At 32.2% G+C, this 144,179-nt stretch overlaps 4 protein-coding genes across 4 annotated transcripts; 2 read left to right on the top strand and 2 right to left on the bottom strand.

The window, feature by feature from the left end:
• Positions 1–36,161: 36,161 nt before the first annotated feature.
• LOC148609356 (uncharacterized) lies at positions 36,162–46,275 on the bottom strand. The gene is made up of 3 exons (XM_088540724.1): positions 45,956–46,275; positions 44,328–44,522; positions 36,162–36,756 (listed from the first exon to the last, which is right to left on the bottom strand). The coding sequence occupies exons 1-3, from the start codon at positions 46,074–46,076 to the stop codon at positions 36,527–36,529; spliced, it is 546 nt and encodes a 181-aa protein (XP_088396850.1). The 5' UTR covers positions 46,077–46,275; the 3' UTR covers positions 36,162–36,526.
• A 7,596-nt stretch (positions 46,276–53,871) lies between these two features.
• Positions 53,872–74,443, bottom strand: LOC148609355 (ubiquitin carboxyl-terminal hydrolase 44-B-like). The gene is made up of 18 exons (XM_088540514.1): positions 74,360–74,443; positions 70,744–70,794; positions 70,244–70,351; positions 68,565–68,642; positions 67,907–67,947; positions 67,384–67,542; positions 67,224–67,274; positions 66,978–67,044; positions 66,553–66,686; positions 66,208–66,373; positions 65,543–65,682; positions 64,974–65,123; positions 64,214–64,313; positions 63,500–63,632; positions 60,995–61,063; positions 60,047–60,146; positions 58,902–59,092; positions 53,872–57,549 (listed from the first exon to the last, which is right to left on the bottom strand). Exons 3-18 carry the CDS (start codon positions 70,349–70,351, stop codon positions 57,245–57,247), a joined length of 1,992 nt encoding a protein of 663 aa, XP_088396640.1. The 5' UTR covers positions 70,744–70,794; positions 74,360–74,443; the 3' UTR covers positions 53,872–57,244.
• Positions 74,444–74,524: 81 nt separating this feature from the next.
• On the top strand, positions 74,525–97,300 carry LOC148609354 (leucine-rich repeat- and IQ domain-containing protein 1-like). The gene is made up of 32 exons (XM_088596473.1): positions 74,525–74,613; positions 75,662–75,804; positions 76,109–76,226; positions 76,866–76,945; positions 77,558–77,642; positions 77,896–78,011; positions 78,993–79,109; positions 79,518–79,592; positions 80,140–80,279; positions 80,677–80,799; positions 81,243–81,586; positions 81,753–82,170; positions 82,912–83,001; positions 84,077–84,212; positions 85,599–85,751; positions 86,406–86,556; positions 87,057–87,250; positions 87,498–87,619; positions 88,304–88,377; positions 88,973–89,072; positions 89,542–89,715; positions 90,059–90,418; positions 91,192–91,324; positions 91,678–91,797; positions 92,246–92,295; positions 92,701–92,940; positions 93,741–93,835; positions 94,305–94,409; positions 95,035–95,173; positions 95,881–95,968; positions 96,304–96,394; positions 97,002–97,300. Exons 2-32 carry the CDS (start codon positions 75,664–75,666, stop codon positions 97,145–97,147), a joined length of 4,518 nt encoding a protein of 1,505 aa, XP_088452599.1. The 5' UTR covers positions 74,525–74,613; positions 75,662–75,663; the 3' UTR covers positions 97,148–97,300.
• An 8,488-nt stretch (positions 97,301–105,788) lies between these two features.
• On the top strand, positions 105,789–117,424 carry LOC148609353 (ruvB-like 2). Its single transcript, XM_088541017.1, has 15 exons — positions 105,789–105,835; positions 106,797–106,851; positions 107,314–107,438; positions 108,299–108,371; positions 109,558–109,687; positions 109,925–109,991; positions 110,470–110,576; positions 110,749–110,842; positions 111,967–112,090; positions 112,515–112,609; positions 113,267–113,385; positions 113,758–113,877; positions 114,671–114,800; positions 115,597–115,711; positions 117,287–117,424. The coding sequence occupies exons 1-15, from the start codon at positions 105,827–105,829 to the stop codon at positions 117,316–117,318; spliced, it is 1,395 nt and encodes a 464-aa protein (XP_088397143.1). The 5' UTR covers positions 105,789–105,826; the 3' UTR covers positions 117,319–117,424.
• The last annotated feature ends 26,755 nt before the right edge of the window (positions 117,425–144,179 follow it).

Here is a 144,179-nt window from a genome sequence, read left to right as displayed (position 1 = left end):
TCCAAGCTTCAAACTCTGAAATGGAAGTAAAATTACATAAATATGTATATTATATAAACATTTATAATATGATGAAGGTGAAACCTTTAAACGCTCCCAAAGAAACATTAATAAAAACAAATTTTTTGTCAGCCCTTATTTGATATGTTATACCTTCAAGTATGGTAAATTTTGTAATGATATATATTTGCCCTAAAGCATTATACTAATTGTCATGGTCTGATATGTCTATTGGCCGAAATGTCCGGCATTCATAAAGAATTATTGGTTTTCATGGTCCGAAATGTCTTTGGGTCGAATTGTCCGGCATTGGTTAACATTTTGGTTCTTAAAATTTGTGAAACGTCTTAAAAGATTTCTTTTATTGTATTTAGTTTCGCTGCATTCTGTTTCATTTAGTATAGTTTAATTATGTTTTTATTATTACTACTTGATTCATTTTATTTAACTGTTTCATTTCAATTCTTTCTTTTATCAATTATTTTCGTTTCGTTTTGGTTTGTTTTCGTTTTGCAATTTTTATTACCAAAGAATAATGGGTAATATTGATGACGTAATTTTCGCTAACATCCGGGAGCCATACTGCAAACTATAAGGCCAACCCTATCTTGGAAAAACTATGATTCGATTTGTATTTAATTATCAAAACTAGCAAATATTTTCCAAGACTGGTTTGGCGCTCAATCGCACATACACAAGTATATGCAACTAAAGCTGCCATTATGCTGTTTTTCAGCTCCTGAAAATGCAGGTACAAACCAGATATTGATGCTTTTTCTTGTCATAAGTATACAGAACCAAGTTGATAATACAACTATAAATGAAATACATGATAGCTAATTTGGTTTCAATTCAAGAAAAGTTTTCAGTGAGGTTGAAGTAGGTTTTGTTTTTTTTGTTATTTTTCAAGTAATAAATGATTTCAGTAAAATAACAAATACCCAAATAGCACATTATGTGGTGTGCATCTAGACATACATGCATGAATGATAAAGTCTAGTTCTTTCATCTAAATTTTATCACTAAAGTGAATATTTTAGAAGGAGTTGAGCTTAGGAGGTTTTGGCATGTAAATACTTTGTATTATCTCCTCTTGCAGGCATCTGGCAAAAATGATCTTTTATTAAAGACCCATATGTACATGCCTACCATTACTGTATAATAAAACTGCTTTAAAATCTGTTTAGATCCCTGTAAATGCTATAACAGTAGACAGACCAGGACAAGTAGATTTTTTTATACTCATCAGAACTTATTGTCTGGGGTATATAAGTAGAGGCTTATACTCTTGAAAATATTGCAATACTGAAACCAAATAAAAACTAGAAATGTGTTGTTCCAGTCATCTGATCAACCCCAGTTTTTACAGTCAACCATAGAGACATTTTTTTGTAAATATTAAAAAAAAATAATAATTAACTCTTTTAATTGACTGATCCTACCTAAGTGATTGGGTTAACCATGTGCCCTGCACCTTAGTCACATTGTGAATAAAAATGGTGCATTATGCTACTCATATGCTGCAACAAAAGCATGTGTTTGAAGTGCTTCAGTCAAGTCTTTTCTTAAAGTTTTATGTGCCTAAACAAATGCCATTATTCATCCAGGAACAATTCTGATGGGGGAAAGAAATTGTAAAAAAAAAAAAAAAAATTCTGACCTACCAACACTATTTTAGTTAAAGAGATGACCAGAACCAAATATATTTTTTGTGTAAAGTAAAGCCATACAATATTATTGTTAAATAAGTTTTGAAAAAATTTTTTTACAAAAGGGTAATTTTTGCCTTCATCATTGCAATTCAAATCCTGTGGTTCCATTTCTTTAATCAATTTTACATAAATTGTTAAATAAGGTAATAAGATAGAGACAACTATCAAAGCTGATATCAAAACTTTCATAAAGGCCACAAAAATAATATGTCTGTTTCCTGCAATACTACCTACATTAGTTTTTTGTGCCAACCCAAAACATTTTATGGCCATTTTGGCTCAAGGACTGTTAAAGTCTAGCTTGTTTCCCCATTAACTCCATGTAAAATGTTTTTTTAAAAATAAAATGATTTCCCTACCTACCTGCTCTCTTCTTTTTTACAGTAAGCAGGAAACAAGACTTATTTTTTTTGCCTAATAGTAGTCAAACATGACAATTTAAGTTGGCTCTTAGCTTATTTTTTTCCCAACTTCTTATGGTTGAGAGGAACAGGAATTATAAAGATCTGGTCCCAATGTGTCTGCTCCCCTTATCTGTCTTTTAAACAATAACTATTCTTACCGTGTAAGCTTGCAAATTGAGAAATGAATAATTCTGTTCAATAATTCTGTCAGCATGATCAATTTGCCTCTCCTGAATGTGTTCATTGAAGAGACATCAACTAATTTCTACCACCAACGTGTAGATAATTATCATTTTGCAGCAATAGGTACATACATACATAAAACAGTATTCAAGCTTCAAACTCTGAAATGGAAGTAAAATTACTTAACGTTTTACATTATCTAAACATTGATACACATGAGATACATGTTAAGAAAATTTGGTTTAAATTAAATATAAAGCTTTCAATGAGGTTGACGTTAGTCCAGTAAAAATAAATTTTACTCTTCAACAAACTGGAATAGAAAATGTTTTGATTAAAATATACATGTAGCATTATGACCCAAATACACAAAGAAAAAAGTCAAACAAATTCTAATGTGGGGAAACCTCAAAATGTGCATTTCAATAAAATTGATAAGGGGAGATAATTCTGTAAAATAATGTTTTTTATCCTACACATGATATGTAACATTTTGAAATATGATAGGTGTATATAGATTTTTGGGAATTCGTTCATTAAAGAAAATTATTATTTTCAGGCACTTCCATAATTCTGAATTTTTTCTTCAAAATAAATTATATTGTTTATTTCCGCCTCTGTTAAAAGAATCTATTAACCATAAATAGAAGATTATTCTTTTAATCATTTTCATCAAAATTGGAATTCTTGAACTTCATGATGGTATCTTGAAAAATGGACACATGGTTAACTACTTAGTTTCCAAATCTAAGTTGTTGTTTGGAAGAAGACATGAAAATTCCTTTCAAGTTGTCGATGATCCTCTAATTAATGCTAAAATGTCTAAGCATAATTATGATTTAGTAAAATATATTTGGTTATTTTATCCATTTTGATAGAGTTATCTCCCCTTTCCAATTGTAATGCTAAAATTTAGTTAGACTTTTTTCTGTGTTTACATTCTCATTATGCTAAGCCTATACCTATACTATAGAACTTAAAATATCTTCTGTTGCAATTTATTCAGATTGAGAGCAAAACTTGACTGGACTAGTATAATTTAAACTCCTTCCTATCTTTTTTTAGTGAGAAATGATTTCAGTGAAATTACAAATACCCCAGTAGCAACAAATATGGTGTGCATCTAGACACACATGTATCAATAATATAGTTAAGTTCTTTCTACTTAATTTCATCAATAAACATTGAGTGTCTTAAGAGTTGGGCTTAAAGGGATTTGACATGTAAATGACTTTGGATTATCTCCTCTTGGTTTGGTTGAAATAAAGGAAAAACCTGTGCAGAAAGAATTAAATGATATGAAAATGCCTACCTACAGACATTATTTTTGTAGAATATTATGTAACAATAAACTGATACCTATCTTATCATGGCCTTGTTTATTTCCTCCATTTTCTTATGGGTGAGATGAAATAGGAATTATAGAACCCTGGTCCCCTGGTCCCTGCTTTCCAAATCCCTCTTTTATGCAATAATTAGCAAATAGTTCATGATGCTGAGGGTCATATGACAAAATACAGACTCTTATCCCCCCCTAAAAAAAATGACATGGAAATAAGCGTATTGAATTTTTTGGGGGGTCAAACTTTTTGCAATACGGCCCTATATCAGGAACTATTAATTACATCATACTTTTTAAATGTAGGTTACTCTGAATCATTCGTTTGAAAGAAAAATGAAAAACAAATACAACTTCTTAAATTATGATTTCACATTCATGATTTGAAAGCAAGTAGGTCAATATAATTCCCTACTGGTCCATGTAATATCATATGGAATGGCAGATTCCATAAAAAAGTTAACGAATATTCTTTTAACTAGAGCCTGGATCGCTCACCTGAAATGACGGGCAAAATTCTACTTTTGTAAAAGAGATGATATTTTCTCACAGAAAAAAAAACTAATAATCATACCTAAAGCCAAGAAAAAAATATTTCTGTTAAGGTTACACAGGATGAAAAATTATTGTTCTTAAAATTCTTGGCCTTAAGAACAATCATATTAACTTTCATTAAAATCAGTCCAATTATTTCATAGGTGGATATTTTCTCAAAGTAATAACCTAAAAATAGCAAAAACAAAGAGTAAAATGCATTACAACAAGTTAGAGCAACAGTAATTTCAATTGAAAATACAAGCACTCACCAAGTCAGGTCTAGGAAGTTTTTAAAAAAATTGGCAAAAATTCCATTTCAGAACCCATAACTCAAACAAGGTCCATTTCATCATGCTGAACAATTTCAATTCTTGTCAGATTTTAGCTAAACCAAACTGTTTTCCAAAGTCTGCAATTTTACCCCTATAGTCTTTTTCCAGTAAGCCATGCTTTTGCAAGATGAATATTGCAAATTTAGGTATGCTGTACACATGTAACATCTCTTAAACAGCATTAGATCTTAATACTTAGAATGTTCAAGATTCAAAAGTAAATTGTATACAAAAAGTACCTAAAACAAAAACACCCAAATATGGATTGTTAAGTATACCCTACAGAATATTCAAGTACTAAATTTGGCTACAACCTGTCCAGTATTTTTAGAAGAAAATATATTTGAAAAAGTTTACAGGTGATGACAACATCATGATGGCAATAGTACACATAGCTTATCGGGATAGGTGAGCTAAAGAGTACATTACTTATTCTTACCAAATAAGCTTGCCACTTGAGAACAGAAATAATTTAATAAATCTGTCATCATGATCATGTGTTCACTGAAGAAGTATTACTTCAAAGAACTCCACCAACAGAACACCATCTTGCAGCAACAGTTACATACACACATTATGACCATAAAAGAGTGTCCAGGCTTCTAACTCTGAAATGGAAGTTAAATTTCATGAACATTTACACCATCCAAACATTTATATACATGAGATAGTTACTAGAAAATTCAATAAAAGCTTTCAGTGAGGTTGAAGTATAGAATTTAAACTCCTTTTTTTATGAATAAGCATTAGACAAGAATTCAGTGAAATTAACAATACCCCAGTAGCTACACAGGTGGTGTGCATTTGACATACATGACATGTATTAACAATTTAGTTCTTTTATACTTAATTTCATGGGAAAGCTTTGAGTGTTTAGGAGGAGTTGGTTTTAAACCCCTCCAAGGGTTTTGACATGCAATTGACTGGATTACCTCCTCTTGATTTAGTTAATTGATTGATTAATTGATTGTTGGGGTTTAAGGTCCAAGCAGCAATATTTCAGCAATATTCACACGATGAACATGAAATGATGACCAAATGAAAAAAGGGATGGAACACAAGGATAATAGGGTCAACAAACTCAGATTGCCACTGGGAGGGATTGGTAGGTTGAGCAATATAACCTCCTATGGCGGAGCGCGAAGGTTCCTACTCCTATCGAATACCACGGCAAGGTTCTTTAACGTGCAAGGAACGTGGCATCTTTCCCAACACGGTGCACCACTATGGTTTGCAGTCAGGTTTTCCGTATTACAGCCTGACAACCCCAGCATGTAACACGCCAGGGGTACCCATTCCACCAACTGGGGCACACATCCCAGTTGCTCTGTGGGCAGAGTTCTAGCCGCCTGGCTAGGTTTCTGAGCACTATTTAGTCGCTTTTTACGACAGGCTTAGTGCTGCTGCAGGCCTATTCTTTTAACACCCAGACCTGCACGGGGCTGACTTGGTTGAAATAAAGATGTTACTTGCACAAAAAAAGAATTAAATTGAACATGCCTATTTTTCATTGAATGTAACAGTTAAAAGAAATCTTTTTTTGTGGACTTCCTAATTTTTTTTTTAAACGTATGGGTGACAGAAAATAGAAATAATAGTGATCTGTTCCCCTATGGTCCCTGCTTTTAAAATCCCGGTTTTTGAAGCAATTTTTTTTCTTACCATAAGCTTGCCACTTGAGAACTGAAAAAAACCAATAATTCTGTTAGCATGATCAATTTGCCTCTCCTGAATGTGGTCACTGAAGAAGCATCAACAAGGATTCTAGCCCATGACAACATCTTTAGATATATCATCTTGCAGCAATAAGTACATACACACGTCAATAAAACAGTGTTCAAGCATCTCACTCTGAAATGAAAAGTTAAATTACATGAAAATATACATCATATAAACATTTATTTACATAATTTAGATACATGATAACAAATTTGGTTTCAATTCGATTTCAGTGTGTTTGAAGTTAACTTTAAATTCTGTCTTATTTTTCAAATATAATGATACAAACATGTATTTAATACATGATGTTAGAGAAATTACCCCAGTAGCTACATGTGTAGTGAGCATGTAGACAGACATACAGGTACAAGTATTAATAGTTCTTTTAAGAGATTAATTATCCATATTAATTCACAAGTACACATGTAGACTAGGGCTATAACAATACACCTACCTAACCATACTATTGTGTTACAAGGGTAACAATATAATACAGTTCGATACGATACACAACAGCATGTTGCCCTATATATTTTCTTCAATTTGGAATAAAAAAATATTCAACAAATTTAATAAACAGCTGCACTATAAGCGCATGATACGCCCTTTCCCCTTTTAACTTGTCCTTATGCTTTTAATGAATTTATATGATCAACTAGAAATACTGTGAATACCCAACCCAACCAAAAAAAAAGGAAATAAAAAATGCACAAAAATTTGGCACTATCAAGGCTACCTCAATTTTAACTAAGTTTGTTGTCTTGATTTTTCACCCATACATTTCTAGCTTATTTAAAACACACTTTTCAGACAAGGTTACCAAGTACCTTTAATATTTATTAGTCGACCATCATAACAAATAGTCTGTTTTAAAAGATTTTTCAACAAATAAAATTTCACAAATTTATTCAAATTGGAAGGGAGCTTACTTCAATAGCTATAAATAATTCACCAAAGTTTTATAAAAGTTAGTGAAAGTGTTTTTGAGTAATTGTGCGAAAACTTGAAAATTCCACTTTTCTAAAGTATAAAAATTCATAACACAAAAACAAAAAATCTGAAATTATAAAAATCAAAAGGGAACTCATGTCGATAGATATGAACAATTCACCAAAGTTTCATAAAAGTTGGTGTAAGTGTTTTTGAGTTATTGTCCAAAAACTTGAAAATCCCCCCTTTTTTTAAGGAAAAAAAATTCACAAAACAGAAACAAAAATCTGAAATTTATAAAAATTGAAAGTGAGCTTACTTCATAGATATTATATTAAACAATTCACAAAAGTTTCATTAAAGTTGGTGAAAGCATTTTTGAGTTATTGTCCGAAAACTTGAAAATCCCCCTTTTTTCAAGTAAAAAAACGAAAAATCTGAAATTTATAAAAACCGAAACGGAACTTATGTCAATGGATATGAACAGTTCATTATAGTTTCATAGTGTTGGTTATTGCATTTCTGAGTTATTGTCAGAAGTGTGGACGACGGACGGACGGACAACAATATTCCATAACACGTCCCGTCTTTTACGGGCGTATACAAATGATAAAATTTAGTTGAAGCCAGGTTTCATTCTTAAAGTATATAACTTTGATCTTAACAAAGATTAATGGATTTTTTCTAACAAGACAAGTCCTACTTTACTATTTGCAAAGTAATCCCTGATCAACTGTTTGAAAAAAAAAATGTATTTTGATCTGTATTGTACCGAAACCTCAATCAAATATATCTATTGTAAAATGACATTAAAGGCTGTCCTATTGCCTGGAAGAAGTAAAACTGACATTCTGACAAAGATATGACATTAAAAGGCTGTCCTATTGCCTGGAAGAAGTAAAACTGACATTCTGACAAGGATATCACATTAAAGGCTGTCCTATTGCCTGGAAGAAGTAAAACTGACATTCTGACAAGGATATCACATTAAAGGCTGTCCTATTGCCTAGAAGAAGTAAAACTGACATTCTGACAAGGATATCACATTAAAGGCTGTCCTATTGCCTGGAAGAAGTAAAACTGACATTCTGACAAGGATATAACATTAAAGGCTGTCCTATTGCCTAGAAGAAGTAAAACTGACATTCTGACAAGGATATCACATTAAAAGGCGGTCCTATTGCTTGGGACAAGTAAAACAGATCTTCAGACATGGGTATGACATTAAAGGCTGTCCTATTGCTCAGGACAAGTAAAACAGACATTCAGACACGGGTATGACATTAAAGGCTGTCCTATTGCTCCGGACAAGTAAAACAGACATTCAGACATTTGTATGACATTAAAGGCTGTCCTTTTGCTCGGGACAAGTAAAACAGGCATTCAAACATGGGTATGACATTAAAGGCTGTCCTATTGCTCGGGACAAGTAAAACAGGCATTCAGACATTTGTATGACATTAAAGGCTGTCCTATTGCTCCGGACAAGTAAAACAGACATTCAGACATTTGTATGACATTAAAGGCTGTCCTATTGCTCCGGACAAGTAAAACAGACATTCAGACATTTGTATGACATTAAAGGCTGTCCTATTGCTCCGGACAAGTAAAACAGACATTCAGACATGGGTATGACATTAAAAGCTGTCCTATTGCTCCGGACAAGTAAAACAGACATTCAGACATTTGTATGACATTAAAGGCTGTCCTATTGCTCCGGACAAGTAAAACAGACATTCAGACATTTGTATGACATTAAAGGCTGTCCTATTGCTCCGGACAAGTAAAACAGACATTCAGATATGGGTATGACATTAAAAGCTGTCCTATTGCTCAGGACAAGTAAAACAGACATTCAGACATGGGTATGAAACTAAAGGCTGTCCTATTGCTCCGGACAAGTAAAACAGACATTCAGACATGGGTATGGCATTAAAAGGTGTCCTATTGCTCAGGACAAGTAAAACAGACATTCAGACATGGGTATGACACTAAAGGCTGTCCTATTGCTCCGGACAAGTAAAACAGACATTCAGACATGGGTATGACACTAAAGGCTGTCCTATTGCTCCGGACAAGTAAAACAGGCATTCAGACATGGGTATGACACTAAAGGCTGTCCTTTTGCTCGGGACAAGTAAAACAGACATTTAGACAAGTAAAAGTTCAATAATACTTGCTCTAAGTGTAACTAAATTTCTCTGAATTTTCAACATGGATTTTTAGTAGAGGGCAACCTAACTTTTACTTTAGGCAAATGAAACTTTCTTCAACTAGGCTCTCAAAAAGTTAACATCAGTCCCTGAGTAACAGTGATAGTGATAATATGATTTCAGAGAATTTCATTAAGATTTATATTAAACCAGGAAAATAAACTTAGTTAATCAGTATGGAATTGCCATAATTAGTAGTAAAATGTGATTCTTCAGTCAGTATGTTGCAGTATATCTATACATAAAAGGTAAACCTTGGTTCAAAATAGAGCAAAAATGTATAAATGTTGCCATATTGGAGAATAACACATGATTTCAACTCATTTTTCTTTACAAAAGAATGTGATCACATTTGGTGACAACGTTTTTACCACTGACAAAGTATTTAGCTCATGGAAGCATGTAGTCAATAAGTCTAAATAAAAAACCATAAATAAACCATCCAATTTCATAAGAAATTAGTTCAAGTTGAACGGATTTGATACTTCGTGACTTCATTCTGACAAGCAAATTTTGAAGGTGCTTGTAAATCTGTTTAGTCAGGGTTAAGTCACATTTTTTACACAAACATATACAATAAGTCTTTAATTTGTAAGAAAAAAAGAGTAATCAAGGAAACCAAGATTCTAGTGGAAATCAAAAGAATATCATCCAGGAACAAAGACCAGACATGGAAAACAGACAAACACAACAAAGAACATAAAGTAACTAAAACAATACATACAAGTAACAAAAGTAAATGAGCAACTTGGACTGCACTAAAAACTAGGAGCATGGACCAGGTGCACTGGTAGGGTAAACATAACTTTCACAATGTAACAGGACTGCAAACTTGTACAAATAAACAAATCCCTTTAAATTTGATGATAAACAAGAAATCTGTGAGCGAAGGCTCACAATTGATATCCCTGTCTTCACTCATGATATCAGGAAACAGGAAGTTGTCATCAAATTTTTTTTCCGAAAATAGATCTCAACATATGGCATACATGTACCTACAGGAAAAATGTATTAAAATTTAAAGGAGAAGTTGCTAAGAAAACTGTGACAGAAAAAAATTGTTACAGAGAGAAACATGGACACACAGACAAGGGTAAAACAGTATTCCCCGACTTCTTCAGAAGGGGGTATAAAAATCAGAACTACAATGTATTTAATGTAAAAGAGGAACAGAACATTCCAAGGCTCCATCATATCTAAACTGTTATCAGAGAGATTAGTCTCGCCTGGTTGATGTTGTTTGACTTAGCATAAGGGGTTCATCAAATCGCCTGAATATAGCTGAAATAATGCTGCTTTGGCATTAAACCTTTTAGGATTTAGGATTTAGGATTTTATTTGAAACTCAGGCACATTACAGTGCAACATAAGCATGTTATACAATACTAATCAAATATATAAAGACAATACAATATACATAGAATTACAATTAATGAATTCAAAAACATGGGGGATAGTGAGTTGACAGGTTTAAAAAAATGGACATATTTGTTTAACAAACGATGCTAAATTAATAAGAAGTTTGTTATGACAATATTTTAATAAACCAATCATTTTTGTTTCACTGGGATTGTTGATATAATATCGAGAAATGTGCTTCAACCGTTTTTCAAGTATACCAGGGTACTGGCAAATAAATAGATAATGAAATTCACTGCCAACCTCTCCGGAATTACATTTAGTGCATATTCGATTGTCTCTTTGGACATTCCTCCATCGTCCTGTCTCTACGGGGAATTTAATGTTTGATAATCGAAGTTTTGTAATATATAATCTTTGAGTAGAGTTTAGGCGAAGTAAATATGGTTCCAACACGAACTCATTTTTAAACTTAAGATAAAATTGCCCTCTCGATGTATTAGTAAGTTCAGCAAACCACTTTTGAACAAATTGGTCTTGGCATGAGTCTTCAGCCATAAAGAGCTTACATGTAGATAATCTGAGAAAATGAAAGTCAGACCAACTTCATTAAAAGTTGATTTAACAAATTTGATCCACTTTGTATCTAATAACTATTCTTGTTCAGGTTATATAGTAAAAGAGCAAATTTTGCAGATAACTTATTAGAGCCAACTAAAGAGTTCCAAAAGCACAGTATTCGACATTTAATATCAACAATCAATGGAAACCGACCAAGTTCACCGTAAACTATAGTCGGCGTCACATAAATAACATACTGTTAAAATTTGAATAAAAATATTTTCTACGACTTTATTGACACCTACCATCGTTTAAATTGTCTTAAATGACTTGCTCATTCGTTTAGCCAAACGGCTTCTCCCTAAACATTGAATCGTTAAATTCCGGTCAAATTTTAATTCTAGGTGCCAATATTTACATTGTAAAAAGTCGGCCATGTTTACAGTGATCGGGTTGCTAGGGGATGTTGTTTACGTTTAAATGGTTTGTCCAAAATCCTAAGAACCCAGAATGCACTTTGGCGTTATTTCGGATATCTCGGATTTATTTTACGCGAACAAGGTACAATACCGAGAAGTTGATCAAGCAGACGATTGTCACCGGAGTTCGACAGGAACTTACGAACTTCGTTTGTAAACAAATCGTCCCGTAAAAACCAACATGGCGGATATTAGTATGGGATTTTCCCGTAAGGATTTGTTACGCATGATTTAAGCTAATAAGCGACTTGTTTTTGAGAAGCTGTTTGGCTAAACGAATGAGCAAGTCATTTAAGACAATTTAAACGACGGTTGGTGTCAATAAAGTCATAGAAAATATTTTTATTCAAATTTTAACAGTATGTTATTTATGTGACGCCGAGTACAGATGGCTAGGGGTTGTTGCTCGAACTTGAAGAATTTTCTTTAAAAATTGCAAATGCACCTTTTCTATATTATCATTCTTTTCATACCCGATTACCTCACAACCAGAGAGCAAAATGGGTCGGACTAAAGTGTCAAATATTTTAAGTTATAAATCTATGGGTATATTAATGTTTCGTATCTTATAATATACAGAATACAACGCTTTTTGTGCTTGTTGAACAAGCTTTTTCTTAGTATTATCAAGATTACTATTATAATGGAACAAGATGCCTAAATAATTATAGGAATCACATACATCAAGCTTACTATCATTGAACATAAATTTTACATTTTGAGCGATCTTCTTTTTAGAAAATATGACCACCTTTGTCTTCTCCACATTAACATTTAACTTCCATTCCTTACAATAATCTCTAAAAGTATCAAGCATTTTTTGCATACCTCCAGCACTTTCTGAGATAAGTACTGTATCGTCGGCATAAAGAAGTAGAAAGATTCTTAAATAAAATTCTAACATATCATTACTTAAATCATCAATTAAACCTAGTGATACCACATCATTATTTTCTAAATACTTCTCTATATCATTTATGAAAAGTGAGAAAAGGAAGGGAGATAAATTTTCTCCCTGACGAACCCCAATATTACAAGCAAAAAAATCTGAGTTAATTCCATTTTTAGTTACACAAGATTTTACATTCTGATAGAGGTTGTAAATTACATTATAACATTTTCCGCTTATATACCCGAACAATCAATCAATCAATCATTTTGGAATGAACTTATCTGAAAACTTCACATTAAATTTCAACAGTCAATTTTCCAGTCAACAGACCATGACTGGGGGTATATGCATAAAATTGGCATGGATTTGTGATGCAATGATGGTAATGCATCTGTACACCAAATATCATTGACCTAGCATAAGGCTTCATTTTGAAATGAACTCATCAGAAAACTTAACATTCAGTTCGTGGACACCACCGTTGCTGCCCCTGGAAAAGTAAAACCTAAGTTTTGCCTTCCGTGACTTTTGTTGCAGACGAGACAAAAATTGTAACTTTTCAAAAATTTTTCCTTGAATATCAAAACAAATCAAATTGCTGTCACTGGTTGATCATACTTAACAATGTAACAGCTGATCTTAGTCTCACTCTCCATGCTTTATTTCATGTAAACTTATATTAGGTGGTCAAGTATCACTGAATTTGCTTACATTAGTTGTCTTATTTCAAACCTTGATTATTCTTCTGTTTTTCTTTGCTAATCAGCTATTAAGAAAGTTTTGAACTAAGTCTATCAGTGAGAGATAATAATTTATTAAAAATTTCAACTGCAAAAAAGGGTTCATACATTTATATAATTTATTTTGTATTCACTTTCTCAAAAAATTGCAGAAAAAGGGATTTTAACCAACCCTGACTTGATTGATAAGTATCATTGGCTGAAGTACTCATTTGGAAAATGGGGTATCACTTGTAGTGTGCTTAAGTAGAAGTGTTATTAAGAATCATGCAAATTATGTAATATTTGATACATCCAAAAAATCATGATTTTTATAAAGTTGAATTATAGGTCATATGATGAAATGTATAATTCATTCCAATCTGTCTGTTCATAGGTAATCATTCATATTGAAAATCCAATAGCTAATATTGTATTTCAGTGTCATAAACAGAGTTATCTTCCTTAATTTTGAACTCAACAGTTCATTCTATATAATACAAATAAGAACAAGGCTTATATGAAAAGTCACATGTTACTTCCTGTTCACTATAACATAACTAAATATCAAAAATAAAAATATGTAGGCTTTCTAACCATGAATCACATTTTGCATGATTCTTATCTGGAGTGCTACTTAAATATTCAACTTAGTTCATTCTATTGTCAGGGGTGTAATTGTTTGGGCAATTTTGACTTCTTTTATAGAACTTCATGGATACAGCCTGAACATAATGAGGGAAAGTCAGACAGGAAAAGCAAAAATGTGTCAACTTGTTTAAAAGATAACAAGAGGCTCCCACAGCCTGAACTGCTTACCTGGTTATTTTTTTTTCCTTCAAGGGCAAGGAGATGTCTGACAATTTTCACTCAAGAAGACTTTGGTAGGACTATCATAAGGATCATTTCAGCAATTAAAAGTTTTTTTCTACTCTATCATAGTTTTTAAGACGTTGGCTGAAAACTGAACGTAGATGTAGTTTTCTGAATTTAGGTGTAACCACAAGACAATTTTATCATTCTCAGCAGTTTTTTGTTAAATGGTGTATAATTTTACAATTGTGATGTCATCACAAGAAGCTTATTAATGCATGAGACACAGAACTATTTATACTCAATTTTGAACAAATTTTATGTTATTATGAAAGAGTTGATACTTTTGGACCATAATTATGGCATATATGCAATCTAGTTTTAATATGCCCCTACACCTTTCACTGAGGCAATAACACACAGATAAGTTTGACATGTTGACATTATTTAAATGTGTTAAAAATGGTTATTTTTTCATCATATCTTTCAGGGTAGATCCATGATTTCAGTTTGGGGGGTGCAAATAGAATCAAATGCTGTGTGGAATGAAACAAATTTTGGGGTTTAGAAATTAGTAAAAAAAATAAGATTTTTTGCTAAAAATGTAATTTTCAAACTTTTGAGCAGTAAATGTCCCGACATCCCCTCCTGCTAAGTAAGTGGTCAAGTGTTATATACATGATTAAAATATGAAATTACTGTATAAGCTGGTTAGGGGGATCCAAGGGGACACAAGACTGGAAATCACTGGAACTCCCACCCCTAAATAGGTAGTTAGTACTAACCCCTACAGGAATTTCTTAATCCACTAATGTTTGTCCCATGTAAACTGGGAAGGCCCTCATCCACCAATGTTTGTCCAATATAAACTGGGAAGGCCCTCATCCACCAATATTTGTCCCATGTAGACTGGGAAGGCCCTCATTATTTTGTATTTTGCTACTTTATCAGAAAAGACATGTCCTAGTAATAAAAACATATTGTCTCTACACATACATGGAGGACTCAGTACACCCAACTATCCACTTTCAGGGGAATATGAAGTTTTAAAAAATACTGCAGATCCTTTCTGAGGTTCCTAATTCATAACACAGAAATAAACCATTAAATGAACTTACCGCCACATATTCTCTGAAATCAGTAAATTCCGATCACTTGAGAGATCACTGTGTTACATGTAACCTTATAGGCTATACCCCATGTATGCGTCTTAAAATAAATATTCAGGGTTGAGGGAGTAAAATTCAAGTCCCTCAACTCCCCACTCTGTTTCAATTAAACATTCTTACCATTAAATATGTCACATCTTCGTCAGGGATAAGAAATCATCTTTGACGCGTCATGGCCTCATGGTCAACGTACTAATGTGGGTGAGTGGTGTTCAGGATTTTGGCGCGAATTCTGGTATTAATTAGTTAACCTAAACCGAAACGAAAATAAATGAACGCAACTGATTTCTAAATTTCAATATATTTTATATTATGGTTAGTCTGTACGTGAGGAAAAGTTTTGCTATAAAAAGAACAAGAACAATGGCAATAGAAATATTTAAAATACTTAATAATTTAGCACCTCCTGTCTTATCAAATCTTACTGAAAAGAAAGACCACAAGTATAATTTTAGATACACAAATTTATTGCAGATTCCAAGTGTGAAAACTACTAGCTATGGTAAGAGTATGCTGCACTTGCTGTTTGGAACTTTGGAATTCACTTCCAGAATGTTTTAGGCAAATTTCAAATTTGAATCGGTTGAAAAGTCAATTATCTTTCTGGAATGGTAAAGAATGTACTTGTCTTGTTTGCAAAAATTCAGACTAAAATTTTCTTACTGATGCAGCATACCAACCACACATACTAGACTTTTTTTTAGTTTTGTTTAGTTTTATTATTATTTTTTGGTTAATTTTTTAGGTGCACGATAGCTTTATTCCTTATTTGCTTATTATTTTATTCTTTAGCTAGTAGTAGTAGTATTTTTTAGTGTTTGTATGCTACAACTGCATGTATTCTCGTATCATAGTACTGACTGATATAATGTGTCTTTATGTTTGTCTAAATGTCTTCTGTGTGTATATGTATGTCTTGTTTTACTTACCTGCATGATTATGTATGACTGTAAATATTATGTTTGTCGGTTCAAAAGCTCATAAGAGCTTATGTTTATTGTTTTATGTCTTGCCGACTTTAAATAAAGCTTGTCTATGTCTATGTCTATGCTAAATATGGGAGGAACGGCATTTTATTTTTAGGGAGCCAGTGTAGGGAGCTAGGATCAAATGTTCCATAAAAATATAGGTCCTACACTTTTTCTTCGTCACAGAGCACCGATATTGTTTTTGAATATAATCAAAAAATAGGACAACAGTAGATACTGCTTTTTTGAATTTTCTTATGGGCTGACTGTCCTGCCTTTTTATGTATACACTTTACTTCCATATCTCAAACTCTAATATAGGCATAATTAATCATATATATATGGCCGATAGGCCAGTGAGCATAGTGGACACCGGATTTTATTTTATTCTTTTATTCGTACAATAATATACAATACAATGTGTGTGAGTGTGTGTGTGTCATGTACAATTTAGTCGGAAAAATACATGTGATGTTTCATAAAAATAATTAAGTATACATAAACACTTATCTGTACATGTACAATTATTCATTCTCCGTCACTGACGATCTCGCCGGCCAGGAAAAACCAGAAAAAAACGAAATCAACTACATTCCAGTCTAATTAAAATTAGACCTTGCGTTTTTTTTTTTATTTTTGATCCGGCGAAACAAATAAAAATCGGAGGGGCTACATTCAAGTATAGTGGAAAAATTTTTGGAAACCTGTGTCCGATACCAATGCGACAAATCGTCTCAAGAGTTATATTCGGACTTGTATAATAAAAAAATATAAATATTAATTACAAAAGTATTGTTATAAAAATATTTGTACCGTAATTATTCTTATAATTATTTGAACTTGTGTGTTGCCCTCACTGACTTGGGCTATGAAGTGACCAACCGGGAAAAAATTTCCCGCTCAAAATTGATAACACGTGATAAATATCACTACGCCAGGTCTCGTACTGTTAATACAATAATTTCTCCCCATACTACGAAACGTGAGAAATTATACTTATCCCAACTCTCCCCTTAAAAATCAAATGGCATTCTTTTTCGGTATAGCCTCAAGGAAGTTCAGTTAAATTCAATATAACTAGTGGTTTATGGTTCAATGGATATATATTGTTTGGTGGCCAGTGGGGTTGGATGGGTTAGCAAGGCCAGTTTTTAAATTTGACCGACGAGCCGAAGGAAGCATCTTCTGGCAAATTTCATTTTATATGAGTCAACAAAATACAAGAATTAAAACCCAAAATATGCAATCTGATGAAATCGAATGATACAACGAAAAACTACTTAACTTACTGATTTAAAATGTTACCACAAAAATTGATCAATTTTCAAAAACTGGTTTGATATTTATAAATGTATATTACATATAGAACTTGGACCAGCATACCCCCTCACCCTAAAGGGATTTTATGGACATATTTAAGGTTCATTACTGATAACTGTTACACATGACTGTCTATATGCCAAACAAAATGAAGTGCAGCGCTAGCTCAGAACTAAACACTAGTAATGGTCATGGAGGAGAAATGACGAAATTCGGTAAAAAAAATTGTGTCTTCCATAAAGCACTAAAACACAGATACAAAAAAAATGTTAGATACGATTGAAAAGCTCAGTTTTCAATCGTATGAATGAGTTCATGGTTCATAGTCTTTATTTTAAAATAATTGGCAAAGAATGAAAAAAAAATATCCCCACAATTTCCGTTGAAATTCCTTGCATTTGGAGGTAACCACGGGACATACTGTAAACCAGCAAAGGACATTTTGCAGGTATCTACTATATTTGAAGCCAGGTATTAGTGAGTTCGTACGAATGACCCCCTTTTTCAGACAATGTGTATCTTGTATATGAACTTACGTGACCATTGATTTATATAGTCATTATTAAAAATCCAAAAGATTTCTTTCAGAGGTATAATACATATGCACAAAAACCATTCATAAGGCTAACACGTATTGTGAGGAAAAAGTGACGCTAGAATACTTGAGTTCTACTATATTTTTAAAAATCTGAAAATTGCTTATTTTTCAGGTCTTTCAGTGACCAAAGTATTGAATATTTTGTCCTTCAAACATTTTTTGTAAGGTAAATTGTTCAGAACTATTCATTTTCGTTCTTCACTTTGAGAATATATTAGCAAAATTTTCCCTACTAGGCCATTTTTAAGGGAGTGGGGTAAAATTTTAATTTTTATTCAATTTTTTTCAAAACTTTACCACCTTTCTTAACCTTCATAGTCAAGAGGAAAATCTTCGTGTATCATTTTCATATACAATAAATATTTGTTTTACTTACTAGATGGTAGCAAAACGCTTAAAACTGAATTCTTAGAAATGACGTCGTGGCCTACTTCCTGGACAACGCTGCACTTTATTTCTTCTGTAAATATCTATCAACCTATTCAGGTTTGCAAAAATCCATTTGGGGTGGAGGTTTAGTTATTTGTCCTATAGACCAATATACACAGGGACGATTATGCCGAAAATCCGCTATATAGATGACGTTAAACAATCAACTACCAACGTCCTCAATCTATATTAACATGCGTGCTTTTTATGTTGGGATACCATTGAAGTTGTTCCGTGGTTATGGGGTATTGCTTAAAAACCAAGTAAGGTTATACGAAATGGACAGTGTTGCTCAAAATATTTCGGGGTTGAATCCATTTATTTACAAAAAGGGGGCAGTGATTCCATAAGGACATGGGCTCCAGGCTAGCATTTACTCATTTTTTTTGATAAATTCTGTAGAGGAACTCATTGTGTGACACGATTTTAAATCCATCTTTTTGTTGTATGCTTTGTACGTTATAAGTACCACAATGCGAACCCACACTGCTTGGATACAGAGAAATATATGGGTCATCTTTGTGTATTTTTTTTTGGGGGGGGTATGAGTTTGATGGTATTTTATTTTCCTTGTAGAAGAATTAAATACCCCAATACTGGAGCTGGTTTCTTTTCAATTGTAAGTTGAAATATTTGTAGACCTATTTGTCGTTCCTTTTTTGTTAGGTATTGTTGAGTAAATGTAAGAATCAATTTGCAGGACAACATATTTATTATTGAAATCTTTTTTCATCTCACATCAGCACAATTGGTAAAATTACTGGTAATAATAATAGATCATCACACCATATGGATGACAACAATGTGTATTATTTAAGGGGAGATAATGGTTGTGATGCCATTTCAGGTCTGCCTATTCTTCTTCATTTAATATTATGAAGCAAAAACTGAAAAATCACTTATCTATAATGAATTACTTCAGATTTTCTAATGCTATTTGAGTGGGTCAAAGTGATAGGAAAATAATGGCCATCTTACTAATTTCAGTCTGAGTAAAATCAAATTCAGATAATAAGAAACAATTGTGACATTTTGTCCCGTGATCTCTTTTAAATGAACAATAGCTATTTAAAAAAAAATAGCACACTTATGTTCCCAATAAGGAACAAAATACGGAACAATAGGTGCCTGTCTCTTACAATTATGCACAAACTTCTTAACAAAAGGGGGAACCAACCCATCAAACCATCCTAAGACAAGCTCTTATGTTAATGTACGTGTGATTGGACCTTGGAACCTAGAATCGTAGTACTTTTACAGGACATATAGGTATATGTGCGAAATTTCAGCTATAGCTTATCAACTAAGAAATAGTTGTAGAAAGATGAGTAGTAAATGTATCTAAAGGCAGTATTGTTTTCAACGGTTGTATCTCAAGACTAAGAGACAGACAGAGAGAAGATAGACAGACAGTTCTGACCTAAGTTTTCCTAAAATGAATTTCGACTTATTTATAAACTGGAAAAGGCCAACTAGCAGTTCGTAGTTCAATTATAGAAGATATCAAGAGAGCTTGTGTGTTTATTAAGTGTTCCATGTAAACAAACATGAATACGAAGACTGGCGCACTGCTAAGTTGCCACGTGCATTTTTAGTGTGATATTTTAAGATAAATTTAATGTCATTCGTAAATAGAATGATGGCAGGCGCGTAGCTGCCGTTAGGCAAAAAAGCTTTTGCCTTCACTTGATTATGCCTCCACTTTTTTTTTTTTTTTTTTTTTCTTTTTTTGAGATAAAATACATCCAGAAAAGACATAAATGATGCTCTAAAACGCTATCTCCGTGGAGCTTCGGGGGCTTCGCCCCTGGACCCCCTACCAGAGCTCCGCCCTGGACCTGCTGGGGGGCCTTAATCGGCCCCTAGACCCCCTGCCGTAATTTTGCCTACACTTCAATTTGGCCTCAGCTACGCGCCTGGATGGTTTCAAATCGAAGAGCTTAATGATAACCACTTACAACAATAAGCATATGTAAAGATCAGTCGATCCCGATTCTTTTATTTTATCAATAATTTTGTAATTCGACAATTATGTTAGTTGTAAAAATTCAGCAATCTATATAAATTGATTCAGTATTTGAGTATATTTTTATGCAAGCATTTCTTTCCTTTTCTTGCACCAAAATTGATTTAAACGTTTTAGTAGCCAAGCAACAAATATTTGCGTCACAAAAGTAATTTTGCGTTTATTAGTTCCGTTTAACTTACTTATAAATATTATTTATTCAATTTCATTTTAGGCTTTTTTTTCACAATTAAAACCTTAACAAATCTTTTGTAACCAAAAGACCAATTTCCTCTCAATGGAGAAGTTCCCAGCTTTCCTCCAAGAAAATTTAAACATGTATGTAAACTATATATACTATATAAACACAAGAATATGACAATTGTTTGTTTTTTGAATCAATAATACTGCAAAAAAAAAAGAAATTACTTTGAACATTTACATTTATAGCTGTCAGAATTGTACAAAGGTGTACATAGGCAAATGTATTTTGTCACTATACCATGCCACATCATCACAGTTTAAGCTGTGTCAATTTTAAAAAAAGAAAAAAAACCATTGAATGTAAATTAAGGTAAATGTTAATGATTAATGTTCACCACATTTCTACATTACAGGATAAATGCTTGTTTCCCGTTTGACATTCATCAATGAAATTACCTCAATATGTAAAAAATTTTTTTTTCAAGAAAATAAAAAAAAAGTTTTATATACAAAACAATATAATTTATTTCAGTATAATTGATAAAATTTGTTCCGAAGCTGTGTCAGTATTTGTATTGTACTATAATTAAAGCCTACATCACCGATGCAAATTAAAATATGGACATATTTTCAAAAGATAAAGATTAATTTCAATTCACATTTTCTGTTTGTTTGTTTTGTTTGTTTGTTGGGGTTTAACGTCCGAGCAGCAATATTTCAGCTATATTCAGACGATGAACATGGAATTAATGATAAAATGAACATGAAGTGATGATGAAATGAAAAAGGGATGGGACACAAGGACAATGGGGTCGACAAATTTTGATTGCCACTGGAAATAGGGAGAGATGGGTAGTGTCGGGCAATTTAGCCTCCTATGGCGGAGCACTATGGTTCCTACTCCGGGAGAATACCACAGTAGGGTTCCTTAACGTGCGAGGAACGTGGCATCTTTCCCAACACGGTGCACCACTATGGTTAGCGGTCAGGTTTTCCGTATTATAGCCTGACAACCCCAGCATGTAACACACCAGGGGTACCCCATTCCACCACCTGGGGCACACATCCCAGTTGCTCTGTGGGCAGAGCGCCCTCGCCCCCGGCTAGGGTTCTGAGCACTATTTAGTCGCCTTTTACGACAAGCTTAGCGCTGCTGCAGGCCTATTCTTTTAACACCCGGACCTGCACGGGGCCACATTTTCTGTCTACTAAACCAAGTCAATTCGGATCCACCGGAAAACGTGATCCGAAAATGTTTTTCGACTTTAATGTACTCATATTAACATAGGCTATAGGAATGGAAAGTCTGAATAAAAACAAATAAAATTAATTTGTCAACCTATTATTCGATGTAGCAAACAGAGTCATAAAATGAAAAACTGAAAACGAAAATTAGTGGCATTATTTGCTTATTGCTGTACCAATTTATTATTTTTGCAAAACATACTGAATGGATGGTACACACGACTGTTTTTGGACATATATTTAAAAAAAAAAACACAATAAGGCAAATTGACATAAGCAATTGGTTTATTCTAAATTTCTGTTGTCAAATAAACGTTTAATGCGGCTATATTGTCAAATCTTCTTACTTAATAAGACCTACCGCTCGAGTTTACATAAAGAGAGGTATCTTCTACTGATATATAAGACATATACGTGTGATAAGCGAATACTACAACACAGATTGACTAATGTTTATACGGACAACTGGATGAAACCCTGTAAAATATTTAGTGGAAAATCAGAAAAGACACAACGTATTTTCAGTTACATTATAAGTGTGCTGAGTTGATTAATTAAAGCTTCAGTCTGTAAAACATACTCTACCGACAAAAAAACATCAGTCACATACATTAATTTATATATACTGATATGCAGCATGAACGGCTCCATCGTCGATACAATCGGCCCATAGATAGCCTTTAGATTTAATGAATCCTATATAAGTTCCAATCGTTCCAATATTAACATGACCATCATCGGCGTTCTAGTTAAGTACCGTCGTCATATTTCCAAACGCAAGGCGAAGCATCACGTCTTCCTTGAATATAAACATCGTATTTCTCCTTTTCTAGAAAAAAAGAACGGATAGTTTTAAACGCAACAAATACACAAGCGTATAACCTAAATACAAAATTATAGTAAAAACTTTCAGAGATCACCAAAAGGTCTTTAACAAGTGTAAACGTACCTTTAAGTAACCTCTTGATTTAGGTTACAGACCACCAATTCAACCAATGAGCATTTGGAACGTACGCAAAAATAGTCCTACGCAGAAATTACGCCTGTTCCTCATAGTGCTGTGAAAAAAGTTCTCATCTTATTTAAAAAAAAAAATTAAACAGTTTCTGAAAGGAAAAACATTTCTGTACAATTTATAGGTGCATTTTGCTTCTTTTGATGTGAAGCCTAATCTCCATAATGATTTCTATATATACCCCTATCTTGTGAAAACACTGGGATTTCCCATGCTATTTATAGACCCTTCACTTCCGGTGACCAGTACTGCACTGCAAGTCTGTTAACCCCACATGCTATTCTGAGGATTGTGAGCTGACATATGTAGAATCATGCTGATTTAAGTCCTCTGCAGGTTAAAGTTAAGGTAAAGTCCAGAGAAGCCATTGAATATTGTGAAATTAGCATAGAAGCCTATGGGAAGTGGAATTAGTGGTTTCTAGCCTCGAATAGACTGGTTCCGGATCGCAATATTCAGTATGTTACACATATACAAATATAGCTAATACCTGGTACGTAGTCCCGGGAACCAGGATACCTCTCGAAGATCACGAGAACACAAGTAATACATTGCATGGTAACGATATTCATTCTTCAAAATCAAACTTAAAAGTAGAATACGACAAATAATAGGGAGAAATACGAAGCTATATTGAGAGTGGATGAAAAACATTTTTACCATCAACGTAATAACAACTGTCATCATCACAAGACATCGATTAGTCATACTCCATTATGATTAAGCTGTATGAATGTAAGATAAAACAAAAACAGAATAAATATATCTAAGTAAAAAAAAAAACGAAACACAGGAGTAAATTAATTGAAATCAGATATAAGTAACATGTTAGTTAGGGTTGTAAATTAATATATTTTAATAAACCCACTAGGTTTCTCATGAGTGGGTTAATTCAAGAGCAGAAATAATTACAAGATATTTTCATATTTCCATCTTTCTGAATTAGTAATAATATTGATAATAGTCGTATATACCTGCGAGTTTTGTCACACAGTAATTCTTCATCTCTCTGTCGACTTAAACCATTTCACCACCTCATCTGTATAATTTCTGCACGTTGGCCAACTAAGGGTACGCAGAAGGATTTTTGTGAATGTAGTGAAGACAGAACAATGAGTAAATATCAGTTGTTTCCTCTACGTAACAGTGTTTGTTTTTTGCTGGTACAAAAAGGTACAATCTTGTTTGTGATAAAAATTGTGTATCGGTTCTTGGTTCTTTGTCGTCTGGTGTAAACCGAAACAACACGAGCGACTTTTATAAATTATAATATTTAACACTCACTTCAGTTCATATACAGGTACTGCCATCCAGTTTTAGCAATTTTTTATGCAGATGATACATTCGTGAAATCCTTTTAGCATTGTGTTACTTATTTCGTTTTTTGTTGTTTTAATCCCATTAAATGCGAAATGACCGATTGTGTGTTGCGGCTATTAAACAAATTTTATGAATCAATATTAATCAGAAAACTTCAAAAATGGTGGTCATAATAGGGAAAAATAATCACTTTTGCAGATTAATATTCGATGTAACTGGAAATCTAACATGTTTTGTATGGTCATTTTTTTTGTGTTTTGATAATATATTTTAAAATAACAAGGCCATAGACAGGAATTTGTAGAGGAGGGTCCATTAGACTGACGGAGCGAGTCTTGCATCGCGAGGTGCTATCGATTTTATTAGTAAAAAATTAAACAAAACTTCGACTTTAATAGTGCTTATTCGTATTATGGTGGGGGAGGGGGGGTCTTAAGAACCTGGCTACGGGTGTGAAAACTATAGGAAAAAAAGGTTTATGCCATGTTAAAAATTTTCTATTTATATCAATTGTTTGCACACATCTTGTACAAAATTATGAATTAGTAGATTTAATTAAAACTACAGCTTAAATTTGACGTGAGATTAGTACATATACACTGCCTACTTAACGGAATTTTTGTCCTCCTCTAACAGGAACAACGACGCTTAATAATGAAATGATTTAATGAACAAAGTCACTTATAACAATTATATAAAACGCGACAGTAATTCAGCTTAAAAAGAAAGAACTGTTTGTGTTTCTCTTCTCAACACCCAGCACACACTCTCTAACGGTCAGGTTTCTACTTATATATATTTGTCCAAACAATAAACTAATAAATTATTAAAGTTAAATTATGTCTATAAAATTCATAAAAAAACATAGTCATTAATCCTCCGTAGGCACATGTCAGTATCCTCCATCATTAAAACGTGGAATCAATGTTCATTAGTATGTTAAATGTATTCATCAATCCTCTGTACGCATGCGTTATTATCTTCTAGCAATGAAACGTGGAGACAGAGTCATTAGTATATTTCATAGTTTGCCATAGGCAGTGGTCTCAAATGTAAAGCTGTTATTTTCAATAATAATGTCCAAAACACCTTTGGTACTATAGTAAAATGTTGTATTTCAGCAAGTGGTTTTTTAACTTTTTATTTTTTTTTTTAAATGACAAATATCGATTTTGGTAGATATCTACGATAAACGATTCTTTTCTGGCACCAATCGATTTCTTTTTTCTACGGTATTTTTCAAATCGGCGATAGGTTTGTGGTCAAAACATGGCCAGTGAAAGATGAGGAGCATTAGGGACAGATAGAAGCCATATTAAAAAGTGATTTTATGTTGGTTCAATCATTTCGTCGTGACCATAGAATTTTGAGGCAGCGATCACTAGCAAAGTATGGTGTAACTCTGGGTATAAAGTCAATGTGTGTACAATTGTTAACTAGAATTTCGATGATTTTTTTTTCAGTGTCTCTTTACGCACTAAACTGCAACATTTTTTTAGAAAAAAACTATACTATATTGCACATTCTTTTTCAAATGGCGAAAATTGAATTATTATTCATAGATATGTAACATAGTCGTATACCTCCTATAGATCCATTAGAATATCTAAACAATATCGGTGATGAAGACACAATCGAAAAAATGAACCATAGCTAGATTCTCCAAGTTTTCAGTTGTTCATTTTCTTCTGTTACTTTGAATGTATTATTTCGGTTATTTTATGTTCTTCGTTGTCTGTCTGTTTTCAATGCCTGGTCTTTGTCCCTGGACTACATTCTTTTCTTTCCACTAGAATCTTGGTTCCCTTGATTACTCTTAATATATGCAAAAACAAAAACTTTAGTTTAGTTTAGTTTAGTTTTATTATTATTTTAAAACTACGATAGCATACGGTACTATTTAATGTGCTAAAAGCAATTAGATACATCAAATTGCATATGTTTTTTTTACTGAAGAAAACAGCTTTCTCTAAGACCATTATAGTAAACATGTATAACTCTATAATTAACTCTGTTGACAAACGACAGCGTGAACAGTGTTATCGTCGATAATAGCGTGCCATCGATAATCATAAGATTTCATCATTCCTATATATAATTCCATTGGCCCATTACTCGGCTGACCAGCATCGCTGTTCCAGCGAAAAAAAATCATTGGTATCCCATCGTTGTATCTCCAAACAGTTTCCGATTCATTTCTCCGTCCCTGGATATAAACACTGTCTGTCTCGTTTTCTGCAAAATAAAAAAAAACAGGATTGCTCATAATGACATCAAAGAATGTAAATATGACAAATTACAACAATTTAATGTGAGTTTTTTCGGATTAACAATCCTGCTATTCGATTTAGATGTATAATGCTTGTATCCAATCAAGAGATTTATTTCATATCTTACATCTGCTTTGTTACGAATGCTTTGGTCATTAGGTTTTTGTGTCGATTTACTGTAATAAGCAGTAATAAGGAACGATTATATAAAAAGAACATAACCCAGAAGATAAGACAAGAAAGCTACACACACCAAATAACATGAAGAATACAAAATAGCACGTACAATGGCGAATGTGTAACCCAAACTCAACTGAAAACTAGGAACAAAGACCAGGTGCACCGATAGTTTAACCGTCTTCTACTTTTATATTCCTTCACTTTTATTATGCTGACTTTATAGCTGATTTGATCCGGAAGAAAGAATATCGTTTGGCTAGATCCTTTAATCTCAGTTTCCGCTATATAGATGACGTATTTTCTTTAAACAATCCTACTTTCGGGGATTTGATACATCGCATCTACCTCAAAGAACATTAGATAAAGGATACTACAGACACTGTATCCATCAGCACCATGAAAACTGATTTATTCAACGGGTCATAGTTTTCCTTTCCTCGTTTGTCTACCATGGACTTGACTTTTTATGAGCAACTCGGCGAGTGTTGCTAAAAAAGCAGAGGACGCTTACCCTACCGGTGCACCTGGTCCAAGCTCCCAGTTTTTAGTGGAGTCCGAGTGGCTCATTTGCTTTTGTTACTTTGTATGTATGATTTTAGCTACTTTATGTTCTTTGTTGTGTATGTCTGTTTTCCATGTCTGGTCTTTGTCCCCGGATTGCATTCTTTTGGTTACCGCTATAACCTTGGTTCCTATGATTACTCTTTATAGAAACACTCGCCGAGTTGATCATAATATATCAATTCAAGGGTAGACGAAAGAGGAAACCTAGAATGCGATTAACAAATCGGTTTTCATTGTGCAGATGGATACACCATAACGATCCAGGAATTCCTTATAATGACGATAAGACTTTTATAGTGATGACTTTATGATCTTGTAGCAACATGAACCTATATTTGAAAAAAAAATCAGAATAACTGTGAGCAATGCTCACTAACTTCATACCCCCACTCTCTCATTTGATAAAATGCACCATATAAACTCCGTATTGATTTGTATCAAAATCTAAAATAGAAGGTGTACAATGATAAAATGTATCAATGATTCTTTGAAAGTTTTATACAATTCCATAAAGTGGTATAGGAGGAGTAGCGGATTAGAGATGGGTCCCTTGGCACCATATTTACAAATGAATAAGTCCATGTTTTGCTATGTGAAACCCCCACATTGTTTCGGATCAAAATCTAAAATAGAAAGTGCACAATAGGAACATGTAATACGGAAAGTTTCATACAATTCCATTCAGTGATGTAGAAGGAGTAACGTGTAAGTGATATGTCCCCCCTCCCCTGTGTATCGGTAGGAAGGAATGCAGTACAATTGAAAGTACGAACACCCCATCATTATATATCCCCACTTTGCAAGTTGGGTATAAAAAGACTTGTAATGAACGTCGCCTATTCCAAGGTTATGGATGTTCGCTGCTCTGTTTAAGACTAATAAGGATTGTTAAGGGTTGGAAATCTTTTAAGATCTTTCATGTTTTCATGCTAAATGCTAGAACAATATGAATAGAAAAAATAATGGGCCAGTGCTCTCGATTTTGAGATGTAAACATTTGAAATTGTTGGCGAAAAAGGGAGTTCTATGTATTTTCTACAGGTTTTGTCCCAGTAGATTTTATCTATTAAAAATCTCAAGATTTCATATAAACGTCTGAAATCTCATTTTAAGGTGTGTTTAATGGAACTGGGGTGACTGGGCAAAACATATTTATGCTATGAAATGAATAAACCAGAGTCCGAAAATCGACATCATTAATTCTTCAGATACTCGAAACATATGTTGTGTATATGGTAGTTTACCGCGCTAGAAAATAGTTATCTTTTTTATGATAAATGATATTAATCACTACGAAGTGGACCAAAACAAAATAAAGAGTATAGTATTATTTTAATCGATTAAAGACTCAAATGGTAGTAACTTCATACGGAGAATATACTTGAAATATCAGTATTGCAAGAAATTAGTTCAGGAGACATAACTTTGTTCTTTATGTGCATTATAGTTTTATCGGTCATTCCTTTGAGTTTAATCTACCAACTTGAGAAGTTTTGTAAAGTAGTTGGAGTGCGGTTTTGTACACGTTTGGGTTTTTCAACTTAAAAATTAATATAGTAATAGTTCTGTTCTTACTTTGTGTATGTATGTCATTCTTTTTTTTAATGTCTCTGAATTGTACATCTGATTTATTTCCTCGGTATTCCATTTTATTTCTGCTTGTTTATAAGTATCAGTTTTATTGATTACATGTAATTCATCTTTGTCAATACTTACGCTGGGATAAAACTATCATTTTTACCTAATAGTTTGATAACACAGTGTTGTTTCAACTCCCTGTCAACTTTAACGACTTCACCGTTATGAAGGCCATTGCACCACTTTTCTAGTTCAGAATAGGTTGAGCTCCAGTCATGTATGTAGTGGAGACAGAACATTGAGCACATGTTAGTATTGTATTGATTAACACACTGTAGCGGTTTCTGTTCATTATCTATAAATAAGACAGTGAAATACATTAACAATATTTTATATTAATCTTGTGACACACTAAACTGTAGATTCCGACTTTGATCAGAAAATTCAATTGTTTGTTTTTAGGCTTCTTGGAAGACTTTGATATAATGTCGACAGATACTGAAAGACATTTTTTTTCAAATGGCCAATGGCCAATATTTACCACAACCCCTCTAAGTACAAGTTAATGAAAAAAGTCACTTTACTTAGTCTTAAAAAACTCTGAGAATTTAACATTTTTGTTTTGTAAAGTATTGAGTTACAAAAAAACCTTCAGCTGTTTCCCCAATAAGATACAAAAAAATAGGCGTCCATTTTAGAAAAGGAAAATGTATGTGTGTTTACAAATTTAAGTGACAAATGGCCATTTGCACTTATATTGATAAGTGGACATTCTACTTGGACTGAAAGTTCGATATTTTGCTGAGGCGGAAAAGTTAACTTTTGCATACAAAAGAATGGTCTTTAAAAGGTGGTAACCATGTTAAATCTATTACATTAAAACGTTAATGCAATTAATATTTAAAAATATTTTGCTTTTTTGTATTATAATAGAATGTTCCGGGAAATTTTGGTGCTTTCCAATAACCTTACTAAATGTTGAAGTTATAATACTATTAAAATGATGTGGTCAGTTGACCAAAACTTTTTCATATATTTTCTTATGTTCTGTTGTTTTTAAGAGTAATCAAGGGAACCAAAGTTATTGTGGTAATCAAAAGAATGTAGTCCAGGGACCAAAGACCAGACATGGAAAACAGACACACACAACAAAGAAAATGAAGTAACTAAGATAAAAGCAACAAACGTAAATGAGCAACTCGGACTCCACTGAAAATTGGGAATAATGGAAACAAGGATTCATAAGTGCACCCTCTTGTGAACGAATTTCATAAAGTTAACTCATTTCAGTACTTACCCCTGATCAAATAGAAGTAGTACCATCCAATCTCAACACTTTTTTGAGTAGAACCAACATCAGTGAAATCCTTCTCAAACATTAAACATGAATGTGTGATGCTGTGGTATGCCAAAGACAGACATGAAGCTAATTCTGTATATAAAATAGTACATTCAATTGAACTTTGAACTTTTAAAGTATTTCTTTTGTTTTCAAGTATTTTGTACCTAACAAAATCAGAATTTAGAATGGTCTGCACTGAACGATAATGACTCGCGCCTTGTGTAATCCTGCTTTGGTAAATAAATATTTGGGAAAATACGGAGAGTTTCAATATGATGACGATAACCCTGTAAGCCGTTTAAAGCTACTAGTTCAAGTAGAATATTGGATGGTTAATACTTTTTGATGATGATTCGCTTTTAAGCCTTAATCATATTAAAACATGTTGGTGCTGAATAACACTTCATGACGTTTCTCTGCATAACTATTTGTTACAAGTTACAATAATTATATAATTATGATTTGACTAGTAAGTATGTTTTCCCTGGCTTTTTATCCATATTTATAAAGATTTTCATAGTAATCTTGAATGATTGAGAACTTTGTCCTTTTAATTACTCAGAATGCTTTGGTCTTATAATTTACTATCAATGCTATTCCATCAGTGTATTACTTGCTTGTGTTTTGTAATTGTTATGCACTAGAAGTGGCTGTTATTACATATACGTTTTAAATGGGCTTCATTTCAGGTAAGCAATGCCGTATAAATCAATGGCTTTTTATTTTCATTTTCTGTCTAGTGTTTAGCGCACTTAAAGCATTTTAAAATGTTTTAATATCTTGAAGTGAACTTAGTATTAAAAGAGTACATTTAAAAGTTTGATCTCGAAACTCAAAACGCTTTTATATTGACTTTTCAAAGACATTATTTTGAAAGTTTACTTTGATATTGTGTTTCCCATACAACTTCTTTATTGGAATTCATATATAAAACTACATATTACATAATAAGTATGCCATCGACCAGAGGGTGCATGTTCAGGGCGTGAAGAGCGTGGTTTTGCGATATGAAGGTTGTGTCTTTTCACTTGTGAGTCTTTGGTGATTTTGGTAGACTGAAGAGTAGGGAAAAAAGATAGCACACAAATAGCTTAAACACTTCAAATATGAACTTTTATTTAAAAAAAGGCGGGAGTGGTACCAGGTTCTCCGGAAGAGAGTAAGCATTCTAATTCTATCATCGGCAACAGCTTAATTGCAAGTATATAAGATCCGGTGAGTGTCAAGAATGATGGGTTGTTAACTCGGAAATATGTGATATCTAACTGATATATCATGCTTTATATGCGAGATAGAAACCTTTTATTGGCCAATCAGTTGGTGATGTCCAGCGTATAATCTATATAAAAAATAGTGAATACTTACAGAGGTCACCAAAAGGTCGAAAACAATTTTATATACATTTTGAATTATTTAGCCCTGGAAGCATTAACAACAACGTGATAAAGTACACGAGAACAGAACAGTGACTATATGTCAAAATCAAACAGAAAATCAAACAAAATGAAATTTGCAGTGGAATTGAACAGGTTGTATAAGTCTTAACCATCGATTTGTCATATAAGAACAAGTACAAAATAACAAACAAAAACACCATACAATGCACTCAATAAAACATACAATTATCATCAAGGAAAACCTCAAAATATAACATATACACAAAATGAGATACCTACTTAAAGAACGTTCGCAGTTGCAGTTGATGGAAGCTTACTCGGAACACATTGAAGAATGACACTACCATCAAAATTACCAGCATTAGAAAAAATCAATCACTACCATTCCATTGGTCGGAATAAGACTATAGTTACTGGAGTCTTAAATTAGCAAGATTCGATGTAGTGCAAAGACTCTGTATTTGACGTCTGAATGCAATTAGTGGTCGATTATCCCTTGTGAAAACAAGGTTCAAATAATAGGCAGTGAAAATGGAGTCAATATGACTGAAATATACGTGGGTTCTCTGTAGAATTCATTGGTGCTTGAATTGGCTTTTTGTTTTAGGTACTTTTTGTACACAATTTACTTTTGAATCTTGAACATCCTACGTATTAAGATCTAATGCTGTTTAAGAGATGTTACTTATGAAACGTGTACAGCATACCTAAATTTGCAATATTCATAGGTATATGGTATATGGTATTATTTAATCTATGCCTACGATAGGCTTTCCTTGGTATTAATTTCAGATCATGCGTCTTTTTTGACATTACAAAAGTTTTCGCTACTGCGATTTTATTCTCAAGAGCATGAGTGTGGAAAAGGTTATACATGTTCCCATCCTGAAGCATTTCGTGTCTAACACGTAATTTGACGTCTGTATTTTATGAGTCGTGAAATAGTTGGTCGTAGACCAAATTATTCGTCATACAGTGGTATTAACATACTATTGTATATTTAGATTGAGATGTACATTTTTAAACCTAATATCGTTTACCCCATATCGCAACGCTATCCGGAACACGCTTGACGTATAGACAATGTATACAATAAACAGAACATGACATTTCAAAATCTGTATCTCTTGCCGTATTAACCCTCGACCTTAATCGACACGTGACCCTTGGGATGATATAAAAGTTTCTTGTTGATATGGCATATGAAACAGATTTTGCCATGTGATATTCAGTATTTATTATCCTCGTTTGGTTATTGTATGTTTAAATACCTACCACAAGACGATTTGTCCTTCTTTCACAAATTTAAAGACCTCATTCACTATAACGAATTTAGCGAACTGTAAACGAATTGAAACATGAACAAAGGCCTGTCACCTGTCGAATGCAGTGTTGATATTTTGAACGAGATAAATGCGAATATGCAGAGAAAGGCATATTTAGAACCGAGTACGGACATAAAGCTAGTACGGAACTAACCTCAACGTTCTGTATATGTAAATGTGTCACATAGAGGGTACACATCTCAGTAGATGGTTAGACAGCACCTCTTAAAATGTTGAAGCTTATGCTGGTGTATGTGATATGAAGATATTTCTTAGACCTTTTCTGGAGTTTGATTTTTAACATTTATAGTATTGCTTTTGCTGTGCTTTTATTTAATGATTTAAATAATAAAGTAAAAGAGAAAAAAATATTATTTATCTCGTACTCTCATCATATCTACCTGGTCGTCTTTCTTCTATGGGTGGAAAGGATCCCTTGACGTAATGCAAACAGTACATAGAACAAATATCAGGCCCTCATCAATGCTGAGAACTAGTCGACGTGTTCTACTTCTAGTTTTAGTATAGTAAAACTGCTTTAAATTGTTTAATAATAATAATATGAATAATATTTATTCGGGTGAAAGGTATGTTATATAATTTATAAACATAAGAGTAATATACTAATATACAACTCTAATATATTTATAGACATCTTAACCGCCTGAACCCAAAGACTACCAATGAAAGCTATATTATTGTTCGTTCGTTCGTCGACGACTATGCAAGAAAATGGATAAAACGAGAACAAGAAGACATTGATTCTCTACCAGAGTGGTTAAAGGCCGTGGGGTCTTTAATTTTGAAACGAATGAAAGTTTTAAAAGGGTCAATGAGTGCCAAGGCTACATCAGTTTTCAAAGACCCCGATGTAGCAAAAACATTGTCTACTATACATGACAAAAATGTTGTCGTACCAGTTGTTTTTGTCTGCAAAACGTTTTATATCCAGTTTATTATCAGAGGTAGACGTAGAAAAAAATAGAGTGATAAGACCTATACTGCTAACACTCTCTCCAAAGAAGAGATTGTGGAAAACCATAAATCTGTGCTATCATCTTTTGGTCTCTCTACCAAGGACGATGATTGTGATTTACCGTCTATATACTGGATTCCTAAACTTCACAAGAATCATACAAACAACGTTTTATAGCTGGATCTGCAAAATGTACTACCAAACCTCTTTCAAAACTTTTAACTTAGCAATCGATGGTAAAGGAAAACTATTGACCAAACTTTACGACAAACGTGATGACTTTTCATTCAAAATTGTCAACTTTCCTTTCATCTGTGGCAAAAGCCCTTCGGTTCCTGCGTATGGAGTGTTCATATCACAAATCATACGTTATGCCAGAGCTGGAACTCTAACAAATAGGCTTCTGGAACAGGGTTATGTTGCTACAAGATTGAAGTCATCACTACAGAAGTTTTATGGTCGTCATCATGAACTCGTGGATCGTTATGGTGTATCCAACAGCACCATGAAAAGTGATTTATTCAACGGGTCATAGTTTTCTTTCCTCGTTTGTCTACCCCTACTTGACTTTTTATGAGCAACTCGGCGGGTGTTTCTAGAAAAGCAGAGGACGCTTACCCTGCCAGTGCACCTGGTCCATGCTTCCAGTTTTTAGTGGAGTCCGAGTTGCTCATTTACTTTTATTACTTTGTATGTATGATTTTAGTCATGAAAGCGGTGTTGTTTTACCTCCAGCTTAAATTTTGACTTATATATTGACGGATTTAATTGTTCCAATCTTTATTACTATTACATAAGAATGTTGAAGATTCTAAACTTTTGACACCTGGTACAAAGAGGTTATTACTTCTTGATCTTGTACTTCTAATTGAGTCAAATCTTGAAAATACTTTGTTTTAAGTAATCTGGCCATATATAATGAAAAATATTAAAAACATGATTCAAGCTAAGTTGCATTAATCTGTGCAGACATTAAAAAAAATCATAATTTTTCAAATTCGTAAACAGTAATACGTTTTCTTTGAGATAATTCTAAAATAAATCTAGTAACTTTGTTTTGAATAACATGCTATTTGTTTTCTTTGTGTTTTTTCTCAAACAAACCATTATACCAACGAGCACAAGCATAATCCAGATGACATTGAATTAATGCCGTACATGAAGTTTATCTGGACTGTTGAGACAAACAATGTTTATATCTGTACAAAACATTCAACCTCTGGTTTGCCCTCTTTACAATATTATCAACAATGTCTTTACCTAATGGTAAATTACCCAGCATTACACCTATAGATATTTACGACAAGAGTTACTTTTAATATTTGTACCATTGCAGCCAGTCGAAAAATCGTTTGGACACACTTGGAAGTTTTCTTTTTGCTCCAAACACACTTTCAGTTTTACCAAGATGAAGAAATAACTTGTTTTCAACTAACTAGTTCTTATATGAATCTAACATAATAGATAATTTCTGGGCTATCACCAAAGGATCTGTATGTGAAATGCCTGACTGAAAGTTACACAAAATATTAGTTTTAAAAAGGTAAGACCTTAGGTGAGAATAAACAATTTTTTTCGAGTATATCTGATAAAATGCTCAAGATACTAACATGACTATAATTTTCAGGTCTTAATATGTCTCCTTTTTCGAAAAGTGGTTTACCTTAGCCAATTCTAAATTATTTGGTACAGTTGCTTCTAATAAGAGACAAATTAATCAAAAATGTAATTGTTCAAACAGTTATTATGTTGATATTTCTAGCCATAATAATTTCTTGGATACAAATGAGCATTCGTCGACATTTAAATAAGGTATTTCTGAAAAGGTTTGACTGTTGAAAATTACATCATGATTCGTATTGATTCGTATGAAATTTTGTTGACGTAAACACTCTCAATGCATCTGAAATTAGTTCCGATTTGTTCCGTGAATTAAGGTTATGATGAATTATTTTATGAACTTCTGTGTCTGTGTGTTGTATGTGATTTGCATTCTGCCTTCTCTCTTTACGTGGAAACGGCTTCGCGCAAAGCCATAACAAACAAAGCGGTTGTTAATTTATTTTCATTGATCAAAATGTTGAGGATTGAGGCGTAAATGTTTAATATCAGAATCCTTATTAAGAAATTGTCTCTTTATTTGTAATATGTAACTCCTTTTTCTTCTTCAAAAATCCACACCAAAACGATTCCCGACTAATCGAGCGTTGTCGCTGCAAAAACAACCCCTTTGAGAATTACTGTAGACAGTGTGCATGGGATTAAAGCATCATTTAGGTCACATATGAAAATGACGTCGGTAATAATTGAACTCTATAGCACTCGCTCACTTTAACCCAAAATGCATTTAAAATAAAGTAATATATGTCAATATTCACATATTTTGGAGACAGCATTTACGCTTTAATGAATTTTAATGATTAATGATTTTATATCTGCTGACAAACAGCAGCGTGAACATCCGTGTCGAAGAGATCATGCCATACGTAACCAGTGGTTTTCCTGACACCTATGTAGATTTCATTTGGTTTCAGGTTCGGTTGATTAGCGCCAGTGTTCCAATTGAAGTAAGTCATTTCTGTGCCATCGTTGAATTTCCAAACATTGTGTAGTTCGTCTCTTATTCCTTGGATTAATACTTCGCCATATACTTCATTCTCTGTAGTAGATAGAACATTGGTATTTCGGTTTAGTGTTTTATCATTCCTTTAAAAATTGGGGCCACGATTGAGAAAGTGATTGATTAACGTCGCTTTAGTCAATTTCGACCTGTATAATATAATGCAAAAAATTTTTAAAAATATCCATATTATCTGAGCAATAAACTTTTGACAACGCCCCTTTAACGGGACTACTTTTAGCAATTAATTAATCCTGTCTGAAAAAAAGGCTTGTGTAATGGAATAAAAGAAATATGAATTATTTATTATAACGCTCTCGATGGGAGCTTTAATGGTTGTTTTATCGACTGGGTCCTTTATACTTCTGACCAGAAAAACAAGGTGTGTGCATGTAAAATCGGGAGCCTAAAATTAACATCATGGCAGCTGCATTCTCGAATACTAAGTAAATGCAATTGAGAACCGCACCAGTCTTGCAATCATTAGCTAGCTTTGATGATTAAATACAAATCGAAATCTTAGCTTTTTCGAAGATAGGGATGGTCTAAACATGGCACCAGAATGTCTACAAAAATAACGTAATCAGCTTATCAATGTCGGACAATTCGACCAAAAGGTATTTTGGACCATGACAACACACAGTTTCTTACCAAAGCCGTACATTTCCGCCTATATGTATTTCACACAATGACATTAGAAGAATGCATAAGAACAATAAAATCCATATATCATAACAAACTTTACCATTTTGTAAGTTAACAATAACAGGGCTGACAAAATTTATGAAAGGTGTTTGAATTCATATATTCCTTCGGGAGCGTTAAAAGTTTCACTTTCCTCATATTATTAAAGTCTTTCCCCACAAGGTGATTTTACTGCAATTTTTTTGATTACTATTATTTTTCTTCCGTAAATACTAAAAATAGAATTTGCAATAAAAGTATGCGACATATTGTTACGACACTTTTTTTATCTATAGGTCTGAATCATTAGGACTACGCGTTACGGACGTGCGTGAATTTGACATGTTAAGAAGCTAATTCACACAACACTGATTTGCATTTGTCGTTCTGGTGACAATGGGAAAAGCCGTTACAGAACAGATAGAGAGTATCAGTATTGGTTGTAAGATTTTATATCTACTTCGGATTGGTAAAGAATTATTATTTGAATTAGTTTTCACTTCTATTTTACAATCGGAGATTACGGTGTCATTATCAACGGGCAGTATCATCGTAGGGTAACCTTCTACAATCAACATTATCTTCCTATTTGGACACAAAGATTTCGAAAACTTAATAACAGCGAAAAGGAAATGGACAACAGTTGCAGGGAAAGACATTCGCTATCGTTTGTAAACGATTGTCTTTTAATTACTAGTATTATTATTGACAATATTTGTATAGTGCGTTATCAATAAACAATTTCTCTAACTGATCTGGATTTTATTGTTTACTTCCGGGAAATCGAAACGCTGTATCACAATGCTTTTATGCTTTTTAAACATTTTTATCCTGTAGAACTAAATATTTGTTATTTTTTATCAGTATTTTTTCACAAAAAAGATATTGAACCCATTGATATGTTAATGACGACTCTCCATGACTTTGAATGTCGGACAAAGACCCAATCTCAATGAAATCACGCAGTCACGTGACGAGACTTACATACCCTATTCAACATGAAATATAGACATTATCAAACTTCGCCTAAAGCAATAAACTGTTAACCACTGAAAACGATTGATACAATACGTTTATTAAAAGTCCCTATATGCTACCATGAATAAATGAGTCTTTCATATAGATTTGGAAATGTAAATAGTGTCTAAAACCGTTAATTTGTTTGGAAGATTGTTTCACAAAATGGGAGCAGTCGTGTTACACCTTCGATCACCATAGGTTTTTGTTCTTACCCTTGGAGTTTGAAGCCTAATAAATTTTTCTGATTGAAGCAATATTGTCGATGTATACATTAACTAGATCTTGTAGGTACGTCGGAGGTGTACCATGAAGAGCTTTAAACAGGTACACTATAAGTTTGTAGAGACATCGGAACTTGACCTGTAGACAATGGGTACACTATAAGTTTATAGAGACATCGGAACTTGACCTGTAGACAATGGGTACACTATAAGTTTGTAGAGACATCGGAACTTGACCTGTAGACAATGGGTACACTATAAGTTTGTAGAGACATCGGAACTTGACCTGTAGCCAATGGGTACACTATAAGTTTGTAGAGACATCGGAACTTGACCTGTAGACAATGGGTACACTATAAGTTTGTAGAGACATCGGAACTTGACCTGTAGCCAATGGGTACACTATAAGTTTGTAGAGACATCGGAACTTGACCTGTAGCCAATGGATTTCTACTAATACTAATGTTATATGTTCGTATTTCTTTTGACGGGCTATCAGTTGTGCTGTCGTATTTTGAACTCTCTGACGTCTCTCAAGCAGGCAAGTATTTACACTGAATAAAGTGCATTCCGATAATTCAATATATATGTAATAAATGAACAGACTAATGTTTTACATGCACTGTCCGTGATGTAGGATAGGATTCTTTCAATGTTTCTGATCTGATTGGAATATGATTTAGAAACGAACGTAATTTGTTGTTCCAGGTTCAGAGACCTGTCTAAGTAAACATTAATGTTTTTTCAAGCATGACACATCTGATACTACTGTACCATCAAGTACAACTTTCCCTGTTCATTAACTCGATGTTTTGGAGCAAATATGATAAGTTCAGTCTTATCCTGGTTCAATTTCATCAGGTTTGTTTTCATCCAATTGCTGATGTTTGTGATACACGCTACAAGGCGCATGGATATATAAAATAACTAACGGTTCGATAACTAAATATACCTGCGAATAGTCGGTAGAACAATGATAATACATGCTGATTTCTCTAATGGGCTTTGAAAACATACAATAAAACCAAGGTTTTATATTTGATGTTGAATTATTATTTTTATAAATAAATAAGCTTAACAAGTATTGAAGTACTTTTATATACTTTATCGTATGATGGTTTTTTCTTTGTTTTCATATTTGAGTTTAACTTATAATTATAATCTATATTATTACATTTTTATAGATATGTTTACCAAGCATTTTTCATAATTTATCGTCTGATGTTATATCATGTATAATTCTTATGGTCCCTGTGGAACACCAAAGTTTAAGTGAATAGAATCTGAGTGAATGAAACCTACTGCAACTTTTTTGAGAAACCACGATAGAGCTGAGTCACAGATACCGTATGAGTATTTAAATCATCTAAGTAAATGAAGTGGTCAACGTCTCAAACGCTGCCTATAAATCCAATATCAATAACACAACGATTCCTATCAAGTGCTGATACCAAATCATGATGCACATACAATGATACTGTTTCTGTTGAATAACCGACCAGATAAGCGGATGGTACTTCATCTTATAGCGAAAAAAACGTGTAAAGGGGTTTCGAGACGAGCGGTCACAAACTTTGCGAGAATCTTGGAAAAAGATGGCAAATTTTATACAGGACAATAGGTCTTACATACCTCTTGGTCCAAACCCGGTTTTTCGATAATCGACTTGACAATTGCCTGTCTAAAATATTCCGGTACAGTTGACTCTGTAATCGAAGTGTTAATGATGTCAGTGACCACAGAAAAAAATATCGTTCATCGACTGTTCCACAAGGAAAGTGGGAATAGGGTACAATTTGACTGATTTGTATGCTGATTTCATCACTATCTTTCTCAGCTCATCAATAATAGCTGTTGATAGAACAGTTAAAACAACCCCTTGGAATTTAACATCCAAACTAAGAGAATTTTTAGCACTGCAAGTTGTGTCGAAGGACTAAGGTGTGTCCGAATGGTTTTAATTTTTTCGATTTTTTTTTATTATTTGCAAGATCAAGACTGTTTTCGCGTGTTGTCAGGATGACTTCATTCATTTTCTCCAATAGGTTGTTAGCATGTTAGCAAGTCGTTGTAACGGTTTCAGATCTTTCCTTTTGAGCCCCGGTGTATGGCATTTACCGTTGTTTCTTACTGTAATTTGCTTTGTTTTAATCGATTGCAGCTGAGAGTTGTAGATATCAACAAGCTCATCTTCCAAACCAGAACATGTGTTGAAATGTAATTGTCGAATACTAGTATCATATTGGAATTCGCTAATGTCAACATTTCGGTACTTCCGAAACGAAATGGTTCACACTTTTTCGGTGGTTTAGTGGTATTGTTGCGGAAAACAGAGCAAAATGATCATATGAGGGGTTACTCTTATTGTCACAGATACATGGATCACGGTCCAACAGAGTACCGATTAACACTGAACTATTTTCGCGGTTGATGAGTACATCAAGTGCGTGTCAATGTACATGGGTGTGGTCGCTGATACGCTACGAAACTCCATGTTCGGTGAGATTTGTAAGAATTTCTGAGCGTCCGCAACGCATGGAATGTAGGTCACCTTCAATGATCATTTCCTCCGGTTTCACAACCAAAACGAAAAATAAAACCATTCTTTGGAGAAGATAAAACTTTTTTAACGGTAGATAACACAATGTCCACAGCGGTAGTCTTTTGAAGTAATAGAGCATTCGATAAGCTCAAAATGTGAAAACTCTTTTGGTGACATCACTACATCTTCGTCAATATTTCTGTTGTAAATAATTGCAATTCCACCTCCTCTTCGTCTTAGCCTAGAAACACAGTGGGTTTTATGAGATAACCCAACAGATAAACAGTTTTGTCTCTTTCATATCCCAACCATATTTTGGTCAAATGAATGCTAATATATCTAAACTGGTCTCAATAATAAAGTCTTCGATTGATAATATTTTATTCTTAACAAATTGACAATATAAGAGATAGCCGATCACATTTCGGTGAACTGTAGTTGAATTTATCTTCACTAAATTGCTAAGGTATTCGTGTAGACGTCAGAACTTAAATATCGTTTCTGGTTGTGAGTTGAAATAAAGGTCTTTGTTTTGTCATTTTTCGATTGATCAAACAATTAGAGTAGATCATTACAATGCACGCCATTCTTAAAATAGTATCTTGCACAACTTATACGTATAGAACGTTCAAGATTCCTCCCAATTCTACGGTCTGGTGCGATTGATACGATTCGCGACGACCGGACAGTGTTGATGATTACGATTAACCCACGTACGAATGACTATCGATTATATAGTGTTGTTTATGATGTGTATAATGTTCTTTATATATACGATGGATTTGTGGCTGACTGAATATTATATTTTGCAGTAAAATGGACATGAATAATTCCTATGTTATTTAGAAACGTTTTCCGTTTGCAAAAAATGGGTTCTGATATGGGCTTTATCACAGTTTTTGCCAAAATATAAAATTATATGATAATATATGCAGATATTAATTACATTCCTTAAATATTTATCAGAAGGGTAAATACATTTTTCCATTACCTTTCATGCAAAATTTTCAATTAATATACCAACTTTTTTGTTTGAGTGACCAGAAAAAGAAATAGCGATTGGCTTTTAAATAAAAATAAAAACCATGTGGTGTTGGTCTATTTTGCATGTATCATGTCATGACCTATTCTGATTAACATACGCTTCACATTGGATTAAACACATGTCAAGATAAAACTAAACAAACAGCACACGCTTTCATTTTTATTCATATTTATCTGGGCTATTCCTTTTATCTGAACACTTCTACAATAAAGATGGAAATAATGGTGTATATTTTGCATAAGTGGTGACACGAAACTTTTTTTTATATTTTGATTTATTTCTTTCGGTAAATGGATTCAGAGTTCGTATGGCGTTAGAAATGTATAAGGCAATTTGCAAATATTTATAGAAACTTTGATGAAAATACATTTATTCAAGAGTCTCATCATTATACTATAGAAATAGAACGGACTATAATCTATGTACAAAACAAAATATATGTTCATTCAAAACCTATGCACGTTTCAGACGAAAAGAGGTATAAAGGACTGGTAAAAAAAGTCATATTAAGTCGCTAATATTGTTAGCGACTTGTTGCACTCGTAATTCCAGTACTTACTGTTCGCATATGATTTGCATACATTTGTAGTTATACGCCACGTAATGCTGAAAATTCCTCGCCGTGTTTACTGCCATAGTGTCATAGTTCTAGCTTCATATGAGATAAATATGTACCGCTTAACTATAATACACGTGTGTTCTATGTGTGTTTCTTGCTTATACGAGAACGGGAAGTTTACATGAAATGATCGGTTAGATTTGAACATTACCCAGTTTCCGATTCAGGCACTGAGATGGTCTTTACAAGACTATATAGGTCATATACATTAGCAAGCCCAAATATTTATGAATATTCATTGCTAGTTGCGAAATCTGGTTCCTAAACTGATTCTCTGATCAATATGATAAGCAACTCAAAGACCGCTACAACGCATCTTTTTTTAAATGTCATACAATGCGTTTTGTTTTGCTTGTATTAGAACGGGAAGTATACATTAAAAGATAAAATGATCGGTTAGCATTGAATTAATAATAATTTAATTTTAAATTTATTTATAATTACAGTTAAAAAAATAAAGAAGAAGAAACAGATAAACAGTAAAGACTTGAATAATTCATTAAAAAAAAACAAAAATAATTAAGAAAAAATAGAATAAATTAAATGTTACAATTGATTATATAAAGGTCATATACATTATCAGGACACCGATATCTATACATAGCCAATGCCAGTTGCTTAATCTTGTTACGGATGACTGAAAACATTCAGATCAGAACGGTTACAGCATTTGTACCATTTCGGGTGTTGAAAGTCATCCAAAATGAGTGACAGTGATGACGATTAGCGACTTTTAAGACTTCAGTCTTTAATTTTATTATGTAAAGGTTTTCATATTAATTGCTCTAGTTGAAGGGTCGGGGTAAAATACGGCAGGCCTCGAATATGTACTTAGGTTACTTAAAAACATCTTACTGTCCCATGTAATACGGCAGGCCTCGAATATGTACTTAGGTTACTTAAAAACATCTTACTGTCCCATGTAATACGGCAGGCCGCGAATATGTACTTAGGTTACTTAAAAACATCTTACTGTCCCATGTAATACGGCAGGCCTCGAATATGTACTTAGGTTACTTAAAAACATCTTACTGTCCCATATAATACACATCTATTTTTCTTATAATGTTTTCGTCGTTTTTGTCCTAGCTGATAATAATACAAGAAATTTATAATTGATAACGATGTGAAAATAAAACCTGGTATGAAAGGATAAGAATACACATACAAGAAAAGACTGTTTTAACTGCTACATGTATAGCTGCATCTATTAATAACTGGTGCAGATTTCTTAATTTAAATCACATTTCTTCCTACATTTTTTCATATTTCAAAATTTCGCATGCGAATTACTTCTAAAATTTTAACTGTCAGTTTAAGTCAGTGTTGTGTTACTTCGTGCTGATAATAGATTAAAAAATGTTTTTTTCGAATTGTGTAAAAAAATAAAATAGCATGTATTCCCCTTTATTCAACGAATTCGCCTGAATTTTTCTTTGTCCTAGGATACCGCTAAAATAAGAATATATAATTCTTTACCTATCAGCTTCTGTACGCAGAATTGTTTCAGTTCTCTGTTGATTTTCACCAGTTCACCACCAGTAAACGATTCACACATATCAGATAGATGACCTTGAGAGGGGGAATCGGGATCATTAATGTAGCGCAAACAGTAAAGAGAACAAATATCAGGTGTATTCTGACCACTGCAGTTTGTGTGACCTAGTTCAGATTCTGTAAAGAAAAACAATGTTTGAACATATGATTATGACAGTCCTGTTAAGTTTTTACATGCCAATGGTTATGAAGTTTCCCCTATGCTTACCGATTTTATTCATTAGTTATATGACAGGTTGTACTTGAGAATCGGGAAATATAATTTATTTGTTTGTCTTTATTGTGTATGCTGACCTTCTTACTTTCACATTTGGTCATATTTTTTATGCCCACGTCACTGAATTGTCCTACTGTTTACAGATTTGGTATAAATTTTGCATATATTAAGAGTGTCATTAATTACTAAGTTGCGACGTTTTTATGGTGATATTGCTCAGGTCACTTAAAAAACATAATGCTTTCCAATATAACATATCTATTTTTTCTCATAGTGTTTTTGTCGTTTGTGTATTAGCTGACATAATACAAGAAATTCATAATTGATAACGATAAGACAAAATAAAACCTGATACTTAGGGTTAAAATGGTTAATCGAACTTGAATAGTCGGTGGTATTAGACCTCCTTTGGGTTATCAAAGGAATTGTACTAAACGTTGCTCTGATGGATATAATCTGCTATCAACTTTAAATTGGAGTGCGCTTAAAAGGTGGTTGCCGTGAACAACAGTAAAAGGTTTAATAATAAATTTACAGCTTATTATTATTATAGCTCCACTATAATTTTAGTTCAGCCTGGTGCAACTAGTTCTTTCAATTCATGAATTACAAAAAAAGAAAAACAAAAGGGGGTGGAAATTGGTTAAAATAAAAACGCAGTACAAATCATGGTTATACAAAATAGCCTGAATTGTCAAAAAGAATAAACTAATGAGAAGACTTAAAACCACTCAAATAAATTATTTTTGTATAATATTCGATTTGATGTTCAACACTATTTGTAGATGGTAGAAAAAAAAACACATAAATTATCAATGAGCATGACGATAATTGGTAAAAAGAGAATGAAAAAAACTGACGTTAGATAACACATGCGCTTTATTTGTTTCACAAAGAGTGTTCCACGACAAATTTGATAATATTTTAATAGGGACAGGGCGTCAGCGATGTCCTAAGTATGTCAATATAAAAATGGCTCAAAATATTTCTGTTGGAATTGATGTTTTTATCAAGTGACGTCGGCAGTTTTGATGTGATTGTTTGAACCTTTTATGCAGACACACATCGTCAGTTATAGGAGGTATCGCAAATTCCCGTTGGTTGAGACATCAGAGATATATCAGCATAGCAGTGAGTTTTCAACAAAGTGAAATGTTATTCGAGTACAAAGAGCTCCTTTTGTCATAGGCACAACCTAACGTCATATTATGATAAAACATAAACATATAATAAACATATAATTAAGATCACTATATCGGTTAAACCTGCTTAACTTAATATTATCAATTCAAACAAGATAGAATAAATACCTAAGCATCAGAAAAATACATACTTTTAATTACATACGAGTAGTTCCATCCCTCTTCGGTTTCCTTTTGGGTAGAACTAGGCTCGGCGAAATCACTGTCAAAGAGAACACACGTCTGTGTAATCTCGTTGTATGCAAAAGACATGCACGAAGACACTTCTGTACAGAGACTTGAACATTTCAACCCGTTTTCGATTAATAATATGCTAATTTCTTTTTCTGTTATCTTAAAACCATTAAAGCTAGCATTCAAAATACTCTTTGATGACCTCACAGTGTTATGGGCTTTAGAAATTTCGTTTTGAGAAAAAAGGATACAAACGCCAACAAAAAATTCAGGAAACATTGTATCACATCATATGTAGTGTAAAGCAATTTCTAGATCAGAGTGTTATATACTGCTCACAATAGGCCACATAAATAAACATTCTGTGTTTGTTTCTTTTCTTCCACTAAAACCAACGGTATGTATTAATTAGTACAAATTCCTATGATCTCACGCAACTACATATATTTTACATATACTAAAATACATTTTTAGAACAGAAAATTACTTGAAAAATATATTTACTTTTGATATTTATTCTACATTTTAGCAGTTCAAATAGTTGCCTGACCATTTATGTTTATATTAAAAACCCGTCTTCGATAAACCATTTTTTGTCGGCCTAAGTGCAAATGGCAATGTTTGCAGAACAAACTTTAGTTAATGTAACACTAATTGATATGATCAAAAGATGTCAATTTTTCAAAAATGCATTATTAAAAGTATTATTTGTAGAGTTATAGTTGCTATGGAAAAGATCTGAAATTAGTTTAAAGTAGGTTTTTAATATATCTATGAGTAAATAATGCATTATCAACAATACTATGTGAATATTAATATGAAATTTAAATTACAAATGCGTGAATGCAATATACAATAAAATCAATTTTATTTTTAAATTATACTAAACTAATAAACTATGTTGAAACTAAGGAGAAAGGGCGATGAAGCACGTAAAAAAGGTCTAAAATTCAACTGAAAATAAATCATAAAGTGTTGAATGACTTAACTGTGAATTTGGAAACTTGAATCCATCACAAATAAGAAAACATAAAGATTTTTGATAATTCTTGCATTAAAAAGACAGAAAAATTGCTTGAAGTATACCGAAATTCAGACATTCTGTCAATTTTGTACTTTTTTCCCAAGAAACAACTTTATATTTGGTGAAAACATTCATTATTACATAGTATATCATATGAAAAAATATATAGTTGTTTCTTGTGTGTTGACATAGTTTTCTGGATGTAAACTTGCCACAATGAAGTAAAGCCAAAAAGGATGTTTATATTTTTTACTATGTTATGAACAGCTTTGATATTATAATAACACGGTTGATATTTTTGACACTTTTCGTAGCTTAATGCCCCTACAGAGGATGAGTGATGGGTAAGGTGAACAAATGTATTTGTAAATGAGTCGAGTAAAGTGGCAATTTGCAGATTAACTGCAAAGCAAATGCATGAATAATATACTTCTATAAGAAAGCAACAAGAATTGCATTGCTAGAGGATTAATTTATTATACGTTTAATTATATTTTTTCTTACGAATTACGAAGTACAAATGTATTCACCTACTTGTTCTCTGCCATATTATAAATTGTGGTGTGTGTGCTATGGATTTTATGTTGCTTTATATGCAGATAAAATTATATATTTCAATTCAATAATTCGATTCCCATTTGATTATCTAGCAAGCCAGACAAAGAAAAGAAACATTGTGAATCAAACATCACTATAGAATGAGAAAATATGTAACCACAGGAAGAACAGATACACTTCTAAAATTAAATGATCAGACTAGCAGGATCAGCAGATAATAATTTATTCTACTACATGCCCGCTGATAGGACGCAAATCATACTTTTTATATGATATTTTTAGAGCTTTAATCCAAATGTCAGTTTCCTCAATAGTTTTATATCAACAAATGTACTTCATAACTGCCAAATCTACATATCATCGTTTTCTGATTGGTAAAATTAAGAATACCCACCATTTTGATGTTAACTTATTACAATTGGTTATGTGCTTTGAAGTGTGTGTGTGTGTGTGTTTTTTTTTTTTTTTTTTCAATTTCCGGAACATATTTGTTTAAGTGCGTCAAAAACTTGTGTTCTCAATTTTACTCGCTTTGTATATCGTGGGTCCCTCAACTATACTTATATAATCTGGTTTAGTACTTGTAAATATATTCACATATTCATGTCACTAATATCACTTCCTTCTTGTGTGGTTGAAATTCAGGATTCGGTGGCGATAATTTCAAATGTTTCGTCCAATTTCAAAAAGGATATGCATGTTTGTGTGTCATTAGAGGTTACCTGAAGATTTGGCTGTAAATATGATGTACATTCGTATATAAAAAAGCTGATTGAAAGTTTTGTTGTTTTGTTTTAACAAGAAACAAAATTTGTTTTGTTTTGGCCTTACATGCAAATCTTTATGACGCAATTTCCAAAAATATGTTAAAAAGTTATTGTTTGAAAACTTTTAGTTGCTATTAAACATTTAGCTACGGTATAAACATATTGACGAACGTCTTGTCAAGTTAAGTCAAGTAAATATTATTTAAAGTCGATATATCGAACAGGAAACATAAGCTCTGTAGAGCTTTTTCAAATCGACATTAATAAAAACAAGACATACACATAAACTTCAAGGAACATGACATACAAATTATATTATATCAATATTATCTGCCTACAAATATCAGCCAGAGGGCATGTGGTACGGATTTTGCTATGTATTATACGCTTTATCATATATTTTAACAGGAAAGAATATTGATATTTTAATAACCATTCCTTTGGTCTAGTTTTGATGATCAAGTAAACCTATATTTCAATTTAACAACTTTGATTAAAACTGTTCTATTTCTGCTTTCTATTGATTTTTTTCCACATTAATAGGGTCTGTTATTCGGAAAAATCACGAGAAGCAGTGAATACAATAACGTTAGAAAAGTCCGATTATTGGCTGATATTGATGAAATAACAGATGACAGCATAGATAAATCTAGGGGGAAAACAAACCGACTCCATCAACATCAGGAGCATGAACCAGAAGTATCAGTAAGATGTCACTTTAGCCAATAAAGTCACTTTTATTATATTAATGTATTACTTAGAATAAATACATTACTTATACTCATAATGTGACTAAAAGAATCTTTTTGGTGAATAATTTAATGGCATAAAGAATAGAATATGCGAAAAGGCTAACTAAAGTTCATTTTGTGTACAAGGAATAAATCAGCATTGAAAACAACTGACCGAACGTAAATACTGGGTACAATAGTGTTGTGTTTACAAGTTACATGCAACAAAAGTAAACATAAAACAAATTTTCGAAATATCAAACACAACGTGTAAATTTTAAGTAGTATATGTAATATATATTAATACTGCAAAAAAAAAACAAAAAATAGATGAATACGAATAAGGGACCATATGATTTATGCGGTCACATCATCAATTAATATGTCATGTACAAATATTCAATGCGTGGTTATTTTTGTTTTATTTATTGCTCTTTTAGTTTAAATTAGTGTTATGCATTTTGCAATAATAATTATGCAAATTTTATTCGTTTTAGAAATTGAATATTATATGAAACTAAACCTGAAGTCTTTGTTTATCCTCCCTCCCACTCCCCCCCCCCAAAAAAAAACCAAAAAAAAACCAAAAAAACTTAGGTTCAGTTGTTCATTTCTTTTATTGCACTGGTAGAATTTCTGTGCTTGATTGGATTTCTATTTCGATTTGTATGGATATGGATATTTATTGATGACTGCTTATATTCGAATTTTATCTCGATCTTCCCGTGTATTTAGCTCTAATGCTGCTGATAAAGGGTTACTTCTTGGAACACGTGTAAAAACACACCGCGATTTATTGACGTTTTAATGTATGTGCAAAGTATACACTTCACGTTGTTCATAAATAACAGACTGGTGGGCAGAAATCCTTACCCAAAATGTTGATTAAGAGGCTATAATATGGTATTTTACATCTGGAACAGGGTTATGTTGCTACAAGATTGAAGTCATCACTACAGAAGTTTTATGGTCGTCATCATGAACTCGTGGATCGTTATGGTGTATCCATCTGCACCATGAAAACTGATTTATTCAACGGGTCATAGTTTTACTTTCCTCGTTTGTCTACCCCGGACTTGACTTTTTATAAGCAACTCGGCGGGTGTTTCTAGAAAAGCAGAGGACGCTTACCCTATCGGTGCACCTGGTCCATGCTCCCAGTTTTTAGTGGAGTCCGAATTGCTCATTTACTTTTGTTACTTTGTACGTATGATTTTAGTTACTTTATGTTCTTTGTTGTGTATGTCTCTTTTCCATGTCTGGTCTTTGTCCTTGGATTGCATTCTTTTGATTACCGCTATAATCTTGGTTCCCTTGATTACTCTTAGATATAAATATAACATTAACTTTTATATAAGCCCGAGGGTCTGCATTTCCAAGGCTACGGTTGAGGGTTGATGTGTAACATAATGGTTTTTTATTATTACATACATTATATGTATCCATTGACTTTGGCAACAAATGAGGTGTTGTAGCTGTTTTCAGTAAGCTGTTTTTCAATAAGTAAAGGAATAACTACATTTTATTTAATTCAATCAGTGTCTTCAGAATTCGACTCAATTACACAGACCCGTTACAAAGTTTTAGTAGTTTTTCCGACATTAAAATATTGATTGCATCTCATATCCTACATTGGCATTATTAAACCAAGTAGTTTCTTGTACAGATTGGCTTTCTTGTGGTCTTGAAGTCGTATATCAACAGAGGTGGATGAAAAGAAATTAGAAGTAAAAAAATAAAGTGGTTGAAGTAGTCAAAACAGGAGCTATTGTGTTTTTGTTTTTGTTTTGTTTTGCTTTGTTTTTTTAATCTGTGTAATTTGGAATGCGTATTACTTAAAAAAAAACATATTGTAAGGAAGCACATGATGAATTGAAATATGCCAGCCTCTCTGGGTAATGAATTTCCTTGGGTCGATATAGAATATGATAGGGGAGAAAACGTATGATCTTTACATCTGAATGATTTTATTGGTACAGCTTGTGTATTTACCTACAAATTCTGCCACGCAATAATGTTTCAGTTCTCTATCAATTTTTACCGTGTCGCCACATAAATCCTGCACTATGTTGGCAGTTCAGCGAAAGTGGAAGGTTTGTATGTATGTAATGGTGACTGGATACTGAGCTTAAGCAGATTTAATGTGCATTATACAAACGTAAAAAAACGTGAAAGTGAATGTATATGAAATTGTTGGTAGAGTCATGTGTTTTCAAAGCTTATTCTGTCGCCTCTTTCAAGAAATTATAAGATGCCATTTTAGGAAATGACGTATGCATCTTCATGTAAATACACAATTACATTTTGAACATCCTTTACTAAATTTGATTACATCGAACCTATATATACTATCACTTTTCTACTTTTTAAGAAAATTCATTAAAAAATAAACAAACAACAAAATATCACGTGTATTTCAAATTCATTTTTAATGACCCGTACGTTTTCTTGGATTACAAAGGAAATCTCCAAAAATGTCACTTGTTGAAAACAAATATAAAACAAAAGAAGCGAAGCCATTTTAAGAGATTGTCCATGAAGAAACTATAAAAAATCCTTTAGACATGGGTGACACCAAGGTAGTTTTATTGAACTTTTTTTCTCAATTAATGTTAATAAATTCATTATAATGTCAGAGATGTAATTTGTTTCAGCAAATTACAAACCAGCATTCAGTTTCAGAAAACACGAATTTAGAGACATGCCACCCACTGCCTGGGTCTTCCATAGAAACCCTCTTAAAACAAACTAGAAGTGCCGCCCATCCTCAGCAATCTTCTGTATGGAAGCATCATCAGAGAAGTCCATAACACAAAGTACACATATCTGTGCAATCGTGTTGCATACAAAAGACAGACACACAACAGTCTTCATTTCATTTTCAAGTATCTGGTAGTTGCTGAAATCAGACTAAGGATGCTCATTGCCTTATGAAATTCCTTATAAATAAAACGAGCAAATTGAAAATGTTACAATCATAACGATAATATATTACCAGCTACCAGTGATGATGCAATAGGGTAGTGTCTATTTTAAGCTTGTATAGTTCAAAAGCATAGCACCAATTGTCGGCATGTTTTGTTTGCCAAGTTTTCTTTTACAGCATTTAGTTAATATTCAATATATTGACAGGATGAAAAGATTATAAATTGCAAACCTTAATCCAGTAAGAAAAATGCTGTAATTTCCGCCTCGAAGAATACATTAAAATATATACTTGCATAGGTGTCATTCTTATGTTGTGCTACTATTAAAAACATATCTTTTGTGTCTTTCTTAGAATGTAGGACCTATTTTAAATTACAATTTTATGTTTACAATCAATGAAATTGTAGTGCGTCTATTTTTGATCAGTGGTAAAATCACTTAAATGCACACAATATGCAAGTTCACGTTTTTAAAACAGCCTGCCGTTCATTGATAAGGAAGTGACTACTCTTATGTTGTTTTAATGTATTTACTTTTTTGGTTCAAAAATAGGTATGTAAAGCAAAAATATGATAATTATGCACAAAAGGTTTAGTCTGTTGTGTGCACAAAATGTTTTATACACAAAAACATGCATTCATTTAGTATGAGGTTTTAAGTGTTACAGTATGTTATATTTTTATCTTGCTTTTTGTGATTTGTTTTTTTCGTATTGTCTCATGACCGTCATCGGCTGGTTTCTTTTACGATAACTATAATGTACTTTTACTGATGTGTAATCTGTAATATAAACGATGGTGACACTTTAATAATATTATTTGTCTTAGTCTTGACTTATATTAAGATTTATGTTGGTATGGCATGCCGTATAGTAACTAAAATTTTTGTCACAAATTTATAAAAAAAAAACAAAAACAAAAAACAGGACATTTTAATTGGAAACGAAATAAACAGTCAAATATATGTTTGTAACACCCGTTGTGCCGATCGAGATATGGATGCTACCCCTCCGTGTAATTGGTACTATTGTGATATTTGTCTAGTGCCTTTTACCATTTCAAGGTAGAGTAATCTCAATTATTGACCTTACCTTACCTGACCTTAATGCATAAAAATACATTATCATTTTCTGTCATTGATTTCTCATTGATGGGAAAGTTGCTATGCTATCCCTAATACATGTCAATACTTGTACAACGTGTTGGTTTGAGAGCTACGTGTTTGGCATTAGCTGACGGTTGTTCGTCAGATGAAACAGGTTAATAGGCAGTTTAGAAAAGAAAGTGAATACGGGGTATTATTTTGTCAACGAGGCAACCATACAACGAAATCAACCAAGCATTCAATAAACGTAGAGTAGTTTCCCACATCTGCTATCTGTCTTCAACTAGTCCCTAAAATACCTCTTCAACAAAATTGGCAAAAACCGTAGTATCAACCTATAAAATGACCTAATTGTTTTAACTTGGGACAGATACACAGGGGTTTGACAGAATTACACCACTTCATGCAAAACGTTTCTGTACATTTCTTAGTGCTGTTAAATGTCGATAATTATGTGACTTTCATGTTGAAAAATAGTGAGAAAATCACTTTAATGTTATGTTGAAATTTCCATGATACAAGTTAAAATTATTGTAATTGCAACCTCAATGGCATTTTTCTCCAATTTGTTCATAATCGACCTGATTATAGCTGTATGTGTCACCTAGTTTGTTTTTGTCACTTGGTTTTGTAAATGTAAATTTGATACTTAACCATGCTTGCCAAATAAACCATTCCTTTTTCTAAAGTATTTTTTCGTTTGCCTATACCACTTGGTTTAGGAATTATATTACTGTGGATTTGATTTTAAAACAAACATCTAATCATTCTAATGTATTTATTTTTTTATTTTCATCATTTCAAACAATTGTTCATCATATGTTTAACAAAAATATATAGACATATTGAAGGTTTAAGTATTGCGTAAAAATCTAATAGTATAAAATAATAGAATTCTAAGTAATATTGTACTGTTAATGGATCATTTTTTAGTGTAATGATTTTCATTGAGGTTCACATCAGATAAAAATGTAAAAAAAATAGTAGACAAACAATGAAACCGTGAGTCTTTTCATAGAATGCAAGCCAACAATACATTAAGTACTAACTTTTCCCAAGATAAAAAAGAATAATGTAACCTATATTTGATAAAATATAAAATAACAACATTCAAAAGGTATCTTAAAATCAGGATTAGTTTTATTGGTTGTTGAAATCAATGACTATTCACACAAGTAATGTTCACATACAAGAATGTTGAGTTAAATACAGCCTTCCTACTTTTTTTTCAATGTATTGGTAGCTTCTCAATTTTCCCATTGATCAACCTATATGATTTATCTCAGGCTAAAGCTGTGATCTGATCAAAAATATTTTAAAGCACAATGTGATGTAGAAGACAGAATAATATCTGTCATCTAAACTACACATGACATCTTGCCTCATCAGACTCATTGTCTCGACTTTGTATATACATGAAGCTGTACATCAACCAGACCAATGATTTCCTATAATGTATGGTCATTAAAAACTTCTCTATACTATTCAAACTAAAACCTATCATTACTTACACAAGTGATACAATGTACCTAGAGTACCCAGTTTACAAATGTATAACAATGACTTCAAAATAAGGAATTGTAATTTGTTACTTAAAAGCTTGAATTAGTTTGCTATAGAGAGAAAGAATATGAGATATACTGAGATCCCAAAATATGATAGAAAATTTAATATGACACAATGATATCTTTTTTTTTATTGATAATTTCGCAGCATGTTAACTATTTCGTAATGTAGATGAAGGCTGCACTTTTTTATTATTCAAGTTGAGAGTTTATGGGAAATATAAGGACAGCAATAAACTTCAATGTAATGTACGTTGAAGATTTCATAAATAAGCAACAAAACAAATCATGCTTATAAAGCTCTGTAAGGTGATAAAACAAGTGTTTGTAAATGAATGAATGCATGAATGAATCTATTTCTCATAAATAACAAAATAAAACACATTTTTGCTGCCTTGAACTGTAACATATGTGCATTACATATTTGTATAACACTTCAGAAATTATTGTGAAAATTGCATCATTGTAATGGCTGAATTGCAGATTATTTTAATCATTATTGTAGGAGTATTTCCTTACTGTCTCAAAATATTCAGCTTCTTACTGTCAAGAAATAATGAAGAATCACAATAATTTCAGTATTTACAATAATTGCAATTTATTATTATTAAAAACCATTACTATAAAATAATGTTAAAAAAAAAACAATCATGGCTAATATTACAAAATTTGTAACAAAACATCATCAATTCTTTGAAAAAAGTTATTGTATGGCAAAATGATATAATCATACAAATCCTGAGCTACATGTTTCCATTCTGTCCATTTATAGGAAAACTCTGAATATCGACTGGTTGGTTTCTTTTTTTTTTAATACAAAACTACTAGAATTACATGTATATGCATAGGTTAGGAAAATCAGTGCATAAAATTAACAATAAAACAGAACAAAAAATAAATGACCAATCTTTTCCTGAATATTAAAAATAAAGATTGATATGTGGATTATAATTTGGCACCAAGTCATAAAAGTCAATACAAACAAGTTTTATATGCCATGAATGCAAGTCTTGAACATATACACTAAATACAATATGTAAATTATGGTAGTTTTGACCATTGACAAAATCATAAAGCTTCAAAACTGCACAATTTTACACAAAATAATCAATTAAAATTCATTACCTATATTATACATCAACATGTATATGGATACTGGTCATGGTTCTAATGGTATTCCCTGAGATATCATTATTTTCTGGCTATTTATCATAAGCTACTATCAAAATGATAATGGTTGAATAGACCTCAGTTATTTCTAGTAAAGTAGTCTTTATAAATATCAGACAGAAGATGATTCATAACAAACTTAACTTCAATTTCTAATTCAGGAACAATTACAGACCACATCTCCATTCTTTGTTTGTCATTCGGTTGTTGCACTTTGGAGACAGAAAATAAATGGTTTGTACAGGAAATTTACGCTCAGCTATTGAGCATGATTTGTTTGACTTAAGTGGGAGGTAAATGTAAGACCAAAATACACATCTGTATGCTGAAAGGGCATTAATTACATGGAAATATGGTGCACGTAAATTGAACAAGAGGCCGAAATCGCTCACCTGGTTAAAGTTTGTCTTTCAAAGGCAATAAATTTAACAAGTAGTTGTCCACAATTTTGACTCAAGAAAACTTTGGTAGGACTATCATAAGGATCATTTCAGCGATAGAAAGTTTCTTTCTTTTATAGTTTTAAAAGATATTGGCTGAAAACTTTTCAACTTTTCAAGGCAATAACTCTTACAGGAGTCACCTGACAACCTAAATCCCTGACGACTTTTGAAGGCCTTATAATAAGGGTCATTTCAGCTATAGAAATAATTTTGTAAAACCCAACGGTTTTGTTGACACTTATGAAAAACTATTGTCTGACCCCTTTGCTCTATTTTTAGTAACAGCAGCCATGTTTTTCGATGGATCAAAAATCCCCACATCAGTCCTATGCACAATACCCCAAGGAATATTCATACCAAGTTTGATTCCAATTGATCAGGTAGTGTCAGAGGAGAAGATTTTTGAAAGAAATAACATTCAAAATAGCAAAAAAATGTCAAAATGGCAATAAGTCCAACATGGCTTAACATATTAAAATAAAAACTGGACCACAGATAGATCTCATCATGCTGAACACTTTTATCCCATGTCAGAATTTGGCTAAACCTAATGGTTTTGGAGATATATGCGAAAAACTATTGTCTGACCCCTATGTTCTATTTTTAGTAACGGCAGCCATGTTTTTTGACAGATCAAAAATCCCCACATCTATGCAGGATACCCCAAGGAACATTCATACCAAGTTTAGTTCTAATTGGTCAAGTGGTGTCAGAGGAGAAGAGTTGTTAACAAAAAATTGTTAACAACGACGTCGGACGCCAAGTGATGGCAGGTGAGCTAAAAAAGCATTGTTTGTTTGTTTGGGTTTTTTTCTGCACCATTGATAGGGCCTGAATTTTGTATTAATAGTTTTAAGTGAGAAAGTAAAAGAATGCATAAAATAAGAATTTGTATGATAAAGAACTCCTACAGAAAAATTTCAATAATACTGAGGGTAATATACACTGATAAAGAATCACCACAAAGTCGACCTCCTCCGCTTGATAATTCTAAATATAGCATCAGACCCTGAAGGCCTTTTTTTCTGCCCAACTGAATTGTTGTCAGAGGGCTTATAATTAAATGTGATTTCACTATCTATTCTGCATGATGGACCAGGAGAATCAACTGCTGTCTGAGCTTCAAACACATCATTGTCTGGTAATGGCACAGCTAATTCACCATCATCTCGCTGGTATATAAGAATATAGGCTTGACTTAATAAAACTTCCTCCAGAGGTATCAGTCTTACACGGGAATCATTAAAGTTTATCCAGGAATCTGTAAAACAAAAAGAAAATTAAAGTTTTTGTGTTTTTGTCACACAGAATTTGCATCCAAATTATACACAGTTCTGTATAAATGTAGAATAATAGTTATGTGAGCACAAGTGGAGATGTTCCACATGATACTGACAGTATAAAAATCAAATATCAAACTATTTATCAGTCAACTACTAATTGCATTTTTGATCATTTTAGTGTACTTTTAGTAAAAAATATATTAGTGTGACTAGAAACTGTTGGTGCATGATGTCATTTTTATTAAAAAATCTAAAGGTCTGATGATGTCACAACCACCCCCAATGTTTTCACAGATATTTTCGAATATCTTGTCATGTACGAGAAATCGAAAAAATATCTGTCAACTAGATCTAAGGAAAAAAGTACAGATTATGACAGCCCATGCTGGTCATTTTATCAAACTTGAGCAGACATTTGTGTCAGTCTTTTACATGCTCAGATAGAAAATAAACTTAAAAAAAAACATTTTATGAAGTTATTTCAAGATAAATATCAGAATTTGTGTTATTTCATCACATACTCTGTCTTTTACAAAATATCAGAACGAGTGAACAAATTTGGTTTCTACCACACATGGACGTTCTAGGTAGAATGGTACTATTTATTTCCTATAGGCGAAAAATAGTAAAACTTTTGAAAAATTCACCCTTTTAAAACAATGATGGAGCTATAAACTGACCTTTTTTCAGTCATATCTTCATTTCCCTAGCTAACTAAAATTGTGATCAAAGTCATATCATAACCGTCTCGATTCTTTAGTATTTTAAGCAGATGAAGTTTGGGGTCTAAGTTCCCCCTTTTTTCTGTGAATGGCACATAAATTTAAAAAAATCATAATATCTATATAAAATGTTTTTCAAAAAATAAAATGCAATTTTTTAAAAGTATAATAATGTTAGAGCCTGGAATTAATAAAACATTTTGGGTATCAGCACAATTTGTGCAATTACAGTGTCCGGAAGTATTTACTAAAGTAGGGTACACGAAAGGCCAACCTAAAATAATGAGAAGTTGTACCCTTCTACCTCTAAACATGTAAACAACACCTGATGTAAATGTATGTATACAGTATAAAAGAATTAAAATTCCTTTTCACAAAAAATCGTAAGCGTAAAATTAGTCATAAGTTCTGACATCATAATAGATCAAAGTTTTGTGACATCATAACTTGTGACTAATTTTATACATACATGCTTTGTGAAATTGACTAATGATCAGTAAGTATCCAATTTTAAAGCAGAACAAAATCATTTCTTGAAGTAATGCAGGCTGGAAAGTCTAGCATCTGCATTAAAATTTTAAAGTTAAACAACAAAATAACAATATAACCTGCTTCTTTGTTCCAGCAGTTAGCTGTGTAATGTCCAGATTTAAACCCTGTTCCATGATGTATAACCACTCCTATCAATCTGTACTTTTTACTGGTTCCCTGTTCACTTACACAGAATGGTTCCATGTCCATCACCTCATCAAACATAACAGGAGTATGGATTTTCTCTCGATGGAGTCGTCCAGACCATCTGTAATACAGATTAATTATTTTTCGCATTGAGGGATCACAAATGCAAATAACTTTCAATATACAGGCAATATCCTGTTCTCTATACTTTTCATCTAAGAAATCACTTATTCTTTTGTTAGTAAAATATCAATTTTAATAGATTTTCAGCAAAAATGTTATAAAACACACATGGCGTTCTTTTATGCCATTCACTGATATAAGATTAGAATGGTTAACAGTGTCAAATCCAAATACTTTTGTTTTTACTTTTTACAGGCAATAGTAATAGCATACAAAGATAACTCAAACAAAAATCAAACATGATATTAGTATACTTTTTCTAAAAAAAATTGACTTGGAAAGTTGATGAGACTTTTATTCTTTGTTTTATATCACAACAACTTGAGACATAACATGATTGAATGTATAAAAAGAAAATGGATTGTTCTTTTGTTTTGTTTTTATTATAAATAAATTGTTCTGCAGTACTCAGCTTGATACAACCACATAAGTCAAACCCTGAACAGTTTGTGCACACCATTCAAGCATGATACAGCTCTGAATTTTTAATGTGATAAAACATTTGACACAGCATATTTAAAGAATTTGACCAGGACCAAAAGGTCACTTTTTGACCCCTCATTCATACATGTTTCAAGTCACAACCCTAAAAATCAACCCTAGCCTTTCTATGGTTATACGACACCTTGTGATACAGTTTCAAATAGATCTGTTCACTTATAGTCAAATTATTGTCTAGCCATAATGATTATGCTTCTTTCTGGCCCCTTTGAATCACAATCCCCAAAATTAATCCATATTTTCTTTTTGAGTATGGCACCTTGTGATACAAAGAGATCTATGATAGTATCATAAATTATACCAATGAAAATTGTTTGCGGTTCTTTAAAAGAACGATTTAAAATTTTAATGTGGATTTTAGAGATCAGAGAACAGTATGAATATTGATTACCTGAATCTTTTGAGATGTAACCTAAGTACAGGAGGTAGTTTCTTCACCAGTAATCGTTTCTCTGCTTTCGTGTACAGTGTGTTACCTTTCTTTCTTTTCACTTAAAATATATCAATTATATCAAATTAACATAAGTGTATTCTAGTTAATTATAGTTGGTTCTTGGGCAATTTTTCAAATCATGGGACATTCCCTTCATGCATTTGTTAAAATACTTAAAAAGAGTATTGAGGTAATGAAGCATCCTCAAAGCTTGAAAACCAAAAAAATAATATAAGTTGGCCTAAGGTAACAGTTATACTGGGCTAGTCTTTTCACCTTATTTCCCATCTACCTCTGGCATGAAATGGAATGAGAAAAGAAAAATATAAAAAAAGTAGATTTTTTTTAAATGATCAGTTTATGAATATTTTGATAATTTCTACATGTATGATAATCTAATGCTACTGCAGCTAGCTCTTCTTATTCTGATTTCTAAGTTTTTTTTATTTCCTTGTTTCATAGTTAGGTGTAGCTATATGAATTCAACTAAATATGACCCAAATATGTTCATTTTCAAAATTAGTCATATTGTTAATGACATTGGCACGATTGTCATTATTTTCAAGAGCAGTTCTTGATAGCTTGATAGACAAGTTTTTCAACCCATACCTATTATAATGATAGTAACATTTCAGATAAGGTGATTACATAAATATTGAAGAGTGACAGGAAAACTAAAATGCATGAATGTTTTATTTTATTTTCAATATTTTCAGATTTTATTAATATTTTATTCGTATTTAGTTCCTTTTTACCTTTTAAACATGGCTATTGACGTATAGTTCACTAATTCATTATTCTTATTTACGTTTAATTTAAGTCACTTCACAACATATATTATTTTGTAAAATACATTAATGCCATAACACATTATTTTGTTTTCTTAATTTAAAACAATATTCTTACCATTACACTTTTCACAATGATAAATCTCTCCATCCAATTCCTCTGTATCTGTAAACTGAGCAAACATTTCTGAAAACAATAGGTCAATGTTTCACTTCAAAACCCTTAAATATATGTAAATGGAATTTATAAACCACACCTGTGAACTGAAACAAACCTTAAATTACAAATCTAAAGGCTATTAGGAACATTAATCAGGGTTTTAATCTACAATTTTGGGGTGGTAGCCCACAGCTTAAATTTTAATAGCAAATATGCCTAGTTCTTTATGATAACTGTAGAAATTTTAGTAGCTCACACCAAATTTTAGGGGATATGGCTAGTGGGCGCCTGCTAATTTCAAACCCCTATATGTACAAAAACTTTAGGACCAATGTATTAAAGATTACAACACATATACATGTTGTATAGAAATAATGAAATAAATTAGATATGTAAGCTTCAATAGCATTCTAAGCCAGTGATTGAAAATGCACCCAACTTTTTAAACTACTAATATGTGATTAAAGTCCTGAAAGTTCCCCCACAATTTTACATTTTTTACAATTTCTACAAATTTCACAGAAGAAACTGATTCTCCTTCAGCCTATTATTGGTTTGAATTTTTGTCCACTCTGTGGTTTATCATTAAAGATTTAAACATGTTCCCTAAAGTTTGCATGTAAAAAATCTTAATATCCTCAATTGTATCATCTTAGTTAAAAAAAAATGAAGCCACTCATTACTGAAGAGAAATCTCAAGGTCATGAGGAGTTTAAATCAGTTCATATTTTTTCTGAGTGGAAGGATAACATGTTTCTGGCATTTGTGTAGATTTGTTTCCCATCATCTGTTGTGGGATGGATGTTTCCAGCCCTCTTTTTAGGCTCCCACTTTTATAAATTCAAATAAAATGCTTCACAGGGCACAGCTTGATATGACCACTCATGTCAAACCCAGAACAGTTGGGGAAAGTTTGGACACACCATTCACATTGGACACAGCTTTAAATTTTAATTATGATTAGACATTTGACACAGGATAAAAACTGGACCGAGATAAAGTTGTCATTTTTTGGTCCTTATTCCTAAATGGTTCCAGTTAAAACCTGCAAAATCAATCCCAAATTTCCTGTGTTAAAATGGAAGCAACAAACAATTAACTTTATTGTAGGCATTAATAAGGAAAATGCTCGTTTCGGGCTCTTTTTTGGAAAAGCCTCAGGATGACAATGATTTTCTCAGGGAAACAAACTGCTCTTTCATCTCTTTACTATATACCATATTTTCCAGACTATAAGTCAATGTGCAGTACAAGATGAATTGCCTAATTTTGACCCAAAAAAAACATATATAAGTCGAATTCGGCAGATTAAAAGGTCAGACGTTTCCATTTTTATAGTACGTGTTAGCGGACATCCGAGTTGAGTGGTTTGTGTTCAACAGCATATTATTCCAGCGATGTTACTATGTATAAGATTTCTGAATTAGATAAATATCTGTGTTTTTGTTAAAGTGTATTTTGTCCGGGAGTTCAATTATTTTTATTGAATGGCGTGTCAATGGCTCTCTGAAGCCATAGATTATCAGGAGTACAAAATCATAAACATGTCAAACGTCGGCAGCCATGTGTAAAAAATGCGGGAAATTTGTTTGATGAATTGGTCATATTTACGAATAGTAATTAGTAAACAATTTTACTTGGTATTACGTAATACAATTAAACATAATTGTTACCTGTAAATTTGGTTGCAATTAGCCATTTAGATAACATCTTAACTAATTATAATTTGAGTCACGTGCAAATGTGTTACGACATACTGTAAGTGAATATAAATTTGCATATTAAAGGACAGATAACTCCAAAACACTCGATAATGTTTTCCAAGTTAAAAAAAAAGAGTTATGTTAATGTAATCTTCTAGAGTTTATTTATATATTTTAAGGGTTTCAAAGTTTCAGAGTTTTTATTAACATCATCATTATCATTCATAAAGGATAGAAGCAATGATCAACAATATTTGAATTCAATCGCCAGTTTGACTGTTTGAGTGATAACTTTCGTTGGTTGCAGTTTACCAAAATTTTGAATTAAAGCAATCAAAACTGAACTAAACAAATCTAATGAAATGTATTGTAGATGAACATTTTTCTTGAAAAATCCTTAGATAAGTCGAAGTGGACGATAAGCTGAGGCTGACACTTTGCTGAAAAAAAATATCGACTTTTAGTCTGGAAAATACGGTATTATTTATTTTATAATACTGAATGTTCTATAACATCAGAAAACAGTGCAGAAATTTAATGTGTATTCCATTTGTGCCATGGGAAGAAAGGTTTATCCAAAGACTTATGAGTCTATTTGCAGGTTTAAAATCAAGATAGATGCAAAAACTCAATATTTTCTACTTGGTGATAAATTTTTTTTAAAAGTGAAATTTCAACTGAATTACACTCAAGCTCAGTTTAACCTAGTGAGCATGTGTAATATATACAACTGTATGTATGCATGTACTACACTACATACCTGTTAGGTGACATCTGTCTTGTGCAACTTTGGAATTTTTGTGTGTGATCTGATATCTTCGTGGAAATTCTAGTGACAGATCTAAATATGGTTCTTCTCTTGACGAAATGTTTGAACATTTCAAGCATTTTACCTAAATTATAAAAATAAAGGGTACATGGTGAAAAAATTAAATATAAATGTGCACCATCATTCCTCCATTGAAAGATAGACATACATGTGTACATCATACCTCCATTGAAAGACAGGCACACATGTGTACCATCATTCCTCCATTGAAAGACAAGCATACATGTGTACCACCATACAACCATTGAAAGACAAGCATACATGTGTACCACCATATAACCATTGAAAGACAAGCATACAGGTATACCATCATACCTCCATTGAAAGACAAGCACACATGTGTACCACCATACAACCATTGAAAGTCAGGCATACATGTGTACCACCATACAACCATTGAAAGTCAGGCATACATGTGGACCATCATACAACCATTGGAAGACAAGCATATAAAAAAACTTTACAACATTTTATTTATTAAACTGTGGACTTCTATGTAACTGAGAAGATAAATAATTCATACATTAAACTGATGATATTTCTAGGGTACATTTCAGTAAGTGTTCATTTACTCATTCCAAACATAACATGCTTATCCATAGGGACAAAATGTATACTGAAAGTTCAACAAGGTAAATAACATACCTGACTAACAAGTTGTCCCTGAAATGTTTTTGTTAATATTGTAGGATTCCTCTGTCCATCTGTGTCTTCTAATTCTCTTTCTAATTTATCTAACAGTTCACTGAAATATAGAAAAATGTCAGTATACATAGAACCATGAATTTTATACTGCCAGTGCACAATCTGTAGTGGCACTGCATATTTTGTGATCAGAGATTTTTGTAATTGAATAGGAATAGACACACTCTCACACTGAAAAAATATTCATTTCTTACCCAATGTTATATTATTTTTTTTTTAAATGTCCAAACTACTTCAAAACCCTTCATGTTTGATCATGCAAAATGTCAGGTGAAACTGAATATTGGTAGAAACAATTCCAGCGTTGTTAGCAGTACATTACAGTTTTTTGCTTTCTGAACCAAAAAAAAGAACCTACTATCAAATTATTTTTAAACAGAATGCTTTAACGAAATTTAGTCAAAAACAGACAAAAATATGATGGCAAGTCAAACAGTATATGTAAGGTTCTTCAAAACAAAGTTATTCCCTCTTGCTCATTTTCAGTTAGTATGAAATAATGCTATATGTTAATTATTGAATCATTAATTAAGTGTAGAAAATGTAAATGTTTATATAAGATAAAAAAAAATCTTTGTATAAAAACTTCCCTTTCAAGACTTACATTATCATATTAGACCAATTAAAAATATTTTTTTTGAAGAATATACTTGTATTTCTCTTTCAACCTAAAGAGAAAACAAAAAGCTGAACTACCTACCAAAGAAACTCCTGAGCATCATGTTGATTGTGGCCTTTAAATGCTGGAATTGCATGCCATACAGAATGTAGAAAGGCATATGGACTGACTTGTGCCCATCGAGCTGACCACAGTACACGGAATAGCCCATTCAATTCCTGACACATGGATCTAAAGCAAATTGCATATAACATTTATAACTTATGTAATAAAATAATTTCCATTTAACTGGTAATTAAAGAAGGTTGATACACCCTGTAAGTTGAGACTTTTAAAAATTTACTAAAAATCTTATTCCAGACCATCAAATTCATTCCAAATACTGTTTGTTCAGAAATCTTTGCAAGGATTTTAATATTGTGAATAATGCCAGTCTTAACTGCAATGACTAAAATTTGTATTTGAATTTTCAATATAATGGAGGTGATAAAATGCATGAATTAAATTATATTATCCAATACTTATTCTGCTTTAGTATCAACTAACTATCTTTGTACTTTGTTGGCAACTTAAAAAAAAAAAAAAGAGAACCATGTACAGACAATTATTAGATTGAAGATTAATATACAATAAAACATTTCTGTATTTACATTTTTTCCATAGAACAGTCCTCCACTTTGACAATCAGTTGTTTGTTTACAGGAGTAGAAGGAGTGGATCCACCAGAACCTCCATTTAGGCCATACTGTGGTTTCCTTTGGTGTTGAGGTGTCAGTGGAGTCTTTAAATGCTGAAATAGAAAACAAATAGCACTGCTTTTGCTGCTTAGTACATGTAATTATATTGACATGTATTTGTAGGAACAGTTTTGATATAATATGAACCATATGTCCAAGCAGATGTAGGTGGTATTCTCTAGATATGATGGAAAATAATTGAAGGAAACAATGAAATATTCAACCTTCAAGTTGCCTAAAAAGGTCATTTTTAAGATGTTTTTAAATTACTAGTGTTTTGAATGTTAAAATTTCAAGAACTATTTTTTTCATGTGTTTTTGTTTGATTACTAATTTTCACTCAAAACAAATGAGTAAGTTTTAAGAGTAAATAGTATCATTTATAAATAGTTAGGCTTCTTTTACAGAGGTCCATTATTAAATAATTAAATTCTAAATTAGGAATTATATCTAAATTAAATTTACATTATTATTAACACTATGAAATTAAAAAAATTTTAAAACACCATGGTAAATAAAGTCAGAGGGTGAATGCAAAACTTGTGCTGCAAAAAGACAAAAGATAAAGCTACACCAACATTAAAACAGTCTGTTGTGGTCTGCCTGCTGAGCATCCTGGGAGATTTAGAAGATCTAGGCGAGATAGAAAATGGTGAGGTAGATGGGCTGGCTTCAGGGGTGACAACTCTACTTGGCAACTGCTTCACAGAAAAACGAAAAAAATCTCTCAGGGACTCTATGTGACTGCAATGGAAATAAGTGATTTGTATCAATTAAATTAGTTAACATTATAAATACCATATAGAGCATAAGGATGTAAGAAAAATCAACATTAGTTATCTTTTTATATTCAGTTGATATTCCCTGAATAAACAGCTGAAAGATGCTAATTTATGATTTATGATCAATTATATTAAACTTACCTCAATATTTGCAGAATAGAATTCATATAACACGTATTTCCTAAGTTCCTTAACCCAGTCATTCCTGGAATCAATGTCCGTCTCCGTAAAAATGACCATGAATCTTCATCTTGTCTTGTAATTTTTTCAGGGGTCTAAAATTACCAGAAAATGTTTAAGCTCAGATCATTACCAGCTATAATGTACATAAAAGTAACCTACTTCACACGAAATATATCTAAAGTCCTCCAAAAGCATGCATGTCTTTAAAATACCAGCATGGTTACATTATTGTGTGAACATCTCAGGTTATTTATGAAATATACATTTACACAGAATATAAATAGAAAAGGACACTTAGGAAGTAAATTAAGCTGTCTGTCTATCCCTCAAAAGTATTAATTAAAAATAAAACATCCATATAGAAACAAGTATGTATTGTTTACCCTCCTTTTCTTCTGTTCTTTGACATGTTTGTACCAGGCATTTAATGTTTTAGCCAGAGTTGTCCTTCTACAATGTAAGTAACAGAAGAAAAAACTTAAAATAAGCCTAAAATAAATAATTAAATGAAATACATGTATGAAAGCATATATATTGAGGTTAATTCTGGACTTTAGTATATAATTCATCAGTTTACACATTTTCTTAATTTCATAATGTGTGGATGATCAATATAACTGAAGATGTACCTGTGGTGCCATTCTGCTGTTGCCATCCTGTCATCATCTTCAGCAGAATGTCTGTAAAAAGAAAATGGTTTAACAATCAAATCAAATCATTGATTAAAACTTCAATAGTGTAAAAGACTAAGTAACTTCTATTGACTACAACCATCAATAAACTACCTACGTAGAAGCAACAGCATTAACAGAGTATGATCTGAGAAGTCTCCGACCTCTAGACTCTATATCTGTAAAGGACTGTGTAGCTATGGCACTTAAAGCACTCCGTAGAATTTTCAGATCACCAGCTGCATTGTCATTCATAACATAGTCATCACAATCATAGCTGGAAGAAATGAACAAAATTATTAGTGTAGATTGAATGTAGCAATCATAGTTAATAAAGACATTAGAATTTTTTATACAAAGAATGGTTGTTAATGTCCGTTGTTTTTTTTAATCAGCCAGAAACTTTTTGTGCAATCTTAGGTGTTGACAGTTGCTCAAGATTTTCTGATATTTTAAATCATTCTTACATGATAAACAATAAATATCTCAACTCTATCAAGTAACTTACATGCATGTGCATTTCTGTATCAATTCAAACACTATTCCTTCGATGAACACAATTATTGCTTTTCAAGCCTTGAATAAGCCAGTATTAAAAACATGTAATTCGAAGTTAATTGAAAAATTAGTAAAATACCTACCAGTAGACATATTTGTTATTTACTTCTATACTCAAGGGATGCTGAAAAATATATAAAGAATGTTATTTTAAAGAGTTTCAAGGTACAATAGATTTGGGAGGAAAGATTCTTGATTTTTTTTTCCTCAAAAGCTGTCTGAACCCTGAAGCCTAACTACACAAAGCAACATGCTTGTAACTATGGAATATTGTGAACAAAATCTGAAGACCATATTAACTGACCCAGGAATTTCATACAGGAAAGGCTAGGCAATTTTTATACAAATATACAGTACATGTACATGTAATACAAATATGGTCATAAAAAATTCAGCATTATTGTTCCCTAAAATTCACTACCAAGTACAGGTTGTTTCCCCTATAGGTAAAACTGCAGAATTCCAAAAGATTACAGTTTACATCAGAATTTTCAGCTCTCAAATGCTTAACATTCTTCCAAACCCTACAGGATGGGACCCTTTTGAAACAAGGTAACACAATCACTAGTGCAAAGTATACAAAGACCTCTTACATTTTCCATTAACATATATTAATTTATGATATGACCATTGTCCAAGCAAGGACGTACCCAGTATTGTACATTTCAGAATGGTGGTAGTAGAAATACATTCTTTTAAAGTTGCATATGATACAGTCATCACAGGTGATTAATAACTTACTTTACTTTCTTGGTAATGTTTGAGAGCATGTTCCTCATTAAATCTTCCACAGGCAACATTTGGGCAACTTAAACATGCCTGAAAATTAAAACATGTGCAAGTTTTGCATACTCTTATCTTACGGTTTAAGTTTCTTTTTCTACAGTTGACTAAAAAGCTTTTAAGATAAAAAATAATATGACAGGAGCTTATGGTACATAAACGTTTGTTTTACTTTATTATTTTTTTTTAAATTTGCATGCATGTTCATTTTGCAGCTTTTATGAAGGTGTTTGTTCGTCTTGAATTAAAATTGTTTAAATTAACATGGTTTATTTGTTACATATAACAACACGTCTTGTTGAAAGCCATTTACAATCTAGACAGTCTTGTATGTGTAAAAATGCACCGTTTAACCATCAAGTAAGAATATGTGATACCAAGAGGTTCAAAAGTGTTTTTATTTTTTTTAAATTGTAGCATGTGTAGTATATATTACAGTATTGCAGCATATCCTACATTTTAAAGCAAATGCTCCTTTTTTTAGGGTAAAATTCTGTTTTGTTTCAATAGGATCATTGTTTACTTCTTCCTGCACTGAAAGATTCAATAATAAAGCATATGCATTGTTCGTACAAAAATGATTTTATAGCATATGCTACGAGGTTAGTAAATGCTGTATATTTCAATAGAATCATGGTTTACTTCTACATGTACTGAAAGATTCAAATATACTATAAATGATTTTATACCACATGCTACGAGGTTAGTAAATGCTGTATATTTCAATAGGATCATGGTTTACTTCTACGTGTACTGAAAGATTCAAATACACTATAAAGCATATGCATATTTATTCTAATGCATATTCCCACATATGTATATGATTTGTCAGTAAATGCTAATTACAATTTGCCCCATCCCATCATGGATTAATTACTTTTAACAAGGTGTTTCTGTACTGAGCAGACCAGCTGCATATTAAATGAATATTCATAAAGCATTTTGATTTTGCCACATATGCAACAAAGTTATTTTTGATACTTATGGTAAACATAAAACTATATGTATAAGCTACAAACAAATACAACTAAAGCTATAAAATACAGCATATGCTACTTGTTATTAATGAACCTCTTGGTATAAAACGCAACAAAACCAAGAGATACCATAAGCTGTAAAAACATTGCATATGCTACAAAATAAAGAATATTATTATTAAGTAGCAGTGTTTTATTGAATGTTTCCAGTGTAATAAATTTCAATAATTCACACTGTGAAATAAATTCAGTAATTTCACTCTCGGACTGTCTCCCACCAAAATGTCACAACTTTGATATCAACCCGCCAATCACAGAATTTAAATAAATGATGAAAATACTGAGAAATCATGAATAAAATCTACATGTATATAATAAATAGGATAATCAATTGGTTATCGTGAATAACCAAAATATGATCACTCATGCCAAGAACGCTAGAGGATTTAACTCATGCGTGGAACAAGTTCCACACACTCTTAAAATCTAGGCGTTCTTCGGCACTCGTGATATTTTGGTTAGTCACTCTTTTCCACTGATTTTTCTATTATGCTACATTATTTACAGTGTAAGCAAATAAAAATACATTTGAACTTGGTACGCCATTTAAGAAGGGATATAATGTATATCCGACTCGATAATAATGTTGACAGATCTTACCCAAACTGTTTCAGTTGTTCCACAAATATAACACATCCATTTCTGTGGATTTAGGATGGAGTGATTCCAGTTTGCTCTTATCTTGGTAACATGTTTACAATTCTCCATCTACCAACATTGAAAAAAAAAATAATTTAAAAGAACAATTCACAATGTAAATAACTTTTTTGATTTTACAAATGAATTCTTTCAATATCTTTTTGCCTTGGAAGTAAAAGCAACTTCATATTGCAGCAAACTGCATTTTCTATCATATTTATATTTGGCTACTTCAAATAAAATATCAGGCTTTCGGTTCTGGTCATCATGTATTATAAATTTCATGTTTTTAAAGAAATTTTAAAAATCATAACAGTATACACAAGGAATTGAAAAATACTTACAAAAACTTGAAGAACATTTTTTGTACCTTCATGTGACATACAAAAACAGCAGCACAGAGGTACATTTAAAGTAACATTTTCTCCTAGTACAAAAATATATTTGATATATCTAATTACCTTGTATCAGGTGGCAAACTCTTTAGCTACACGTGTAAATCAATATACATTCTGAAAAGAAAGTTGTTCTTGAATACTCTGAAGACATACATGTAGACCAAAAAGTAAAATTTTTGCAACTACAATTAGACAAATTGTATATACATAAAATATTTAAACTGCTTATTATCTAAAGAAATTTCTTACGAGATCATTGAAAGTTTTATATCCATGTCAAAAAGCATTTGAGTAAATTCAGTGCTGCATAAACATGTAGTTGCAAGGGAACAAATTGGAGTATTTATTCACCTGCTGACGTGGTTTAACAAATGGAATGTTGATAATATCACATTTTATACCATTAGGAATTTTCATCAATTGTTCAATTAATATAAGACTAATCAGAACTAATACTTTCATTATCGCTAATTTTCTTTTCATTTCGCATTTAGATCCAAACAGATACAAAATTGAAATTTGTTCAATTTAACTGTGAATCATACCATTTGTAAACATATCTGTATTTGATTGCGGATATTTTCAATTTCTTTTTTTGGTCCACATAGATTAAAAATGAACTTTGCTTGGTATCAAATGAAACTGAATACTAGTTGAGGTATAATCACAAATTATCCTATTAATCAAGCAATGCTCAATCTTAAAGGAATTTTTTCTAATATTTTTTCATATTGATTGCTTGAGAAACTTTCGTCAAAGCAAAATGCTACAATTCTACCTACTGAAGCTTTGAAATGTAGTCAAAACACCTGCTATATAAAACATTTCGAAGACATTTCAGAGGCTCTGGCATTATAAAAAAAAAACTTATTTCAGATTGTGGTTAAACAAGGCATTCTTCGCCTAATCCGGTGCTGTTTTACAGATAAAATTACATATATATTAGGAATATCTTTTGACTGCTCCCACATATGGGCTACGGATATCTCGGTCAGCAGACTTCTGAGCCCATGTTTCAGAAACTCAGAACACTTGTTAAAACAAAAATCATAACAATAATCTTGATCAGTACATATTTACTTTGTAGTTCATTTTGTTTGTATTTTTTTTCCGAAATATTTCAGCCATTTTATTGTATTATTTTTTTTGCATTCTTGACATCTCCCACAGCTGATTTGCTTTCTGTTTTTGTTCAGAGACAAACAACTTTCATTTTATATCTTTATTCCATAAATATATCACAAACATTGTGACAGTATTTTATGTATTACAGTTTACATCATAAAATATCAAATCTGATATTATTACCGATTGTCTGTAAGTGCTAAGTACTAGCACTGTATATCAACAAGCACATAACAGTCACTATAATGTCTTTTTTATGAGTAATTAAAGTAATTAAAATTGATGTAGGCACTATTATTAAATAATTGTTTAATAAACAAAGACATTGCTATTTAATAATGATTTTAAATTAATTTTACTTTTAGTAATTTACATGATTTGATTAATCCTTGCAAACCGTTAATTACAATGACAATAATCAAACTACTACTGATTGAGACAATCAGTAAAAAATCTTATGTTTATTATGTATGTTAATTATAAAATAAATGTAATATTAAATGCAAAAAAATTGTCAAAATATGCATCAAAATGAAATGAATGAAACACATAATTAATGGGCCGAGCGGTCACAGACTGAGAAGTCAGCAAGCCAACATCTCCAGTATTCAGATAAAATTATTCTAAATAATTTTTTTTTTACACAAATTGTAAATGACATGAAATCCATTTTATTTTAAAGGAATGCTTCGATCACACTTACATGTGGCAAGGTGTATGGACAAGCAATGACTGAGTTTCTGTTTGTAATTAAAAAGAATAATTGCAATTCTAGAAAAAATCCTTGTTCAAACCATAGACCAGTATATTAATTAGGCAGTGGCTGCTAGTGCACACATTCGTGAGGCTAATCGTCCACACATCCGTTTTGAGCCAATTACACATAGAATCATGACGGACACGGTTCATTCATGTTAGTAATGTGGAAATTGTGAGAACTTCTTTTAATACAAATACATACGAACTGATACAAATACAATTTACAATGTAAATCATAACTGATGTAACAAATAATGATTAAAATTCATTCAGAATCAATACAAAATTCAGATTTAACAAACTTGAAAGACTATTTTAAACAAAGTTTGCACATCGAGAAGGATTGTTTTGGCACATGATTCAGCACCATGAAAACTGATTTATTCAACAGGTCATAGTATTCCTTTCCTCGTTTGTCTACCCCGGACTTGACTTTTTATAAGCAACTCGGCGGGTGTTTCTAGAAAAGCAGAGGACGCTTACCCTACCGGTGCAACTGGTCCATGCTCCCAGTTTTTAGTGGAGTCCGAGTTGCTCATTTACTTTTGTTACTTTGTATGTATGATTTTAATTACTTTATGTTCTTTGTTGTGTATGTCTGTTTTCCATGTATGGTCTTTGTCCCTGGATTACATTCTTTTGATTACCGCTATAACCTTGGTTCCCTTGATTACTCTTTCAGTCTGGCAAATTTTAATTCATAATGTTCCCATACCAGACTGCTGATGTGAAACATATCCATTCACACTAGTCCTGCTTTGTTCCATGCATTTTTTAAAATGTGGGATATTTATTTTTTTGGCCAAGATATAAATAATTTTTTTTAAACATCCGGTAAAGATGATGCATGGACTTTGGCACCAGTCATCATAACTTCTGTGACTTGTTCTTTGTCTAACCAACAAAATACCTGTCTATTTTCAGGCACAGGGGCTTCATTCCACTATCAAAACTGCAGTCAAATTAACATATAACATGAACAGATAACTGTTCAGTTTATTAATTGCGAACACAGTTTGCCAAGACATTAATAGTCGTACGTTTGCAGATAAGTTTGTCAACATTTCCGTAACAAATCAGGCATTTCCATCAAAATTCTGTATGTTTTGGGCACAAACCATATGTGTGGACATTTAGTCTGAAGAGGCTCCACATCTACAAATGCGTGGACGAGAAGCAACTGCCAATCAATTATATATTTGTAGGTCTCAGTTAAAGAATTCTTACTAATAAGTAGTCAGCAAGCATAAAAAAATTCAGAAATTGGTTGGATTCCGCTATGGTTCTATTTTGTGTAATCCAATTTTGTCAATGTCTGTCTTTGTTACGGTCCATTTTTGTTCTGGTCAAATTCATCGTGCATTCCTCTAAAATACCTCTGTCTAAATACTTGTGCTTGTCAAAATTAGGTGTTTTCAAGCTTGAATATGTTGTCTATGTAAGCCCACATGATCTAATTTCAACTTATGTGGTCAAAAGCTATACTCAGTGTAACATTTCTTTTTTAAGCAAAAATTGTTATTTAAAAAACACCATTGTGAAACGGCATCAACTAAGTACTTTATCAAGCCATTAGGCATTATGCATGTTGTCACTTTACTCACAGGGGCTAGGTGAAATGTATTTTTAGTAACAATGCTCGCTAGGCAATGGGAACCTCGCGAACATATATGTTACTAAAAATACATTCCACCAAGCCCCTGAGCTTTATTCTGATTCAAGAATCGATCAGAGGGTGTTATCAAAATGCTTAAAATATGATATTAAAAATGCTTTCTACATTATTAGTGGTTACTTAAAAGAGTTTTGGCGCTGTATTTCGAAAGCAGTTGACAGCTAACTTTATCTGGTTCCGTAATAAAAATGTGTCAGATAAAAAGATTTTAAAGACAGGCACCCAGGTCCTCTATGTGCTGAGTTGTTTAAACGCTTTAAACCTGACTAATGAATTCATTTTTACAAACGCTTTGTCGATCACATTCCATCAAGAAGAACATGCCAACGCTATGGCGGATATAAACAAATTTTGACAAGTCGATTTAGACTTAGGTATATTTATGAAACTAATGCGATCACAGTTTATTTCTGAAGATGTTCATCTATGTTAGTTATATGTCATTGCTGTGACAAAGGGGTGACTTGCTGTGCTACACCAATCACTTTATATCACACTATATACACTGCCTACACTGACCTCAGTACAGTCAGAGAGGAGACTGGTCATTGTTTATTGTGATAGTTAATACTGATAGTGCTTTATTTTTTTGTGTGATGTCTTCATTACCTTATCTTCAGTTTTTTGTGATGTATTGTTTCCCTTATCTTCAGTTTTTATGTGTAAGCTTTTTTTATTCGGGTTACAACATTGTAGATCACATCTGTTTCATGACAATCATGTATGTGTTCACCTTTTTTATTAATCCCAGACATGATTATTTTCTGCTTTTCAGCGGAATTCCACTATTTCAAATTCAGATTTTACTGTTATGATTTTTTTTACTGTATATTTACTTCAAATTTTGCCAACTTCTGCTTTGTTTGTAGACCTCATAAAATCATGTCTGTAATCTCAGAAGGGATTAATAAGGGATTCAGTTGGTGACCAAATCGGAAAACAGCCCCGGGCTCTGAATCCCAGTAGGGATTAATTTTTCATGTGGCCATGTTTTTGGATATTAGTTGATGTATTCAAATCATATCCTACTGCTAACACTTCAGTATTTTTTTACTGATACATGTATCATGTATAACTCTGTATACTGGTCAGAGATTTTCAAAACAAATGCAATTCTTGCCAATTTGCTCACCAAAAGTTTATTCCTGAATTGTATGGTAGTTTATTTTTGATAGCAAGGTATCTGCAAACTGATAGTAGTTTTGTGACGCATGAAACTTTACAACACTCCTGAAGGAACATAAGTTTATACATTTTTTAAAAAAGAAATCCTAGATCGGCTTGGTCTGATTAAAATCTTTTCTATTCTTATAACTGGAAAATGTGATTAAACTGTGAGGAAATACAATGTGTGATAGTAATTTTTATAATTCTAAAGACTTATATGTAGGGCCCTAAGAATTTGTTTACTTTTATATAAAGTAATGGACTCAGAAGAGGCGTTGATCGAAGAAGAAATAAGGAAAGAGTTAGACAAGTTAACTGAAGCTGATTTAGAGTCATCTGATAACAGCTTATTGGATACAAACAACACTGATAACAGTTTGTCAGAAGATGGCGCTGAGGTAATAGGGCTTGTAACAAACATGAAAGTGCCTTCAGATTTGTTTTAAATATTTAGATTTTAAACCAAGAAATGTATTTAATGTTTAACAAACTTTGATTGTAGGACTTGCAAAACAAAAGTTTTCTTGTTGGGTCTGAGTAGGCACCTGAGATTTTTCTACATGTACATGTATTTGTTTACATGCTCCCATTCCAGATAAGTGAGTTGGCACATGAGAGTTATTGTACATCTTTGTTTTCAGACTGCCATTCCAGATGACTGTGTAGGCCAGTGAGACTTATTGTCCATGTTTTTGCTTTCAGGCTCCCATTCCAGATGAATTTGACACCTATATTAAATCACTACAAGAACAAACTAATGCATTTGAACAAGACCTTGCTGAATGTGATAATCTTTTACTCCAGTCTGTTGAAATTACAAGTAAGGTTTCTTTTGTAAAATATACTTATGTGATATAATGTGCTATGGTGATTGGGATTAACACTTTAGCTATTGGACAATGGCCCCCATTCCTGTCATTCTAATGGGACGTATTCCGATTTAATTGGTCATTTTTGTTAAACTATCAGACAAAATTGAAAATACAGAGTACAAAACCTTTCTTTTTTTGTCTCATACAACCTTGGTTAAATTTTTGTTTTGTTTTCATGCAAGTCATATTGAATAGTTTCTGTTGCCTGTTTTTATTTCGGAGGCAGGGTGGGGGGTCAGGAAAATTTTTTTGACATTTTCATTATTTCCATCATCTTATTAATTCACTGATGACGGTCCTGTGTTAGTGGTAGAAAATAGCCATGTAGCCAAATGCTAGATGAGCTTGACAGTGGCCAATTAAATTTTGAGGACTGCCTATTCAAATACATTGGACATTAGCTATAATATATTTCTATAACAGTGTGGCTAATGCAAATTTCCTTCTACCACTAACACAACTATTCTATTTTAATCTTGACCATTTGTTTTTAAGAAAGTTAATATCAGTTAAGTAATAAACTCATAATTTTTTTCAGTTGTTATTTCTTTTGACCTGTTGCCTCATTCAGATCCTTACTTTAATAGGTGCTAGAGACGTAGCTTTTGACAATGAATTAAAACTAGAAATACCTGAAGGAGAAAACATAGAAGATTTGAAGCTTAAGGTATGTGAAGTATCAAGGCAAATGAATCTATTAATGGACTGTCCATGTAAAAATCAGGCAAAGCCTATGATATGGGTGGCACAACATATTTTTTTCACACTGATTTTTTGTTCAAATGTAATGTACAATGGATGGCTAAGAAAATTAATTGAAAGTTCCCTTACAAAGCAACCAAATTTTTCACAAAAATAGAGTTGTCTCCCATTTTCTATGGATTTCAATGTTTCCTGTGTAATTTATTTTTCTTTAAATGTTGCAGTTATCAGAAATCAACATTCTACTTAAAGAAAGGATACATTTGTGATATAAAATGGAAAAAAAATTTGATAGCAAAATCAAAATTTGTCATGTGTCACCCATTGCCTGGATCTTGTAAATATACTTAAATGAACTGATATGGCATAAAACTAAAAACAAATATGGACTATCACTCTTTGCCTGATTGTTGTGTAAACATGTACAAATGTACTTTATAATTTATAAATGGTATTTGGTTGGTGATACAACAATGGATTTTTTTAAAAATCCACACATTTCAATTTTATATTTTGAAGTTTCATGTTAAGGATGTTAATAAATACACAATTAATTTACATTTTTTCACATTAACAGATTTTAAATGACATTTCTAAAGATATCACAGATGGTAATGATTTATTGGATGATTCTGATGAAGAGGACAACTCTGAAAACAATGGTAGATCTTTATCTAAGACTAAAATCATACTTCATAAACTTCTATTTGCAATTACTAAAGGTAAAACATATTATAGAAATTACTTACTGTAGAAAATTTGGACAAACTTTATTGCATAGTAGAACAAACCCTATATTGTTTAACTCCTACCAAAAAATTGAATTCATGATTAATGTTACAATTTTTCAATTCTCTTTAAAATAACAGATCGTATTTTGATTTGATTTTTAGGACAATTTTTGTGTTTTTGTAGATGAACATGCTTTAGTAGCAGTAACAACACAGCAAATACAGTTTAGAGAGTTACTGACTGGACAGAAATTAAGAGTACAGGAAGAATATAAGAAGCATGAAGAACAAGTACAAAAAGTATGGCTCCTTGTTGTCAAACTCTAAATGTCCACTGGGCATAATTTTTTTAGGTTCTTTGAGTAGATTAAACCCCTTGAGACACAAGTAATATTCTACAAATATGTCAAAGTTTGATGATGCATAGGCCCCATAATACAAAAGAATATCACCAAACCAAATGTGTCAAAAGTTTAAAGTTCACTTTTTAAATTGCAGTTACTTTGCAATAAATGTACATGTAACCTGAGTGTATCTTTAAGATTCAATACTAATTAAATATCACTATGACAACAAATTTTACATTATATACATATGTACATATAAACCTTATTCTGCAATGTACATAAAATAACAAAACACTTGACCCACAGAAACTGCCTAAAACAGAAATGATACAATAAATACCAAACCATTTTAATGAATTGAAGTACCCCTAGAAATACAACATACAATTTATGTTAACAATTCTCCCAAAACACTAGAGATGCGGCCTTTGTAACTGTATCACAATGTCACATTAAATCACAGAGAGTCAATAAAGGGGAGACATATGTAGTATAAGTTGTTTCTCATCTTTTCTCCAGATCCTTGTTATCCAATGCTTATGTATTTTTTCTTCATGTATATTCAATGAATAAAAAATGTTGAAAGAGTAATCAAGGGAACCAAGGTTATAGTGGTAATTAAAAGAATGTAATCCAGGGACAAAGACCAGACATGGAAAACAGACATACAAAAACAAAGAACATAAAGTAACTAAAATCATACATACAAAGTAACAAAAGCAAATGAGCAACTGGGACTCCACTAAAAACTGGGAGCATGGACCAGGTGCACCGGTAGGATGCATTCCATTGAAACTAGATTAAAGAAAAATGACTGTTGTCTTCCAAGTAGGTTTAAAGAAATAACAAATGAACTATACTTCTTAGATTTATCTAACAACTAAATACATATTATTTATATAACCAAACTGCTACGTTGACTTCTTTCCCTCAGCTCATTGAAAGAGAGAGACATGAAGAAGAGGTATTTGAACAAGAGATAGAAACAAAAAGACAAGAAATCCAGCTTCAGTTAGAAAGAGAGGAATCCAAGTTACTGACTGTTCGTAAGGTGAGATTGAATCCACGTACATAATTATTTGATTTAAAAGAAGAGCAACTTTAACATTGTAAAGACAGAGATGGTTAGAGTTAGACCAAACTTATTATAAAGGATTTTTTCCAAACTGCTCAATTGTTTAGCACAATGAAATACAGATCAAATACAATTTTGTAGCTCTCATTTAATGACAACCCAATAACTTGAGAATCAGTTGAAAATTTTATCTAACTTCAGACTATTGTTTAGTATTATAAAATATACACAATGTTTGGTGTTGAGAACAATTTCATTTGCTGTCATTTGAAGGTTTCTAGGTGTGCCATTTTGTAATTTTGCCATCCCTCCATTCATTATTTTATTATTTTATATGCACAACTAGGTTTTATTAAATGTGCATTATTGCTATATTTACTTTAGGAAAAAGAAGAAGAAGAGGAGCAACAAAGAAAACTTTTAGAGCAACAGTTGGAGAAAGAGATGAAAATACAACAGGTTTGTTGTTTAAATGATTCAATGTGTTTTGTTGCTGGATTAAAAAAAATCTGCTTTTGGGTCAAAAACAGGTTTCTAGCAACTCCCATGATTTTATGGTGTCACAATGGAATATTTAAAACATCTTTGATTGGATCATACAGCTGCAAGATTACTTGGATTATGAACTTATTTTTTTATTCGGAACGTTTCAGGTTTTACCTGTCTCATATTAGTGTTTACAATAAAATTTATGTGAGCAATGCAGCTTACCATTAACTTAGCTTACAAGTGACGAGAGATTCTTCAGAACAGGCTTGATTGAGTTCAGTATCTATTTTCATTGATAGATGTGGAATGGAGCATGCTATTTTTTCCTTTATAGTCTGAACAAAAAGAAAAAAAGATGTATGTTCAGTTTCCAGAAACATGTATGTTAATTTTATCTTTAAAACAGAAGTTTCCACAAGAGTATAAGCTTAATTCAGTTAAGGTCTCAACATTATTTTTTCAGGCTTGGCAAAGTCAGTTAGTCTTAGTTGTTAAAAATCTTGTAACATTATTTTAGGTTAAAATAAGAGAATTAGAAGAAACAGCAAGAAGAGAGAAAGAAGAATGGGAACAGAGAATAAAAGAGGAAGAGATAAAACAGGAAAGGAAAAAGCATGATTCTGCTACCAAAATACAGTCAGTTTATAAAGGATTTAGGTAAGGCAGCTGCTAAAACATCTCATCTATAATGATTAAGGTATGGCAGGAACTAAAATACAGGTCCATATCTGCCCTACAGGTACATTTAACGAATTAATTGTACATAAAATGTACTCTGATATTAATTTAGGAACATAACACATTTTAGCTGGGGTTGTTCATACTTGAAGACTAGTGAGGCTTCAAGTAGTCCAGTAGTCAATCTACATGACTAAATGCTTATCAATTTTAATATGATGTGCTTCAAAGCTCTTTAGGCCACAGCCATGTTAAGAAAAGTGATAAACACATGACTGACATTCAAAAAAACTTCAAATAAAGCAAATTGTGGTGACATCTCAGTTTAGGACGTGTCATTTCTATTTTATAAACAAATTGCATCCTTTTTTCCTAGAACAAGGAAACAGTACAAAGCTGAAGTAGATAAACATTGGACAGAAGCTCAGGAGAGAAGACGAGAAGAAAGAATAAAACAGATTGAGGAAGAAAGAAAATTATGGGAAGAAGAAGAAGAAAGGTAGTTCTGGTTGAAAAGTAATTAAAAACAGTGTTGATAAGTGAAATAAATGTATGATATTTTCTTCAAGTTGAAACCAATATAAATAGATATTAAGTTTTTTTTATATCACAGTTTATGCACTTGTATGCATTAAAAAGGAAAGAAAATAAATTCACTGTGCTGTGTTGTACATTTTCTACATGTTTTTACCTCATTTAAAGTTATTACTTATCAAGATGTAAGGACATGAACAAAAATTGTCATTAACATTTAAAACTTCTTTCCAATGATTTTTATAACATGTAGTGGTCTTTACAATTTCTCTAATATACTACTTACTGCATGTGAAGTAAAACCTGTGGTTGATTTTACACAAATAAAACTGTAAAATTGACTGTGAGTTCTAAGGGAACAATAGGAGCATGTATTGTGAAATAAAAATTGCTTTTTTTTCACTTAAGACAAAAAAAACAAGATGAAGAAAAGAAAATCCAGGAGGAGAAAAGAAAAGAAGAAGAGCGTAAGAAGCAAGAGGAGATAGAGAGAAAGAAAAGAGAAGAAGAGGAGAGAAAACAGAGAGAAAAAGAGGAGAAACAAAGAAAAGCTGAGGAAGAAAGACTAAGAAAGGAAGAAGAAAAAAGACGTAAAGAGGAGGAGAAAAAAAGAAAAGAGGAAGAAGAAAGACTCAGAAAAGAAGAAGATAAAAAGAGAAAAGAGGAGGAGAAACAAAAGAAGGAAGAAGAAAAGAGGATAAAAGTGGAAGAAGAAAAAAGGAAAAAAGAAGAAGAGAAAAGAAGGAAAAAAGGTAGAATATGTAGAAATATATCAAAGAAGTAATCCAGTATGTTGAGAATTTTGTCCTAGAAAGTAACATGAAATGCCTTTGGTGCTTTATCTTTTTAATTCTTGTGATATTTGCATAAATTTCTCTGCAATGAAAACAAACTATATTTACTAACAATAATTTACAGAGGAGGAAGAAAGAAAGAAACAAGAAGAATTAGAAAGGAAGAGGAAAGCAGAGGAGGAGAAACATCAGAAACTTGAAAAGGAAAGACTGGAAAAGGAGAAACAAAAAAGACAAAGAGAAGAACAACAGTTGAAAGAAATGGAGAAAATAAGACAAGAGGAACTTCAAAGCATGCAAAAGAGGAATGAACTTGAGAAACTGGAGGCTGAAACAAGACAGCAGGAAGAAAAGATGGAAGAACTGTTAAAGGATGACAAGGATCAGAAAGGTACAAAAGTTAAAAGTCATATGGTAAATGGTGGTCAGATAGTGATGGAATCACCCAGGGTTAGAACACCCAGGAGGTCATCAGGGAGGAGTAGAGAGGGACTAATGAGTACAGCTGGTAGTGTCAACCTTAGTAAAGATACAGGAGAACAGTAAGTGATGATATAGACAATAATAGCATTTTAACTTTACATTAAAACAATATATGGATGAGGCATTGAATTGGGTTAAAATGTGAGGCTAGGACTCATGTTTTACCAATCTATGCCATTTTCGTATATCGTTTGTATTTCTGGTCAATATACTGTTGTCTTTATACTGCAATCCTAATTTATTCTTTGTTATGTTGATTTTATACATCTTTATTACATTTTTCCCACTAGTGGCCCTTACAATAAACAGGTAGTTAATGCAAAGTTGAGAAAGTAGGTGGACCCAAAGTGTTAATTACAATCAGTGACCATATATCATCAATAGATATATTGTTGATGCATTTTGGTCGCTCAAAACAGAACAATTGCAGTATAAAAATCATTTAGTCATGAAGTGCCAGGAGTTTTTAGGTACCATACTTAGTAACTTTACACATATTTATGACTATACATTATGTTACAGATAGATGTCTTAGCAAACCTGTAGAGACTTCTCTTTCCTGAAACAGTTCATAAATAAAATGTTGTAAAATAATCAATTATTGAGGGGCATGTATATTTTCAGTTGAACATTGAATTATGGATTTTGATTACCCCATGTCTGCTTTGAAAAAAATATTTGTATCACAGGTATTTGCCAGCCATCAGTATCGAATTAACAAAATTCATGTTTTTTCCTGTTGCATAGTTTTATATGATAAAACATGAGAATAACATAAAGTTATTTATTTGTTTTTTAAGCATGAAGAATGGAATGAATGTTATGGAAGGACTTCCAAGTCATCTGGAAGAGAAAAGGTTGGCATGGATCAAAGATTGTCTTCCTTGGAGGTAATATTTTTTATCAAGTGCAATTAACTAATAAGTGATCACTCAAGCAAGACACATTGAATCAGCTATGGATGTCAATACATGGTATTACTTTCTTTTTATTCCCCTACTCAATGAATGGATGGTATATTAGAATCTCCTTGTCCATTATTCTTTTTGTCTGTCCATCCATCAACACTTTGTCACAATTATATTGGATCCAAATGAAAGAAGAAGGGACGATAAAGGGTCTTATTGGCCTAAAATTCAACTTAAAATTAATCATTAAGTGTTGAATGATTTAATTGTGAATTTGGAGACATAAATCAATCACAAATAAAAAAAAATAAAATCTTTTGATAATTCTTGTATTGAAAGGACAATATTCATATATTTTGTCAAATTTTGTAGTTTTTTGTCGCTTTCTGGTCATAATTTAGGCAAGGAAATAGTATCCACAACCATGAAACAACATATTTTGTGAATACATTAATTATTACATCGTTTATTATATGTGAAAATATAAAGTGGTATCTTGGGTGTGGACATAGCTCTCTGAATGTAAATACCCCCGGTATATTAGAACAAAAACAACAGAATTTACAATTATCAGTAGATTTTGCTAAAAGACTTAAAATTGCATCATTATGACATTACAATGAATCAATACTACAAAATATTATTTTCTTTTGTATTTATAAAGTTCACTATGTTATGAACAACTTTTCTGTTTTTACACCAAAGTTGATTTTTTTAGGCAATATTCATTATAGGATTGAACAGCTATTTTCAGTCGTTCATGCATGTATGAACAGATCTCGGAGCTCCCAAACTGAATGAACGGCCAAAGGCCTAGCACGACAACATGTGCAACTTCATGTTAAACATGTATTTTTTAGAGAGTTTTAATATGTTGTCATCTACAACCATATTGTTTTGTGTTTGAAAGGTTTTAATTTCTATAATTTACATGTCGAATAGTTTTGAACCTGATTGAAGGTTTTTATTCCTGCTAATTTTTATCTACACACAGTGCAAGCTTCAGTCTACTATTATATGTCGTAAAGAAATGATGTATATGTTATTATGTTCACAGTAAAGTGAGTAATGAACCATGGAAACTGAAATCATCTAATACCCGACCTGTCAGGCGTCCTTCCTCTGCAAAGAAGCTGTCCATGCTGCCAGAAAATGTCATTCTGTCTGCTGCTAAAGTTGCTTCTTTAAGACAGGTAAACTGATGAAAAATGTGAACATTCATGTTAATAAGACCAAAAAAGCCATGTTAAATAAAAAATTCAGTCATAATATGAGGCATACTGGTAACCTGTAAGAGGACGAAGTTGAATATATTGAAATATTTTTAAATATTCTTGTCACTATTTCTCCACTTTTGTTGCTTTTTCTATGCATTTTGATGGTTCTTGTCTCTTCTTGACACTTCTTGTTGCTAATTAGTGAGACCAGTATTACTTAGTGTTCGTGCTTCAAATTTTCTGGCTTAAGTCAGAAATGCCTACTCTTATGGCATGTAGGAAATGAAAAAAAGGATCTGAATTTAAATAATTATTGAAAACCATATGAGAAAGCTTTTTAGGGAATAAGATATGAAAATACTGAACTTTGTATGGGAAGCTCTGAAAGACGTTCCTGTCAGACTGAAAGAAGGCTCTCAATGCTTCTTACCCATCACTTAAATTTGCATTAAATACCCTTATGAGGACTCTATTAGGTGTAGAGTATAAATCAACATTTCTACAAAGTACCAACAGAGAGCATTCTGGCAAATCTCACTTAGAATTCAGGTTTTTGAACAACAAAAGGAACTGTATTCAGCCTTACTTATTCATTAATTATATACACTGTAGCATAATAGGATTCACAAAAAAAAAAACAAAAACAACTTCATGTACAACTTAAATCTGGAAATATACTTATTCCACTGGGTGGACAAAAGTTTATGAAATAATCAATCACAACTTATCCTTGTGCAAATTATAGAATGTTCATATACCCATAGGTAAAATGTGCTCATTCTTAAATTCTTTTATTTTCACTCTAAGAAAACAATTTCAAGGTAGGGAAAAATCTTACACCAGCTAGTACCCTTTGGCAAGATATAATAGTTCTCATTAGAAAATGGTTAAATTTAACCCCTGGTGTCTTGAAATAGCCCTATCCAGACATGATTTTTCAATTTTAAATTAGAAATCAGACTTTTTCAAATCCAAATTTTACTGTAACATTTCTTTTCTTGATGTAATTTTACTTCCGATTTTATCAATTTTTGTCTTTTTTTTTTTTTGGTTGGTTTAGTAAAATTGCTCCTGCCTATGTTGCACTGGGATGTGTGTTTGATACTTATTATTTTGCATATTTCAATGTTAATGAGATAGGAGTGTGATATCATCTGTAATGTCTTCTGCTATAGTCCAACTAATTCCTTTTTTTTTTTGCTCTTAGATGTTTTTTTATAACTATCTTAATGCTTAATGCAGGAAATGTTTAGAAAGTGGAATCCTTTCTTCAAACCTGATTGCTTATTTATGTTTAACATACTAAGGTTAAATATACAAGACTATCCTTAAACAAGCTTAGGTTTTTTTTTTGTTCTGCAGGTAACCACAGTAGAATTGAAGGACTTACCAGGAAGTAATATGTCAACATTAAGTCAGTGTACAGGGCTAAAGTTCCTTAAGATGACCAACTGTAGCCTTGTGGCTTGTGAAGGACTTCAGAACTGTAAACAGCTACAATATTTAGATTTAAAGGTAGGCTACAGATGTTCATTAGCTATGAAAAAAATTTGAGATTTCATTTCATATCGCATTTATCAATTGTTTTTAAGGAACCTCATTGCTTAATATGGTTTACAATTTTTATTTGTCAAAGCATACATATTGAAAGGTCTTCTTAGTCTAAGACTTGTGTGTATTTTTGATTTTTGAAATTATACAGAATTTACATATCAGAATATTAATTTGAAAAAAAAATTTTCAGGATTCTATATACTTTCATTTCTATTTAAACACTTATATATTAAATAAACATAAAATATATTGGCTTTCCTGAGTCTAAATGTCAGCAAATTTTTAACAGAATTTTATCACCAATCATTCACTTCACAGCTAAAAATGGACTGAAAAAACAAAAGTCAAAACTGATATAAGAAGTTAGAACCAGCTTTAACTTTCCATCGTATATTATGTTATATTAGTACATTGGTTATTTACATGGAGGTTGATATTGTGTAAGATCATTTTTATATTTTGCATTATTACAGTAGATATGATTGATAATTGAAAACTGTTCCATTAACCAGTAAAAAGATTATCCAATTAACATTGTAATTAAATTTAATGACAATGTCCATTAGATTTATAGGCAATTAGTATGTACACTAAATAATCTACTACGTAATACAGGAAAACAAGATAGAATACATAGATCTGAAGTCCCTTGGCAGTATAAAGGTGATAGATCTGAGTCAAAATAATCTAAGCGTAATACATGGTATGGACGGCTGTACTGACGTACGATGGCTTGATCTGTCAGATAATCAAATTACTAGGATAGGTATGTTTAAACAGTGGTTTGTAGACTTTTAATGCTCTGATATATTTTTCATTCTGGAGAAATTTGATTTATTTATTCCCTCTTGATAATTCAGATGTAATTATGGTTATCCTCATGTCCGTCTAGTCTTGCTTTCGGTTGCATTATGATATTTCAAGAACCATTTGACCAAATTTTTTCATACTTTTTGATAATATTCTGTACCATTAAGTACAGGTCATGTTTGTCGATGATGTACATTGCATTTACTATGAAGGAGTCCATTTTTTTATTTTGTTTTTGTTTTACCCTTTAAAAAATTGGAATACAGAGGTATTTCTTGTTTATTATTGTGGAGGGGGCTAATTTCATTTAACATTAAACCCCTTACAAGTAATGAGCTATTAATTATATTCATGTATAGTTATCTATGGTTTCATCTTGTAATGTTATAAGGTGTGTTTCTATTATTCTGACTTAGTCATGAACTTTTCGATCATGATCTCTGAATTTTTTCTCAGGTGGTTTAAATGGTTTACGCAGATTACACACCTTAAAACTTGCCAGAAATCAGCTGATTAATACAACAGGCTTGGGAGACACACCCACTGTTCAGCAACTAGACCTATCTAATAATCACTTACAGGATGTAGATGACATTAGTAAACTTTGCCTGCTGCAGTGTCTGAATGTGTCTTCTAACAACCTACTTCAGGTTTGTAAACCGTAGATGGTAAACAAGAATGTTTTTAGAAACAAGAAAAGCAACACATATGGATTCAATTTATCAGGACAAAAAAACCAAGCCTATAACATTTGTTAACTGTTTTAATAAAAAGTACTAAGACTTGTCATCCACACATTAATGATGAGTCTCAAAATCCTAAACTGTTTATATAATTATATTTGTGACCTTATTAGCAGTCTTGGTTTAGTTGACATGAAGTACCACTATATTCCAGGTGCCAGATTTAAGTAACCATGTATTGTTAGAGGAGATTGTATTGGATGACAATAATATAACTTCTATAGAGAATCAATGTTGGCTTCCACTGGTGCAGAAATTAAACATTAGTCAGAATAGGTTTGTCCATATATTGTTCCCAGCTGGTGCTGATTACTTACATATATAACCATATGATACTTCTATGTTGCGGTTTTATACCTTTATCTATTTTTGTGTAAATTGATTAATTATACCCCAACTCAGTAAGTGGGTTGTGTATTGGATTTAACTTCTCCGTCTACCAGCCAGAATTTGGTTGCAATTATCCCAACTCCAAATGGATGGATTGATTTCAAATTTGGTATGTAGATGGGACATATGTTGTAAGCAATTTTGGGTTCTGTCCAACGTTAACTTCCTGTTTGGTGGGACTTTGCCATTTTTCATTATATGGCATGATAGAGAAAAGTCATGGCTTCCAATGGCTTGATTAGTTTCAAATATGGTTCATGTTGTATTCCATACTTAAAAAAACAAATGTCTTAAATGATAAATACAGAATGAGCACTGTAAAGATTTGGTTGTTAATTTGTAATTATGATATTCCTTCAGCTCCAATTATTCAGTACATAATATTTTACACCATATTGGAGAGAATACACATGCTCAAATACAGTAATTGCATATAACAAATATCATTTGTAATGCACACAAAGAGAGTATATGTATGCAGTAGACAAATTTTGTGAAAATAAGCAGCCATAAAGTGTAATGTGTTAATGGTTTTTATACTGTATTTAAATATTTTTCTTTTGATTACAGTTTAGAGGATCTAGTCAGTCTAGAAAACTTGCTTTTACTACGAGAATTAGATATCAGTAATAATCAAGTTGTAGGTGAGGAGACATTTTACTGAACAATTTATGAATTAATGTAATTGGGATTTTCTCTCTTGAAATGACATGGGAAGATATTAAAAAATGATGTGATAAATATTTTAATTATGACAGCTTTGTAATGATTGTCATTAAATATATAGAGATAATTGGAATCAAGATCCAGCCTTACAAAACTATAAAATACGGTCATGGTAACTTTATCAGTGTCATCAGATTTTCAGACACCACAGACAGTTAAGAATCTTTAGTACTTTTTATGTATTGTAGTGCCAGGGACTTGTTTGAATTTTTCATCCTGTGAAAAATATTTAAAAACTACATGTTGACCAAGTAATTATCCAAATCAGAGAGAGTTATTCAGTTGTTGATTTTTATCATACTTGTTTAAGTATTTGAGTTGTTAAAAAAATCAGGGTTCACAATTTCCATATATGTAATAATTTATAAAAAAAAAAAAAATGTCAGATAGCCTGTAGGACTGATCAAAGATTAAGACTGAAGATTTTGTTTGCCAAAATGCATGTTCTTGTACAAGACTGAATAATATGATTTGATCTTTTTTTTATTTATTTCTGTCTTTTTTATATTACAGATATTGATGTGTTCCAATCAACTTTTAATAGTTATATTTATCTAGAGACATTAAGTATGAGTGGAAACCCTGCTGTAGAGAGTGTTGAAGACATTCAGAGGTATTTACATGTACATGTATGAGTTTTTGTTGTATTTTAAGGACTTTCATACTTGTTTTGGAAGAATAAATGTTTGTGAACAAAGATATAAATAACTGATATATTAGTACATACAAAAGTACCAATCATATATTTATTGTTAATTTCAATATGCTGTTCACATGTTTAAAGGAGTATTTCAAGTACCTGTTTTCAACCTTGATTTAATGTGTTAATGATTCTGCAATGTACAGCATTAGTTATCTGAAACAAAATGAGACAATCACTAGTTTACCATTGGTCAGTTACCCAAGTTTTTTTCCCATCGTTAATATAGTCTTCTGACTCCCATTTTGAAATAAACTTCTATTTTTAATTGGATACAGTAGTATTCAATCCAAATGTTGATGACCAGTGGACTGAGAGATGACTATTCATCCAAACACTTGATGCCACAGTGTAATTACAGTAAAACGTAATTTGATTATAGTTTTAGGAATAGACTTACAGATGTACTGACCCGCCTACATCAGATAGATGGTACTTCTGTTCCCGCTAGTCAATATGGCTCCCCTATAAAACCAAGACACAGCTATGAGTCTATGTGTCTCCATCAAGTTCAGATGATGAAAGATATACGTAACAGATTCCAACAAGATCTTAAGTATGCTTCTTTCTATTATTTTTATGATGCAAAAGTATTGTTAAATATTCTAGATTATTTTGTTATTCTATTCAATTTAATGTTAAAGTGTTTTTATTTTATTTGCAAAAAATTGTGAAGTATGAAGTCTTTAGACTTAAGTCCTCTAAAATTATCCATTGATTCAATTAAGTATTCTGTCATTAAATTAATACTAATATTCTACATTTAGCTTTTTTTGTATATATTTTTCATGTAGAAACCCTTCAGCAAAGTTCAGTTAAAGATTAATTTACTTTTTCATATCACATTTAATACCACATAATGCAAATGTTTTCAACACTTTTTGTTTCTTTTTTTTCAGATTACATTATGACTCTTCAGATCTAGCTACTCTTTGTGACATTTATTTCAAATTTTGTGATAAAACCCAGAAAATGGCTGAAGAACATCGTTACGCACATGAATATGGTGAAATTTCTGTCACCCAGCCTTCAGCTCCATCCACTCCCAAATCTGGCCGACCTCGCTCAGCTAGAGCTAATAAAGTGCTTCAGGACTCTTACATGACTCCAAAAGAAATGTTTGAGAAGGCTCTTCAAGGTGGAGGTGGTAATGGTTCTAATGGTATCATCAGGGGAGACAATGTGGCTGTAGTGAAGCCAGTTGTTTCTGCCAAACTTGTCCAGAATATTCTAGAAGATGATCCTGCTAGTCTGAAAAAGTAAGTATTCAATTTTTATACTATTAAAGTAATTTTATTCATTGGGTACTGAATTTTCATGGTTTTCGTGTTCATGGTTTTGGCATATGAATTCATAAAATGTTAAATTTCACTACAGACTTGGTAGTTCATATAAAGGATGCTTTCTTCTATATTTTATTGCTTTTTTATGCCCATACAAAGAGTTGGTCATAAATGACATACAATGTCCATCAGGACATTGCCAAACATCAAATTGACAATTTTATGTCTTCTTTAAAGAAGAAACTCATGTTTTGAGTGGACGGTTAAAACATGTTCAACTGGTATTTAGGATTATGATTACCATCAGTGTGTTTTTTATTGGACTTTGATTAGCTAGTGTAATGCATAGAAGTGATTTCATGCACTGACTGACTTTAAACATATCTTTAAGTTAAAATACCCTGCTTTGGAAGTATTTGGGTATATTGGTAGAAAGTGCAAATATACCAGTGAATCAGGGCCAATTATGTTGTATTTTTCTTATAAAGTCTCATTACATATGAAAATCCCATGAACATGAATTTAGAGCCATTATGTAACTACACCCTGTACATGGTTCTAAAATTTAAATTGCTTTCTCTTTGATCATGTTGTCATATTTTTTCTATATTCTATGCATTTTGTTGATAGAATATGTTATAAGCCCAACATTTTCCCCAAAATAATGTTATTGGAATGATTCTGATGATAAATCATAAAATACCATACTTTTTTCAACACCTAGAATAATCATTACAATTACTTACTAGGGAACAGAGACAGTATGAAGCAGCTGTGAAAATTCAGTCTGTATGGCGAGGGTATGTAGTAAGGAAACAGTTGCTGGAGAATTTTGACATGTCAGTATTACAGGAACTTCACAATGCGGCTGTTAAAATTCAGGTATATTACCCCATGTTTTGTAAACACTATCATCTGTATTTGACCTATTATGTAATGAACTTTTGATTTCATGTTAATACCTGGTGCTTTTGTAATTGGTGTAAATCTGAGTCCTATTCTATTATTTGCTTTTGGTACTCAAAATGCTCCCAAATTTCACCATTTAGCATATCTGATTTTTTCAACCCCACTACAGTTATTGTCTCAATGGGATGGTATATACAATTGTATGGGAAATTATTGAGCAATTGAAATATCTTTATAACATTGTTTGCAATCTAATGTACTTGTATAAAATTTGCTTTGATTGCTTTTCTTTTGAATAATGCTTCTGATAAAATCCAAAATTGTAGGCTGTGTGGCGAGGTTACAATCTAAGGTGTAAATTGCTGAAAGCTCTGGACTTTGCTAAGTTTGACGATGAAGAAGAAGAATTTGGTGAAATTGATATGAATGATTTGAATTTCAATGAGGTAAAACTTTTGCAAAAACAGTATGCATTTCCACCCTGCTGTGTAAAAAATTTAGAAGTTATGAAAAGAACTCTTAAACTTGAACGTGTGCAACATAAGTTTACACCCGGTCTTGATGAAATTGCTTTATTTTCGTAGAAATTTATATTTCATTTGTACAAAGCAATAAATTGAGATATGGAGGAAAATATTGAAGTTTCACAGTTAATCTCTAACTATTCATGTACAATCCAATTATAATTAAAATTATGAATAGAAATGACATAAAATTCAATGTACGTGTACTATCATAGATAATTTATTTTGTAATGTATGAAAATCTTTATTTTGCTCCATTTTGTTTACATTACCACAAATAATAATTTTGTAACTGTCACTGATTGGTTGATATCTATTGTATAACCTATGAATAGCACTTATGTTAAAATCCTGTTTTGTCATGTTGTAGGATATTTTAGATGATTGGAGACCACCATCAACTCCACAACTTCCTAATAGGTGAGATACCTCTCCTTGCTTTAAATTAAAGCAACAATAATCATGTATATGGTATTTCACCGATGACCCAAATATTTATTGAAGTTTTTTTAAATTGTAAAGTTGTCTTTATTATGTTTATGTCAAATACACAAATATAAAAGCAATAATATATTAGAAGTCATAATTTATTGTACCAATTTTCATGATTTCATGGTTAAGTAAAACTTCTAATTAAAATTTGACACAAAAGGTAAGCTGTGATGATTTTTTTTATTAAATTATAAAATTTTATACCCACAAATAAAAGTATTTTTACAGTAATATCTGAAATAGGTTAATCATTTCTACACAATTATCTTCCAACCCATGCTATGTTATAATATATGGCAGTTTTCTTTAAAAAAAGTTTCTGAATTTCTTCAGCCATGCAGTTCTAGGAAAACCACCATCAGGAAAGAAACCCTCTCCTCCCAAAATTCCATCCCTTCCAATAGGGGAGAATCCATCTCCTCCACAACAGCCTAGAAGGGCCTGGAGAGGAATGGACTCCCCCTTATCAGATATCCCTCAGAATCACAACAGGCCACCATCATCTCTAGTCAGTGGGACTGATACACATAGAACTGCACTATCCAAGAAAGAGGAGAAAATTTCTGAAGAATGGTAAATATAAGTAGTCCTATTATCATGTGCATACATTATTAACCAGAAAAAATACATTTAGGTTTCTGACCATATATCTTTTTCTATTCCTCTTCCAAGCATTTTCCCCAAATGTGAATTAAAAATGTGTGATCAAAATACAATCACTTAGGTTTATATAGAAACCTACAAAGGGACATTGTCAAACTGTTTTTTTTCTGTGACATTATTATCCTGGACTTAAACATTGAGTTGGTAATAATTTAGTGGGAATATTTTCTTGCGAATATAGCTTTTGTTATCACATGATGTTATATTGCAAAATATCAAAGAAATACACACGTTTTACTAACTCTTCATCATCATTTTCTGATTTCACACTCCTCTTACTGCTGTTACACTGGAAGATAGATATTTTAGGGAACTTTATAGCATCATAAGTTTGTCATGGCTTGGTGTTCTTCAATTTTTGTATACCCCAGTCTGTCAGTTTGTTCACACCAAGTGATAAAGTCCTATAATCAAAAATGTTTTAATGGATTTTATCATTTTGGGTATTACATGGTATTTTAATCTCAAAAAAATAAACTTCATTTTCTCCCCTTTTTTCCATTTTTTTCCCAGTAATGGGATTTTCAAAACTCAGAAAAATAGAAGGACATACAACAAAGTACAATGCACAGCTGATTATTCAATTGTGACAGAACTGATTTCCACTAACATAGTTTGATTTGATTGACTGTATTTTAAGTTCCCATTCTCTTTAAATTTTATTGATTTACATGTACATGTACATGTGATATTTGATTCTTTCCTTGAAGGGGTTTCAAAAATGACCAGACTGCTCACCTGATGATGCAAAGAGCAAAGAAAATGAAATATAATGCAGAAAGAAGGAAAAAGATTAATAAATTAGGTAAATTTATCTAAAATTATCATAAGACTTTTCTAAACAGGCAAACACAGTTTATTTACTGCGATCAAAACATAACAAAATATTATACAAGCACAGTAAAACAAATCTAATTTGCCTTTGATGAGGAATATAAGATAAATTCATTTTTTAAAAGTGAAGACAGAAATTTTTTAACCACTATTGTAGCAGGCCAGGTAGGATGAAATGTGATTCTGTCTAGACTGTAAAAACTGAATTTTGTTTCTTCTTAATCAATGTATAAGAAATATGTGAAAATGTGTTGTTTTTTTTCTGACATATCTCTGCTGTTAAGGTACTACTCCCCAGCTTCAGGCTATAAAAATGTTATTCACACTTAGATTACTTTGACAAAAATTAAAACATTTTAGGATACTCTTGCTTGTTAAGTAAATGTAGTCGGTAAAAATTAATTTGGTCTTGGAATATAATGCACTGTTTTATTGTTCAGATCCAAAACAAAGACTACAGCTGTTCAGAAAAATGGAAGATTTGTCACACTATCCCCATGTCCAACCTCAAAGGAAAGTTTTGCCTAGGAAAGAATACTTTCAAGGTATACTTGCTGAAGTTTACAATGGAGTAAATGGCCATTGATATTTCATTTGGATTGTCTATCAGACTTACTGACATCAACCTGTACAGATATAGTCAGAATAGGTGTATTAAATATGGTATTATTGCATATGGTTTTCCCAATGGACTCGGTTTTTGGTCCTTGGCTAGCCATTTTGGACTGAGGCACAGATGTATTAATAATCACAATAATCCTTTTTGTTGGGTCTTTAGCTAGGTAAATACTACACATTCCCATAATAGTTCTCATCCAAATTTTTGGGATAAATGTTGCACCTGCCTCATGCAAGTACCAAGTATAAAAGAAAATGATGAAAAGTACCCCCTACACAAGAAGAGGTGCCTGAATTGCAGAAAAAATAATGAAATCCTGCTTTATAAGATATAGAGAAGCTAAGGAAGTGCAGTAATCTTTCATTGTGCAGTTTGTTTACTAAGCATTACTTCATGGGTCCTATCCTGACATGGCCTTATTTTTTTTATTTTAACACTTTTATTCATTTTCTAAAAATGGGTTGTTCTGGACAGAAAATTGCAATGATGTTTATTTTCTTAATATACTTCAGCAGTCAACTTATATTTTTTACCATCTTGGCATATTTTAGAGCGACAAAGAGAAATAGAGAATGCCGAGAGAGAAAAGAGGGTAGAGAAGAGTGAGAAAGCCAATAGAACATATGAGTGGTTACATACTCAGGTTGGAGACTATGATGTCAGTGATTCATGTATTAACACTAATCAGGGGTAAGCATGGTATTTTATTGTGACTAAATGGACTTAAAAATCAACTTTTGTCTATGTAAATCATGTTACACCTTTGCAGTGTACTTAAAAACATGTCTCAACCAATTAAGAACGCCATGAACAGTAACAATCTGAGAAAACCATACAGTTTCCGAACCAGTTTATTGTTATTCATTTTCTTATAGAATCATAGAAGATCTCATTTGTTCACAAAGCACTTTCATATGTTCTTTTTCCATTTTACTTTTCATTGATTTTTGAAATAATAGATTTTATTTTGTGATGACTTCACCCCCACTAATAAACCAAAATTAATTAGGAAGCTCTTATTTACTGACAAAATACACCCTTGAAACATATCCAGGCCTGAGCGCCATAAAACTTAAAAAAAAAATACCCAAGAATATTCAAAAACTTCCATGGTGACACCATTAAAAGTCTTCAAAATTGATGATGTCACTAACAGCTAAGACTTTTGTCAGACTTAATTATATCTTCATGTTTTTTTTAAGTGGGACCTTCAAAGTTTAAATTGAATGTTACAATGTTACATGTGTAAAAGGTCCATAAATAATCTATTATTAAAAATAAATTGAAGTTAAGGTCATATTTTTGTAAAACCAGTAAATGGATCATATATTGTGAAAAATTTTGTATAATTACAGTTCCTTATAATTCCAATTTTATCAATACTATTGTTTTTCAAGGAACAAAATCCGACAGAGATATGGAAGTGATGGAAATTTGCCCAAGTTAGATTCTGACATGATGTCAGGCAGACCAGTTAGACTAGTGGTAAGTTATTATCATTCATCAAAAGTGGTTCATTAACCCTAATGAAGCTTATGGCAGCCCTGTGAAGCCAGAGAATTCCTGAACAATATCAATCTAGAAAGATGATGTAGAAAATTTGGAATTTTTATCATCAAACAAATATAACGAAATGAATTTTAACAAAACCTGGTACATTGCAATTGCTAATTTTAAACCTTTTTGCATATAAGTTATCCAGGTAGGTTGTTGGATGCGTAAATAGTTATTTAACAAAATTAGGTATCAATATCAAACACCAAATCAATTTCTCAGACAACTTATACACAATTAAACTAATTGTTTTATCATTTAACCAGGCCAGTCCAGTAGACATACAATCCATTGATAGTGTCAGTTTACAAGGAGAATTTGTTAAACCCAGGAGATTCTCAGCAGGCTCCAGTGAATGTAAGTATATCCATCGTCATTCCAAATTATTTATAAGTTCTTTGCAACCACTCATTCCAATGAAATAGAAATTGTTAGCTCACAAAAGTTACAACTTGTAAATCATACTGCTCAGACACATTATTCTGAATCAGAGTCAGTTGCCATCTTATCTCTGATAGGTACTTACGGAGAAGTAGTGACTTCTAAAGTCAAAGTTATTTGTATAACACTGTAAGGGATACTGCAAAAGTACTTTTTATTGGTTGGCACCAATTTTCGTGGTTTAGGGAAAAATTTTAAGTTCCTAGATTCTTGAACTTGTGGATTTAAAAACTCCATCATACAAATGGTTTTTTGTTCAGAACCAAATTTTGTGGTTAACCAAACCCTTGAAAACCATGAATATTGGTACCCCACGAACAATAAAACTTCCACAGTACAAACCCTGACCTGGCGAACTTGCTTCTACAAGGCCATCAAGGGGATTAACTTCATAGAGATAATAATTATATTTGTAAAACAGATTATATTGTTGTTTTTAAATTTAAGATATAGTAAGGTCTTGTTGCTGTTGTTGCTTTTTAGTAAATGATAAAAATAAATTTTTTGTTTGATTTCTTTGCAGCTCAAACTAGACTACCTCCTATTAAGGGAGGATCAGCTCCATTAGGACATGTACAGAAAAGGAAGGAACGTATGTCATGGAGGAATCCACACAATAAAAATACAGATATTGGTTGGGGTTCAGGAAAGAAAAGAACTGTCAATTGAAATATAGAATAAAATTGTAACATTTTTTTGAAGAAAACTCAGAGGGTATTAATTTGTCCAGTTTCTATTTTATTTTAGATAACAAAAATGATGTTCTTGAAAATCTTGAAAAAAAAAAAATTGGATTATTTGGTTGTGGCATTTGAGCTAGATTACTGAAGATTTTTTAACAAACATCATTTAAGAACTATTCCATATAAAATTAAAAATTATGTGGCTAATGATAGGAATTTATTCCCTATTATTGAGTATTTTGTATTTATTTTCAGCATTTTTTTCTGAAAATATGAAGTTTTCCAATATTGGCACTTTGCAATCAGAGATTTTTTTTACTAAGAATGCACAATGAGAAAGGGTGTTAAATCTTATCAGATTAGTAATTTGTGACATTCTTTTGCAAAAATGTCTTACTTTTTGAAAAAAAAACACACATTAATCATTACAGGTATATGCTAAGTTTGACTTGTTCACTATCTTCTTTAGACTATTATTTTTGTTTTCAAGTTTTTTTACCAATGAAGGACTAGAGCACAAAGGAGATACATAGATATTTACAAAGAAAGCACTGCAAATTAACTGATTATAAAAGTTCAGTGGTATATCAGATCATTCTTTGTTATTATTTTAAACCTTTTATATGAACATTAAAACAATAATTGGAAACCATCATGTGCCACCCACCATTATTTATTTGTTTGGTTTTTTTTTATATGGAATTGTACTTATTTTGAAAAAAAAATCCACTTTAAATGTAAGGCTTAACAATAGACCAATTTCATAAAGCATTTTACGGGGGTTCTTGCAAAGGAAAAGAGGGGATAAAGGCTTTCATTAGCCAAAAATACGACTGAAAATTAATCATAGTGTCAAAAGATTGAGAATTTGGAGACAAATGAGATAACATAAGGACTTCTGATAATGTTTGATTTCAAAGAACTAAAGAACTGCTGGAAGATTACCAAAATTAAGATATTCAGTTAATTTTGTACTTTTTGGTCACTTTCTTGTCATAATTTTTTAGAGAAAATAGTGTCCACACCCAAGAAATGACTTAATATTTAGTGAATATATTCATTATTACATAGTTTATCATATGTGAATATATGATCTTGTTTTTTGGCGTGAACATAGTTTTCTGGGGGTTAAAACAACAAAATTTACAATTCTCAACAGTTTTGTAAAACTGACATATAATTTGGTACCATTATAATGTCATTACAATGAACTAATGCCACAAACAGTCTTTTACCTTATATTTATATATTTCATTATATTATGAACATTTTTTATGTTATTACAACAAATTTGATTTATTAGGCAATATTCGTTGTCTAATGCCCCTACACCTTTGTGTACAAACATATTTTTGACTGGTATGTTCCATTTTTGGTTTTGCAAATTTGTATTGGCCAGTAGCAACTTCAGTGAGCTTTAGATTACCACAGCTGTTCAGACTTTAAAATATATTCTAGATCATTGTGTTTCCTTTCAAGAAAGTCTATTGAAGATTTGACTCATTAGTGTTAGTAATCAGCAATGTACCAATAAGGTCAAATAATTTATGTTTGGTCCGATCATCCAAATGACTCTAGTTTTTTTTTTTTTTTTTTTTTTTTGTTGAAAGCTCAGAGCTCTCTACCATTTACTTAAGTAACAGGGGGATTTAGGTTTTGAAACACAGAATTGCATTTCATTTTAAGGTTAAAAGGGATACAAATTAATGGAATTGACAACTACAACTTGGGAGTGAACTAATTTAAACAAAATCCTTATCTACTGACCCTATTTTTTCTCTATGAGGTGACCTGAACCATACATATTTTTTTATTTGGCCTAAGTGAAAAAAAGTAAAGAACGCAAACAAAAGGAGACTCAGTTCTCTAGTAGATAATTAGTGTAAAAAAGGCTTTCTCTATGAATCTGTCTGGCAAAAAATATGACAGTTTTAAATGGAAGATGAAATAATATTTTTGTGTGCTGTTACTTTTTTAAAATTTTTGCTTAATGCCAGTTGTGAGATGTTTCCAAATGTTGGTTTTTTTTTGGCAAGCCAGTAACTTACTTGGTGTGATAATGCCTGTATGTCTAATGGTGCTATTCTTAGTTATGTTACACCATGTCGAATATCATCAATGACTCATAGAGCAAGTTGAAAATGAGTGATACCAATTTCAATACAAATCTATGTAGGCTACTGAGCGATTTGAAAAGTGCCATACAACATATGTCCTAATTTATAACCTCAGAACACCTGTGTAATTTTTTAAACAACTACTGTCAAGTTTAAATGGCTAACTAAATAGTAAATAAAGGCCATCATATTTGATAGCTATTGAAATCTTTATTCCTGATTTTCAACTTTCTATAAATCAAAAACAAAATTTGAAAAAAATGGGAAATACCCATTGCTACATTTTAGCCTCTTAGTAAGATAATTGAATATGCCTAAATGAGACTGCAATGTACATGTATGCTATACAATGGTTACACCTATTTGTCCAAATCATAATTTTAGTAAAACTTTGGAATAAATTATCTCCATTTGAACACATTACAAATGTTTTGTGGTTGTACAAATGCCTCAAATCAGAAATCGAAACTATTCTCTATATGAAATTAGTATATTTTAATTAATGTGGAATGCTGCCAAGTTTACTAAGACCTCGTGGTTTCCACTGTTTATGTTTAAATATATATTAGTTCATGCTTGTCTATAAGTGGATGTTTATGTCTTAAAATTGACTCAACTGTAAGTTATATACCACCCTTATCAAGTAACTTGTATTTACTAGATGTTTACCCCAGGATATATATTTTTTTGTAATTTTTGGCATTACATGTTTCTTACCTGTACCTGTGATATGCATTCTTTAATTTATAGTTGTTGTTCCTTGATGCACCAATGAGCTTAGTTTCCATGTGTTGTTCTGTCAATCCCTATTTGTATTTCTCAAACAGTTGTCAACTTGTACTTGAAAATATTCAAAAATTAAACTTACATTTTATATACAGCCAATCGCTGTGGCTAAACAACTCCTTCAGCATGCCTTTAGAAAATTTATAGTCAAGAGTGAGTGATTTATGAGTAAGGCAAACTTGTGTGACTGTGTTTGAATGTTATCTATAAATGTTCTGTTGTATACCATTTAATTTATTTGTATGTGGTTTATAATTACCATGCAGTGCTTTCAGAATTTATCAGCACAATAAATTACAAAACCTTAATGTTTTTTGTTTTTTTTTCATTTCTGCAAACAATGAAGACAAAGCTACATGTGGACAGATATAGCTTATTTTAAAATAGACTTTAAAAATATTTTCTTCATAAGTGAAAAGCTTGAGTGCAGGTGTGTCAATGGTTTCATAGTCCCTATCCATAAATCAAGTGTATATTCTAGAAATATAATTCAGATAAATACTTAAAAAAATAAAAGCATTTTGCTTGCTATGTTGGCATCCAAAAAGTTTATGACAAAAAACACACTGGGTTGAGAAATTGTGGAAAGTTCTTTGGTCTATAATATGAGGTAAGCAGATCCTGCACACGGTTTCAACATGATACTCCAGAATTCTTTCTAAATAATTTATTGAGTAAGACATGGAAACAAATAAAGCATAATCTGTTCAAAACTTCCAATGATTTCCCCGAATTCTTAGCAGATTCTTCTCCTAAGTAAAAGTAACTTCAAATTGCAGAAAGACCTTTACTCTTTAAAACTAAGGGTTAAAACAGGTATAAACACCACTAAACTGATTCTCTGATGATTTGTGAGGTCTTTGGCACCTTTAATTGCTTTCCATCTTAAGTTTTACAGCCTGGACACGAATCTGTATTGCACTCATTAATTCAACCTTGAGGACAGAAGCCATAAACCATGATGTTGAGCTGATCTACCCTGAAGCCTAACATCAAAAGCCAAAAGACAACAAAGTTTGATTTTCTGTCGCCTAGGTTGATTGCTGGTGTTTCTCTTCTTGTCCATTGCTGAACACAGTTTAACACTGTGTATGAAAATGTTGGGGAAAAAAAAAACGATTTGTTAATGTGATTGAAAAACATGCACCACAGAAACTCAGAAAGTAAACCTTGTACAAAACCTACCCCTTTTTTAATTAGATTTAAGACCAGCAGTGTATAAAAGGAGACACCTCCACAACAAATTTTTGTGATGAAAAACAAATCACAATTGGGAAAAATACAGCAAAGAAATCTAACAAAAAATTGTTTTAAAAAAAGATAGTTCATTCCAATGGGAACAAATTGTGCTCCTCTACTTGCTGACCTATTCCTTCAGTCTTATGAAGCTGACTTTATAGCTGATCTGATCCGAAAGAAAGAATATCGTTTAGCTAGATCCTTTAATCTCAGTTTCCGCTATATAGATGACGTAATATCTTTAAACAAACCTGATTTTTTGGGATTTGGTGCATCCCGTCTACCCCAGGGAACTTGAGATAAAGGATACTACAGACACTGTAAAGTCAGTCATATCTTGACCTACAGTTAGAAATCGGCGGTAAGGGAAAACTATTGACCAAACTTTGCGACAAATGTGATGACTTTTCATTCAAAATTGTCAACTTTCCTTTCGTCTGTGGCAACATCCCTTCAGCACCCGCGTATGGAGTTTTCATATCACAACTCATACGTTATGCCAGAGCTTGCCGAGACTACGCAGACTTTTTGTATCGCGCTAGAATTCTAACAAATAGGCTTCTGGAGCAAGGTTATGTTGCTACAAGATTGAAGTCATCACTACAAAAGTTTATGACCGTCGTCATGGACTCGTGGATCGTTACGGTGTATCCATCTGCGCCATGATAACTGATTTGTTCAGCATGTCATAGTTTTCCTTTCCTCTTTCCCGGACTTGACTTTTTATGACCAACTCGACGGGTGTTTCTAGAAAAGCAGAGGACGCTTACCCTACCGGTGCACCTGGTCCATGCCCCCAATTTTTTGTTGAGTCCGAGTTGCTCATTTGCTTTTGTTACTTTGTATGTATGATTTTAGTTACTCTGTATTCTTTGTTGTGTATGACTGTTTTCCATGTCTGGTCTTTGTCCCTGGATTACATTCTTTTGATTACCACTATAACCTTGGTACCCTTGATTACTCTTCTATATTTCTTTCAAGAAAATAACACATGGCACGCAATTTTCGATACAGCTTCTTCGAATGCAATTTCAAATTTTCTATACCGTTCTTTTTAAGGCCACTAAGTTATTGCATTATTAGTATTTGGCAAAGCGGGAAACGAATTGCTATCAGGTGACTTGCGTTTCCATAGAAGAGCGTCCTTAAGGTCAAAGGGTAAAAAGCGAAACTATACCGACTGCGTCGCGGAAAAAGAACTCTGTTAAAACATATTTTTACGAAAGATGTTTATGTGGACCGAAGACCACAAATTTTTGGCCAACTATAAAACCTTTTATTACCAACAAAGACAGCGATGTTTCAAAAGATGTCATCTTAAATGAAAATGAAAATTATACTACAATCAATCAAACTGATTTGCAAACACATTCAACAATGTTTTTCATAAATGTAACAAAATATATCGGAAACAATGATCCCATCGATGGAAATTATTCAAACATAATGAAAATAAAAATATAATATCTGAATTACATTTTCAGAATATTGTGTTAGCAAGCAAATAGACAAAATAAACACCTAGAAAGCTAAGGCAATGGTGGTACTTATCTCTCAAATTATTAAAACCAGCAACACCATTGATTACAAAATTTATCAATAAATCATTAGAAAAATTTGTATTTCCAAACAAGCTAAAACAGACCCAGGCCATACCATTACACAAAAAGATTAACATCCTTGAAAATAAATAACTATTGGCCTGTGAGTATATTGCCTGTCATATCAAAATTCTTTGAACGGACCATTAATAACCAACTCATGGAATATTTTAGTTTACATTTCCTTCCATACTTTATCTGCATTTCGAGCAGGATATGGATGTAACACAACATTATTAAAAACTTCCTGAAGACCGGAAGTAATCTCTAGATGAAAACAAATACATTGTATCTATTTTAATGGATTTAAGACAAGCTTTTATTTGTTTACCACATGATCTTTTACTTCAGAAATTAAAAGCCCATGGATTCTCTCAAAATGCACTCAAACTCATCAAAAACTACCTTTCTGACAGACAACAATCAGTGAAACTTGGTACAGCACTGAGTGAGTGGCAAAACATCTACAAAGGAGTTCCACGGGGTTCAGTTCTCAGACCGGTACTTTTTAACGTCTTCATCAATGGCATCTTCCACTTCACGAAAAAAAAAAACACTCTATACAATTATGCAGATGACAACACCCGATCTTATCACAGCATAGATATGGTTATACAAAATCTAGAATATGAGAGTTTAGCACATATAGATTGGTTTTCCAGATATCAAATGAAGACAAGCCCAGAAAGGTTTCAGGTTTTGACCGTGGGGAAAAACAAGGGATGAAAATATAAGCCTTAATTTGGCTGGAAATACAACCAGTTGTGAAAATAAAAAAAACTACTTGAGGTAACTATTAATTTTGAACTGAAATTCAACAGTCACATCTAAAATATTTGCAAAAAAAGCATCAAAACAACTTAATTGTACTCAAAAGAATCTTAAAATACCTAAACAGATTGGGCAAACTTACCATATACCATACCTATATATTATCAAACTTTAACTTTTGTCCACTCAGTTAGCACTTCTATAGCAAAAGCAATATGCAAACAAAATCCAAAAAATCTCAGATTTATTTATGAAGACTATCAAAGTAACTGTGAACAATTACTAAAACATCTAACATGTCAATATTAGAAATCAGACAGATAAGATCTATGGCAATTGAAGTATTTAACATCATACACAAGAGGAGCCCATCGATCATACTTAGTTACACGACTTAATAAATATTAAAAACACCAATTATTCTTTTAGGTACCAAAATTAAGCTGCAGTTCTATCAGTAAGAAACAACACATATCGCATAAAAGCATTCCGGTACACTGCAGTCAAGCCATGGAACGAGCTGCCAATTAACCATTTTAGAACCCAGATTTCTTTCAATCAGTTTAAAAGTCACATTAATGCATGGAATGGTAGCTCGTGCAATTGCAATGCGTGCACATAACCTCTTGCTTTTGAAAAAACTAGTGCTTTCTATATACTTGTTAATTCATAATTTATATTACTTGCTTATACTGCTATCTAATCTGCTATCATTAGGAATATTTTTTTTTTGTTATGCTTATTGCTGGCTGTTTTAATTTTAGCCTTAGTTTATCTATAGTCTAAATTAGTTTTTCACTGTTTGCATGTATGTAATCTAAGGACAGAGCAAAGCGTGACATTCCCACATGTGATTTGTTTCTTGAATTATTGCTATTTTTATTTGCTTGCTTTTTTGCTTTGTATGCATTTTAATGCTGTTAGTCTTGTGTGTCTTATGTATATTATAGTTACATATACTGTTGTATTATGTCGGTTTTAAAAGCTCATTAGAGATTGTGTTTTTTTATGTTTTACATTTACCGACTTTGAATAAAGTTTTGAACTTGAATAGCTGCTAGCCCCTGTCAATGACCGGTAAGTTGGGCTTACCTGCAAGGACGTAACACCCATTAAGGCAAGTCAGGCACTTGTCGCATTAACATTTTGACCAAATAGTATTTCTCTTTTTTTCATAAGAATAGAATAGTGTATATACTTTGTGAATTAATCGATCTATGTATATAGGCGTTTTTGAAACAATGCAGGAATTGACTCTATAGTTGTGGTGGTTTGTTATGTTCTTTGTTTGACTTTGTTTTGTAGTTATATTTGTTAACACTTAGATCGTATTTTCGTTTTATACGTTCACATTTTATACCATGAATAAAATTAAGTTTAAGATGTGAATAAAAATAAATTAGGCATGGAAAACATACAAAAAAATCGCCATTACATAACTAGTCAAACTGAAACTAGAGAAATTAACCACTCCCTTCTATCTTTGGTTTGTTTTCTATTTCTGATTTACCTCTAGGCATGCGGCCACATTTCTAATTCCACTTGAATAGAGATAACATATTTATATTTAATCATGCTATAATTATTTAAGATAAAAATACCAGTATTTTGAAATGTACTGAAGTATCAGAAGTATCAGAAAATGGCTAGAATTTAAGGCAAATGTAATTCTTTATATTTTTACTTTTTTGCATTCTGAAGATATCTTCCAATTTCATAGAATTGAGGGAAAAACCAGATGTAAAACTATTTCAGATTTTTTACATTGGTTATGTATTCTTCCAATCTACTTTGATGTCTAAGTTGCATGTAATTATCTGTTATCCTAATTAATTAAAGGTATCTGCTGCTATATACATTTTGTATAATTTACATGTAATTATTCTGTTGTATCCTATATATGAGCCTATAGAAACAATATATTGTAACTGAGTTAGTGCTAATAAAACTATTTGTAATTGTATCTGTTAATTTTTTCAGGATTTTTATAAATCAAAATGTGAAAGATTAAAAAATCAACTTAATCCCAACATTTAAATTGTATATTTAAAACTATAGAAATAGTGATCACGTCGAAACACGCCCGTTTCTAGAAATTTCTTGTTTGCTCGGTCGTTGTTCGTTTCATAGAGGGCGTTCTAAACACCGGCAATGGCGGTCGTAAGTTTACTTCGAAGTATTTCTGTATTTTAACCATATACCCAAAATGTTCTGAATGATTTATATATTTTTTGTGCACCCGGGCTAGACATTCATCAGATATTTTTGTGTAAATATTAAAAAATCAACTAAGTCATTCATTTTCCCTTTTCGTTCCCACGTGTGTGTGTTGTCAACAAAAACAAACTGTCCTTCCCATGTTCCACTCAACACTCAAGAAAACGTTAACACAATGACCCTACATTTTAATTGAAAAATATTTGGACGAGTTTTGTTGTCAACTATAACAAATGTCTGTCCACTCAGAAAAATGTTAACACAGCACTCTAAAAAAAACACATTTAATGTTCATCATTTCAGGTCTAGATTTAAACATGACATTTGCTGAGGCAGTTTTTAACCTGACAATTAGTTAAAAACATATTTTCTAAGTAATTTGCATATTTATACATCAAGTCAAAACGATATAACTCCCTGTTGGCACCCATAATATTCTCTGTGCAGCAACGACCGTGATGTTCCTTTCACCTTTGGCTTTGTCTTTGAATTGTGTAAGCATATCCAATATTGTTTTCGGTTCCTTTTCTTCAAATATAAATTTAGGGGGAACAGAACCCCAAGGGCAAATGAATTTGGGGCAAACATACCTGATACCTATGCCAAACAATGTGCAGTGACAAAAGGAGCACAATCCTACACAAATCAAGAAGTGAACCAAATATACATTGAAGGATGTCATATTATCAAAGAAGTAAAAATAACACATATGAAAAAATAGAAAAGTCACACACACTGTAGAAAAGTTCAACCTTAAGGTTTCTCTGACTTTCCTATGTAGTATTTCTTTTTTTCTAGCTAAAAACTATGAAGAAAAAATTGAATCTATCAGAATAAGATATACAAAGTAAATTAAATACAATGTAGAAATTCTTCATGTATGTACAAATTTATCTAATTATAGCCAACAGCAGAAACAGTTAAAGAAGTCAGAGAAGTAACCAGAATTGAAAGAATAGGTAAGGTCTCCCTCCTTGAAACTGTTACTCAAATAAATGTAACACTCGGTATATGCATAGGTTGTATTTTCCTTTTAAAGCCCTACACTCATATTTGCCATTTAAAGTGTGTTTTTTCAGCCGTTTATTTATATTTTTAGAAGTTGTATTTTTTAATTGCTTTACCAAGTCTGTTGATAAATGAAGCATCCATATGTACTTGTACTCTTGAGCATGTACATTGTGCATGTAAGCATTCAGACCTTTACCCTTTCCTTCCTGTACTCATATAATTATTTAACTTTTGGTACCTTATTGTTCAAAGACAAACAGGGTATTATTAAAAGCATTTATAATTCTCTTCAGTAAAGTTCTGTTTAAATTAAAACAAAATTATTTGAAATTATAAGCAAGCATTTCAAAAAACCGTAATCTGGCATTCCTATTTGTAATACATCATATCAATGTAATATATTTGAATAGGAGCACATTCCCACATCAGAGGGCTAGGTTTAGATGATGCTCTGGAGGCAAGAAATGTGTCTCAGGGAATGGTGGGTCAAGTGGAAGCCAGAAGAGCTGCAGGAGTTATATTGGAAATGATCAAGGTATGTAGAGAACTTAAGAAAATATATTACATGAACAAATTGGTAATTAGGGCTTGCCAATGCATGAAATTGTCTTTTTTCCCAGAGAAAGTGAAAATTATGTTATCTTTACTACATTGTACTGTCATGTAAAAAAAGTCTGTTTTTTGTCTTTCAGTTAAATGCATCGATCATCTGTTACTGGATGTATAATAAGTTTATGCAATTCAGAAGTAATGTTCTTGTAAACCAGTTACTTTCTGCACTGGTTTAAGATTATAGATGATACACTTATAATAATTGTTTCATCTACAGTGTTTCACAGGGTAACAGTTCTTATTGATGCATACACTATGAGCTAGTTTATCAATTTTTCTTTATCGGGCAGACCTCCCTGGCAAGTTCAGCCTGCTTCATGGGCTTCACATGGGATGGTGAAATTGTTTCAAAGAAGGTGAATTATTTGTTCACTTTCCACATTTGAAGAAATTCTTAATGCCCTGCTAAGGTTTAAAGATAATGTAAAAATTGATATACTAAGTTACATTTTGTAATTCAAGATTAGAGAAAAGAATGCACTGTAAGTTGGTCAGATTTTTATCGTTTTATATACTTGTACCTGTAGGTTGCACATAAAGACCACAAAATTGAATTTCAACAGTTTCCATCATATGAAGCTGATGAAAATTGTGATACTTATTACACGTTACTGTTCAATTACTTGCAATACTGACATGTACTACTCTTGACTCACTCTAATGGCAAATATTGCTGTAAAAGTTGTCTGTATAATGACCCTTGCTTTGCCTTCTTCTGAGTTTCAGCCAGTGTAAAGATGTAATTTTTTTCAACTCACCCATTGAACCATTTTATGTTGACAGGAAGGGAAGATTGCAGGCAGAGCTATTCTGATTGCTGGTCATCCTGGCACAGGAAAAACAGCCATTGCCATGGGTTTGTTATATTTATTTTATATGATGGTAAACGCTTGGTTTTTGTGCAATAATTTGAAATTGAATATTATTTGGTTGATTTTTATAAAATTTATGACGAGGTTTCAAACCACAAAAAGAAGGTTGGTATTGATAGTGGGTCTTATGGCCCAACTGTTTTAGAATTGGGGGCCAAAAAAACAAGCACTGTATAGAATTTCACTATAATAGCTCAATTCAAGGCTTAGAAATGTCTATGATATTGTTCTACAATATTCCATACCACAATCGTCAGACTGGTATTTCTTTTGGAGGTTATAACTTAAACATTTAAGAAATTAAAGGCCAGAAACATGCATTTTCCTGATGTCCAGACAATAAATTGACTATTAGTGAATGGATCTCTATGAAATTGTATTACAAGGTGCCATCCCACCAAATCCAAAGGAAGGCTGGAATTGATTTTGAGGATTAAGACATGAACCTGTTTGGAATTAGGGGCCGAAAAGGGGCATAAAAGAAGCAATTTTTTTCTTGTCCAGACAATAACAAGAGTGAAGGTGGGTGGATCCCATACAATAGATAAAAGAAAATGTACAAGGTGCCATACCACAAAAGGAAGACCAGGATTGATTTTTGGGGTTGTGACTTGATCTAAGTAAGAATAAGGGGCCACAAAGGGACCAGAAACAAGTATTTTATCTGATTTCTGTATGACTTGAGTGAAGGGGTATGGGTTGCTTTGAAATACTTGCCTCAACTGGTGTTGTATCAAGCTGTGCCATGCGAGGCATTGTATTCTATGAAATTTTAAGCCTTTTTAATAGTTTACTTTTTACTTCTATGGCGAAGAATTATTTTCTTCTTTATGCTATTTGCAAAACAAAAAAATCACAGATTTTGTTATGAAACTTTTTTTTCTTTATTTGAAATTGTGTTCACAAATTGTAAGAAGAACATGCTAAAATTACCCCATCTTAAAAGTTTAAATGATAGAATGTACACATTCTGTATGAATTACAGGGACCAGTAAACAAAAACTGGGCTCCCACTGACAATTTAAATTTGTGATGTTGGTTTGCAGAACTTCTACACCATTGATCTGATCTGAAGTTCTGAACTATTGTTAAAATTTGATTTTACTGCTTTTATGAATGTAATTTATTGCTGAAGAGAGTGTTATAGTAAAAACATAAAATGTATTGTAGGTATGGCCCAAGCACTAGGTACAGATACACCGTTCACAAGTATTGCTGGAAGTGAAATCTTCTCATTAGAAATGAGCAAAACAGAAGCATTGACACAGGCATTTAGAAAATCTATTGGTGTCAGAATAAAGTAAGTTTGATTATTATTACTTCATGACAAATCAGATAAAGAGGTATTTTTTTTATTCAATATTGTCTTTCTGTCTCAAGTAACAAATAATAAAATACAATAAATTATTGCAAAAATAAATTTTAAAACTTATTATACCTACAAAAGTGGGCTGGCTTGTGCTGATTAAGAGAAATGGAAATGTGGGTGGTACTTGTTTCTAAAACTATGAATTAAATCTATCTTGTTGTGTTTCAGAGAAGAAACAGAGATTATAGAGGGAGAAGTAGTAGAGATACAAATAGACAGACCAGCCACTGGAACAGTAGGTGTTGTGTTGAACTAGTAAATCACAGTAGCTCAAACTCTTGTAGACTATTTAAACATGTTTGAGGTTAAAGTTATTCCTAAGAAATTCCTTAATTCCTTGTTTTTTGTTTCTTCTGTTTCCATGTCTTGATTTGTACACATTAAAATGATTCCTGGATTTCAGAAAAGCTCTTCATGCAAACTTAACAAGAATGATAATGAGCTATACTAATCATCTGCATCTGTATTTTTGAAAACACTTCTGAATGTCTTGAAGTTTATATATAGATAGATATGAAATGATACAGATACATACATTTTTAAGTAAAATACTATTTTAGGTTTTTAAACTTTATTTTTTTTATACTTCAAAGTTGTAATTGTGTAAAGGACATTGATGATTTTCTGATCCAATTTTAATTATTGAAGTTTTTCCTTTCAAGAGAAGACTTTGTGTTAGGTTTTATGCTGATAGTGATGAAATGTTATTGTAGGGTGCAAAAGTTGGCAAGTTAACATTGAAAACTACAGAAATGGAAACTATATATGACCTGGGACAAAAGATGATAGAGTCATTAACAAAAGAAAAAGTTTCTGCTGGGTAAGTTCTAATTTGATTGTCTTCATGTTATGAGGTGGTGTGTTAAATATGGTAACATCCTGCCCATATGAGGGCAAAGTTGTAGTCTTAAAGTATCTGTAAGTGTGTCTGGTATCATAATGTGATGCAATTATGCAGTACAATCTTTAATCAGTTGACTCTTATATTTCAGAGATATTATCACAATAGACAAGGCAACAGGGAAGATAACAAAGTTAGGAAGATCTTTCACCAGAGCCAGGGACTATGATGCAATGGGTGCCCAGGTTAGTTACTAGTTTATTCTGTAACCTCCAAAGTGTTTCTGCAACTTCACATGTATTTTTGCAATATGGCCTATGTAATAAAAAAAATCATAAAAAATACTTTTATTAAGAAAGATAACGAGCCATTTTTAAGCTGACCTTAACCAAAGGGCAATGTGAGTTATTGGTGTCACTTGGTGTCCATCGATATTGACCATTGTTGTTAACAATTTCTAAGAACTCTTCTCATCTGACAATACTGGACCAATTAAGACCTAACTTGGTATAAATGTTCTAGAGCATTCTGCCTAGAACTAATGTGGGATTTTATGGTGTGTTGACCAAGTTGGCAGCCATCACTTAAAATAGAATGTAGGGGTCAGACAGCAGGTTTAGCTAAATTTTCACACGGGTTAAAGTGTTTAACATAATGAGATCTATCTGTCAATTTTCCATGAAATTCTGATAACCCATGATGGAGTTTTTACCCCCCCCCCCCCTTTGGACTTTTTTTTGCTATTTTAATGTTATTACTTTAAAAATCTTCTCCTTGGAAACTAATGGACAGAATTCAATGAAAGTTGATATTATTGTTCCTTAGCAGAGATCACCCTAGAATTTACCCCTGATGGGCCAAAGGCCCTTTGGCTGAAATTGAATTTTAGGATTTTGAAACCCTTTTGGAACCCTCAGAAATCATGCATAATTTGACATTCCCTTTAAAATAAACATATAACATGAAAATATGCACACACTTGTCATAAACTTGTTTGAAGATAATAGCCCATACAATAATTCATGGCATTTTCTCGCTTTTTACTGCCATACTTGAAGTCTGTCAACTGAAGGAGAAAAATGAATACTTGACTAATTCATTTTTTAAAACTGAAACTTATCTAATTGCAACACTGTCCAAAATTCCTGGGGAGAACACTGCATATATTGTGTGTTTCATACACTGGTGAAATGATTTTCTGAGTGTTTCAAAATATGTCTGTCTCATTTTATCGAAGTATATAAAAAATAATACTACTGGTACATGTATATTTAAATAATTTAAAGTAATTTCACTTAATTATGTAAATTTTGATCTTACGTACATGTAAATGACGTTTTTGTTCAACTTCACATGATTTTTTTTTCAGACAAAATTTGTACAGTGTCCTGAAGGAGAATTACAGAAAAGGAAGGAAGTTGTCCATACAGTGACATTACATGAAATAGATGTTATAAACAGTCGTACACAGGGTTTCCTTGCATTGTTTTCTGGTAAATAAAATATAGCAGTAATAAGACAGCATACACTGAAAAATTATGTCTCTATAATGTTAAAAAGATACCAGAGAAATTTTGCAAATGGCTGTCTTTTGTAAGACCACTCAAAATTGATACAACTAGTTTAATGATTTTTTGATAGAATGTATTCTTCAAGGTAGTATATAATTGTGTCTGATCTGTTTTTTCCAGTGCATGGAAGAATTTGAACACCAAAACAAATGGGACATTGCAATTGCATTAGCACACCTATTTATTTTATCTTTACTGACTGAATGCTTTTTTTCTATTTACAAAAGTATCTTACATATTTCCTTGATTCCTGCATTTAAATGTGGTAAAAATATAAAATATGCTAAATCTTTTCTATATTAGCTATTTTAAGATAATTACACCAATTAACCTTTGAACTTTTCAGGTGATACAGGTGAGATCAAGAGTGAAGTGAGAGAACAAATCAATTCTAAGGTTGCTGAATGGAGAGAGGAAGGCAAAGCAGAGATAGTACCTGGGGTAGGTTACTAATATCAACATTCCTATATCGAAACCCTTTCTTATGTAAAAATGATACTTTTGGTAGGGATGATATTGTTATCGTAGTATTGAAATTTTATCACCTGCTTACTTTGTAAGGTTTTTTTAAGTAGTTTTAGTCTGAACAAATAAAAGACTGTTATCAACATGTTTTATCCCACTACAATTCCTTGGTAATTGTCTATTTATTCAGACTGGATATTATTACCTTAAGTAGTGTGTATATAATTTAATTACATGAAGAGATTTTTTCTATTTTCTGATTGGTCAAAAAACTGCTTTCAGGTCATGGTAAATTTTAAAAAATTCGCTTATATACAATTAATTCTTTCCACTTGCACTGTGATTCTAAAAATAGAATACAGAAGTAGAGTCTCACAAGCACATTGATTAATATAATAAAACAATAAATGACTTTGATCAGATCAAAGTCGTGATTTGTATAATGCACGGCATGTTCATTACAGGTTTCTGGTACAAAAAGGACTTGTACAATATTGTCAAGTATTGTACACTAAACTGCATAATTATCATTGTATAAAAGTTAATGTTCTGTTTTCAGACATTGCTTTGATTTTTAGATACATGTGTGTATTTCTGTGTAATTGTATGAGTTTTGTTGATTTACTATTTCAGGTATTATTTATAGACGAAGTTCACATGTTGGATATTGAGTGTTTTTCATTTCTGAACCGAGCATTAGAAAGTGATATGTCTCCCATATTAATCATGGCCACAAACAGAGGAATCACAAGGTACATTTGTACATCATATATGTTATTCAGGATCTTTACATGGGATATGGGCTCATATTCCTCATCAGTCTTCTATATTTCCTGAGCCCTAGGTGAGGTATATTGAACTTTGACATGAGGCTATATCCCCATTGAATATTCTGAATAACAAATACAACATAATGGAGTGTGTTCAAATGAGTTTTAGAAACATTTTTGAATTTCCTTTACAAATCTGCTTCGTCATCAATATCTAATATGACAAGATAAATGTTTCAACTCCACTTTCATGAAGGCAATAAATTTCTGACCCATTGCAATATCCCTCAGGTCCCCTGTCAAGCTTAAATTGTGGAATTACCAGGTATAAATATTCTATATATATGTTAACAGAATAAGAGGAACCCAGTACCAAAGTCCTCATGGTATACCTATAGATTTACTGGACAGATTGTTAATTATATCTACAACACCATACAGTGAGAAGGAAATCAAACAGATCTTAACCATAAGGTATGTTATCATCATCATGTTCCATCAGTGCAATGTCTTGATCAGCTGGAGTTTTTAAAAAAAAACAGATAACATGCAACATGGAAGGCATTTTTAAGAACAGGGATGATTTTTTTCCGCTTTTTAGGGAAATTCCGCTATTCCAAATCAGGTTTTTACCGTTACAAGTCTGTTTTTACTGTATATTTACTTCCGATTTAGCCAATTTTCGCTTTGTTTGTAGACCTCGTAAAATTATCCCTGTAAGAAACTAATGGAAGTTAAGTTGTAAATGTAGTGAAGCCTACCTGAACCACATCTTTTAACAAGTGAATGATTTTTTTAATTAAGGCATATTTTTGGTCTTTACAAGTTCAGTGTGCATGGAAGTGATTTAAACAAACTTAAGAAGAATATGAAGTTTAAACGTAGCATGTTAATTCTTGTTATTATGTAAATAAGTTTTGAACATTCTTTAAATTTAAAAAAGGTTGTAAAGATTGTGTTTTGGACTGATAACAATAGTACTGTTGTGGTCAGTATTACAGGTTTCACTGTGTATGACAAAAACTTCTTTGTGGAAACAAAGCATTTTTAGTTTGTTTCAAAAAATGTAAAGACTTAAAAATTATTATCAGTGTGGTTGACAACATACAATGTAATTCTTCCAGAAGACTTCCACTGATGAACTTATTAAAAAAAATTCATATTAACCAAATTCAGCACTTACAAAATACTGAAACACTGCATTTAGCATTACAAAAGAAATAGATTACCAAATTTCTATATATAATGACATTATCATGGTCTTCAGGTGTGAAGAAGAGGATGTTGAGATGAGCGATGATGCATTGACCGTATTGACACGAATAGGAATGGAAACATCATTACGTTATGCCATACAGTTAATCACAGCAGCTAATCTTGTCTGTCGGAAGAGGAAGGTTTGTATGCAGTGCCTATGTTTTTAGAAACATTTTTGTTTCTTATCTTTAATCTGTGTTGAGAAGGCTTAAATTGTATTGAATTGATAGAATTTTGTACCTGATATATAGATTTCTTCAGTTGAGAATGTTCCATAAGTGCATTTAAAGATTAAAAAAAAAAGCTTTTGGTTAAAATATGTGATGCGTAAATTGAAAAAAGTTTTTTTTGATATTTTGGGACTTAAATTTCTTTCAGTGACTTTGTAGTACATTACACCTGTCATAATTAAATAAGGATTGATGTTTTATTTTACAAACAAGTAAAAATGTCTTAAAGTGAGAATACAAAAATTGCATTCTTATACAATAAAAATATTTTTATTCTTGGGATACTAATTTTTGTGTTTTTTTTGGGGGGGTAGGTCAACAAAAAAGAGATTTTCATTAATGTGTATACTGAAAACCTCCAAACCAAGGAATTCAAGAATCAACGAATATGTGTTTTTTCCCTAATCCACAAAAATTGGTATCCACAAATTAAAGTACCTTCACAGTAGATACTGATTTTGAATTTTCTATGTCTCTTTTTTCATTCATCTGTCACTAAGCCCTTACTTCTCTGTTTTCTCTACATAGGTCTTTTAATATGTGTATTTTTATTTCAACAGCAAAATAATAAAGTAGGTCAATGGGAGATCTTAAGTTTGTAACCAACTTTATTTTTTGATTATTTGTAAAATAAATCAACTCTCTCTCATGATTATTTTTTGTTGGTTTCCTTGTTGTACATCTTCAGTGTTTTCTCCTATTTTAGGGTACAGAGGTAGATGTTGATGATATTAAACGTGTATACTCATTATTCCTTGATGAGTCTAGATCAACACAATTCTTGAAAGAATACCAACAAGAATTTATGTTTAACGAACTTGGTATGTATTTTGTAGGTAATTGAACACCTGTTATATGATTTTTTCTTGTTTTCATAAAAAGTTGAACCTTTGGTTTCTTTAATATACTGAATCTAACATTATTTAAATATTTACAAGTGATCCTAAGGGTCCAAAATAAAACCTTTTGATATACTAAATCTAAGCATTTATTCTGAATTGAGTATTAGACAAAGGTGAAAGATGACTTAGTTTTATAGTTTTAGTTAATGTCATAATTTTGTATTTTATATTTTTGATTTAAACGATGTATTTCTGACACATCAATATTTTGTGATATTGTACAGTTGGCATTCCGATTACAAGTGATATTGCAGGGCTGAAGTCAGCTCTATACATGAATGGTGAAAGTGCTTTCTATTGCAGAATATCAGTATCAGGGGAGATTCAGGCTGGGGTGTGGCGGGGTGCAACCCCCTAAAATTTGCAAAGCATGGGTTGATGGGTAGATTTAGGCGGTTTTATGATGAAACTTTAATTTCTTGCTAATTTTCCACAAAAGATATCTACATTGCACCAGCTCTAGAGGAATATTTCAAAAATTTAACCTAAAAAAAATTTTCACCTGGCTTTCCTCGGCAAAATTTTAACTGTGCACCCTCCTGAATCTTAAGTCCTGGACCCCCCCGAGTATGAATATTTATTGGTGAAATATCTAATAGTCATTAATCTACATTTGTTTATTTTATTTTAATTGAAGGACATCCAAAAACCAAATACATATATAAAATAATGGTTATATTTGACTCAACCAAATCAGATGAATCCAAAAATACTTGTTTTTAATTTCTACAGAGAAATGTAATAAATCAATTATATCAGGTCAATGCTTACAATGTCATGTTTTACAGAATACTTAGAAGAGCTATCAACCTAAGCCATGGGTCTCGTTCAATATCTCTTTTAAGTGTACCATAGAACATGAGATCACGTGCAATAAGCTGCCAAAGTAGTCAGGAAAGAGACTTTTTATTAAAACAGGATTGAGTCAATTTGCAATTCTGAAAAACAAAACTACTTTAATACAGTTAATCAGTAATATCAGTTCTTTTCCAAATGGTAACCACTAGGCTATTTAGTATTGTGTGTTTTAATTAAGATTGTTTTAATATTACTTTAATTTTTTAATCTTAAGAAAATATGCCTTTTAATACATTTTTATGGTCTTCCTATTGATGTGTTCTCCCCATCTCATAAGGATTTAGACATGTTGTAATTTCTTTTAATCAGGAATGATATACATAGAAACATACATACATAAAATCTCTATGTCTAATCTCAAACTTTCAGCTAATGAACTACCCTTAAACTTTCATGATTTGTTGAGTTTGTGAAAATGTCGTAAGTTTATGTCATGCCAAAATTAATTGGTTTACAATAGTCATTGATCTACGATCTACAAGATCAAATGTTTCCAATTTGTGTGAATGTTATATTACCCAAAAGATGTCTGGAAAAAAATTTCAGGCTATCTTTGCAAGCTCTTATTAGTTTTTTGGATTTTTATTTTATTTTTTTTCTGTTTTTGTTATTGAATGGTTTAACCTTCAATTGCAGGTGCTTCTGGAGACACAATGGATACAAGTTAGAACCAGGAAGTAAAATACACTGCTGAAGTCAATGGACCATCTCCACATTCTTACATTGGACAATTCATCATCAGTTGTTTTTTTCAATAAAACCATTTTTTATGTACATTTGTATTTTTTATAAAATTATCGAACCCACATTATATAATTTTGGTACATTTCATGACATGATGGTTAACCAATCAAACAGGCCGTACTCGTCTGATACATTAAACTGAGTATTTAATGTTAGCTCACCTAATCAACCATCCACAACAAGGTCTTGGGTGTGATTGAGCTAGTAAGTTCTTTGTCAAACTTGTGGTCAATATGTGTTACTCTTGAGCTTTAACAACTGCACCTAATTGGTGAGTCCTGGCAAAAGATCCCTTTACATAACGTAGTTTTACCTTTGATTACTTAAAGTATTCACTTAGTCCCTCTTTGACGCAACATAAACAAAGTAAATTGTGTCAATTAAAATCTTGATGACAAAGAGGTGCAATTTAAATTTGATTTAAAATCAAAGTAAGTCAATATTACTTTGTATAATAGTTAATATGATTCAATTGTTTTTGGTTTTTTTATGGTTTAAATGGCATTTAATATTAATTGATTATCATTGATGCTGCTTCATCAAACATATTGCTAACATTTTCATATCAAATTTACTTGAGAAAATGAAAAAAAAAAAATTCCTTGTAGCCTTTCGTATTTGAAACTGGAGTCCATGTCAACATAGTTGTAAATAAATCATGGTGTCCCCATGGACTTGAATCTGTGAGAAAGAATGCGAAATAAGTAACTCACAGACAGACACAATATTTCCATATGAAAGGAATGTTTAGGAGTATTATAAATTATTTAATATGCCTTCATTTTCAAGTACATAAATTGACTTAAGGTATCAGAACTGCTTAATAGGTTAAGGTCCATTAAGTGTTATTGTTTTGTGGCATCTCATTCATCCGAAATAGTTATATAAATTTTAGTCCTCTTTACTATTTGGCTTCTTCACGGTTACCTCTACCCGTTTTTTCCCTGAGAAATATATTTAGACAACCATTTTGGTTGCCTGGAGAAACAAAGTTTATTCTAGAGCTGCTAAGAATATAGCCTTGTGCAGTAAATAGCCAAGAAACTATACTTATAATGGGCAGATGGATCCGTCATCAAATATTCGAATCATAATCAGGGACTTGTGAAATGATTAATATTATTAATATCCAAGCCGCCGTATATGGACATGAACTTTTCTTAGAATTAGTTGTTTTTCACTCTATACTCGGCGTCACATAAATAACATACTGTTAAAATTTGAATAAAAATATTTTCTACGACTTTATTGACACCTACCGTCGTTTAAATTGTCTTAAATGACTTGCTCATTCGTTTAGCCAAACAGCTTCTCCCTGAACAAGTCGCTTTTAGCTTAAATCATGCGTAACAAATCCTTACGGGAAAATCCCATACTAATATCCGCCATGTTGGTTTCTACGGGACGATTTGTTTACAAACGAAGTGCGTAAGTTCCCGTCGAACTCCGGTGACAATCGTCTGCTTGATTAACTTCTCGGTATTGTACGTTGTTCGCGTAAAATAAATCCGAGATATCCGAAATAACGCCGAAATGCATTCTGGGTTCTTCGGTTTTTGGACAAACCATTTAAACGTAAACAACATCTCCTAGCAACCCGATCACTGTAAACATGGCCGACTTTTTACAATGTAAATATTGGCACCTAGAATTAAAATCTGACCGGAATTTAACGATTCAATGTTCAGGGAGAAGCCGTTTGGCTAAACGAATGAGCAAGTCATTTAAGACAATTTAAACGACGGTAGGTCTCAATAAAGTCGTAGAAAATATTTTTATTCAAATTTTAACAGTATGTTATTTATGTGACGCCGAGTATAATAGGAACAGATATGACGAACCAAAAATGCACCATCGTATAACCCCAATGAAGTAGTAAACACTTAAAGAGATTACCAAAAGGTCTTCAAGAAGTCTAAACACATTCAAGTAATCGCTGAAAATACCCGACAACAAAATTGATAAAATCCACATAAAAAGCATGAATTTCGTTTGACTTTGGAGATAAAGAAATAACAATGTGTGACCAAGTGACTTATTCCGGAACTCTTTATTCGACAGGACTGGCAGAACACTCGATAGAACTGAACAAGCTTGTAAAAAATCAAACGCAAACCACACTTTCTTTACAATATTGGTGTTAATCCGAATGAAATGTCACCGACAGTCAATACAACCGTCTGGAAAAGGGTCATACTACCGACTTCCATTTATGCCTGTGAAACTTGGGACAAACTAACGAACACTGAAAATGAAATGCTAGAACAGACACAACGTTACTTCACTCGATGACAAACACAACAAAGAACATAAAGTAACCAAAATAATAGATACAAAGTAACAAAAATTAATGAGCAAATCGGACTCCACTAAAGTTCTGCCCAGGTTGCCACGAAATTTAACAAAATACTTAAAACTTGGAATATTTATAACATCTCAAACTCTTATTTAAGGTTAGAACAATGAAGACTTTTTGATACTTGTTTTACTGACATTTAATGTTGAGAGTTTACATCCTTGAATCAGCTTGCAGTTATTTAGTTGATAACTAATCTTTGGTTAAGTGTTCAATGATGAACCAAAGAATGACAACTTGACAACTTGTAAAACGGAAAATGTTATCAACTTTTTGTGATGCAATGAAATTATCGGTTCATTCTCCTTTTTAAAAATCCACACGGTGCATACTCATGACAGAAATAGAGTAATCAAAGGAAACCAAGATTCTAGTGCTAATTCAACAAAGAATTTAATCCACGGACAAAGATCAGACATGAAAAACAGACACGTATTGTAATATTTCTAACGAAAAAACCTTTGTAATTGATATTCCGCCTTCTTGTTTCTAAACGCAATAAAATGGCGCCTTACATCCTTCTTACGAATTTGGAAATTAAGGAACCATTTGAAGAAGCGTTGACTGTCACCTATTTAAGCTACGGAAATGGATGGTAAACGGTTTTTAGTCAAATAACCTAAAACGAAAACAATCTTGACGCCAGTGTCACTTCGGATTATATGACAATGAAAATGTTGAGATGTCGGTTTCCGATGTCACTGGATTTGAACTATTCAAATTTTAGAGAGAAGGCGTTTTATGATTCGGTTGTGCAAGTAGTTCTGACCAATTAAATAATTTAATGTAAGTAGCACAAACTTGTAGTTCTATTCTTATTTCAAATTTGAATGGTCCGGACTATTAGACACTGAGTATAATATTGATCAACCACAAGTGTATCGCCATCAGGGGTTGACATGTCTGATTTATAATTCATTTCATATCTATTTTTATCGATGTAGGAAGATCTGCTATTTTTTTCTGCATTCAATGTGCCATTGTACTTAAAGTAGAGAATATTTCATCACGATCAATATTAATAGTTGTAAATTGCAAATCTTATATTGAAATTTGCAATATTGATATGATTGATATCACTTTGTTAATGTGACAATTTTTTTGTGTTTGAATTTAAGAAAGTGTTCATTTGTTCAAATCAAGTTTTAATATCTTATATAACTGCATAGGGAAATAGTAATCACAACTTACAGAAAAGAAAAAAATATAGCCAAATTTAAAAAAAAGCACGCACTAAAAGACAAAATAACAAATCGAATTCTGAATGGAATTCTTATAAGATCCTACGGTTTATTGTTTTCAACATACAGACGTATAATTCTGTATGAAAACTAACTATGTCTGTACTCTTCTTAAAAGTATTGACAACATATGTTACGCCAATCACCAATTATATTGAAGATGTTCGGGTTGAGAGTTCGCAACATATGGTAAAGAAGGCGTAAAAAAGGATTTTTTTGGTCATATATGACTTTTTTGAGCTCGATTAAATGATGGTATTTAGTTTAAATATATTTATTCAGGAAAAAAACAAGAAAGTATTTAAGAACAATACAAAACATAACTAAAAGGATCTGGAAACAAGTCCATCTTCTGTTATATACTGACAATCTATGAATACATCCAATACGTACAGGCTCTAATAAGGTACAGCATATCATTATAACGAGAAATAACAAGAAAATCATACACAATTCAGATCAGAGGAATTGAGAAGTTTAATACGAAATTAATAAGAGAACAGTAAAACATGAAAAAAGTAGATGATCCTTAACATCAAAACACTTCTTTCCATAGTTAACATCAACGATATTGTCATTTGGTATGTTTTGTGTATCCCTAAATAATTTAATTCCAGAAGTAACAATTAGCTTTCTAATTGGAGAAAAAAATGCCCATTTCTCATTTTGTAGTGTGACTGTGACGTCTTCAACCTTTGTTTTATTTATTCCCGTTGAATTTTGATACTAAAATTAAATTTTAAGAAATGACAGTTATATTCAGCATGTTTGAAATAACATCAATGGCCGTGATGCACACTTGAAAATAACTTGCTACTTTAGTGATTGAGATTATTTCTTCATAGACCAAAAACAATAACAGTCATTTCTTAAATAGAAGAATTTACATACTTTTCAAATTATTTTAAATTCAGTACAATTGGTATATTTCTGATAACTAGTACATGTATGTACTGCAAATTGTGTACATGACTATGACTTTTTGTCTAATTATACTAGTCCGGAAATAAGAATTAATGTTGTCTTTGTTATTAACCCATGAAAAAATACTTAATTAAATTTGTTAACTGCATTAGAATATCTATTGTCGTTGTTTCCGTATGACTGATGTATTGACCATCTCCTGTTTAATTTCAAAACAATCTATATATTTAATAAATGTAACGCGAAATGATATGTTTCTGTTGGCTGATTATTGTAATTAACTCATTGTTTGATTTTCACTTTAATCAACAGCCCTTTTCCACACATTGTTTTTAACAATCCAAATTTAATATGGTGTTTAACTAGTAATTCAAAAATATGTTTGTATGACAATGCCTACCAATATCATGACATGGATATAAAAACGTCATTCCGTTTTACTGATATAACAGTTGGTTGCACAAATTTGAATTTTTTTTTAAATGTTGAAAATCGAATCTATAAACAAACTATCTGATTAGATAAGCCTTTTAGACCACATTGGATCTACTATAACATTTCAATTAAACGTAAAAAAAGATAATTTGCTATATACTATATAAATTAAACCAAGGACTTACAATTGAAACGAGTGACAATCATTGAAATGCAATCTAAAAAAGAAATAGAAACGTGATCGGTCATAGAGAAAGGTAACTTAAATGAAACCCAAAAGACCTTTACATCTTTTATTTTGCAGATGATTTTAGAATAAAAAGTAGACTTCTGAAAGGTAAATGCTTGTGAACAACATATGATGGCTAGGCTAGAATAAATGATTAGCTGATTTTCGAAAATTTGATTTTCATTCGATTTTCTATTTTCAAAAGTACCGAAATGTATAACCCAAAATTCCCGTACCCTAAATCAAAGTCCGGTATTTTTGTTATTTGTACAATTTTGTTATATATTTTACATTAGAACTCAATTATGTTATTAAAATATTCAAGGGCGATAAATTAAAATCGCAACAGATTATATTTATGAGATTTTTTTTTTATTCTTGACTAGATCGTATCTGTTCTATGATGGTAAGGGGATTTTTACAACCGTACGGTATGGAATTTAGACTCCGACATATCTTTTTTTAATCAATATCACAATATTAAAATCTTTCAAAACGATATCCAAGGTCTTAAAGTGAAGTTTTAACCTCTGAATGTTTTCGGAAAAAACGTAAGACTTTTGAGAGAGTAATGAAGGGAACCAAGGTTATAGCGGTAATCAAAAGGATGCAATCCAGGGACAAAGACCAGATATGGAAAACAGACATACACAACAAAGAACATAAAGTAACTAAAATCATACATACAAAGTAACAAAGGCAAATGAGCAACTCGGACTCCACTAAAAACTGGGAGCATGGACCAGGTGCACCGGTAGCATAAGCGTCCTCTGCTTTTCTAGAAACACCCGCCGAGTTGCTCATAAAAAGTCAAGTCAGGGGTAGACATACGAGGAAAGGAAAACTATGACCCGTTGAATGAATCAGTTTTCATGGTGCAGATGGGTACACTATAACGATCCACGAGTTCATGATGACGACCATAAAACTTTTGTAGTGATGACTTCAATCTTGTAGCAACATAACCCTGAAGCCTATTTGTTCTAGCGCGATACAAAACGTCTTTGTAGTTTCGGCAAGCTCTGGCATAACGTATGAGTTGTGATATGAACACTCCATATGCAAGTGCTGAAGGGATGTTGCCACAGATGTAAGGAAAGTTGACAATTCTGAATGAAAAGTCATCACGTTTGCCGTAAGATTTGGTCAAAAGGTTTCCTTTACCATCGATTTCTAAGTGCAGATCAAGATATTAGGCTGACCTTACAGTGTCTGTAGTATCCTTTATCTCAAGTTCTTTTGGGGATATGCAATATATCAAATCCCCGAATTTAGGATTGTTTAAAGATAATACGTCATCTACATAGCGGAAACCGAGATTAAAGGATCTAGCCAAACGATATTCTTTCTTTCGGATCAAATCAGCTATAAAGTCAGCCTCATAAGAGTGAAGGAATAGGTCAGCAAGTAATTAGAATGCCGACCATTTGTTGAAAAACACGTCCACCACACTGGACAAATATGTGGTCGATTAAAAATTCCAGCATTATGTAAACAGCTTCCTCTGTATATTTGGAAGATGATTTGAATTATTTCTTACAAAGTATGAGGAATCTTAACCAAGAACTATATATTGGTATCTAGCTGTACCATCTTTTATAAAAAACAAAAACAAAAAACAAAAAACAAAAAAAAACAAAAGAACAAAAAAACAAAAACAAAACAAAAAACAAAACCAAAAAAACCAAACAAACAAACAAACTATGCAATACAATGGTCTAAAATGTGAATACATTTTGTTTTAGTAAATAATGACTCTATGGAATAGAATAGAACAAATCAGTCATGACCACGTACTCTCCAATATAGGATGTGTTGTCATTATTTCGACCCAAGACATCATTCAGAACAACAGACTTCTTTTAATGTCAATTGTGTAAAAAGAATGAAACATGTATGCTTATTAGAATTGACAGTGTGGAGAAACGGTTTTAATACCTTCCTCGCATTCATAATTCATTTTACGTGATGTAATGTTTCTTTCATTGATAAGTTATGATGACCTGCAGAAACATGAATCATTATTGATATTTTCGTGTTCATGTGGGGAGTCATGAGCTTTTGTAGAAATGTCCCGTTGAAAGCAGCGTGTTAAATTAATCAATACGATTTTTTGATACATGTTATATTGTAATATTTTATGTTTCCATTCACTTTAAATCGAGCTCCGAATGACATCTAACATTAGATGGTGGAATGGAGACTGAAAATTTCTATGAACGCAAAACATGATACAAGTTTTCTTACGTCCAGGACTGGCTGTCACAAATAAATTCTTTTTGAAGAATTGATTTGGGGGAATCGCGAGTACGTATATGATGGTCAACATAAACGTATTGAATTAATGATCTTAAAACTTCTGTTCTCTGCGTTATGATATCTAATAAGCAAAAGTTGATATTCTTATATTCAGAATAATAATGCGATAACTAAACCAAGAACATAAATAAATATCATAACATTGCAACAGCACGGAACCTACACAATGACTACTGAATAATTTTTATGGCCAGTCATTTCTGTGTTTCATGCCTATAATCTCCTAGTTTTACATATTTCAACCGTACAACTCAATGCAATTTGTAATATGTTTTTCTGCATACCTTTGTACTACATCGGTTTTATCAGAATAAATTATATATTCAAAAAGTCTTTCTTATTCTGATTTATATATCTGTATTTCGAATCCCGTTTGAGTAATGCTGTGGTCAGTGATCCATTGTATAAGTACGAACTGACCGCCAGTTATGATGTCACTTCCTAAACTAGTTCCACTTCTTTCTGCCAACAACGTATCAGTCAGGAACTGTCCATCATATATCTATGAAATGAAACCAAAAATTTATAGAATTCCAAATTGCACTTGATCATGGTTTTCGGGGTTTGGTCTAAAAACAGTAATTTTTTTAATCTATAAAAAAATGCTCTTCAACAATCCAAACGTAATTGATGGAATTAAAACAAACAATAAAAAGCAAGAAAAAAAAGACCTATTTGATTAATATTTTCTAGATAAATTCCAGATAAAAAAGATCAAACCTGAGCATAATATGTGACTTTCAGCTTGAGCATACTGAATGCTTGTCTCCTTCATATCGGCAAAAATATCGAAACATTAGCAGTGGGGTAATTAAGATGTGTCAAAATCTAAAATCATACCTCTTGAACTTACGTAGTATTTTGAACTATTGCTGCCGATGAGAGGTTAACTTATTTAAACACGTGTTCTTCATACTAAAATGTGCAGTATGTATATGTTTGGTGTTTTTGTATTTCGAAACAACTGGGCTGATGGCGGACCATAAGTACTGCAGAGTATTCACTTGTTTGACCCAATCTTTGTTTCCTTTAGAATTTACAGAAATTGTTATTCAATATGGGGATACAATGTGGTAGCTCCTTTGAATAGTTTAGAAGAAAACTCATGGACCTTGATTTGGGTTTTTATTGCTCCCCCTTCTATATTTTTAAATACCGCAGTTTACAAGTGTGTTTACAAACAGAAGTATATTGCTGAGTCTGCCAAGTATACGACTAAAGCTCTTTACAACTTTACTCACGGCAGTCAAAAATGAACTTTTTCTATGATATATCCTACTCTACAAGTAGCGTGAATCAGATGTGGATTCTCAAGAATTCAAGGGACTTACAAGAGAGTCTTCTTCCATTAGTAGTATATAAACACTTGATTTTTCTGCCTTGTATACCGCACTGCCACACGACAACCTAAAGTCAGTTATCTTATTCACATACGCTTTTATACAAAGCAGGGAATTTACTCCGTGTCTGATGTAAAAATGTTGAAATTTTTGGGCGGCAACATTTTGAAGAATGCATTCCTTGCGGCCCCAGGCTAAAACACAAGGTCTTGGAGGTGACTAGGCCCCGAAATGCATGGCATGCATGGCCCACCGGTGTGTGGGCACGCTCCTGATGCCTACAAACCTATTTCCCAGCTATGGGTCAAATAGTATTACTGCCTCGTGATCAGGTTATTGAACCAAAGACTATGGAAGTAAATCCAGACAGAAAATCCCGGTAGATGGAACTTGTAAACAACAATAATCGTCTAAGGAATGGAATACCCCTACATTAAAACCCGATCGTTGTCATAGGGCTAACTACCCTATACGGAAAACTTTTTGTTACACAAACGTCAAGAAGGAAAATTCTTTTTTGTTGCATTGTATATGTAGATGGCCTCTGTTTTATCCTGCAACGAGTTCATTAAAGGGCAAATAACGGGTGTCAAATAATTGTTTGCATTATTTGGATAGAAGCGAATAAAACAATTAAGCTTCACCCACCATCGTGACGTCTCAACCCTGACTACTTTTTTTTACCTTTGACCTCAAGATTGTTTGTAAATATGGTAATTATGTCAACAAGTACGGTCTTTGTTTTCAGTTGTCGTAACAAAGACTTTAGACGTATATTTTCATGAAAATGAACTAAATAAAGGAATAAATGAAATAAATTGGATATTAAAATGTTGTTGTTATTTGTTTATTTTCTCTCAATTCTTGGAGATTTGTTGCATTTTGACACTTTTCAATTGTTGCAACAAAATTCGTCTACCAAATTGTATAAATATGGATGAATCAGACATACTCAGACCAGAAATATGCCTCAATGTGTCAGTCACAGCGTTCCGAAAACACTGTGCCATCCTTCTCCCAAACAAACATGTCTAGCCGTGTCAATTAAATGTTTTACGGCGCAACTTCGAATGTGTACACACACAATCCAAAAAAATAAATAACTTTGTCAAAGTGAAAGTAGGTCACGGAAGAATTTATTTCATATTAGAAAAACAATGGAAATTGTTGTTTAATTTTAAATATTTATGTTATGTTTATGACTCGTTTAAAAGTAAAAGTATAATTTACAATATTTCGTCAAATAATGTCCATCTCTCAGAACTACTTTTTGTCAAGGGTTTTCAATGAACTGCAAATGCTTAGGGGCCCACGACAGGTACCTTCTTTTGAATTTAATACTCTTAACAACACAAAACCATCAAAATTGACTTATTGCAGGATAATCATAATAAAAGTGTATTACAGAAAATATAGAAAGTATCTGTATTCGGTTCAGAAGGGGAGTAACTGCTCGTCAGAGCTTCGCATTTACTTTCCCTTCCTTAGCCTTATACAAATATTTTCTGCATTTTTCTGTAATACACTAAAATTGTATATTTATGTGTTCACGTTTAGGCCATGCTGTTGGATTTTGACATATTTAAATCATCCCACATCTGACGCTTCGGTATTTTTTTTCCCGATATATATGGTTTAAGTTACTTCTTGTATTTTATTTATTTTTTTTATTTTTGAACGTCTTAAGTATTTGGTTTTACAAACTTGATTCACGCACTCAGTATACCCAAATTTGCAACACTAAGAACTAGTTTTTATAACAGAATAACTTTCTATCTATGTATGTGTGTAGCTTAAAACTTTTTAAAGCTACGAATGTCTGCAAAATAATCATTAATCATTAGGAGGACTATACTGGCAAATGATCGAGGAATTTAGGAATTTGAAATAGACCTTTTTACGAGGACTGGGTGGGTTGTTTCCGTTATTCGAAACATTCGATATAAAAAAAACACAGCGGTGCAAAAAAGAACAAAGTCAAATGTTGAATCTAGGGAATGAATACTATAGCGGAAATACTCCAGGGACAAAGACCAGAAATGGAAAACACACACACCATAAAGAACATCAAATAACCAAAACAACAAAGAAACAATAGCAAATGAGCAACTTGGATTATACCTAAACCGGGAGCATGGACAGGGTTCAATACTCTACTTTTCTTAAAACACCCATGAGTTGCTCATAAAAAGTCACGTCTGGGGTCTACGAAAGAGGAAAAGCAATCTATGACACGTTAAACAAATCGGTTCTTAAAGTGCAAATGGATACAGCGTAATGACAAAAAAACCTCTGTATTGATGACTTCAATCTTAGAGCAATATAACCCTGTTCCAAAAAACCTAATTGTAAGAAATCTATCGCCGTACAAAATAATGACAGCAAGCTCTGGCATAAGTCAGCCTCATGAGAGTAAATGAAAAGGACAGCGATTAGAGGAGCACATTTGTTCTCATTGGAATGCCGACCATTTGATGAAACGTGCGTCCACAACACTGGCAAATATGTTGTCGATAAAAATTTCCAGCATATTGAAAACATCTTTGGATGATGATTTAGCAAAATGTAAGGAATCTCCTACCATAAGATCAATTTACATTGAATTAATACTACTACGGGACTAACAAGTGTTATGGTAGGACTGTAGATCCTCTTTGAGAGCTGTGAGTATTGAAAGTTTTGAAAGAAGTTCGATGGTACATTCTGCAGATAAAGCTACGTAACTTATGGGTATGGATTCCTGTGGGGTTAAGGTAGTTCTATAACATAAAACCACGCATTTTATGTTTATCTTTCATGTTTTCATCGGATATTTTCATTTTTTGTTAATAGTCAAAATGCGAGATTTTATCATTTTCAAGGTGTAAAAATCAACTTTAAATTCTGACATTTTAAGAATATTTTTTCAACAAAACTATATAATTACAAGAAAAAAGTCTAATTTATCCCAACAAACCTTATTTTGGAAGATAATGTTTCCAAATTAAAACACGAAATGATCTGGCTTAGACGCTGACATCTTGTTATGTTACGGTTGACTGCATTTTCGGATTCATATGGCGGAACGAATTTTTATCATTTAAAGGTTAGAAGTTTTTTTTTCATTGCAAAGGCAATGATCACAAAAAATATTATAACCTTCATTTTTTATATTTATTATACTACTTTCATACTCACCACATGGTTTTCAAATATATTTTATCTTTGACAAAATGATGTGTGAATAAATTTCGTTGCGCCATTAAAAATCCTATATATTTGCTGATCTCTATTCGGAAATGTGCTTCTCAGGACTTATCGATTCTGGTGTTAATGGAATCTTACATGTGCTGATTTAAAAGCAAATTTGGATGTTTTTAATGGAATTTCTGCATCTGGTAAAAAATTATTTTAAAGCCAGGTCATTTAACTTTGTACTTCAATCATTCTTAAATATTTTTATTTGTTATTACGTTATATCTAGACAAAAATATCCCGCAGGTCAATTCGCTGGAACGTTACTCCCGCAAAATGGCGTCCAATGATGAAACCTCGCATTTTGACTATAAACAAAAAATGAAAATATCCGATAAAAACATGAAAGATAAACATAAAATGCGTGGTTTTATGTTATAGAACTAGGGTTAAGGCATCCGGTACAAGACGGGAAAATACAATCTTCGTCTTTAGTAGAGAGACCAAACGAGGATTTATTGTTTTCCACTATTTCTTCTTCGAAGAGTATGGTAGCAGTATAGGTCTTGTAACTGATTTTATCTTCTAACTCTACTTTCGATAAAAAAAAAACGCTCGGAACTATGTACTATTAGTTACAAGATATATGGCGCCAAAATCTCAATTGTAAAACATCTCTTGAAACGTTGTATTTTAATGACCGCAAGTGTCTACCAAAAGTAGCTCCAAACACTTGAATAAAAAAAAAACAATTCGAATTTCTCAAATTCGTGACAATATCAAACTAATGCCAAAGAAAATTTTATTTTTCGATGGATTAATGCCACCCCCCCCCCTTTACAGTGTAAAATAAACATGGACTTATATCGGGGTAAAATATATTAGATATATTTGATATGTTTAGTTTCGTAGATATGGGGAATTGTCTACACCTTCAGTAGCATATATACCTTTCGGCAACGCTGCAGGGCGTACCTTGGTACCTCACGGGTAATTAACTTTTAATATATCAGAATTAAATACAGTGGCACAACATAAATTTATTAATTAAAACAACATATTCTTACCTTGACAGAATCATATATTTCTTCTACATCCATTCGAGTAAACCGTATTAACGCTCTATAGCCTTTTCCTACATCATAAGGGCCATATAGTATGTTGCTTTCGTTTTCGTACTCCGTGGCTGTTATGGATACGCTCGTGACTCTTTCAACTGTAGGTAGATATATAAGACGTTAAGAAGTAGTGACTACCAATTTTAAACTCATGATGTGACTCCAACGAAGTTTGAACCCATAATCTTCCAATATCGAGGCGAATACGCTGTTGAAGTATATGTATAGGACGTTTTCTGAATTGATTGAAAAAAGTTAGACGGATACTTGAATTGTGATTTTTTTAAAAATATGCAATATTACTATGAATTAAAAATCAAAGCCAATAACTTATCTACATTTAGCATTTAGCTATTTGCTGTAGTGTATAGTCACAGTTTGGCAATTCTGTTTAATTTATAAACTAATGCATATAAAACACTAATCCTTTAATACAATTATTTACGTGAATGAAGCTCCTTTTAAAGACTGTATAGAATTCATCGGTACTGGAATTTGCTTCGTATCTTGATACGTTTGGGTTGAAATTCGTTTTGTATATTTGTTTAGTTTGGAACTTGAACTTATTTAGTCAGCTGGTGAGTGGCTACCTCTTGAGACACGCGTTCAGCATACCGAAATTAGTTTGCTGGCGAGTGGCTACCCCTTGAGATACGCGTTCAGCATACCAAATTAGTTTGCTGGTGAGTGGCCACCCCTTGAGGCACGCGTTCGGCATACCGAAATTAGCAATATTTGTATGACAGTTTCATTTGTATTTATAAACATATTTCTACGGTGTGGTAAATGATCACCATCCTAACAGTGTTAAGAAACATTTCTGAAGATTTAATGACGACATAAATAAATGTTGACCTTCTAGAAGAAGTTATATATAGAATAAGAAGACCAACCATACATTCTTGAAAAACGGATAACAAATAGATAAGCAGAAAAAATGTAAAACTGTGAGGAAATTACTTTCACAAAGTGTGCCAAAACTCCCATTGGTGCACAAACATTCAAATGAGAAAAGTCCATTTTTACACGTCCCACCATGCTGGCAGATAACTAGGTCACAAGGCGTGGCTGAAATAATGAAAATAGGTGAAGGGGTCAGTGAAAATAACAATTTACAAATCTAAACCTTATAAGGTGATCTACAAAACTTCAACATAAGATTAAAACCTTAGCTGATTTGCAACTTTTCTATTCTCTTTAATTTTCCTTCAAATATATACTCTATCGACCATTTGAAGAAAATTTCACTCAATCAAGAATTATACTCTTGACAAATAAGTCATATAATTTTGAAATTTTCCATTGGCGAATTCATGAGAATTTGAAAATGAATGAACATTTAAAAGCAAAAATACCCTGAAAAGAATTTTCGACTTGGAGTTTAGTAGAAAATTCAGTTTTCACCAACAACCAAAAATCTCCCTAGTAAAGATTTCCAATAAATTGACGAACGAATCGACGTACCGATAGGGATCGTCTGTTTGGTGAAGTAGTAATCAGTATATTTAAGTCGAAATAATATACAAATAAGGTTTAAACTTTTTTCATTTAAAATCAAATCAAAATAAATATATAATTTTTACAAACGGGAACTTGTATACATACGACTGAAAAACAAGTTATAATTTCATATGTACCATTGGTTTGGTTTGAATTTTCTTGCAGGTTTTCTTTTAAACGTGTACATGTATTTTATTATATGACAAATTAAAAAAAAGATTGGGGATATTTTTGCTCACGACATATACTGGTATATCTAAGACACACATTTATTTTCAAAGCACTATCAAGTCTCGCGATTCGAGCGATTCCCTTGTCATTAGACGTTTAAAAAATAACGTAACTTTATTCGATACTTGCAAGATATGACACTTATCCAACTCTTATAAGTTTAGAAAATTCTATATTCTTAAAACAAGAACAAGCCTGTATAAGGAGGATGGATATGGTGAATATATCAAGGAGACAACAACCCCACCGAAATGAAAATGTCAGCCAAAGGCCGCCCGACAAAGAAACCTTCACACCACTGGGCAAAACAACATTATACACAGATACAATTTGAATCTCATTGTGTAACTAGCTTGTGTTCAAAACATTAGTTTTGACTACGTGTATTTGTAATACTATGTCATCACATCTTATCTTACTGAAAGTCTGACAAAAGTATCCACTTATAGTCTTTAAACACCTCAGCCGTCCTGTGCATGGATTGGGATGACAATGATCCATTTCCTGTAAGCAAAAATCAATTTTTATATAATTTAGGCTGTGAAGATAATAAGTAGTCGAAACAAAAATACTCTATTTATATATATGTACAGCTTACACAGTTTTATTATTTTTACCTTGAGTTGAAAATTATTATTCAGCTTATTTTACCTTTTATTTTATTGTAGACTAAAACTGGTATGTGTGATGTTCATGGTGTGTTTTTGTTATGTGTATCCCTTTTACTTTTCATACATTAAGTTTTGACCATATATTTTTATTGACTTATTTTGTCAAGGTATCTCTTTCTATAATCGAGAAAATCGGATATCTTCGAGTTTATTTAAGCAGATCCAACCATTTGCTCGGGACATTCTTTTCTGTCATCTTGCAAATTCGTGCATAAGTATGTATTTTCAATACAAAAGAATTGTCTTTTAATGATTCAAAAAGATATATTACAAAAACCTTTATACAGTTAAAATTACAAATATTAATATTAAGAACCCTCTTTCAAGGGAAGGTAATTGGTGGGCAAATATTTTTTTATAAAAATGTAATGGGAATTTTAGTTTTTTAATATTACAAGAAAAAAGTTCGGTGAACTCTATTTCCTTTTTGAAATATGAAATAATGTCAGGTTCATGTTCATTATGTAAAGTATCAAGAAACTTTTCCTCCAGTTTTTAATAGTAAACGAAACTATGCAATGTCCGTACAAAATATATATACGAGATTGCCTATATTTAGACTCAATTATATCGAAATTAAGTTTGGTGACCTACTCTTGTCTATGCTTTGTATTTAATTTAAAGCAACTAGTCTTACCATTGTCAACCCACTGATTGGAAAATGTAAAGAACCGGATACGGACTCTGATCTTCCTCCAGTTTCCAGTAATTCACAAACAAGTGTTGCGGGGTTGTAGTTGATAGCCGAACATTGGTCCTGGTAATGGCACTGCCTTCCACACATTTTCGATCCAATTGCCCCATACACTACGATTACTTCAGCATTTTTATAGGTGTCTTCTGCGATTATCTCAATTTCAAAACTAGCCACAGTAATAGAAACGACCAACACAAAAACCAATAGTACAAATGTAAGCATTTGAAGAATTTCCTATTCCAAAACCTTGGCTGTAAATGGTCTAATATCCCTTTTTTAAGTACAAAATAGTATCTTGTCAAATTTGGCTATTGTATTAGCAATGTTAATTATATTTTTTAAACAGTAAAATGCTAGAAAACCTAGCATACTCTAGTTAGTTTTAGTTTTCCATCAATCGTTGCACCACAACTTTCTTATATAATATATATTAAACGAAAAGTACGCGCGTTAAACTATTACTGCAAAATGCAGCATTATATCAAAGAACAAAGGAGGAAACCTTGATAGCTCAAATTTGATGAGTTGTCATTTAATCTCATGGGAAGTGAGTTTTAAACAATTTGATAATAAGTGAAAGACAAATATGCACATATAATATGTTTAAAAGATAACTTATAAAAGTTTTTTTTTTTATATTAGCAATAGAAATTAGTTGCCTTTGTTATCAAGCAATGAATATTTATTAACTTTGACCCATTAACTGCATAAGTATTCTTGTCAATATTTCTGCATGAATAATACAATGAAAGATCAAATTATATTCTATTTATTTTAACCATAACCATCAGCTCTATATAAATTGAATAATGATAAATTTTTTGGTCATGTCTTCTAGAGGGAATTTGAGCGATATCAATTATTTTTTTCCCCTTTATTAATTGGTATCTACTGATCAGCTGACAGTTTTTTTGTTGGCTTGTCTCTGTAACTCATATATGATTTGATCGTTTTGAAGCTAAAATTCCCTACTTTATGCCGATATTACTAATGACTTACTAATTATGACACTAAAACATGCAAATGTATATTTACACTGCAATGTAAGAGGGAGGTTTAGGGCGATGTAATACAAGGACTAAACCTACCATTTCGTTTGAATTGCAAGTATCAAGTTAATACCACTGTGGTATAAGCTGTTTTGGTGATATTATATCTATTTTGTCAGATTTATTTTGGACAGATTTTATTACGGATCGGATTTAGGTTCGTTAATTTTGCTGTTACCCCTTTTGATATAGTATTTAATTAGCAATCTGAAACACATTGCATATGACAATGATTATCAAGCTTTCGAATAGCTCTGGTTATAAAACAACAACCAAAAAAAAAAAAACAAACACACAAAAAACAAACAAAAAACAAATTAGACACTAAGTTTTCGGTAGATATCAAAATTATATTTAGTTGATTTATGGTTTGATTAACAAACTGTTTATTTGTTTCCCACCAATTTATATTTAAAGCCTATAATATGCCTTATCTTTAAACATTTGAAATGCATGTGAACAATGAAAACAGAAAACATAGGTTTTACGTAGAGATTGATGGTGAGGAAAACTGTGCGACAAATTTTTCATTCTGTATTGTTAACTTTCCATACATCTGCCGCAACATGCCTTCAGCACCTACGTATGGAGTTTTCATATCATAACTCATACGTTATGTCATAGCTTGTCGTAACTACGCAGACTCTTTGTATCGCGCTATACTTCTTTGTTGATACAAGATTGAAGTCATCACTACAGAAGTTTTATTTGCGCCATCATAAAGTCGTGGATCGTTACGGTGTATCCATCTGCACAATGAGAACTAATTTGTTCAAAGTGTAATAGTTTTCCTTTCCTCTTTCGTCTACCCCGGAGCAACACGGCGGGTGTTTTTGGAAAAGCAGAGGAGGCTTACCCTACCGTTGCTCCTTTACTGTTGTTACTACATATTATTTTGATTATTTTATGTTCTTTGTTGTGTATGTCTGGTCTTTGTCCCAGGATGACATTCTTTTGATTTCCTTTTGAAACTTGATTCCCTTGATTACTCTTTCATAATTTGAAATATTTAATTTCATTAATCTGCAACGTTCCAATTTTTTTTTTTGAATCACTAGATACCACAAAATACTTGATTGAGTTTTTTAATTATCATTCAGGGTATCCGATGAAAGCTACATATTTTCCATTCTATTTATCGAATTTATTTATTATCTAGGAATGAAGTTCGCATAAAGAACTACTTAACAAGGCCAAGAAATTTCGACTTGTTTAAATTTTCCTTGCCATGTTTGCATGATGCAAAATTGCACGTCAAAATGGCAGGGTGAAGACATCTAACTCAGCCAATATGATAATCATATTGTGTTTACAATTTAAACTGCAGGTTTATTTTGACAAGACCTAAACTATGTTAAGCACGCGGAAACAGTAATTTACCATAAAACTGAAACACTACATGACTTACGTTATGTTTGTTGTTTGTCTTGGGGGTAAGGTAAATTTTGATGTTGATTTTGACAAAATGGTCAAAGTTGTCTACAATAAAAGCATACAAAGGATTAAGGGTGTTATTGGTCTGGGACTAGATGTAATCTTATAATGATATGTAGAATAACTATTGCAAAACCTTTGTTACTTACAATACTTAATCATCTTATTATGTCACTTCCAAATCCCAGTAATAATAATGTAAAGAAAACTAATATGTTTTATACATATATTTGGAATTCATCAGTTCATAGAGTCAGGAAGATGTAATACAAAAGGATTATGAAGAAGGAGGTATTGAAATGTTAAATTTTGATGCATTCATGTTAGCTAAGAAGATACTATAAAACAAACAAGACATATTTTTTGTTAAATCTTGACAATATTAGTTTTTACTGCTGTGATGATGAGTATATTAGAAAGATATGAGATAAATGTACGAATTCAACTTTGATATGACGTGCTAAATTCTTGGCTCTTATTGATCAAAGGGGAAATAACTGGGATTTTTTTTCTAGCCAGTCCTTTGTGTAAGAATAGTTACTTTCAAATATATCAAAAATCATTATTTTTCAAGGTTGAGCTAAAGAGTGGTATTCTTTTTGTTAATGATATGGTTGATGAAGGAGTTTTTAATTAAGAATAATTGTGTGATAGATATGATATAAACATAAATGCTATGTAGTATAATGGTATCATATCCATGTTATGTAAAATAAAAAATTAGGTTTCATCTCACGGTTTTAACTTAACTCTACCATTTTAACGTGTATTATACAGAAACATTATATTTATTGTAAAAAATGTTTTGAATCACAATTAGTTTTATCAGACCTTAAAAAAACTGAAGTATATGTATCATTTAGAGAGAATGATTAATGTAAAAATGAGTATGTAGAAGAAATTAAGCAACTTTGGCATAGTTTTGAGTTTTTATCTTGATAGATCCTTCTTCAGGTGGAAATATGCTACATTTATAAATTTATAAGTTACTATGTTTCATTCAATATTTTTATTCAAAATTCAGTATTTCCATCATTTTATCTCTTAACAATTTCTCTTTTCACTTCTACCGACAACACTTTTTTTACATCATTGGTGACATGTTTTTGGTTGTATTCTGTTATATGCTTAATTATTTGTGATATATATATGTTGGATTTAAAAAAAATATAGAGAATAATATACAATATAACTGAAACACTACATGACCTACTTTATGTTTTTGTTTGTCTTGGGAGTAAGGTGCATTTTTTTATGACCTCAAAGGTCACCATTGAGGTCTTGTATTAGCAAGTTCGAGATCAAAGTTTACAAATGTTAAATTATCCTGTGCTTTTTCCATGTCATTTTATCTTCGTCATTTATTTTGTCGATTTCGTGTTATGTTTTCATCATTTCTATATCATTCATCTACAAAATCTTGCTACTAAAGGCAATGATTGTGATCTACCGACCATGTACTGGATTCCAACACTCCACAAGAATCCATACAAGCAAAGCTTCATAGGTGGATCTGCAAAACGTACTACTAAACCTTTTTCAAACTTTGAACTTTGATACAATTAGCATATAGGAAGTACAGTATATCAATAGCATCCTTTCAAACAAAAGCCGATGGATATATTTACTGCTATTCATAGATTTTTTTTGTAAAGGATTCGATTTTCAAATTACTGTAGGGTTACGTTGCTACAAGATAAACGACATCACTACAGAAATTTAATGGTCGCCACCATGAACTCGTGGATCGTAACGGTGAATCCATCTGCAACATGATAACCGATTTTTTCATTGTGTTATAGCTTTCCTTTCCTCTTCGTCTTTCGTCGTCTAAGTAAATGACATTTATTTTATGATATTTCATGAGCAAATAAAGTCACCACTTCAAACGTTTAATGATCATTATCATGAGCCCATAGATCTAATGGTGTTTATGGCACCATGGAAGCCGATTGTTTTACCGTGTCATAGTTTTCATTTCCTCTGCCGTCTACACCGAACTTGATATGTTAAGAGCAAATCGGTGGGTGTTTCTAGAAAAGCAGTGGACGCTAACCCTACCGATGATCCTGGTTCAGGCTCCCAATTCATGGTGGAGTCCGAGTTTGCTTCTGTTGCTTTGTATCTGTTATTTTTGTTATTTCATGTTCTTTGTTGTATGTGTCTGTTTTCCCTGACTGGTTTTTTTTTCATGGATTGTATTCTTTTAATTTTTGCTCGAAACTTGGTTTCTTGATTACTGTTTGCTGAATCCTTTTTGACTCCGTCTTGGCAAAAGTGTGTCGGAGAGGTCCATTTTTGTAATCAGAATCTTACAGATATCCTCACTGCACCCAGCTAGTGAATCATTTCACTTTCGATCTTTTTTACAAATAGGGATTCATTACTTTTTTTATTGTCTCTTGTTGTCCTTTTCTTCAGAATTATCTGAAATTGTATTTTATTCTTCTCGCTTTATAGTGCATTAAAATGTCTCTTTTTCTTGTTTACAAGTTTAGGCTAAGTACTTGGATTTTCAGGTTTCTGAATTGTCCATCTATTTTAGAGGCTTCGGCATTTTTTGGAGATACTACATTTCATATAAATGGTATGGTTATATTTAAGACAATAACATGCATTTGATACTATTTAATATTGAAAAGTATAAAATCTATAGTTTATGAAAAATTAGCTGTCTAACATAGGTTGATACTACATCAATCTCTACTTTGCGCCTATACATGTTGTGGTTGTCAACAGGGCCAACTATATACAAACATGTTATTGCAACATGGTGTATTAGAAATCTCTAAACGCCAATTAAGGATTTCAAAACACTTCCCTCATCGTAATATATAATATATTTGAATGACGAAACTTCGGTATGTCACGATTCCATTGCATAAGATCTAACTGACCGCCAGTGATGACGTCACTTTCTGCATAGTTTCCACTTGTTTGTCAGTATTGGATCTGATGTTGAAACACAATCATATATATATAAGAAGTCTGATGGGATTAGGCAACTCTACCATCTTACCTGCTAGTACATTACTATGTAGATACATAGCATGTACGGCGGGGATCAACATAGTATGTGCATGCATACATATATATGATCAAGTCTAAACTACATCCCAACTCTAGAATCGAGGCGAGGTTGCAAATTTGGTCGCTCCCTCAGCAGGATTCGAACGCCTTCTCTTCTCTGACATCTATGGCAACACCGCCTGCACTAAGTCCATCGCTCTAGACCACTTGGCCCACTTCCCTATATAAAAATATAGCTTTCGTTAACCGAGTGATACTTCCTCGTAAGTAAATCTAGAACACAAACATTAGCACATGATGTAACTGAACACTTACCTATGTAGTACCAAAAACACACTGAACCTAGACATATGCATTGTAAGTGCATTCTTTGTGTGTATTATGATTAAAAATAGTCAAAATAAAGCTGAGAATGTGTACTTTAAAATCATATATGTATATAACTACAAAAGTATATGAATATTGTTTGCATGTGTGAGTAATTTCCCTCCATGCTGTCAGTTAGCAGAACAGCTAAAAATGAGGATTGTCAGTATTATTTATTCAAGTAAATTTTGTGAAGAATTTCTACAATCATCGTACCATTAGCATAATGATTTTGGAAGCCTTATTTTCCAAGCTTTGCAACGGTATGCAACTTTAAGATGTCATTTGTCCTGGGAATTCACAGTGAAACTTTGAAAATTACTTTTTTAACATGTAAAGTAATGGAAACGTTAGAAGTGGTTAGTGAGACCATAGCATGCACGGCGAGGATCAACATAATATGTTAATACAAGGATGCATACATATATATAATCAAGACTAAACTACACCCAACTCTAGAATCGATGCGAGGTTGCAAATTTGCGATGCAAATTTGGTCGCTCCATCAACGGGTTTCGAACCGCTTCTCTTCTCTGACATATATGGCAACACCGCCTGCACTAAGTTTCGATCGATTCTAGATTTGAGGTGTAGTTTAGACTTGATTATATATATGTATACATCCTTGTATTAACATGTATTGATTTGTTGTGACATGCATCATTAATTTGATCCTCTACCCTACATAATAACACCAAGATGAACTGTTCCGTACTACTATACATTGTACACTAAGTTACACCCTAGATTAATCCTACGAGGAGGAATGACCTAGCCAACGAAAGCTATATTTTTATATTGCCTAGCTGGCCGAGTGATCCAAGGCGCTGGAGTAAGTGCAGGCCATAGATGTCACAGCGCTTCGAGTTCGAATCTCGCGGAGGGAATGACAAAAGATTTGCTTCGCAAATTTGACAGTCCTAACATCATTGAGATTTTTTCAAACCCTTGTATAAGTTTACGTTATCTTCCCTGTATCAATTTGATCAGATGGTGCAGTGTAGCGAAGAGTCGTCACATTCTGAGGCATTATATATATATATATATATATATATATATATATATATATATATATATATATATATTGTGCCTTGTTTATAGATGCAGTGTCTTAAACTAGTTAGGTAATGTGCTTGTACATGTATCAGGTCTTTAAAATATGAAATTTTGTTCACTTAATACGTTTCAATATGTCTTAAAAGACAAGTGAATGTGATTTGAAGATGTCTTAAGGAGTAATCAAGGGAACCAAGGTTATAGCGGTAATCAAAAGAATGTAATCCAGGGACAAAGACCAGACATGGAAAACAGACATACACAACAAAGAACATATAGTAACTAAAATCATACATACAAAGTAACAAAGTATATTATATAATATTAAAATATATAACCCACATATTATTAATTAAAAATATATACCGAAGTCAATCTATACATATTAATTAGAGACGATAATATTTACGGTAAATACACATTGTAGTGCATGAAAAATGTCAAAGTTCCCGACGCCATTTTAAAATGAGGTGGCTGTTGTTGGCACACGATCTTAAAAGTTTGTTATAGCTGAATTACAATTTCATTTTCTGAGAATTACTTTTTGTAAGGATTCATTCCTTTTGAATGTTGACATTTTCATCTCTATTTTCAAACTCCATAACAAAAGTCCTTTCGCTGTCACTATAATAAAACAAATATGGTGGATTACTATACTTAAAACAAGTTTATAACTGTAAATATTTTACACTAACAGTATAATATCGGGATAATTAAACTGTTAGGCCTTATTGTTACAGTTCGTGGATATTTTGGAAATATCAGATAGACTTTGATTAAATATATTATATTAAACATGGTGGGGCCTTTTAAGGGGACGGTTATATCTTATCCTCGGATGGTTAAGATTTCCGTTTTACTTAATCATTGCTTCTTTCCCCTTTTATATTGCAAATGAGTTACTCTTTTTGTTCTTTTGTCTATCTTAGTTATAACCTTCTCCAATTTTCTTTTCGTTTTTAGAACTACATATTATTGCGTATTGTTTTCTTTATTTACAGGAAACATTCCTATAATGTAAAGAGGGATATTAGTAGGATTTTAATATAAAATATCAGGTACGGCGAATTGATACGTCTCTTGAAGTAGCATTATACGTGCTAGATTTTTACCGGATTCTACTCAATTGTAAAATGACGGGTACTGCTGGTGAAGCAGGACACGCTTACCCTTCAGGCGCACCAGTTGACACTCCTGGTCATATTTCTAGCGCTGAGTCTTTTTTCCCTCATGTCCCGTGCAGGTCCGGGTGTTAAAAGAATAGGCCTGTAGCAGCGCTAAGCTTGTCGTATAAGGCGACTAAATAGTGCTCAGAAAACTAGCCGGGGGCTAGGCGCTCTGCCCACAGAGCAACTGGGATGTGTGCCCCAGGTGGTGGAATGGGGTACCCCTGGCGTGTTACATGCTGGGGTTGTCAGGCTATAATACGGAAAACCTGACTGCAAACCATAGTGGTGCACCGTGTTGGGAAAGACGCCACGTTCCTCGCACGTTAAAGAACCCTACTGTGGTATTCGATAGGAGTAGGAACCTTTGCGCTCCGCCAGAGGAGGCTAAGTTGCCCGACCTTACCCACCCCCTTTTTCCAGTGGCAATCAAAATTTGTCGACCCTATTATCCTTGTGACCCATCCTTTTTTTTTCATTTCATTCATTTTATCATCCATTTCATGTTCATTGTCTGAATATAGCTGAAATATTGCTGCTCGGATGTTAAACCCCAACAAACAAACAAACAAACAAACAATTTTTCCCTCATCTCCAGTTTGTATGTGTAATGTTTTTTCTTCGGTTCGCTACTTTTTGTATGTAGATCGTCTCTGTTTCATGTTTTTTTTCATTTTGACGTATTTATTAATCCCACTGCTTATGCTTAGGTATTGTTTTGCCGATATTTGTTTATAGTACCCTGTGTATTATTCAACTTATTCCGCGTTTGTTAGCATGTTAGAACCTTCTGTCAAAAGCACTAGCTTATTTTTTTAAAACGTAATTTGAATCGCGTACCCTAGCAGTTTGTTTAACGAAGCAGGAAATAATTAGTTTTTGTTAGTCCACTAAAACACATGTAGCAAACTGACGAAGTATTTAATAATTTGGCATGAACTTATTATAAGACGTACTCATTTGTGTACACTGTAGTGCGCCCATTTTCATGAAATGTTGCGAAATATTGTTTATATGTTGGAACTGCTTCCTTTTTGTGGGTTTGTTCCGAATCACTCTCTAAAGCCGCTGTTCTGGTACTGAATCTACAAATGAGAAAAGTTTATAAATATGTTCATTTTGGTTGTCTTAAAGTGAACTTCATAATTGTCCATACAAACAGAGGCCTTGCTAGAAATGGTAATAATCAAACGTGGACTCTGAAAATCTAACAAAAAACAAAAACAAACAAAAACAAAAACAAAAAACAAAAAAAAACCCCAAAAATGCAATTGCAGAGAATTTTACGTTTTTATCTCTTTCATTAAAGGTGTAGACAATAATATTCATATGTCATAAATATTATTAACCAATCTATCAATTGTTAAAAAAAGTGAATCGAAAATAAAATCCACCATGAACTTCCGTAGTTCAAAAACAAATCCATACCTACTATTACATGTTCCTATACCACACCTATTGTATCCATAATTTTCAACTAAAATTCTACTAAAAAAGGGTATTGCGTGACATGAAGATCGAGGACATGACGCCTTAACAACCTGACCATTCTTGCCAAAACTCTCCATTTATATATAGTCCTTCCGGTCAACTCATTACGAGATTTAGAAAAAAACAGAAAACGAATCTCCCCTTAAAGTCTTTGCTTAAGGCCCAACATGCCGTGAATCATGCTCCATAAATTGGAATTATAACTTTAAAGAAGAGATAATGGAATAAAATTCGTTGTATCCTCTTTTGGTCTGTACTGAAGACGGTGATTGTGATCTTCATTCCATGCACAGGATTCTAAAACCCTGCCAGAATTCATATAAACGACACTTCGTAGCTTGATCTGCAATATGTACCACTAAGCATCTTTTGAAACTAAAAACTTCAACAATTACAGCTGTTAAAAGAGTCTTTATTGTTGCCATGACATTTCTGTAGTAGTATAAATTAAATGTGGATCCTGAAAATTTGAAAGATCTTATTAAAACCCCGAATGCTTCTAGAACGAGATATGTTGCTACAAGATTAGGTAGTACTACACAGTTAGGTCAATGAGGAAAATTTGGTAACATATTGTTGAAATAAAGCTGTTTTGAGACAGTCAAAGCAAAAATTTCAAGCGTTTTTGCATAAAAAGTACACCTTTTTTCTACTCCTTGGTGTGTATAGGTTCAGGTAAACAATAAGTACAAAAGTGAACCTTTCTTCATTCAAATTTCATTTGTTTAAAATCAAGTTATGAAACAACTTAATATATCTATTAGAAGTTCAACTGAACAAAAATTCAGAACAGTAGAAAACAAACTATATTAAGACTATTTTCATACTTTATAGAGACCCGGTTACTATTTGTATTTCTTTAAACCTTATTTGGTATTCTTAACATTTTGAAACAGTTTATTTCTAATTCAATTGGCATGAAAAATGTCTTAATACAGCCAAAGTGAATACAGGCTCC

This window comes from Perna viridis, chromosome 8 (genome assembly GCF_037379345.1).
Source record: "Perna viridis isolate PV_CMFRI_1.1 ecotype Kerala chromosome 8, ASM3737934v1, whole genome shotgun sequence".
Lineage (NCBI taxonomy): Eukaryota > Metazoa > Mollusca > Bivalvia > Mytilida > Mytilidae > Perna > Perna viridis.
This window is presented reverse-complemented; position numbering and strand designations above follow the sequence as displayed.

Bases quoted from the DNA above. Each gene is read 5' to 3' on its own strand.
- LOC148609356 (XM_088540724.1), bottom strand. From the start codon at position 46,076: ATGTCTTTTGCATACAACGAGATTACACAGACGTGTGTTCTCTTTGAC. The intron at 44,523-45,955 runs GTATGTATTTTT...TTTTCTTTACAG, and splicing joins CTACTCGTATGTAATTAAAA to AATCTGAACTAGGTCACACA. The intron at 36,757-44,327 runs GTAAAGAATTAT...TATCTACTACAG, and splicing joins CTGCGTACAGAAGCTGATAG to AGAATGAAGTATATGGCGAA.
- LOC148609355 (XM_088540514.1), bottom strand. From the start codon at position 70,351: ATGGAGAATTGTAAACATGTTACCAAGATAAGAGCAAACTGGAATCAC. The intron at 65,124-65,542 runs GTAAATACAGAA...AATTTGCTTTAG, and splicing joins GACTGTTCTATGGAAAAAAT to ATCCATGTGTCAGGAATTGA. The intron at 63,633-64,213 runs GTATGTTATTTA...TTTATAATTTAG, and splicing joins AGGGACAACTTGTTAGTCAG to GTAAAATGCTTGAAATGTTC.
- LOC148609354 (XM_088596473.1), top strand. From the start codon at position 75,664: ATGGACTCAGAAGAGGCGTTGATCGAAGAAGAAATAAGGAAAGAGTTA. The intron at 90,419-91,191 runs GTAAGTATTCAA...ATTACTTACTAG, and splicing joins GATCCTGCTAGTCTGAAAAA to GGAACAGAGACAGTATGAAG. The intron at 91,798-92,245 runs GTAAAACTTTTG...GTCATGTTGTAG, and splicing joins ATGATTTGAATTTCAATGAG to GATATTTTAGATGATTGGAG.
- LOC148609353 (XM_088541017.1), top strand. The intron at 107,439-108,298 runs GTATGTAGAGAA...TTATGTTGACAG, and splicing joins TTATATTGGAAATGATCAAG to GAAGGGAAGATTGCAGGCAG. The intron at 113,386-113,757 runs GTACATTTGTAC...ATATGTTAACAG, and splicing joins ACAAACAGAGGAATCACAAG to AATAAGAGGAACCCAGTACC.